General features: G+C 50.1%; 1 protein-coding gene across 1 annotated transcript; it reads left to right on the top strand.

Moving 5' to 3' along the window:
* The first annotated feature begins 34,377 nt into the window (after positions 1–34,377).
* On the top strand, positions 34,378–111,490 carry ICOS (inducible T cell costimulator). Its single transcript, XM_088454455.1, has 5 exons — positions 34,378–34,495; positions 35,867–36,214; positions 37,993–38,099; positions 48,536–48,665; positions 111,137–111,490. The coding sequence occupies exons 1-4, from the start codon at positions 34,477–34,479 to the stop codon at positions 48,632–48,634; spliced, it is 573 nt and encodes a 190-aa protein (XP_088310581.1). The 5' UTR covers positions 34,378–34,476; the 3' UTR covers positions 48,635–48,665; positions 111,137–111,490.
* The last annotated feature ends 22,658 nt before the right edge of the window (positions 111,491–134,148 follow it).

Below are 134,148 nucleotides of genomic sequence, written 5' to 3'. Positions count from 1 at the left end.
AGTCCATAGGGGCTGGCTGGACTGTGTTGTGCAGTCAGTTCTCCATAGGGGCTGTGTCCACTCCAAAGTCCTGTGCAGTGTCCCAGTCCTAAAGGAGTGCTGCAGTGTTGTCCAGGGGGTGCTCTGTCCATCAGGGGTGCTCCCCCCAAGTGCTAAAAAAATAATATATTTTCTGTGTTTGTGAATTGTGTGCGCAGTAGCCGCACGTGCATCAACAAAGTAGTGCCAAGCGTGCGCCTGTGTCATAAGTAAAGGGCCGGCTGGCTTGACCGTTAAGGGTGCTGTAACCCCCGAAAGTACACTCCAGTCCAAACCAAAAAAAAAATTATTTTCTGTGTTTGTGAATTGTGTGCGCAGTAGCCGCACGTGCATCAACAAAGTAGTGCCAAGCGTGCGCCTGTGTCATAAGTAAAGGGCCGGCTGGCTTGACCGTTAAGGGTGCTGTAACCCCCGAAAGTACACTCCAGTCCAAACCAAAAAAAAAATTATTTTCTGTGTTTGTGAATTGTGTGCGCAGTAGCCGCACGTGCATCAACAAAGTAGTGCCAAGCGTGCGCCTGTGTCATAAGTAAAGGGCCGGCTGGCTTGACCGTTAAGGGTGCTGTAACCCCCGAAAGTACACTCCAGTCCAAACCAAAAAAAATATTATTTTCTGTGTTTGTGAATTGTGTGCGCAGTAGCCGCACGTGCATCAACAAAGTAGTGCCAAGCGTGCGCCTGTGTCATAAGTAAAGGGCCGGCTGGCTTGACCGTTAAGGGTGCTGTAACCCCCGAAAGTACACTCCAGTCCAAACCAAAAAAAAAATTATTTTCTGTGTTTGTGAATTGTGTGCGCAGTAGCCGCACGTGCATCAACAAAGTAGTGCCAAGCGTGCGCCTGTGTCATAAGTAAAGGGCCGGCTGGCTTGACCGTTAAGGGTGCTGTAACCCCCGAAAGTACACTCCAGTCCAAACCAAAAAAAAAATTATTTTCTGTGTTTGTGAATTGTGTGCGCAGTAGCCGCACGTGCATCAACAAAGTAGTGCCAAGCGTGCGCCTGTGTCATAAGTAAAGGGCCGGCTGGCTTGACCGTTAAGGGTGCTGTAACCCCCGAAAGTACACTCCAGTCCAAACCAAAAAAAAAATTATTTTCTGTGTTTGTGAATTGTGTGCGCAGTAGCCGCACGTGCATCAACAAAGTAGTGCCAAGCGTGCGCCTGTGTCATAAGTAAAGGGCCGGCTGGCTTGACCGTTAAGGGTGCTGTAACCCCCGAAAGTACACTCCAGTCCAAACCAAAAAAAAAATTATTTTCTGTGTTTGTGAATTGTGTGCGCAGTAGCCGCACGTGCATCAACAAAGTAGTGCCAAGCGTGCGCCTGTGTCATAAGTAAAGGGCCGGCTGGCTTGACCGTTAAGGGTGCTGTAACCCCCGAAAGTACACTCCAGTCCAAACCAAAAAAAAAATTATTTTCTGTGTTTGTGAATTGTGTGCGCAGTAGCCGCACGTGCATCAACAAAGTAGTGCCAAGCGTGCGCCTGTGTCATAAGTAAAGGGCCGGCTGGCTTGACCGTTAAGGGTGCTGTAACCCCCGAAAGTACACTCCAGTCCAAACCAAAAAAAAAATTATTTTCTGTGTTTGTGAATTGTGTGCGCAGTAGCCGCACGTGCATCAACAAAGTAGTGCCAAGCGTGCGCCTGTGTCATAAGTAAAGGGCCGGCTGGCTTGACCGTTAAGGGTGCTGTAACCCCCGAAAGTACACTCCAGTCCAAACCAAAAAAAAAATTATTTTCTGTGTTTGTGAATTGTGTGCGCAGTAGCCGCACGTGCATCAACAAAGTAGTGCCAAGCGTGCGCCTGTGTCATAAGTAAAGGGCCGGCTGGCTTGACCGTTAAGGGTGCTGTAACCCCCGAAAGTACACTCCAGTCCAAACCAAAAAAAAAATTATTTTCTGTGTTTGTGAATTGTGTGCGCAGTAGCCGCACGTGCATCAACAAAGTAGTGCCAAGCGTGCGCCTGTGTCATAAGTAAAGGGCCGGCTGGCTTGACCGTTAAAGGGTGCTGTAACCCCCAAAGTACACTCCAGTCCAAACCAAAAACAAAATTATTTTCTGTGTTTGTGAATTGTGTGCGCAGTAGCCGCACGTGCATCAACAAAGTAGTGCCAAGCGTGCGCCTGTGTCATAAGTAAAGGGCCGGCTGGCTTGACCGTTAAAGGGTGCTGTAACCCCCGAAAGTACACTCCAGTCCAAACCAAAAACAAATTATTTTCTGTGTTTGTGAATTGTGTGCGCAGTAGCCGCACGTGCATCAACAAAGTAGTGCCAAGCGTGCGCCTGTGTCATAAGTAAAGGGCCGGCTGGCTTGACCGTTAAAGGGTGATGTAACCCCCAAAGTACACTCCAGTCCAAACCAAAAAAAAAATTATTTTCTGTGTTTGTGAATTGTGTGCGCAGTAGCCGCACGTGCATCAACAAAGTAGTGCCAAGCGTGCGCCTGTGTCATAAGTAAAGGGCCGGCTGGCTTGACCGTTAAGGGTGCTGTAACCCCCGAAAGTACACTCCAGTCCAAACCAAAAAAAAAATTATTTTCTGTGTTTGTGAATTGTGTGCGCAGTAGCCGCACGTGCATCAACAAAGTAGTGCCAAGAGTGCGCCTGTGTCATAAGTAAAGGGCCGGCTGGCTTGACCGTTAAAGGGTGCTGTAACCCCCAAAGTACACTCCAGTCCAAACCAAAAAAAAAATTATTTTCTGGGTTTAGCCGCACGTATATATCAAATCGATATAACATAAATGGAGGACCAAACTTTCTCCGATAAAAATAAAATAGAGAAAGATCAAGAACCACTTCCTCCTAGTGCTGAAGCTGCTGCCACTAGTCATGACATAGACGATAACATGCCATCAACGTCGTCTGCCAAGGCCGATGCCCAATGTCATAGTAGAGGGCACATACAATCCCAAATGGCAAAGTTCAGGAAAATGACCTTGAAAAAGACATTTAAATCAGCTGAAGAGAAACGTAAACTTGCCAATATGCCATTTACGACACGGAGTGGCAAGGAACGGCTAAGGTCGATCCCTAGTATGTTCATGACTAGTGGTTCAGCTTCACATGACGATGGAAGCCCTCCTCCCACTAAAAAAATCAAAAGAGTTAAGCTGGCAAAAGCACAGCGAAGAACTGTGCTTTCTAAGAAGATATCACAAATCCCCAAGGAGAGTCCAAGTGTGGTGGTGGTTGCGATGCCTGACCTTCCCAGCACTGGACGGGAAGAGGTGGCTCTTTCCACCATTTGCACGCCCCCTGCAAGTGCTGAAAGGAGCACCCACAGTCCACTTGCTGATATGCAAATTGAAGATGTCACTGTTGAAGTACAACAGGATGAGGATACTGGTGTAGCTGGCGCTGAGGAGGAAGTTGGCGAGGAGGATTCTGATGGTGATGTGGTTTGTTTAAATCAGGCTCCGGGGGAGACAGTTGTTGTCCGTGGGATGAAAAAGCCCATCACGGTCATGCCTGGGCAGAAGACCAAACATTCCACCTCTTTGGTCTGGCAATATTTCTATCCAAATCCGGACAACAACTGTCTTGCCATATGTACCATATGTAAAGGTGAAATAAGTAGGGGTAGGGACGTCAACCACCTAGGAACATCCTCCCTTATACGGCACCTGCAGCGCGTTCATAAAAAGTTACTGTCAAGTTCAGAAACTTTGGCTAAGACCGTAAGCAGTCCAGGGACACCTAAATCCCGTTGTCCTGTTGTATCCAAGCGCCTGCAAACCACACCGTCAACTCCCTCCTCGTCAATTTCCTCCTTAGTCAGGATCGGAAGTAGTCCTGCAGGCCATGTCACTGGCATGACTGACTCTCCTATCCGGGATTCCTCTGGAGGATCCTGCATTGCTACGCCTACTGCTGCCGCTGCTGCTGTTGCTGCTGCTGGGAGTCGTTCATCATCCCAGAGAGGAAGTAGGAACACCACTACTTTTACTAAACAATTGACCCTCCAACAGTCCTTAGCGAGGAGGATGAAGTACGACAGCAGTCATCCTGAAGCAAAACGTATAACTGAGGCCTTGACTGCTATGTTGGTGTTAGACGTGCGTCCGGTATCCGCCATTAGTGCAGTGGGATTTAGACAATTGATGGAGGTAGTGTGTCCCCGGTTCCAAATCCCGTCTAGATTCCACTTCACTAGGCAGGCGATACCGAGACTGTACAGAAACGTCAGAAAAAGTGTCCTCAGTGTCCTGAAAAATGCCGTTGTACACAATGTCCACTTAACCACGGACATGTGGACAAGTGGAACAGGGCAGACTAAGGACTATATGACTGTGACAGCCCACTGGGTAGATGTATCACCTTACGCAGCAACAGCAGCAGCGTCACCAGTAGCAGCATCTCAGAAACGCCAGCTCGTTACAAGGCAGGCTACGCTGTGTATCACCGGTTTCAGTAAGAGGCACACCGCCGACAACCTCTTAGAGAAACTGAGGGAAATCATCGCCCAGTGGCTTACCCCACTTAGACTCTCCTGGGGATTTGTGATATCTGACAACGCCACCAATATTGTGCGGGCATTACATCTGGGCAAATTCCAGCACGTCCCATGTTTTGCTCACACAATAAACTTGGTGGTGCAGAATTTTCTGAAAAGCGACAGGGGCGTGCAGGAGACGCTTTGGGTGGCCCGAAAAATTTCTGGCCACTTTCGCCATTCAGCGACTGCGTGCCGAAGACTGGAGCGCCAGCAAACACTCTTGAACCTGCCCCGCCATCACCTGAAGCAAGAGGTTGTGACGCGGTGGAACTCAACCCTCTATATGCTTCAGAGGATGGAGGAGCAGCAAAAGGCCATACAAGCCTATACATCCACCTATGACATAGGCAAAGGAGGGGGTATGCACCTGACTCAAGCGCAGTGGAGAATGATTTCCGTGTTGTGCAAGGTTCTCCAGCCCTTCGAACTTGCCACACGTGAAGTCAGTTCAGACACAGCCAGCTTGAGTCAGGTCATTCCCCTCATCAGGCTTTTGCAGAAGCAGCTGGAGAAAGTGAAGGAGGAGCTAAGACGGAGCGATTCCGCTCGGCATGTGGGACTTGTGGATGAAGCCCTTCATTCGCTTTGCCAGGATTCCAGGGTGGTCAATCTGTTGAAATCAGACCACTACATTTTGGCCACCGTGCTTGATCCTAGGTTTAAAGCCTATGTGGTGTCTCTCTTTCCGGCCGACACAAGCCTGCAGAGGTGCAAAGACCTGCTGGTGAACACACTGTCAGCTGAAGCGGAACGTGACACGTCAACGGCTCCTTCTTCATTTTCTCCCGCAACTGGGGCTGCCAGGAAAAAACTTAGGTATCCTAAGCAACCCGCTGGCGGTGATGCAGGGCAGGCAGGACCAAGTTTGGACATCTGGTCCGGACTGAAGGACCTGGCAACAATTTCTGACATGTCTACTGTCACTGCATATGATACTGTCACCATTGACAGAATGGTGGAGGATTACATCGGTGACAGCATCCAAGTAGGCATGTCAGACAGTCCATACCTGTACTGGCAGGAAAAAGAGGCAATTTGGAGGCCCCTGTACAAGCTGGCTCTATTTTACCTGAGTTGCCCCCCCTCCAGTGTGTACTCCGAAAGAGTGTTTAGTGCAGCCGGGAACCTTGTCAGCGAAAGGCGTAGGAGGTTGCTTCCACAGAATGTGGAGAAGATGATGTTCATCAAAATGAATTATCAGCTCTTCCAGGGAGACCAGCCTCCAGAAGGTACAGAGGGACCTGTGGTGGTGGATTCAAGTGGGGACGAGTTAATACTTTGTGAGGATGAGGATGTACACACTGAAGAGGGTGAGGAATCGGTGGATGAGGAGGATGAGGATGACATCTTGCCTCCGTAGAGCCAGTTTGTGCAGGGACACATTAATTGCCAGCTTGTTTTGTGGGGGCCCAAACGAACCAATCATTTCAGCCACAGTTGTGTGGCAGACCCTGGCGCTGAAATGATTGATTTGTTAAAGTGTGCATGTCCTGTTTATACAACATAAGGGTGGGTGGGAGGGCCCAAGGACAATTCCATCTTGCACTTCTTTTTTTTCTTTGCATTATGTACAGTTTGGGGCCTAGTTTTTCTAACTGCCATCCTGTCTGCCACTACAGTGTCACTCCTAGATGGGTCACGTGTTTGTGCCGCCCACTCGTGTCGCTTAGCATAGTCATCCAGCTACCTCGGTGCAACCTTTTGGACATGAAAACACTATTGTGAGGTGTGAGGTGTTCAGAATAGACTGGAAATGAGTGGAAATTAAGGTTATTGAGGTTAATAATAGCATAGGAGCAGAGAAACCAACAAATTCTGTGATTTTAGCTGTTTTTATGCTTTTTAAAAAAAAAATACAGATCCAAAACACAAAACCCAGAACCCAAAACACGGAAGGGTGGTTTTGGCAAAACCAATCCAGATCCAAAACACGAAGAAAGATCCAGATCCAAAACCAAAACACAAAACACGAAAAGTGGCCGGTGCACACCCCTAGTTTATATACCATGTACTTCTCTTGCATTGTCTTAAACTGTATGTCACTGTTTTCTTGTTCTGCTCAACTGTTTATGTACTATGTAAGGCGCTGCGGAACCCTTGTGGCGCCATATAAATAAAGGATAATAATAATAATAATGATGCTGATCTAAGAGTACAGGAGATTTCTATCTTCAACATGAAACAACGGCACCACCTTATGGCGACTGAGATACAGTACATATAACATGAGGATACACTGGATCTGTACTGTAATATAGAGAGTGTAGTAATTAGGGGTGTGCACCGGCCTCTTTCCGTGTTTTGTGTTTTGGTTTTGGATCTGGATCTTTCTTCGTGTTTTGGATCTGGATTGGTTTTGCCAAAACCACCCTTCCGTGTTTTGGATTCTGGGTTTTGTGTTTTGGATCTGTATTTTTTTGAAAAAAAGCATAAAAACAGCTAAAATCACAGAATTTGTAGGTTTTTCTGCTCCTATGCTATTATTAACCTCAATAACCTTAATTTCCACTCATTTCCAGTCTATTCTGAATACCTCACACCTCACAATAGTGTTTTTATGTCCAAAAGGTTGCACCGAGGTAGCTGGATGACTATGCTAAGCGACACGAGTGGGCGGCACAAACACGTGACCCATCTAGGCGTGAAACTGCAGTGGCAGACAGGATGGCAGTTTGAAAAACTAGGCCCCAAACTGTACATAATGCAAAGAAAAAAAAGAGGTGCAAGATGGAATTGTCCTTGGGCCCTCCCACCCACCCTTATGTTGTATAAACAGGACATGCACACTTTAACAAACCAATAATTTCAGCGCCAGGGTCTGCCACACAACTGTGGCTGAAATGATTGGTTCGTTTGGGCCCCCACAAAACAAGCTGGCAATTAATCTGTCCCTGCACAAACTGGCTCTACGGAGGCAAGATGTCATCCTCATTCTCCTCATCCACCGATTCCTCACCCTCTTCAGTGTGTACATCCTCATCCTCACAGAGTATTAATTCATCCCCGCTGGAACCACAGGTCCCTCTGTACGTTCTGGAGGCTGGTCTCCCTGGAAGAGTTGATAATTCATTTTATGAACATCATCTTCTCCACATTTTGTGGAAGCAACCTCCTACGCCTTTCGCTGACAAGGTTCCCAGCTGCACTAAACACTCTTTCGGAGTACACACTGGAGGGGGGGCAACTCAGGTAAAATAGAGCCAGTTTGTACAGGGACCTCCAAATTGCTTCTTTTTCCTGCCAGTACAGGTACGGACTGTCTGACATGCCTACTTGGATGCTGTCACCGATGTCGCTTGTCGCTGCTGCTTTGAGGATGCAAGTGCGGCTACAGCCCACACAATTCACAAAGACAGAAAAAAGAAGAAGAATATTTTTAGTGTTTGTGGAGCGCACTTTGATGGTTACACCACCCTTTAACAGACAGACGCACGCTTGTCGCTGCTGCTTTGGGGATGCAAGTGCGGCTACAGCCCACACAATTCACAAAGACAGAAAAAAGAAGAAGAATATTTTTATTGTTTGTGTAGCACACTTTGAGGGTGTCACCACCCTTTAACAAACAGACGCACGCTTGTCGCTGCTGCTTTGAAGATGCAAGTGCGGCTACATCGCACACAAGTCACAAACACATAAAAAAAATAGTTTTTTATTTTTTGGAGCACTTTGAGAGTTACACCACCCTTTAACAGACAGACACACGCTTGTCGCTGCTGCTTTGAGGATGCAAGTGCGGCTACAGCCCACACAATTCACAAAGACAGAAAAAAAAGAACAATATTTTTATTGTTTGTGTAGCACACTTTGAGGGTGTCACCACCCTTTAACAGACAGACGCACGCTTGTCGCTGCTGCTTTGAGGACAGTATCATATGCAGTGACAGTAGACTTGTCAGAAATTGTTGGCACGCCCTTCAGTCCGGACCAGATGTCCAAACCAGCCTTTGACTAATGACACAGGCGCACGCTTGGCGCTGCTACTATGTTGATGCACGTGCGGCTACATCGCACACAAGTCACAAACACATTAAAAAAATAGTTTTTTATTTTTTGGAGCACTTTGAGGGTTACACCACCCTTTAACAGACAGACGCACGCTTGTCGCTGCTGCTTTGAGGATGCAAGTGCGGCTACAGCCCACACAATTCACAAAGATAGAAAAAAGAAGAATATTTTTATTGTTTGTGTAGCACACTTTGAGTTTGTCACCACCCTTTAACAGACAGACGCACGCTTGTCGCTGCTGCATTGAGGACAGTATCATATGCAGTGACAGTAGACTTGTCTGAAATTGTTGGCACGTCCAGTCTGGACCAGGTGTCCAAACCAGCCCTTGACTTATGACACAGGCGCACGCTTGGCGCTTCTACTATGTTGATGCACGTGCAGCTACATCGCACACTAGTCACAAACACATTAAAAAAATAGTTTTTTATTTTTTGGAGCACTTTGAGGGTTACACCACCCTTTAACAGACAGACGCACGCTTGTCGCTGCTGCTTTGAGGATGCAAGTGCGGCTACAGCCCACACAATTCACAAAGACAGAAAAAAAAAAGAAGAATATTTTTATTGTTTGTGTAGCACACTTTGAGGGTGTCACCACCCTTTAACAGACAGACTCACGCTTGTCGCTGCTGCTTTAAGGATGCAAGTGCGGCTACAGCCCACACATTTCACAAAGACAGAAAATAAAGAACAATATTTTTATTGTTTGTGTAGCACACTTTGAGGGTGTCACCATCCTTTAACAGACAGATGCACGCTTGTCGCTGCTGCTTTAAGGATGCAGGTGCGGCTACAGCCCACACATTTCACAAAGACAGAAAAAAAAGAACAATATTTTTATTGTTTGAGCAGCACACTTTGAGGGTGTCACCAACCTTTAACAGACAGACGCACGCTTGTCGCTGCTGCTTTAAGGATGCAGGTGCGGCTACAGCCCACACATTTCACAAAGACAGAAAAAAAAGAACAATATTTTTATTGTTTGTGTAGCACACTTTGAGGGTGTCACCACCCTTTAACAGACAGACGCACGCTTGTCGCTGCTGCTTTGAGGATGCAGGTGGAATCTAGACGGGATTTGGAACCGGGGACACACTACCTCCATCAATTGTCTAAATCCCACTGCACTAATGGCGGATACCGGACGCACGTCTAACACCAACATAGCAGTCAAGGCCTCAGTTATACGTTTTGCTTCAGGATGACTGCTGTCGTACTTCATCCTCATCGCTAGGGACTGTTGGAGGGTAAATTGTTTAGTAAAAGTAGTGATGTTCCTATTTCCTCGCTGGGATGATGAACAACTCCCAGCAGCAGCAACAGCACTAGGAGGAAGTGGTTCTTGATCTTTCCCTATTTTATTTTTATCGGAGAATGTTTGGTCCTCCATTTATGTTATATTGATATATACGTGCGGCTAAAGTTCACACAAACACAGAAAATATTTTTTTATTTTTGCTGGAGAGTAGTGCACTTTGTGGGTTACACCATCCTTTAAGAAATGAGCCAGCCGGCTCTTTACTTATGGGACACAGGCGCACGCTTGGCGCTGCTCCTTTATTGATGCACGTGCAGTCACAGTGCACACAAGTCACAAACACAGAAAATATATATTTTTTTGGTTTGGAGTGTACTTTGGGGGTTACAGCACCCTTTAACGGTCAAGCCAGCCGGCCCTTTACTTATGACACAGGCGCACGCTTGGCACTACTTTGTTGATGTACGTGCGGCTTCTGCGCACACAATTCACAAACACAGAAAATATATATTTTTTGGTTTGGACTGGAGTGTACTTTGGGGGTTACAGCACCCTCTAACGGTCAAGCCAGCCGGCCCTTTACTTATGACACAGGAGCACGCTTGGCACTACTTTGTTGATGCACGTGCGGCTACTGCGCACACAATTCACAAACACTGAAAATATATATTTTTTTGGTTTGGACTGGAGTGTACTTTGGGGGTTACAGCACCCCCTAACGGTCAAGCCAGCCGGCCCTTTACTTATGACACAGGAGCACGCTTGGCACTACTTTGTTGATGCACGTGCGGCTACTGCGCACACAATTCACAAACACAGAAAATATATTTTTTTTTGGTTTGGACTGGAGTGTACTTTGGGGGTCACAGCACCCTTTAACGGTCAAGCTAGCTGGCCCTTTACTTATGACACAGGAGCACGTTTGGCACTACTTTGTTGATGCACGTGCGGCTACTGCGCACACAATTCACAAACACAGAAAATAATTTTTTTTTTGGTTTGGACTGGAGTGTACTTTGGGGGTTACAGCACCCTTTAACGGTCAAGCCAGCCGGCCCTTTACTTATGACACAGGCGCACGCTTGGCACTACTTTGTTGATGTACGTGCGGCTTCTGCGCACACAATTCACAAACACAGAAAATATATATTTTTTTGGTTTGGACTGGAGTGTACTTTGGGGGTTACAGCACCCTCTAATGGTCAAGCCAGCCGGCCCTTTACTTATGACACAGGCGCACGCTTGGCACTACTTTGTTGATGCACGTGCGGCTACTGCGCACACAATTCACAAACACTGAAAATATATATTTTTTTGGTTTGGACTGGAGTGTACTTTGGGGGTCACAGCACCCTTTAACGGTCAAGCCAGCCGGCCCTTTACTTATGACACAGGAGCACGTTTGGCACTACTTTGTTGATGCACGTGCGGCTACTGCGCACACAATTCACAAACACAGAAAATAATTTTTTTTTTGGTTTGGACTGGAGTGTACTTTGGGGGTTACAGCACCCTTTAACGGTCAAGCCAGCCAGCCCTTTACTTATGACACAGGCGCACGCTTGGCACTACTTTGTTGATGCACGTGCGGCTACTGCGCACACAATTCACAAACACAGAAAATATATTTTTTTTGGTTTGGACTGGAGTGTACTTTGGGGGTTACAGCACCCTTTAACGGTCAAGCCAGCCGGCCCTTTACTTATGACACAGGCGCACGCTTGGCACTACTTTGTTGATGCACGTGCGGCTACTGCGCACACAATTCACAAACACAGAAAATAATTTTTTTTTTGGTTTGGACTGGAGTGTACTTTCGGGGGTTACAGCACCCTTAATGGTCAAGCCAACCGGCCCTTTACTTATGACACAAGCGCACGCTTGGCACTACTTTGTTGATGCACGTGCGGCTACTGAGCACACAATTCACAAACACAGAAAATATATTTTTTTTGGTTTGGACTGGAGTGTACTTTGGGGGTTACAGCACCCTTTAACGGTCAAGCCAGCCGGCCCTTTACTTATGACACAGGCGCACGCTTGGCACTACTTTGTTGATGCACGTGCGGCTACTGCGCACACAATTCACAAACACAGAAAATAATTTTTTTTTTAGTTTGGACTGGAGTGTACTTTGGGGGTTACAGCACCCTTTAACGGTCAAGCCAGCCGGCCCTTTACTTAAGACACAGGCGCACGCTTGGCACTACTTTGTTGATGCACGTGCGGCTACTGCGCACACAATTCACAAACACAGAAAATATATTATTATTTTAGCACTTTGGGGGAGCACCCGTGATGGACAGAGCACCCCCTGGACAACACTACAGCACCCCTTTAGGACTGGGACACTGCACAGGACTTTGGAGTGGACACAGCCCCTATGGAGAACTGACTGCACAACACAGTCCAGGAAGCCCCTATGGACTTTTAAGTAGTGGACACAGCCCCTATTAATAACAGCAGCACAGCACAACACAACCAGCCCCTATGGACTTTGAAGTAGTGGACAACAGCAGCACAGCGCAGCACAGCGCAGCACAGCACACCACAACACTACTCTGCACTACTCTACACTACACTACACAGCCCAGCCAGAGCTAACTCCCACCCTCCCTCTTCACTGTCCACAGCCGAGTGAGAAAATGGCACCGACGCGGGTACCTTATATAGGATCCAAAACCCGCGAGACTCGGAAGGCGGGATGATGACGTTTTGCCTCGATTTCAGATCCGAGTCAGGCGGGAAAAGTCGAGCCTGACTCGGATCGGACTCGGATCGGGGGGGCTCGGAGGGGTTCGGATTTCAGAAATCCGAAACCGCTCACCCCTAGTAGTAAACTGAGGCAAGGTCAGGTAGTTCTCCGGAGACTGAGATAAAGTAGATATAACATGAGGATACACTGGATCTGTACTTTAATATAGAGAGTGTAGTAATCTGAGACAAGGACAGGTAGTTCTCCGGAGACTGAGATAAAGTACATATAACATGAGGATACACTGGATCTGTACTTTAATATAGAGAGTGTAGTAATCTGAGACAAGGACAGGCAGTTCTCCGGAGACTGAGACAAAGTACATATAACATGAGGATACACTGGATCTGTACTGTAATATAGAGAGTGTAGTAATCTGAGGCAAGGACAGGTAGTTCTCCGGAGACTGAGATAAATTACATATAACATGAGGATACACTGGATCTGTACTGTAATATAGAGAGTGTAGTAATCTGAGGCAAGGACAGGCAGTTCTCCGGAGACTGAGACAAAGTACATATAACATGAGGATACACTGGATCTGTACTGTAATATAGAGAGTGTAGTAATCTGAGGCAAGGACAGGCAGTTCACCGGAGACTGAGACAAAGTACATATAACATGAGGATACACTGGATCTGTACTGTAATATAGAGAGTGTAGTAATCTGAGACAAGGACAGGTAGTTCTCCGTAGACTGAGATAAAGTACATATAACGTCTCAGGTAGTTCTCCGGAGACTGAGACAAAGTACATAGAACATGAGGATACACTGGATCTGTACTGTAATATAGAGAGTGTAGTAATCTGAGGCAAGGACAGGTAGTTCTCCGGAGACTGAGATATAGTACATATAACATGAGGATACACTGGATCTGTACTGTAATATAGAGAGTGTAGTAATCTGAGGCAAGGACAGGTAGTTCTCCGGAGACTGAGACAAAGTACATTTAACATGAGGATACACTGGATCTGTACTGTAATATAGAGAGTGTAGTAATCTGAGACAAGGACAGGTAGTTCTCCGGAGACTGAGACAAAGTACATATAACATGAGGATACACTGGATCTGTACTGTAATATAGAGAGTGTAGTAATCTGAGGCAAGGACAGGCAGTTCTCCGGAGACTGAGACAAAGAACATATAACATGAGGATACGCTGGATCTGTACTGTAATATAGAGAGTGTAGTAATCTGAGGCAAGGACAGGTAGTTCTCCGGAGACTGAGACAAAGTACATATAACATGAGGATACACTGGATCTGTACTGTAATATAGAGAGTGTAGTAATCTGAGGCAAGGACAGGCAGTTCTCCGGAACCTGAGACAAAGTACATATAACATGAGGATACACTGGATCTGTACTGTAATATAGAGAGTGTAGTAATCTGAGGCAAGGACAGGTAGTTCTCCGGAGACTGAGATAAAGTACATATAACATGAGGATACACTGGATCTGTACTTTAATATAGAGAGTGTAGTAATCTGAGGCAAGGACAGGTAGTTCTCCGGAGACTGAGACAAAGTACATATAACATGAGGATACACTGGATCTGTACTGTAATATAGAGAGTGTAGTAATCTGAGGCAAGGACAGGTAGTTCTCCGGAGACTGAGACAAAGAACATATAACATGAGGATACGCTGGATCTGTACTGTAATATAGAGAGTGTAGTAATCTGAGGCAAGGACAGGTAGTTCTCCGGAGACTGAGACAAAGTACATATAACATGAGGATACACTGGATCTGTACTGTAATATAGAGAGTGTAGTAATCTGAGGCAAGGACAGGCAGTTCTCCGGAACCTGAGACAAAGTACATATAACATGAGGATACACTGGATCTGTACTGTAATATAGAGAGTGTAGTAATCTGAGACAAGGACAGGTAGTTCTCCGGAGACTAAGATAAAGTACATATAACATGAGGATACACTGGATCTGTACTGTAATATAGAGAGTGTAGTAATCTGAGACAAGGACAGGTAGTTCTCCGGAGACTGAGATAAAGTACATATAACATGAGGATACACTGGATCTGTACTGTAATATAGAGAGTGTAGTAATCTGAGGCAAGGACAGGCAGTTCTCCGGAGACTGAGACAAAGTACATATAACATGAGGATACACTGGATCTGTACTGTAATATAGAGAGTGTAGTAATCTGAGGCAAGGACAGGTAGTTCTCCGGAGACTGAGATAAATTACATATAACATGAGGATACACTGGATCTGTACTGTAATATAGAGAGTGTAGTAATCTGAGGCAAGGACAGGCAGTTCTCCGGAGACTGAGACAAAGTACATATAACATGAGGATACACTGGATCTGTACTGTAATATAGAGAGTGTAGTAATCTGAGGCAAGGACAGGCAGTTCACCGGAGACTGAGACAAAGTACATATAACATGAGGATACACTGGATCTGTACTGTAATATAGAGAGTGTAGTAATCTGAGACAAGGACAGGTAGTTCTCCGTAGACTGAGATAAAGTACATATAACGTCTCAGGTAGTTCTCCGGAGACTGAGACAAAGTACATAGAACATGAGGATACACTGGATCTGTACTGTAATATAGAGAGTGTAGTAATCTGAGGCAAGGACAGGTAGTTCTCCGGAGACTGAGATATAGTACATATAACATGAGGATACACTGGATCTGTACTGTAATATAGAGAGTGTAGTAATCTGAGGCAAGGACAGGTAGTTCTCCGGAGACTGAGACAAAGTACATTTAACATGAGGATACACTGGATCTGTACTGTAATATAGAGAGTGTAGTAATCTGAGACAAGGACAGGTAGTTCTCCGGAGACTGAGACAAAGTACATATAACATGAGGATACACTGGATCTGTACTGTAATATAGAGAGTGTAGTAATCTGAGGCAAGGACAGGCAGTTCTCCGGAACCTGAGACAAAGTACATATAACATGAGGATACACTGGATCTGTACTGTAATATAGAGAGTGTAGTAATCTGAGGCAAGGACAGGTAGTTCTCCGGACACTGAGACAAAGTACATATAACATGAGGATACACTGGATCTGTACTGTAATATAGAGAGTGTAATAATCTGAGGCAAGGACAAGTAGTTCTCCGGAGACTGAGATAAAGTACATATAACATGAGGATACGCTGGATCTGTACTGTAATATAGAGTGTAGTAATCTGAAGCAAGGACAGGTAGTTCTCCGGAGACTGAGACAAAGTACATATAACATGAGGATACACTGGATCTGTACTGTAATATAGAGAGTGTAGTAATCTGAGGCAAGGACAGGTAGTTCTCCGGAGACTGAGAAAAAGTACATATAACATGAGGATACACTGGATCTGTACTGTAATATAGAGAGTGTAGTAATCTGAGGCAAGGACAGGTAGTTCTCCGGAGACTGAGATAAAGTACATATAACATGAGGATACGCTGGATCTGTACTGTAATATAGAGTGTAGTAATCTGAAGCAAGGACAGGTAGTTCTCCGGAGACTGAGACAAAGTACATATAACATGAGGATACACTGGATCTGTACTGTAATATAGAGAGTGTAGTAATCTGAGGCAAGGACAGGTAGTTCTCCGGAGACTGAGACAAAGTACATATAACATGAGGATACACTGGATCTGTACTGTAATATAGAGAGTGTAGTAATCTGAGGCAAGGACAGGTAGTTCTCCGGAGACTGAGATATAGTACATATAACATGAGGATACACTGGATCTGTACTGTAATATAGAGAGTGTAGTAATCTGAGGCAAGGACAGGTAGTTCTCCGGAGACTGAGACAAAGTACATAGAACATGAGGATACACTGGATCTGTACTGTAATATAGAGAGTGTAGTAATCTGAGGCAAGGACAGGTAGATCTCTGGAGACTGAGACAAAGTACATATAACATGAGGATACACTGGATCTGTACTGTAATATAGAGAGTGTAGTAATCTGAGACAAGGACAGGTAGTTCTCCGGAGACTGAGACATAGTACATATAACATGAGGATACACTGGATCTGTACTGTAATATAGAGAGTGTAGTAATCTGAGGCAAGGACAGGTAGTTCTCCGGATACAGAGACAAAGTACATATAACATGAGGATACGCTGGATCTGTACTGTAATATAGAGAGTGTAGTAATCTGAGACAAGGACAGGTAGTTCTCCGGAGACTGAGACATTGTACATATAACATGAGGATACACTGGATCTGTACTGTAATATAGAGAGTGTAGTAATCTGAGGCAAGGACAGGTAGTTCTCCGGAGACTGAGACAAAGTACATAGAACATGAGGATACACTGGGTCTGTACTGTAATATAGAGAGTGTAGTAATCTGAGGCAAGGACAGGTAGTTCTCCGGAGACTGAGACATTGTACATATAACATGAGGATACACTGGATCTGTACTGTAATATAGAGAGTGTAGTAATCTGAGGCAAGGACAGGTAGTTCTCCGGAGACTGAGACAAAGTACATATAACATGAGGATACACTGGATCTGTACTGTAATATAGAGAGTGTAGTAATCTGAGACAAGGACAGGTAGTTCTCCGGAGACTGAGACAAAGTACATATAACATGAGGATACACTGGATCTGTACTGTAATATAGAGAGTGTAGTAATCTGAGGCAAGGACAGGTAGTTCTCCGGAGACTGAGATAAAGTACATATAACATGAGGATACACTGGATCTGTACTGTAATATAGAGAGTGTAGTAATCTGAGGCAAGGACAGGTAGTTCTCCGGAGACTGAGATAAAGTACATAGAACATGAGGATACACTGGATCTGTACTGTAATATAGAGAGTGTAGTAATCTGAGGCAAGGACAGGTAGTTCTCCGGAGACTGAGACAAAGTACATAGAACATGAGGATACACTGGATCTGTACTGTAATATAGAGAGTGTAGTAATCTGAGGCAAGGACAGGTAGTTCTCCGGAGACTGAGATATAGTACATATAACATGAGGATACACTGGATCTGTACTGTAATATAGAGAGTGTAGTAATCTGAGGCAAGGACAGGTAGTTCTCCGGAGACTGAGATAAAGTACATATAACATGAGGATACGCTGGATCTGTACTGTAATATAGAGAGTGTAGTAATCTGAGGCAAGGACAGGTAGTTCTCCGGAGACTGAGATAAAGTACATATAACATGAGGATACACTGGGTCTGTACTGTAATATAGAGAGTGTAGTAATCTGAGGCAAGGACAGGTAGTTCTCCGTAGACAGATCTCTTTTCCCTGTTAGATGATTTTATTGCAAACTATAATTTTCAGTAATATGATATAAGAGTACATAGAGTAGGTCCAAGCTTGCCAGTTATGAGCATTTTGCTGGTTATCAGAGCCTAAAGATTAATTTAGTCATTTGTTGATAAATGATTTAGTGATCAGTGGCATTATCCCGAGCGGGGCCTGGGGGTATAGAGCAGGGGTAACAACTGCACTCTCAGCTGAGGAAATATTGAAAACATTACCTATCTGAGAGGGGCACCAGTCAGTGCAGAGTACTCGGGACTGAGAATGAAGTAGCTGAGGAGGGGCAGGTGGATATAAGGTGGGTGGGTGAACCATGGCTGCCCACCACCCAGATGGTGCACATTGCTCACCTCTCCTTATAGGCCCTTGCAGCTTATTGCCGTGATGTACCATATGGCGGTCATTACAATGCTGTGATGTACTGTATGGCGGTCACTGCGATGCTGTGTGTACTGTATGGGGTCACTGTGATGCTGTGTGTACTGTATGGTGGACACTGTGATGCTGTGTGTACTGTATGGGATCACTGTGATGCTGTGTGTACTGTATGGCGGTCACTGCGATGCTGTGTGTACTGTATGGGGTCACTGTGATGCTGTGTGTACTGTATGACGGTCACTGTGATGCTGTGTGTACTGTATGACGGTCACTGTGATGCTGTGTGTACTGTATGGGGTCACTGTGATGCTGTGTGTATTGTATGGGGTCACTGTGATGCTGTGTGTACTGTATGATGGTCACTGTGATGCTGTGTGTACTATATGGTGGTCACTGCGATGCTGTGTGTACTGTATGGGGTCACTGTGATGCTGTGTGTACTGTATGGGGACACTGTGATGCTGTGTGTACTGTATGGTGGACACTGTGATGCTGTGTGTACTGTATGGGGTCACTGTGATGCTGTGTGTACTGTATGACGGTCACTGTGATGCTGTGTGTACTGTATGGGGTCACTGTGATGCTGTGTGTATTGTATGGGGTCACTGTGATGCTGTGTGTACTGTATGATGGTCACTGTGATGCTGTGTGTACTATATGGCGGTCACTGCGATGCTGTGTGTACTGTATGGGGTCACTGTGATGCTGTGTGTACTGTATGGGGTCACTGTGATGCTGTGTGTACTGTATGGTGGACACTGTGATGCTGTGTGTACTGTATGGGGTCACTGTGATGCTGTGTGTACTGTATGGCGGTCACTGCGATGCTGTGTGTACTGTATGACGGTCACTGTGATGCTGTGTGTACTGTATGATGGTCACTGTGATGCTGTGTGTACTATATGGCGGTCACTGCGATGCTGTGTGTACTGTATGGGGTCACTGTGATGCTGTGTGTACTGTATGATGGTCACTGGGATGCTGTGTGTACTGTATGGCGGTCACTGCGATGCTGTGTGTACTGTATGGGGTCACTGTGATGCTGTGTGTACTGTATGATGGTCACTGTCATGCTGTGTGTACTGTATGGGGTCACTGTGATGCTGTGTGTACTGTATGGGGTCACTGTGATGCTGTGTGTACTGTATGATGGTCACTGTCATGCTGTGTGTACTGTATGGGGTCACTGTGATGCTGTGTGTACTATATGGCGGTCATTACAATGTTGTGTGTACTGTATGGGGTCACTGTGATGCTGTGTGTACTGTATGGGGTCACTGCGATGCTGTGTGTACTGTATGATGGTCACTGTCATGCTGTGCGTACTGTATGGGGTCACTGTCATGCTGTGTGTACTGTATGGGGTCACTGTGATGCTGTGTGTACTGTATGGGGTCACTGCGATGCTGTGTGTACTGTGTGATGGTCACTGTCATGCTGTGTGTACTGTATGGCGGTCACTGCGATGCTGTGTGTACTGTATGATGGTCACTGTGATGCTGTGTGTACTATATGGCGGTCATTACAATGCTGTGATGTACTGTATGGCGGTCACTGCAATGCTGTGTGTACTGTATGGGGTCACTGTAATGCTGTGTGTACTGTATGATGGTCACTGTGATGCTGTGTGTACTGTATGGGGTCACTGTGATGCTGTGTGTACTGTATGGCGGTCACTGTGATGCTGTGTGTACTGTATGGGTCACTGCGAAGCTGTGGGTGCTGTATGGCGGACACTGTGATGCTGTGTGTACTGTATGGTGGACACTGTGATGCTGTGTGTACTGTATGGCGGACACTGCAATGCTGTGGGTACTGTATGGAGGACACTGCAATGCTGTGGGTACTGTATGGAAGACACTGTGATGCTGTGATGTACTTTATGGTGGTCACTGCATCACTATGATGCTGTGATGTACTGTATGGCGGTCCCTGCAATGCTGTGTGTACTGTATGACGGTCACTGCAATGCTGTTTATTCTGTATGGTGGTCACTGCAATGCTGTGTGTACTGTATGGTGGTCACTGCGATGCTGTGTGTACTGTATGAAGGTCACTGTGATGCTGTGTGTACTGTATGGCGGTCACTGGGATGCTGTGATGTACTGTATGGCGGTCACTGTGATGCTGTGTGTACTGTATGGCGGTCACTGCTATGCTGTGTATACTGTATGGTGGTCACTGCGATACTGTGTGTACTGTACAGCGGTCACTGGGATGCTGTGTGTACTGTATGGTGGTCACTGCAATGCTGTGTGTACTGTATGGCGGTCACTGCTATGCTGTGTATACTGTATGGTGGTCACTGCGATGCTGTGTGTACTGTACGGCGGTCACTGTGATGCTGTGTGTTCTGCATGGCAATCACTGAGTTCTGGCTGGGCTGCTTTATACCATTTCTGTAGTGTGTGTGGGGGGGTATTAATGTAATGTCAGGGGTAATGTATTATTTATGTAATTTGTATTGCGTTTGACCTTTGCGCTTTGAAACCCCTGGGGAGCCTATTTTTCTAGCTTCGCTTCCCATAATGTCAAACGCTGGCTGCGTCACTGATGGTGTATGTGGTGTGAGATAGATGTTGGTCCACTCAAAGTGTAACTTAACCAGGGATGGTTTATTATCCAACCGTGTGCAGGGTAACAACAGGGCTGGACAGTAACAGGAGGCACAGACGTGTCCTCCTACACTGTGACTCACGGTATAACAAATAGCCCCTCTATGAGCCAGGTGCCTCTGCCGCAGCGACCATCTTTTCATTCATAAAGTGCGTCTTATTTGCAGGAGACAGAACAACTAGAAGTGACAAAACTACAATGTTAGTGTACACTGACCGCTGGGGTGTGCGCATTTGTACATGTAGTATGAATACGCGGAAAATGGGTTTTTCCTCTCCCCAAGTTCTGTTCTGCTTCACCTGCCTCTTTGTACGTGTGTTTTACCAAAGTCCTAGCCCAGGATATCTGGTACACTTGGAGACGGCGCTAAGCTTTCCTACGCCCAGGCTGCGCTCCGTCCCTTGCTGCTCTGCCACGCCTCTTCCATCCCCCTGAGCATTTACCCAATCATGCCAGCGGGAGGCTGGAGGACGGGATTTTCTGCCGGCCGTGCAATGGTGAGTTCAGATAGGTCTGCGCTTCGGGGGATGGCCTGCTAGCCCGTGCCTAGAACTTCCGCTGCATCTGCAATGCGACAAATGTGATACTCCTAGAATGGGGCATCACTGCATTGGGTACATGGCAGATTATATTAAACTGTTTATTTGAGGGAGCAGGCGAGCCGCAGTCCAGGCTAAGCCCTCTCTCCCCCACTATAGTGCAGCTGTGAGGGAGCCTCGCACCAGAGCCTGAGAATAGGAGACATCCGGGAACTTAGCCTGGATGGGAAAACAAAGGAGCCCACTCTAATCATTGGGGAGTTACCTCCTGACTCTGAGATAGGAGCAGAAGAACCGCTGTGGAGAAGACATTTGAGGTGGCGACTGGGTGTGAGAGGGATCCGCACTGAAAGAGATCCGCCGGCGGTGATCGAGGAATGAACTGATTATCTGATATTGGCGGCGGCGCTGCTCAGGTTTCCCGAGGGCCCATTGCCTGACAGCTAGGGGTGGCCATTGACCATCAATACTTATCAAACATCTGTGGATTACTACCAATGGTCGATGGTTTTGCTGATGGCAGAGATTCAATGGTTATCTGCCATGGATGTTTTTTTTCCTTTTTTTGGCATGGAGCTAAGGGCCTGATTCAGGTTGGTTTGCAAAGCTGCGTTCACACACACCCCACTCGCTGCAACAATATGCTAATTAAATCAATCGCACGGCAACCGCAGCTCTATACCAAGACGCCCATCACTGTATAAAGCCTGCCCACTTCCCATGACATGCATCCGCAAGTCAGCAAAAACATCCTTGTGATCCCACCTGAATCAGGCCCTTAGTCCCACCCCCAGTGCCCACTACGCCCCGCCTCCTATGTTGATTGGCCTGTGGCCCTTCATGCCCCCCAGCAGTGGTGGCCATTGATGGTTTACCATACATAATTTAGTGCCTCGATGGTAATCACTGATGGCACCATCAATGGTAACTATCGATGGACAGCCCACCGATGGCCATCCCTGCTTACAGCCTCTATCATTAACCTGAAGAGCTGGTCCCTCAGTGAAGTGAGGCTCCACCAGCTACAGACATCTGAAGGTGGCCCCAAGGGAGCGTCTGTGGAGTGGAGCCACAGATACTGAGCGGCAGTTGAGACTGACTGTAAGGAGTCTGCTCCTTGGTGACAGTAATGGTGGACACTGAATAGCAGGCTGAGCTCCGTGTGTGTGTGACAGGAGTCCGGCTGAGGTGCAGTAATACCTGCATGTGAAAACTGCCGCTGCGGTGTCCAAACCATCCGGCCCCGGGCCAGCCTAACCCCCCCCCCTCTCCCCCACTATCCCAGGAAGGCTGTAGTGAAGTATAAGAGCTAGCTGTCCTTCCTGTCTGAGGTAACAGTCTGTTCCATCGGTCAGAATCCCGACGCCGCCATCCTGACAGGGTTAGCATACTGACGCCTGTCAGTTGGTATCCTAACCCTCCCCCTCTCCCTACTCCTAACCCTCCCCGATGCCTAAACCTAACTCCCCCTCCCCACACCCTGACCCACCCCCCCTTAGTGCCTAACCCTAAATGCCACAGCGCACCTTCCTGCCCAGCTATATGATATTTTAAAAAGATCTTTTGCACTTTATATGTTGGTGTGCTGGCCTATATCTAACTCCTGTATGGTTAAGTGTAAAAAAATAAAAATACAAAAAATAAAATATATATATAGTAGAATGTTGTTGGGCACTCAGGAAACCTGAAGATCTGGTGCTGGAGTGCCCTCCTTAGCAGTAAATGGTCATCCAAGTGTAATGTCGAAGCAAGAACGAGGCGGCACTCCACGGTCTATTCAAAAAGTATTATATTGTGCACATCAAAAGGTGCAAATTGTGAGCCAACATTTCAAGACCACTGGGGTCTTTTCATCAGGGTGCACCCTAGTCATATCTCTCTCTCTCTCTCTATATATATATATATTATACGGTGGTAAATCGTATGTATTATATATATATATATATATATATAGATATACATATACATACACCAGCTCTGTACAAACAAGCAGCGGCACTCGGTGTTGTTTCAATATAAAGAAATATGGTCAATGGCTTCTAAATCTATCCGTGGAGGGGACAGAGCAGGCGAGCTTCTTCAAGTGGAAGCAAGACGGATTTCATGTTAGACACCGTTAGCCCTAACGGACTTAATGAAAAAATGCCATAAACATATTTCAGTGAGCTAGGACTTCCATATCCATATATTTTATATTTTATACCTATATTGGTGAGCAGCGACAGATTAGACCCATGCCGGCATGTGACATAGACCTTAATTCCATTACGATATTGTGCCTTTCTGGTTATGGTTAATATCTAGGGTGACTACTAATTTGTTTTACTTGTGGATAGTTCATGATCTTTTTAAGAGGATCTTATGGCAGTATATTGTAGGATGATTAAGAGATTGTATTACTTACTGAGTTATGTCTAGTGCTATTAGTCCTGATGATTGTTCCCATACCGATGGTGTTATTTGTGATATACAATATTTACGGATGTTCTCTATATATGTATATACTGTATATTCTGGTTCTTTTTCTGACTTGGGGGATTGCAGCTCTTTCTAACACAGTGACTTCTTTTTTCTAATTCTTGGTGCTTTGTTTTTAGCTGATCTTGCTTTCATGGAGATGCGCTGACAGTGGTTACCCTAGCAACGTGACACTCCCAGCTCAGTGACATCATCCAGGTGAGATACGCTGGACAAGCCAGCGCGTCCACCCGTTTCTCTCTCTCTGCACGCACGGCGGGCGTCTACATCTATATTAAGGTAAGTTTATTTTATGTATTTTGATTCTTATCTCTTCACCTTGATAAAGGGGCGTCTGTGCCCTGAAACGTGCGATATCATGTTGATGTAATTAATACACATTATTTTACATTGAAACAACACCGAGTGCAGCTGCACTGGTTCACATTTCTTCCAGAAGGCACCGGTGGATATTGCTTGGATCGTGGGAGTGCCAGACTGCAGGTTATATATATATATATATATATATATATATATATATATTAAAAGGGCCCTTATATAAAGGCTGCATCTAAATAAACAGATTTCTCCATAGAGAATTCCGAAGGGGGGGGGCAGGGTATTTAAGGGGATGCAACTCAAAAGCTGTTGGAGGTACAGAGTTAAAATTTGGTAGAGGTGGGTAGAACTGTCGCATGGTGCTGCATGCTAAATTTCAGGGCATAAACATAAACAATTAGGATTTGGGAGTGATCTAAAGCTCCAACTGTCACATTTTTTCTGACATTCTAAATTAGGAACCCTTTTCTGCTGTAGTCAATGGGGATTTTTGGGAAGGCATAAATCAGGGTAGGGGTGGAATTAGCTGCAGCGGGAGCCGGCGGAACAAGATGAGGCCTTTGGGCCATGCGCGGCCTTGAGGGCTGGTAAACCTTGGCAAGCTGTTTCCCTAGAGAGGATTTCAAGTTCTATACCCCAGGAGGGAGATTTAAGTTTTATTTTTCAAGGGGAAATTCCTTGTTCCATACCCCAAGGCAAAGATTCAAGTTTCATGCTCCAGAAGGGAATGTCCATTTCAAGTCTCATACCTCAAGAAGGGGTTTCTAGTCTCGTATCCCAGGAAGGGGTTTCAAGTTTCACACCCCTGGAAGGGGTTTCAAGTGTCTCACCCCAGGAGGGATCTTCTAGTGTCATACCCCAGCAGGGGCTTTCAAGTCTCATACCCCAGGAGGGGTTCTCAAGTTTCTCACCCCAGGAGGGGGTTTCAAGTTTTGTACCCCAAGAGGGAGTTTCAAGGTTCACACCCCATGAGGGGCTCTTGAGTTCTTCACCCCAGGAGGGGGTCTCAAGTGTTTAGCCCCAAGTGGGGGTTTCATATTCTGTACCCCAAGAGGGAGTTTCAAGTTTCACATCCCAAGGGGGGTCTCTATTTCAATGTTTTATGCCCCAGGAGGGGGCCTTCATTTCAAGTTTCATGCCCCAGGAGCGGGCCTGCATTTCAAGTTTCATGCCCCAGAAGGGGGTCTTAATTTTGAGTTTCACACCCCAAGAGGGGGTTTCCATTTCAAGTTTCATTTTCCAGGAGGGGTGTTAAAGTGCATTCCCCAGGAGGGGATTTCAATTGTCATGCCCCAGGAAGAAGTTCCAAGTGTTATTCTTCAGGAGAAGTCTTCAAATGACATTCCTCAAAAGGGAATTTCAAGTCTCACGCCCAAGGTGGGGCTTTTGATCTCTGTACCCCAGGAGGGGTTTCCAAGTATTTTACCCCAGGAGGGGTTATGCCCCAGGTGGAGCTTTTGTGTGTCATACCCCAGGAAGGGAACTCATGTCTTTCACTCCAACAGGAGGTTTCCAGTGTCATGTCGCAGAAGAAAATTCATGTTCTTCCTCAGATCTTTTTCCTGAAGACAAAACTAGTTCTACAGCTAAAGCTTTCGACGCCAAGCAAATTCCCTGAGGTGCAGATAAATGCTTGGAAGGTCTAACATTCATTTTTACAGGAGTTTTGGAGTCCATAACAAAAAACTAAGCAAAGACATTAATAGAAGGCTATGGAGGCAAAGACTTTGAGAATATTAGCAGTAAAATCAATTATCTCATCATGGACCGTGATGGTAGAGAGTCCAAACGAAAGAAAGCAAAGGGCTTAGGGACTAAAATTATAGAAGATGGCTTGTTTGAATTAAGTCATCTTTAGAGCATTTCATCTCAGTGGACAACAAATTATCTAATACTAATTCTATCTTGTCACTGGGTTCTACCCATTCTAGTGCTCTTCAAGGTTAATTTTCTCTAGTTCCAACTTTTCATGATGTCTACGGTCCCAATTCTGCCTCGCTTAGATGTTCTGGGGCTTATTCAACTAATACCAACACCAATTCTCCTGAATCTCATTCTGGATCTTCTGCTGATTTGAGTGAGGAGCTTCAATCAAGTTTAGTTGAGTCACCCAATCTTTGGTCTAAGGAATGTGTAAGTGGTTTTGTCTCTAAAGAGAATTCTGTAACTCAGGACACGTCTGATGAATTGGTGCCTTTAGTCTTCAATGGAGAAGTGCCCCAATACACCGCATTATGACACACTAATGAGAACCAATCTGTCTGTATCACTTCCACCAACCTTTTCAGGTTTCTCATCATGAACTTCAGAGGAGAGCTTTGGAGTGGGCTAACCCACTTATTGAGTCCAAGGATCCAGTCCTACAAGATGGGATGGCATTCAGTACAGCTCTGATTAAAGAATTGCTTATTTGGGTCCGTCTTTAGTTACCTTTTCTGACTAAAGTTCTAGTTTGACTTCACTACCTTAGACATCAATTCCAAAAGATGCAAAAACGGCAACACGCGATGTCAGAACAAGCGAAAAGTGGTATCAGAATCGGGGAAATCAGCCTGAACCCCCCAAAAAGATGCAGAAACATTGGGGATCAATATAGTAGTGCCCGATTAGCCCTAATAAAACTGTTTGGGGTACTTAAGTTCGCACAATTGCCTGTAATTAGCGTCTTTTCACAAGTGGTGAAGAACGGCATAAAGCAGTATTTTTTTAAAGAAAATAAGTAATCCTGGCAAATTTGGGGTACATGGAAATGGGTGCTAGCATATTGTAATGCCTCTAAAGTGTAGTTTTAATAAATGCGAATTTCCACCCGCCTAAAAGCACCTGCAATCCCAAAAATACTTGACCCCTTCTTAGAGCACCCCCAGAACCTTATTTCGTTAGTTTGCAACTTGTCCCCCCACTTTATGCTTTTTCGACCCAAAATTCATTTTTTGGGTTGTTCCTCTTTTTTTGGGAGTGGTTTCCCCAACTTTGCACCCCTAAATAAAAAATGTGTACTTTTTTTCTCCTGCTATTCAAGGGCGAATCTTTTTCGCCTATTAGATTGCATTGAGTTTCCGCATATGCGAAAAGTGGATGGAATTGAATACTGAGATAAATTGCCGACTGGCGAAATCGGCAATACTTTTTCGCGGATCTCGACTTTTCGCTTCTAATTGAATAAAGCCCCAAGTCTGACATTTTTTTTTTTCTGGTGTCTCAAAGTGTCGAGTTCTTGAAGCTTTGCTGAAGTTTGATAAATTTACAAGTCCCTCATACCAAGTCTTATATTTTTCCTGGAATCTTTTGCTTCAAGTTTTTCTAGTTTTTCTGGTGTCTCAAGTTTTGAGTTTTTTTAAGTCTTTCAGTGCACTTCTTGGTGTCCGGAGTCCACCCTGAAAGGGGCGGTACTGTCAGGATGCGGCCTGGGATCGGCCTCTACTCACCTCCGAGCCGGCGTTCTTGGGCTTAGGTGTTCAGTCACTGGGAGTGGAGGTGATTGGTGTCTGAGTATTCTCCCCGAAGTCTACTAGGGCTGCTGTGCGTGCAACCTGGTTTCCGGGGTGCTGGGCTTGGGCGCAACCATGTTGGTCCATATCACCTGACTAGTACCAGGGGTATTTAAGTCTGACTCCAGGAACAGGAAACTGCTGTTCAACTTTGCTGTCCCAGTGATTGTTTGGCTCTCCAGTGTTTCCACGTTATATCCCCAGTGTGTTGTTTCAGCCCTCACGCTGACCTCTCCAGTGTTACTTGTATTAGCTCCCATGCTAATTCTCAGCGTGTTACTTCTGCTTTCTCACAGAACTACAGTGTCTCATGTAACAGTTCCTGTGTTTTCTATTAGTGTGGGGCTCAGCTCCCAATCTGACTGTGTTACAAGTGCCAGGCTTCAAGCTAATTACTAATTCAGCTGTCAACCTGCATTCCTGTGATTACTTCTCCTACATTTCTTAGAGCATCTCCTGTGTTCAAGTATTCAGTTCAACTCCTGTGTACAAGTATTACAGTGTCATTCCTTAGTTTCCTTGTCTCTCCCAGGTATCTAGCCAGGGGGCCACGAGCAGCTCACTCAGTGTGGCAAAACCCACATCCCAATTGGAGGGGGTCACTGATGAAGACCACTGAGTGGGTTTGACCTTTATTAAGGGAACTAGGACTGTCACTTTCCTAGCCATCCGAACCCCCCGGCGCACCATCCTCCACAGAGGACCTCTTGCATCAGATCATGACAGCAGGGGGCAGAGGCTTATATACATAATTCTGGTGGTTACTGGCAGACCTTGGATTATAGTATCTGTGGCCCATCACTGCTCTAAGACCTAAATTAATGGATAAATATTTTATCCATATCCTTGGGAAACCTAGTTGAATACATTTCAGGGTAATTTTTTGGGATTCCCTTTGTCCTCAAATCTGTTTTATTTATTTAAATAATTGTTATATGAGACCTCAAAAATATTGTAGTACAGGTTGAGTATCCCATATCCAAATATTCCGAAATACGGAATATTCCAAATTACAGAATAATTTTGGCATGACTGAGATAACAAAACCTTTGATTTTTGATGGTTCAATGTACACAAACTTTGTCTAAGGCACAAATTATAAAAAATATGGTATAAAATTACCTTCAGGCTGTGTGTATAGGGTGTAAATGAAACATAAATTTATTTCATGTATATACACAAACTTTGCTTGAGCCACAAAATTATTGAAAATATTTTATAAAATGAGCTGCAGGTTATGTGTATAAGGTGTATATAACAAATAAATGCATTATGTGTGTATATTGGGGTCCCATTCCCAAGATATTTCATTATGATATGCAATTATTCCAAAATACGGATTATTCCGTTATCCAAAATACCACTGGTCCCAAGCATTTTGGATATCGGAGACTCAACCTGTACTATAATATTATTTTTTATATATTGTCCTTAAGCTTTAAATGCCATATGGTTTGTACGATCACAGTTGTAGTATACTTCTGATTATTCCCGTATTCGGGATAATATACATAATATACAAAAAAACTAAAAAATTTATAAAAATTAGATGGAGACAAAAACTTTTCTATTTACAAGTGATTTAAAATCAGAGGAGTGCGCCTCCTCTCACTCCCATATTATAGTATCAACTGAGCTTCTCTGGTTGTTCTTATTGTAAAATTGTAGCTAGTCATACCATACTGTCGTCGATGGTGGAATCTTTGTGTTTAATATATATATATATATATATAAATATATATATATATATATATATGGTTCCTCATAGCTAGAACAAAAAAGAGCATTTGTCTATCTACCTTAATTGTGTATTTTAGTGGTCTGTACTGGGACCATGAGAGATGGCAGCAATGGGAGTGTAGGGGCGGGTTAAGGGCAGCAGTTCATATTGAATGCATCATTTTATTTTATATTATGACTTTCAAAACATTTAAGATTTCTCTTAACTGCGCTGATTTATAAAATATGTGGAAACTGTGTGATGGCAGAAATGTTATTTATCACCTCTGTCTCATCACACACAAAACCACACTATGGTATGGAGACAAATAGACTCGCTAAACTCTTCCGTTAAAAACATGTCCCACACAGATGAAGCCACTTCCCTTATTTCAGTGCAACGAAAATCAGTGACTGCTGCTGTTATCAGAGGTAGCGATCCAAGACCCCTCAGTAGCACCAGAAAATTCTCTGCAGTAATGAGTCTATGCCTTGCCGGTTTCCTCCTGATGCTTTCTGTGCCGATTGCTGGTGAGTTATTATATTTTCCTATAATTTTATGTTTTATTGTGAATTTGCGTTTGAAACTACAAATAACGTAAAACTAATATATAAACCAAAAATATAAAATAAATGCTGAGGAAGGTAAAGTTACAATTATCATACTACAGGGTATTATTATTTTAACCAGTCATATATGTATGAATTTCCATTTTGGTATTGGCGTATTCTCTCTGTCATTTTGTGTCCAATGCTGCATTGAACATTGCTATGTATAGGAGAACGGTGGAACTTCACCAGATGTTCTACAAATAAAAAGTTTTCATTGGCCATTTTACTAGGACACCATAATGCCCATGACCATGTATGGCCTGATTCATAGCCTCAGGTGGCCAATATTCACAGAGTTCTCCTTTAATTCTTTTACTTCTACTCATGCGCAAAAATCCCCAATAACTCTGGTACATGTGTTACACAGAGTGTATGCAGGGCCATATTAACCCACGGCCGGTCCCCCGGGCTTTCAGGTATTTCTGGGCCCCCTCTGGCACTTCAGTCTTTCACCCCATTACAGGTGACAGCCTGACCCTGGTACGATAGGTAATAGACCACAGTAAATAGTCCTATATATATTCCGAGGGTCTCCTGAAGAATTCTATTCACAATTTTTTTTATATTTTTATTGCGGAGTAGAACTTCTCAGGAAAGCACATTGTGGGTACAATTGTTCAATACTGTAATATTTTGAAGTGAATACAATTTTTATTATTTATAAAAAAAAAAACACTATAATTTATGGCTAATTATTTTAATATAAGACACGATTTATTTTACTGCAATTAATTAATGAATCAATCAGTTAATAATCTTATTAATAGGGGTTATATAAGAGAATCAATTAATTGTAATTTATATGGGGGTGTTAATACGAAAAAATATAAGAAAAGAAAATAGGAGGTGAAAGAAATTTCTTATATATTTGTTCTATTAGGACAAGTGGAAGTTCTACATCAATTATACAAAATTAAATTTATAAATGAATATTGAACTGCGAGACTTAATATTGTTCTTGTGCTTCTATTGAATAAAACAAATGATCAAAGAGAAAATTTTACAAAATACACTGAAAGGACATTTACTGGTTATTATGCATTGATAAAGTGATAGTGCAGTCACACACTGGGAATGGGATGTGTAAGATGACCCTGGCTGGGGAGGGGGGTCTCTATCCCATACAGTGTGCACACCATACGTCTCCATCACCCTGAAGGTGGTCGTCAGGGTTTTGGATTGTGTGTGAGGGGTGGTGTCTTACACTAATCACTGACCAGTGGGCTGCAGCCTCCATCATGAATGTTTTGTTTTTTTTTGGTACATGCAAGAAGTTTTTTTTAGTTTGTTACATGCAAGAAGAGTTTTTTTTTGGTACATGTAAGAAGGGTTTTTAAAAATAAAGTTCAATTACATTTCATTTTATCCAACATGTTAGCAATTATAATTTGATACACAAAAAGCTCAAATAAATTAGATGCAGGGCCGCAACTAGGGGGGGCTGGAGGTGCATGTGCACCGTGTGTGCCGCTGCACTCGGCGCCAGTGTCCTCCAGCCGGGTGCCACAGGGAGACTCTAAGGCGGGCGCCTGGCTCCTTCTCTGCAGCGCAGTGCTAGCCGGAGGCTGGAGTTCTCTCCGGCTCTCCCCACAAGCACTATGGGAGAGACGTCGTGACATCTCTGCCATAGCTCCGAGGAGCAGCCGGGCGGACCCAATGGCGGCGGTCACAGGAGCGGGGTTTAAGGTAACTATTTCTTTGTCTTTTTGTGTGTGTAAGTGGCACTACAGGGGCATTACCAGGGGCACTACAGGGGCATTACCAGGGGGACTACAGGGGCATTACTAGGGGGACTACAGGGGCATTAACAGGAGGACTACAGGGGCATTACCAGGAGGACTACAGAAGCATTACCTGGGAGCACTACAGGGGCATTATCAGGGGGCACTACGGGGGCATTACCAGGGGGCACTACAGGGACATTAACAGGGGCACTACAGAGGCATTATTAGGGGGCTCTACATGGGCATTATCAGGGGGCACTACAGGGGCATTACCAGGGGTCTCTACAGGGCATTACCAGGGGGCACTACAGGGGAATTACCAGGGGGCTCTACTGAGGCATTAGCAGGTGGCTGTACTTGGGCACTATAGGGGCATTACTAAATGGGCACTACAGGGTCATAACTAGGGGTATTACTACATGGGCACTACTGGGGCATTACCAGGAGGCTCTACAGGGTCATTACTAGGGGACACTACAGGGGCATTATTAAATGGGCACTACAGGGTCATTACTAGGGGTATTACTACATGGGCACTACAGGGGCATTACTAGAGGGCATTACTATATGGGGACTACAGAGGCATTACCATATGCGCACTACAGGGGAATTACTATGGGAATGATTATTCCCGTATTCGGGATACTATACATAATATACAAAAAAACTAAAAAATTAATAAAAATTGGATGGAAACAAAAACGTATCTATTTGCTAGTGATTTAAAATCAGAAGAGTGCGCCTCCTCTCACTCCCATATTATAGTATCAACTGAGCTTCTCTGGTTGTTCTCATTGTAAAACTGTAGCTGGTCAGACCATACTGCTGGCGATGGTGGAATCTTTGTGTTAAAAAAAAATATATATATATATATATGGTTCCTCATAACTAGAACAAGAAAGAGCATTTGTCTGTCTACCTTACTTACTATATACATTACTATATGGCCACTAGTACAAGGGCATTACCTCAGCGGGCATTACTATAGGTGCACTGCTGAAGGGGCATTGCTATGGGGGCACCGCTGTGAGGGAATTACCAGGGGGAGGGGGGCGCCAAATTACTGTCTTCACCCGGGTGACAAAAACACTAGTTTCTGCCCTGTTATATGTACAGATGTTTGTGATATAAAGTCTGTGGATTACTAGAAATATCACCTAAAATAAACACAATTATTCAACAGTCAATACATAAGATTTATTCTGAGACATCTCTTAAATTACATATCGTCCATAGGTGTCAGTTCACTGACTGTAAACAAGTCCAATCTCAGTAATGAACTCCAAGGGCGAGATGTAATAGGGTGTGAGTATAGAGCTATACCCCACATTTTCAGAACTCACCCTACGTAATAGGGCGTGAGAACATGCAAACTCACATCTTCTCACACCCCCGCTACTCACAATGGCAAAACACGCATCCAGATGTTTTGCCATTGTGAGCATGGCACTCGGGCAATGTAACAGAGTGTCAGTGTTTCCCTTGCACGCTATTACTGTGTGAAATCTCATAAAAAAGACCTGCTTCAGTATAGCGAGTCTAGCCTGAGCATGTCCTAGATACACAGAAAGAGGCACAGATCTGTGAGATCCATGAGATCTGTGAGATCCATGAGATCTGTGAGATCCGTGCATCTTCCTGTGTGTAAAAGAAAAAGTAAACAGTAACAATAAAAATATTTTTTTTTAAATGTCGTGCGAACCCCCCCTACAAGCATAGCCAGCCTGTCCTGGTTCTTAAAATACAGGGTAAAAAATGCATAGGGGTCCCCTATATTTTAAGAACCAGCACAGGGCTCAGCTGAGCCTGTCCTGGTTGTAGAAATACAGGTGACAAAATGAGTAGGGGTCCCCTGTATTTTCCATAATCAGCACTGGACTCTTTCTATCATAGGTGTAATGCCACAGCCAGGGGAACCCTTTCACTGGGTCCCCCAGCCAAATAATTACACCTGACCACTAGTCAGCACAGGCTGGGGATGCCTGGGGAGGTGGGGATCTCCCAATAAATGGAACCCCCTCTCCAGGGCACCCCAGGCCTGGGCCAGGTTGATTGTGTAAATTTGTGGTGTAAAAAATAGATTAACTAATATTGTCTCTTGCTGGAGAGCTACAGGTCCCAGCAAGCCTCTCCCACATGCTGGTAATTGGAGAACCACAAGTATCAACATGCCAGGTATAAAAGGCTTGCTAGTACCTGTGGTTCACCTGCAAAAGAAATATTAAAATAAAGACAAGACACAAACACAGTAACAGTAAAGTTTTATTAAAACATAAATTACATGCACACTCACATTCACACTCACATTAACACTCACACACGCTCACCTAGAATCCCTGCAACCAATCACGTTTCCTTGTCCAGTAGAGTCCCCGATCACTTGTAAAAAAAAAATCAATACTCACATATTCCTAGCGTAGATTACGTCCTCTTCTCCATGTAGGGATCCACAGGGTAAAAAACAAAAAAGATGAATACCCAAATCCAGCACGGACAGGAGGAAGGGGATGTATTTACACATACCCTTCCTCTGCATGAAAGACCGGGACCCGCGTGACTCCTGTCATTGCAGGAGCCACCAGCCAATCAGCGGGCGCCTCCATAGGGATGTGTGTAAACAGATCCCCTTCTTCCTGTCCGTGCTGGATTCGAGTATTCACTTTTTAACCCTGTGGATGCCTACATGGACCGAAGAGGATGTGATCTACTCTAGGAGTAGGAGAGTATGGAATTTTGTTTTTTACAGGTGCCGTGGATTTCTACTGTAGAAGTGGACGTGAATGACTACAGGGATTCTAGGTGAGTAGGCGTGAATGTGAGTGTGAATGTGAGTGTGAGTATGCATGTATGCTTTAATAAAACTTTACAGTCACGGTGTGTTTGTCTTGTCTTTATTTTAATATTTCTTTTGAAAGTGAACTACAGGTACCAGTCCGTAATGCCCGTCATGCTGGTACTTGTGGTTCCCCAAGTACTAGCATGCGGGGGAGGCTTGCTGGGATCTGTAGTTATCCAGCCAAAAACAATATTAGTTAATCTATTTTTTACACCACACATTTACACAATCAATCTGGCACCCACCGGCTAGGGGTGCCAGGGAATTCCCCGGGCTATCAGCCCAGGCCTGGGGTGCCCTGGAGAGGGGATTCCATTTATTGGGGGGGTCCCCACCTCCCCAGGGATCCCTAGCCTGGGCTGACTAGTGGTCAGGTGTAATGCTCTGGCCGGGGGACCCAGTGACAGGGTTGTGGCATTACACCTCTGGTAGAAAAAGTCTAGTGCTGGTTAGGGAAAATACAGGGGACCCCTACTCATTGTGCCCCCTGTATTTCCACAACCAGGACAGGCTCATCTGAACCCTGTGCTGGTTCTTAAAATACAGGGGACCACTACGCTTTTTTCCTGTATTTTAAGAACCAGGGCAGGCTCTACAGAGCCCAGTGCTGGTTCTTAAAGTTCAGGGGACCCCTACGCATTTTTCCCAAGTATTTTAAGAACCAGGACAGGTTGTACAGAGTCCTGAGCTGGTTATGCTTGTAGGGTTGGGAAGCATGTCATTTTTGTTTGACTTTTTAAAAAAAAAACACAGAAGCCTTCACAGATCTTACTGATCTGTGAAGGCTTCTGTATAACTCGGACCTTTTAATGCTAGTCTCATTAAAAAGTCAGAGTTTTCATAGGAGAAAACTCACCCAGATTCACATAATGCAATAGCCTTGAACTCAAGTTCACAGGCTATTACATTTGGTGAGTATTTAGACAAACTCAGACCTTTAAATCTGCAAGAAGGTCCGAGTTTGTCTCACACAAAAAACTCACACCCTATTACATCTCACCCCAAATATTCAGTATACAGTATGACCATTATTCCTCAGATGAAGTGACTAGACACCATAGGGCCCTTCTGCTTCACGGGAGGTTTGTGTCCTCCCTGAGCTCACCTTAGGACACCTGCATTACGGTTTGACAGGTGTACCACCCCAGTCAAATTCCCCACCTGCCACAGTATGTTTCCTGCGTCCAAGGTTTTATGTAGTTCTGTAGCCAAGAACAAAATGACTGATGTTTAGTTTTAAAAATGTTTGCACTGACATACATGATTACATACATGACGCACGGTTTGTATGTGCTGGAAGGTGTTAGATTGTAATGTTGTCTCTTTCCTTACAGCACAAACCCCTGAGACCAGCAGTCAGAATGTTGTGATTGCCTCTCGTGATGGCGAGGTGGGCATCTGCAGACACGCACCCCCCAAAAATTCCAGGTTTAACCTAACTCTAGAGAAAGGCGCAGCCGGTGATGTGGTGTGTTTGGTGTACACGTCGGGTTCAGAAACCAAATTCTACAACTGGGAAGACAAAGCCCAATGTCGCTTCGATGAATTCAATGGCAGCTTTTCCATGACGCTCACCCAGCTGGACACCAGGCACACTGACAGCTACACGTGTCACATCCAAACTTTTTATCCACCTCCTTTCAGCAAATCTATTGTGAATAAGGCCTATGTGTATGTGCACGGTAAGATATCATTCTCAATCACGCTGGCTATAGTCTATCTAGAAGAACATACAACGCTGTCATTTAGTACTAGCAGCTCTTTAGGAGTTATGGGTTACTTCAGTTTCCCTGCATAAGTGTTATGTGCCTCTCCCCAAGCCTCTGTACCAATAACCGGGGCACCCAGGGAGTGGCTAGGAAACCCCGGAGGAACGCAAAATATCAACCCTAAGAAAAAGGGCCTGATTCAGAGAAAGCCGCGGTGTCAATGCCGCACACAGTAGACTGATGTTGTATAGGAGATATACGCTGCAGTCTCTCCTTGTTACATTCAGGGGAACGTTAATATTTTCGGCCACAACAAAAATGGGTGTTTTCAGGCCTGAGATGTGCGCTAACGCTGCCGCCATTACTGCGTGTGTGTACACAAGGCCTGATTCAGAGATGTGCGCTAACACTGCCGCCATTGCTGCATGTGTGTACACAGGGCCTGATTCAGGGATGTGCGCTAATGCTGCCGCCATTGCTGCGTGTGTGTACACAGGGCCTGATTCAGAGATGTGCGCTATCACTGCCGCCATTGCTGTGTGTGTGTACACAGGGCCTGATTCAGAGATGTGCGCTCACGCTACCGCCATTGCTGTGTGTGTACACAGGGCCAGATTCAGAGATGTGCGCTAACGCTGCCGCCGCTGCTGTGTGCGTGTGTGCGCGCGTGTGTGGGCGTGTGCGTGCCTGTGTGTACACAGTTGCTACAATGTTGCAGATGCCAGGAGATGTACTATTGAGTCGTCTACCGGCAGCTTTGCAAATCCAAGCATCTGCGTACAAAGATGCAGCATCGATCTCAGATCATTGGATTATCACACTCCTGAAAAAAATATTTTTTCTGTGTTTGTGAATTGTGTGCGCAGTAGCCGCACGTGCATCAACAAAGTAGTGCCAAGCGTGCGCCTGTGTCATAAGTAAAGGGCCGGCTGGCTTGACCGTTAAAGGGTGCTGTAACCCCCAAAGTACACTCCAGTCCAAACCAAAAAAAAATGTATTTTCTGTGTTTGTGAATTGTGCGCGCAGTAGCCGCACGTGCATCAACAAAGTAGTGCCAAGCGTGTGCCTGTGTCATAAGTAAAGGGCCGGCTGGCTTGACCGTTAAGGGTGCTGTAACCCCCGAAAGTACACTCCAGTCCAAACCAAAAAAAAAATTATTTTCTGTGTTTGTGAATTGTGTGCGCAGTAGCCGCACGTGCATCAACAAAGTAGTGCCAAGCGTGCGCCTGTGTCATAAGTAAAGGGCCGGCTGGCTTGACCATTAAAGGGTGCTGTAACCCCCAAATTACACTCCAGTCCAAACCAAATAAAATTTTTTTTTCTGTGTTTGTGAATTGTGTGCGCTTTCCTGACGCATGCGCAATTTGCCGAAAATCGCTCAACTGCGCAAACATCTCATCGTGTACAGCCATGAACCAGGCTCTGTGATCACTAATCTCTTAGCTACTATTATAAGATCTCTGATAATCAATATTTACAGATTAATGTGCAAAAGTGAAAGTACAGTCAGAAACATTCAACATATTTATTATTTCCCTGTAAATTATTGCCCCTTTATAACATCGGGGGCGGTGTCACCGGGAACTCACCGATGCCTGCGAGTCGCCGGCTATTACATTTACACCTCTGGATTGGCTGCTATGGGCAATATCTCCACTTCTAAAATCCTGCACTTTAGTAAATATTCCCCTTTGTGTCAATTTCCTTGAGATTTCAAGTTTCTTATCCTATTTACTAATATTTTCTTTTAGATTTTAAGCCTCCGACGTGTGATGTGGTGAAATGGATTGTGATTGGAGTCCCTGTCTTCCTGTCCGTGTGCTTCATTGTAATATTATATTGGTGCATCCGCAGGAAGGTGAGTGCTCGGCCCAAGGCAAATCTGCTGACTTATTCTATGGCGCATACATTAGCCAGGAAAGTAAATAATCACAGCATTTATTACCGGACATTTACAGCAGGATCATTTCTTTCATGGTGAATACAGAAAACAGGGTCTCGTATAGTTTCAGAAATCCCTTCATTACATATTCATGATGGGATTACCTGACATGATGGACACCTGACAAAGAGGGAGATGTACTAAGCTTTGGAGAGAGATAAAGTGGACGGAGATAAAGTACCAACCAATCAGCTCCTAACTGTCACTTTTCAAACACAGCCTGTAACATAGAAAAAAAGGGATTTGCCCTCCAGCTCACTGCAGCAAAATCAACAAAAAATACTTAAATCCTACATGATAATAGAGATCCAGAGGTATTAGTTACATACATTTGCAAATATATGAATAAGCGCCAGGCCATCGTCAAGACTACTCTATACTGGCGTCCCTAACATTAAGGGGTTCACGTCCGAGGCACAAGGTACCCCAAAAAATTCCAGCCAAGGACCATCCCCAGGGCATCACACGAAAGGGGAAAAAAGGTGACAGTGAAGTGTAAAGAATAGATGTGTAAAGATTAATCAATAAGTGTTAATGAAATGAGAAATAATTAAATAATAAACAAACAATTAGAAAAGTGATAAAAAATATCTTTGTGAATTAAGTGATGATGCCCTGAAAAAGGTCCAGCCAGGACAACTTCTGGGGCCCCACACACAAACGCTCACCCCAAAATAATTATTGCTACATAATAGTAGCACCCACTCTGGGTCATATAATTACAAATTGGTGTACTGCATGATAACAGCACATGTATAAGCTGCGAGCTAACTCACCTTGGAGGTACCCCAGAAACCTCCACATGGCACTATAAGGACCAGCACCTCCTCCTAATGCTGGCTCCCTTCATGCCTCTCAAGATATGGTTGCTCATATCAGCTTAATGACATAGCACAGGTGCTTGTAAAGGGCGGGGTTTACACTGAGCACAGAAAAAAGGGATTTGCCCTCCATCACACTGCAGCAAAATCAACAAAAAATACTAAAATCCTACATGATAATAGAGATTCAGAAGTATTAGTTACATACATTTGCAAATATATGAATAAGCGCCAGGCCATCGTCAAGGCTCCTTGGCGATGGCTTGGCGCTTATGCATATATTAACATGTAGGATTTAAGTATTTTTTGTTGATTTTGCTGCAGTGTGCTGGAGGGCAAATCCCTTTTTTTCTGTGTTCAGTGTAAACCCCGTCCTTTACAAGCACCTGTGTAATGTCATTAAGCTGATATGAGTGACCACTACACTTTTTGTTTACAGCCTGTAACATGTTCAGAATGATTTCTCAGTATCAATAATGTAGACAAGAATAATGTAGGCTCCAATATGTCGACAGGTATTCAACAATGTAAATGGCTGTAATGTTGACATATGTAGTGCCGACTTGGAACATGTTGACTTTATCATAAGGTCGACATGTTGAAATGTCGAAACTCACCTTAACCTTAATGCTGACCCTAATCCTAAAATGAATGCCAATGCCCACCCTAATTCTTACCCTAGTTCTAACCCTACCACTAATCATAGCCCTAATGCCAACACTAACCCTGGCCCTAAATCTAACACTGCCCTAATGCTAATAATCATCCTAACACTAACCCTAACCATAACCCTAATGCTAATAATCATCCTAACCCTAACCCTAACACTAACCATAACCCTAATGCTAATAATCATCCTAACACTAACCCTAACACTAACACTATCCATAACCCTAATGCTAATAATCATCCTAACACTAACCCTAACACTATCCATAACCCTAATGCTAATAATCATCCTAACACTAACCCTAACCCTATCCGTAATGCTAATAATCATCCTAACACTAACCCTAACACTAACCCTAACACTGCCCTAACACTAATCCTAACCCTAATGCAAATAATCATCCTAACACTAACCATAACCCTAAGCAAAACACCAACACTAACCCTATCCATAATAATCATCCTAACCCTAACCCTAACACTGCCCTAACACTAACCCTATCCGTAATGCTAATAATCATCCTAACACTAACCCTAACACTAACCCTAACACTAAGCAAAACACCAACACTAACCCTAACACTAACCATAACACTAACCCTAACACTGCCCTAACACTAATCCTAACCCTAATGCAAATAATCATCCTAACACTGCCCTAACCCTAAGCAAAACACCAACACTAACCCTATCCATAATAATCATCCTAACCCTAACACTGCCCTAACACTAACCCTATCCATAATGCTAATAATCATCCTAAACCTAACCCTAACACTGCCCTAACCCTAAGCAAAACACCAACACTAACCCTATCCATAATGCTAATAATCATCCTAACACTAAACCTAACACTGCCCTAACCCTAAGCAAAGCACCAACACTAACCCTATCCATAATGCTAATAATCATCCTAACACTAACCCTAACACTGCCCTAACACTAAGCAAAACACCAACACTAACCCTATCCATAATGCTAATAATCATCCTAACACTAACCCTATCCGTAATGCTAATAATCATCCTAACACTAACCCTAACACTAACCCTAACCCTAACACTAACCCTAACACTAAGCAAAACACCAACACTAACCCTATCCATAATAATCATCCTAACACTAACCCTAACACTAACCCTAACACTGCCCTAACCCTAAGCAAAACACCAACACTAACCCTATCCCTTATGCTAATAATCATCCTAACCCTAATACTGCCCTAACGCTAACAATAATGCCAACACTAACCCTAATAATCATCCTAACACTAATCCTAGCCTTAATCTTAATCCTAATGCTAACCCTAGTGCTAATGCTAACCATACCCCTAAACTGAACCCCAACCCTAACCCTAATAATAACCCTAACCGTAATGATAACCCTAATTCTAATCTAATGCTACTTAACGATAATCATAGCACTAACGCTAACCCTAAAGCTAACCCTTATCCAACGCTAAACCTAATGCTACTTAACACTAACACTAGGCCTAACCCTAACCCTAATCCAATGCTAATCCTAATGTCAACCCTAACTCCAACATTAACCCTAATGCTACTTAACATTAACTCTAATCCTAACGCTAACCCTAAAGCTAACCCTTATCCAACGCTTAACCTAATGCTACTTAACACTAACCCTAATGCAATTTAACACTAACCCTAGTCCTAATGCTAACCTTAATGCTTACCCTATTCAAACACTGACTCTAATGCTACTTAACGCTAACACTAGAACTAACGCTAACCCTAATGCTAACCCTAATCCAACCCTAATGCTACGTAACGCTAACCCTAGTCCTAACGCTAACCCTAATCCAATAAACCATAATGATACTGTACTTAACACTAACCATAGTCCTAATGCTAACCCTAATTCTAGTGCTAATCCAATGATAACCCTAATGCTACTTAACACTTACCCTAGGCCTAACGCTAACCCTAATTCTATACTAACCCTAAGGCTACTTAACACTAACCCTAGTCCTAATGCTAACCCTAATGCTACTCCTAAAGCTAACCATATTCCAACGCTAACTCTAATGCTACTGTACTTAACGCTAACCCTAATCCAATGCTAACCCTAATGCTACTTAACGCTAACCCTAGTCCTAATACTAACCCTAATACTAACCCTAATCCAACACTAACCCTAATGCTAACCCTAATCCAACACTAACCCTAATGGTACTTAACGCTTACCCTAATCCAATGCTAACCATAATGCTACTCTACTTAACACTAACCCTAGTCCTAATGCTAACCCTAATTCTAGCCCTAATCCAATGATAGCCCTAATGCTACTTAACACTTACCCTAGGCCTAACGCTAACCCTAATTCTAACCCTAATCCTATACTAGCACTAATGCTACTTAACACTAACCCCTAATCCTAGTCCTAATACTAACCCTAATGCTACTTAAAGCTAACCATATTCCAACGCTAACTCTAATGCTACTGTACTTAAAGCTAACCCTAGTCCTAACGCTAACCCTAATGCTAACCCTAATCCAACACTAACTCTAATGCTACTGTACTTAACACTAACCCTAGTCCTAATACTAAACCTAATGCTATTTAAAGCTAACCCTAGTCCTAATGCTAACCCTAATGCTAACCCTATACCAATGCTAACTCTAATGCTACTGTACTTAACACTAACCCTAGTCCTAATACTAACCCTAATGCTATTTAAAGCTAACCCTAGTCCTAATGCTAACCCTAATGCTAACCCTATACCAATGCTAACTCTAATGCTACTGTACTTAACACTAAAACTAGTCCTAACGCTAACCCTAATCCAATGCTAACCCTATACCAATGCTAACTCTAATGCTACTGTACTTAACACTAACCCTAGTCCTAACGCTAACCCTAATCCAATGCTAACCCTATACCAATGCTAACTCTAATGCTACTGTACTTAACACTAACCCTAGTCCTAACCTTAATCCAATGCTAACCCTAATGCTAACCCTAATGCTTCTTAACGCTAGCCCTAGTCCTAATGCTAACCCTAATCCAACACTAACCCTAATGCTAACCCTAATCCAACACTAACCCTAATGGTACTTAACACTTACCCTAGGCCTAACGCTAACCCTAATTCTAACCCTAATCCTATACTAGCACTAATGCTACTTAACACTAACCCCTAATCCTAGTCCTAATACTAACCCTAATGCTACTTAAAGCTAACCATATTCCAACGCTAACTCTAATGCTACTGTACTTAAAGCTAACCCTAGTCCTAACGCTAACCCTAATGCTAACCCTAATCCAACACTAACTCTAATGCTACTGTACTTAAAACTAACCCTAGTCCTAATACTAACCCTAATGCTATTTAAAGCTAACCCTAGTCCTAATGCTAACCCTAATGCTAACCCTATACCAATGCTAACTCTAATGCTACTGTACTTAACACTAAAACTAGTCCTAACGCTAACCCTAATCCAATGCTAACCCTATACCAATGCTAACTCTAATGCTACTGTACTTAACACTAACCCTAGTCCTAACGCTAACCCTAATCCAATGCTAACCCTATACCAATGCTAACTCTAATGCTACTGTACTTAACACTAACCCTAGTCCTAACCTTAATCCAATGCTAACCCTAATGCTAACCCTAATGCTTCTTAACGCTAGCCCTAGTCCTAATGCTAACCCTAATCCAACACTAACCCTAATGCTAACCCTAATCCAACACTAACCCTAATGGTACTTAACACTTACCCTAGGCCTAACGCTAACCCTAATTCTAACCCTAATCCTATACTAGCACTAATGCTACTTAACACTAACCCCTAATCCTAGTCCTAATACTAACCCTAATGCTACTTAAAGCTAACCATATTCCAACGCTAACTCTAATGCTACTGTACTTAAAGCTAACCCTAGTCCTAACGCTAACCCTAATGCTAACCCTAATCCAACACTAACTCTAATGCTACTGTACTTAACACTAACCCTAGTCCTAATACTAACCCTAATGCTATTTAAAGCTAACCCTAGTCCTAATGCTAACCCTAATGCTAACCCTATACCAATGCTAACTCTAATGCTACTGTACTTAACACTAACCCTAGTCCTAATACTAACCCTAATGCTATTTAAAGCTAACCCTAGTCCTAATGCTAACCCTAATGCTAACCCTATACCAATGCTAACTCTAATGCTACTGTACTTAACACTAACCCTAGTCCTAACGCTAACCCTAATCCAATGCTAACCCTATACCAATGCTAACTCTAATGCTACTGTACTTAACACTAACCCTAGTCCTAACGCTAACCCTAATCCAATGCTAACCCTATACCAATGCTAACTTCAATGCTACTGTACTTAACACTAACCCTAGACCTAACCTTAATCCAATGCTAACCCTAATGCTAACCCTAATGCTTCTTAACGCTAGCCCTAGTCCTAATGCTAACCCTAATCCAACACTAACCCTAATGCTAACCCTAATCCAACACTAACCCTAATGGTACTTAATGCTAACCCTAGATCTAACGCTAACCCTAATGCTACTTAAAGCTAACCATATTCCAATGCTAACTCTAATGCTAACCCTATACCAACGCTAACTCTAATGCTACTGTACTTAAAGCTAACCCTAGTCCTAACACTAACCCTAATGCTAACCCTATACCAACACTAACTCTAATGCTACTGTACTTAACACTAACCCTAGTCCTAACGCTAACCCTAATCCAATGCTAACCCTAATGCTTCTTAACGCTAACCCTAGTCCTAATACTAACCCTAATACTAACCCTAATCCAACACTAACCCTAATCCAACACTAACCCTAATGGTACTTAATGCTAACCCTAGATCTAACGCTAACCCTAATGCTACTTAAAGCTCACCATATTCCAATGCTAACTCTAATGCTAACCCTATACCAACGCTAACTCTAATGCTACTGTACTTAAAGCTAACCCTAGTCCTAACACTAACCCTAATGCTAACCCCAGGGGCGTAACTAGAACTTTTTGGGCCCCATAGTAACATTTTTAAGGGCCCCCCCTAACTTAGGTCTTACACAATAACCACAGTAGTTCCCCTAAAACATTAAATGCCCACTGTAATGGTGCCCCTTATGCAATGCCCACTGTAATGGTGCCCCTTACGCAGTGCCCCCAGTAGTGAGCCCCCTGTAGTTGCCCCCAGTAATGAGCCCCCTGTAATGCCCCCAGTAGTGAGCCCCCTGTAATGCCCCCAGTAGAGAGCCCCTTGTAATTGCCCCCAGTAGTGAGCCCCCTGTAATGCCCCCAATAGTGAGCCCTGTGTAGCTGCCCCCAGTAGTGAGCCCCCTGTAGCTGCCCCCAGTAGTGACCTCCTGTAGCTGCCCCCAGTAGTGACCCCCTGTAGCTGCCCCCAGTAGTGAGACCCCAGTAACTGCCCCAGTAGTGAGCCCCTGTAGTGACCCCAGTAATGAGCCCCCAGTAGTGACCCCCTGTAGCTTCCCCCAGTAGTGAGCCCCTGTAGCTGCCCCCAGTAGCGACCCCCTGTAGCTGCCCCCAGTAGTGAGACCCCAGTAGCTGCCCCAGTAGTGAGCCCCCTGTAGCTGCCCCCAGTAGTGACCCCCTGTAGCTTCCCCCAATAGTGAGCCCCCTGTAATGCCCCCAGTAGCTGCCCCCTGTAGTGAGCCCTCTGTAATGCCCCCAGTAGTGAGATCCCAGTAACTTCCCCCCACGCGCGCGGGCGCGTGCGCACACACAAAACAAACAAAAAAAAACTTACCTTATCCCCGCTCCTGTGAAGCCGCCGACGGCCCCGTCGCCCGCTCCTCGGCACTATGAGAGTGACGTCATGACGTCACTCCCATAGTGCACTGCGGGACCCGGAAGACGGAGCTCATTCCTGAGCTCCGTCCCCGGCGTCCGCTCCTCGGCACTATGGGAGTGACATCATGACGTCACTCCCATAGTGCATTGCGGGACCCGGAATACGGAGTGAGCTCCGTCCTCCGGCTTCTGCCGGGGGTTTGAGTAGGAGTCGGGCGTCCGCTGGTAACACAATCTCAGCGGGCGCCCGGCATATGGAAAGTGCAGGGGGTGCGATCGCTGGGCCGGCGGGCCCCTTAAGCCGCCGGGCCCCATAGCAACCGCACCCCCTGCACCCTCCATAGTTACGCCACTGGCTAACCCTATACCAACACTAACTCTAATGCTACTGTACTTAACACTAATCCTAGTCCTAACGCTAACCCTAATCCAATGCTAACCCTAATGCTTCTTAACGCTAACCCTAGTCCTAATACTAACCCTAATACTAACCCTAATCCAACACTAACCCTAATGCTAACCCTAATCCAACACTAACCCTAATGGTACTTAATGCTAACCCTAGTTCACTTCTAACGCTAACCCTAATGCTACTTAAAGCTAATTATATTCCAACTCTAACTCTAATGCTACTTAACGCTAACCCTAACCCTAATCCAATTCTAATCCTAATGCTATTTAACATTAACTCTAACCCTAATTCAACTAACCCTAATGCTAATTAACGCTAAATCTAGTCCTAACGCTAACCCTAACTCTAATCCAATGCTAATCCTAATGCCAACCTAATCAAACGCTAATCCTAATGCTACTTAATGTTAACCCTAGTCCTAACGCTAACTGTAACGCTAACCCAAATCCAACGATAACCCTAATGCTACTTGACGCTAACCCTAGGCCTAACGCAAACCCTAATGCTACTTAACGCATTAACCCTAATGCTATTTAACACTAACACTAGGCCTAACGCTAACCTTAATTCTAACCCTAATCCAGCATTTACCCTATTGCTACTTAACACTGTCTAGTCCGAACACTAACCGTAATGCTAACCCTAATCCAACACTTACCCTAATGCTAATTAACGTTAACTCTAGTCCTAACGCTAACCCTAACTCTAATCCAATGCTAATCCTAAAGCCAACTCTAATCCAACGCTAATCCTAATGCTACTTAACTCTAACCCTAGTCCTAACGCTAACCCTAATCCAACGCTAACCCTAATGCTACTTAACTCTAACCCTAGTCCTAATGCTAACCCTAATCCAATGCTAACTCTAATGCTATTTAACACTAACCCTAGGCCTAAGGCTAACCCTAATTCAAACCCTGATCCAATGCTAACCCTAAATCTACTTTACGCTAACCCTTTTCCTAACGCTAACTCTAAAGCTACTTAACGCTAACCCTAATCCAATGCTAATCCTAATGCTATTTAACACTAACCCTAGGCCTAACGCTAACCCTAACCCTAATCCAATGCTAATCCTAATGCTACTTAGCACTAACCCTAACACTAACCCTAATTCTTTACCCTAATCCAGTGGTTCTCAAACTCGCTGACACATTTTAAGATATCCACAGGTGCACCGACTATCTCACTTGTAATTCTGTGAGGAGACCTGGAAAACATGCACTGTTTGGGGTCCAGAGGACCGAGTTTGAGAACCTGTGCCTTAATCCAATGCTAACCCGAATGCTACTTAATGCTAACCCTAGTCCTAACACTAATCCTGATGCTAACCCTAATCCAACACTAACCCTAAAGCTACTTAACGCGAATATAGTGTAAATAAATATATATATTAGGGATGTGCAGGCTCGGATGGGCTCGAATTTTCCCGCCAAATTCGAATTTTTCCCACCAAAAATCGGATCTCAGAAAGAGGCAAAACGTCTTTCATGGACAAATATCATCATTCCTGGACAAAAGTCCATGGTAGATTCTGTTTGTCCATGAAAGATGACGCTTTGCTACTCTGCACTTACCTATCAGCATAATGGCAGAATACCGACATGCGTACTAACATCACTATGTAAATCTAAGCCGTCTCATGTGACCTCAGGTGATCGCCGTCTCATGTGACCTCAGGTGATCGCCGTCTCATGTGACCTCAGGTGATCGTCGTCTCATGTGACCTCAGGTGATCGCCGTCTCATGTGACCTCAGTGGTCGCCGTCTCATGTGACCTCAGATGATCACTGTCTCATGTGACCTCAGGTGATCGCCGTCTCATGTGACCTCAGGTGATCGCCGTCTCATGTGACCTAAGGTGATCGCCGTCTCATGTGACCTAAGGTGATCGCCGTCTCATGTGACCTAAGGTGATCGCCGTCTCATGTGACCTCAGGTGATTGCCGTCTCATGTGACCTCAGGTGATCGCCGTCTCATGTGACCTCAGGTGATCGCCGTCTCATGTGACCTCAGGTGATTGCCGTCTCATGTGACCTCAGGTGATCGCTGTCTCATGTGACCTCAGGTGATCGCTGTCTCATGTGACCTCAGGTGATCGGCGTCTCATGTGACATCAGGTGATCACCATCTCATGTGACCTCAGGTGATCACCATCTCATGTGACCTCAGGTGATCGCTGTCTCATGTGACCTCAGGTGATCGCTGTCTCATATGACCTCAGGTGATCGCCGTCTCATGTGACCTCAGGTGATCGCCGTCTCATGTGACCTCAGGTGATCGCCGTCTCATGTGACCTCAGGTGATCGCCATCTCATGTGACCTCAGGTGATCGCCATCTCATGTGACCTCAGGTGATCGCCGTCTCATGTGACCTCAGGTGATCGCCGTCTCATGTGACCTCAGGTGATCGCCTTCTCATGTGACCTCAGGTGATCGTCGTCTCATGTGACCTCTGGTGATCGCCGTCTCATGTGACCTCAGGTGATCGCCGTCTCATGTGACCTCAGGTGATCGCCATCTCATGTGACCTCAGGTGATCGCCATCTCATGTGACCTCAGGTGATCGCCGTCTCATGTGACCTCAGATGATAGCCGCTTCACTGAAAATTAAAGTCTTTTAAATTCTTGTTGCCTTTTTATAACAGCGCTGCAGAGAATGTGATGCCCGAAAGCTGGAAATGGAGCACAACGGTGAATATATGCATATGGCGGCCGTCCCCCCAGCCAGAGGACCAGTTCGGTGACGCAAGCTGAGGACATATACTTGTTTTGGGGGTATGTACATGTCACTTAGTGAGATATAACAATCTCATATGACAAATGCACATCTGCTTATAGTGTTACTAACTACTGTTAGAGAGTGCGGCAGAATTCTGCATCGCTGGGCGGCGGAGCAATATTTGGGGATTTGTCTGTAACACAGGTAATGAACCTCCGACCTGACCATGCCGATCACCTTATCTATTAAATATCACGGTGAGCCCCATAAGATTCTATGTTACCATATGCAGCAAGGTCTGGGGAAGCCTAACCTTCCGGAGCGTGTGCCGAATAGGCAAAGTCATCAATAGCTGGTGTTATCTATAGAAGTCTATGGGCAAAAAATCCCCGGAGATGGATAATAAGGATCCCGATCCATTCCCGCGGCTTGCGCATGAGCAGGCCGATGGCCGCGCAATGCACATTTGGACATTCTGTGTTATAAACTGGAAGTCTTGTCAGCACTGGGACATGTATTTCTCTAGAGAGCTACTCCGGCAAGTAGGCGATCCTGTATACTGACGCTATAAAATGGCGGTAGGCAGCACGCAGATAGGGGTGGATGTATTGCAATCTATTTCCCGCTCTAAAGGAGATAAATGTTTATATGAAGTCAGAATGGATGGAGAGGGTCAAGTGGAAAGGTTGTACTAGGTGCGGCCAAGCATTGGGGGGGGGGGGGAGTTGTTGGGACAGTTTGAGAGGGAAGAAGAAGACACGAGAGTAAAGGACTAGTCATTAATGGGAGAGAAGAAACGGAGGTCGGCTCGGGGAGTGGGAGGCCGGCCGGGTCCTGGCTCCTGCACAAAAGATCTGACAGGCGCATGGACTGGTGCATGAGCAAAACACCGGCTTCTAGGGACTACATTGGCTGCAGCCTCCAGGAGCCGCGTAGGGCTGCCCGAAAGACAGAGGAGTGGCTTTCTACTGGGGCAGCCTGTCCTGTGTGGGATTGGCAAGTAGCGCTACCAATGGGAAGCCTCTGCCAGTCACAGTGTAGACAGTGCCGTCATGGACTGCAACTGGCTCACTGAGGTGGCAGATTTTACTGGGGGGCTGAAGCCCTGAAGCCCCTAGGTAAATCCACCACTGCGTGAGTGTAAATTGTGTCTTTAAAGAATGTGAGAAAGTTGGGAGGAAGCGATAGAAAGGTGATTGGTCGACGTGGTGGAAATTAAATAATGTAGAGTTTTGTTTTTAGATAGAAATCAGTTCAGTGTAATGGGATGACGAGATGATGTCATAGCGGCAGAAGTGCGCACTGGAGCGAGATATTGGCAGCCAGGATAGGGCAGAAATAGCAGAGGTAAGTAGTAATGTGAGGACAAGGAGATGACTGGGTGAGGGGCATTTAGGTGTCACTGTGCAGATTTGGGGGAAGAGAGCACAGATGACGAAGTGATGGAGACTGGTCAGATTAGTCAGGTGCACAGAGGAGCGCGTTGTACGGAAAGGTTGTATGTCACAGTCAGCAGTGGCTCCTGCCCTCTTACCTGAGGGGGCTGTCGCTGCTGCTGGCTTGGGTCCCGGTGCCTGCTCAATGAATCCGCCAGGAGTCGGGACTGGTGCATGTGCATAAGCGGTGGTGGCGCTGCGCATGTGCACGCTTAACCCTGGCGTCTGGGGACTGCATTGTTTGTAGCCCTGAGAAGCACTGTAGGGCTGCCCGAAAGGCAGAGCAGCCGCTTCCACTGGTAGCTGCTTTCTGCTGACCACAGCCCAGATTGGCACCTCTCCATCGGGCTGCCTGTCTTCAGCGTGACTGGCAGGTGGCGCCTCCAATGGGAAGCCACCTCCAGTCACAGTGTAGCCAGTGCAGTGACAGTCAGGCAGCCAATGGGAAGCCACCTCCAGTCACAGTGGAGCCAGTGCAGTGACAGTCTCGCAGCCAATGAGAAGCCACCTCCAGTCACAGTGCAGCCAGTGCAGTCACAGTCTCGCAGCCAATGGGAAGCCACCTCCAGTCACAGTGTAGCCAGTGCAGTGACAGCCTTGCAGCCAATGGGAAGCCACCTCCAGTCACAGTGTAGCCAGTGCAGTGATAGTCAGGCAGCCAATGGGAAGCCACCTCCAGTAACAGTGGAGCCAGTGCAGTCACAGTCTCACAGCCAATGGGAAGCCACCTCCAGTCACAGTGGAGCCAGTGCAGCTTAGCCTCGCAGCCAAAGGGAAGCCATCTCCAGTCACAGTGTAGCCAGTGCAGTGACAGTGAGGCAGCCAAAGGGAAGCCACCTCCAGTCACAGCGTAGCCAGTGCAGTGACAGCCTCACAGCCAATGGGAAGCCACCTCCAGTCACAGTGTAGCCAGTGCAGTTACAGTCACGCAGCCAATGGGATGCCACCTCCAGTCACAGTGTAGCCAGTGTAGTGACAGTCACGCAGCCAATGCGAAGCCACTTTCAGTCACAGTGGAGCCAGTGCAGTCACAGTCAGGCAGTCAATGGGAAGACACCTCCAGTCGCAGTGGAGCCAGTGCAGTCACAGCCTTGCAGCCAATGGGAAGCCACCTCCAGTCACAGTGTAGCCAGTGCAGTCACAGCCTCGCAGCCAATGGGAAGCAACTTCCAGTCACAGTGTGGCCAGTTCAGTGACAGTCAGGCAGCCAATTGGAAGCCATCTCCAGTCACAGTGTAGCCAGTGCAGTCACAGCCTCGCAGCCAATGGGAAGCCACCTCCAGTCACAGTGTAGCCAGTGCAGTGACAGTCACGCAGCCAATGGGAAGCCACCTCCAGTCACAGTGTAGCCAGTGCAGTCACAGCCTCGCAGCCAATGTGAAGCCACCTCCAGTCACAGCGTAGCCAGTGCAGTCACAGCCTCGCAGCCAATGGGAAGCCACCTCCAGTCACAGTGGAGCCAGTGCAGTGACAGTCAGACAGCCAATGGGAAGCCACTTCCAGTCACAGTGTAGCCAGTGCAGTCACAGCCTCGCAGCCAATGGGAAGCCACCTCCAGTCACAGTGGAGCCAGTGCAGTCACAGTCTCGCAGCCAATGGGAAGCCACCTCCAGTCACAATGTAGCCAGTGCAGTGACACTCAGGCAGCGAATGTGAAGCCACCTCCAGTCACAGCGTAGCCAGTGCAGTCACAGCTTCGCAGCCAATGGGAAGCCACCTCCAGTCAGAGTGTAGCCAGTGCAGTGACAGTCAGGCAGCCAATGGGAAGCCACTTCCAGTCACAGTGTAGCCAGTGCAGTCACAGCATCGCAGCCAATGGGAAGCCACCTCCAGTCACAGTGGAGCCAGTGCAGTCACAGTCTCGCAGCCAATGGGAAGCCAACTCCAGTCACAGTGGAGCCAGTGCAGTCACAGCATCGCAGCCAATGGGAAGCCACCTCCAGTCACAGTGAAGCCAGTGCAGTCACAGTCTCGCAGCCAATGGGAAGCCACCTCCAGTCACAGTGGAGCCAGTGCAGTCACAGTCAGGCAGCCAATGGGAAGACACCTCCAGTCGCAGTGGAGCCAGTGTACAATCAGCCTTGCAGCCAATGGGAAGCCACTTCCAGTCACAGTGTAGCCAGTGCAGTGACAGTCTCGCAGCCAATAAGAAGCCACATCCAGTCACAGTGTAGCCAGTGCAGTCACAGTCTCGCAGTCAATGGGAAGCCACCTCCGGTCACAGTGTAGCCAGTGCAGTCACAGTCTCACAGCCAATGGGAAGGCACCTCCAGTCACAGTGTAGCCAGTGCAGTGACAGTCTCGCAGCCAATGGGAAGCCACCTCCAGTCACAGTGTAGCCAGTGCAGTCACAGTCTCGTAGCCAATGGGAAGCGACCTCCAGTCACAATGTAGCCAGTGCAGTGACAGCCTCGCAGGCAATGGGAAGCCACCTCCAGTCACAGTGTTGCCAGTGCAGTGACAGTCAGGCAGCCAATGGGAAGCCACCTCCAGTCACAGTGGAGCCAGTGCAGTCACAGTCTCCCAGCCAATGGGAAGCCACCTCCAGTCACAGTGTAGCCAGTGCAGCTTAGCCTCGCAGCCAATGGGAAGCCATCTCCAGTCACAGTGTAGCCAGTGCAGTGACAGCCTCGCAGCCAATGGGAAGCCACCTCCAGTCACAGTGTAGCCAGTGCAGTAACAGTCATGCAGCCAATGGGAAGCCACCTCCAGTCACAATGTAGCCAGTTCAGTGACAGTCACGCAGCCAATGGGAAGCCACTTCCAGTCACAGTGGAGCCAGTGCAGTCACAGTCAGGCAGTCAATGGGAAGACACCTCCAGTCGCAGTGGAGCCAGTGCAGTCACAGCCTTGCAGCCAATGGGAAGCCACCTCCAGTCACAGTGTAGCCAGTGCAGTCACAGCCTCGCAGCCAATGGGAAGCCACTTCCAGTCAGAGTAAAGCCAGTGCAGTGACAGTCAGGTAGCCAATTGGAAGCCATCTCCAGTCACAGTGTAGCCAGTGCAGTCACAGCCTCGCAGCCAATGGGAAGCCACCTCCAGTCACAGTGTTGACCAGTGCAGTCACAGCCTCGCAGCCAATGGGAAGCCACCTCCAGTCACAGTGTAGCCAGTGCAGTGACAGTCAGGCAGCCAATTGGAAGCCATCTCCAGTCACAGTGTAGCCAGTGCAGTCACAGCCTCGCAGCCAATGGGAAGCAACTTCCAGTCACAGTGTGGCCAGTTCAGTGACAGTCAGGCAGCCAATTGGAAGCCATCTCCAGTCACAGTGTAGCCAGTGCAGTCACAGCCTCGCAGCCAATGGGAAGCCACCTCCAGTCACAGTGTAGCCAGTGCAGTGACAGTCACGCAGCCAATGGGAAGCCACCTCCAGTCACAGTGTAGCCAGTGCAGTCACAGCCTCGCAGCCAATGTGAAGCCACCTCCAGTCACAGCGTAGCCAGTGCAGTCACAGCCTCGCAGCCAATGGGAAGCCACCTCCAGTCACAGTGGAGCCAGTGCAGTGACAGTCAGACAGCCAATGGGAAGCCACTTCCAGTCACAGTGTAGCCAGTGCAGTCACAGCCTCGCAGCCAATGGGAAGCCACCTCCAGTCACAGTGGAGCCAGTGCAGTCACAGTCTCGCAGCCAATGGGAAGCCACCTCCAGTCACAATGTAGCCAGTGCAGTGACACTCAGGCAGCGAATGTGAAGCCACCTCCAGTCACAGCGTAGCCAGTGCAGTCACAGCTTCGCAGCCAATGGGAAGCCACCTCCAGTCAGAGTGTAGCCAGTGCAGTGACAGTCAGGCAGCCAATGGGAAGCCACTTCCAGTCACAGTGTAGCCAGTGCAGTCACAGCATCGCAGCCAATGGGAAGCCACCTCCAGTCACAGTGGAGCCAGTGCAGTCACAGTCTCGCAGCCAATGGGAAGCCAACTCCAGTCACAGTGGAGCCAGTGCAGTCACAGCATCGCAGCCAATGGGAAGCCACCTCCAGTCACAGTGAAGCCAGTGCAGTCACAGTCTCGCAGCCAATGGGAAGCCACCTCCAGTCACAGTGGAGCCAGTGCAGTCACAGTCAGGCAGCCAATGGGAAGACACCTCCAGTCGCAGTGGAGCCAGTGTACAATCAGCCTTGCAGCCAATGGGAAGCCACTTCCAGTCACAGTGTAGCCAGTGCAGTGACAGTCTCGCAGCCAATAAGAAGCCACATCCAGTCACAGTGTAGCCAGTGCAGTCACAGTCTCGCAGTCAATGGGAAGCCACCTCCGGTCACAGTGTAGCCAGTGCAGTCACAGTCTCACAGCCAATGGGAAGGCACCTCCAGTCACAGTGTAGCCAGTGCAGTGACAGTCTCGCAGCCAATGGGAAGCCACCTCCAGTCACAGTGTAGCCAGTGCAGTCACAGTCTCGTAGCCAATGGGAAGCGACCTCCAGTCACAATGTAGCCAGTGCAGTGACAGCCTCGCAGGCAATGGGAAGCCACCTCCAGTCACAGTGTTGCCAGTGCAGTGACAGTCAGGCAGCCAATGGGAAGCCACCTCCAGTCACAGTGGAGCCAGTGCAGTCACAGTCTCCCAGCCAATGGGAAGCCACCTCCAGTCACAGTGTAGCCAGTGCAGCTTAGCCTCGCAGCCAATGGGAAGCCATCTCCTGTCACAGTGTAGCCAGTGCAGTGACAGCCTCGCAGCCAATGGGAAGCCACCTCCAGTCACAGTGTAGCCAGTGCAGTAACAGTCATGCAGCCAATGGGAAGCCACCTCCAGTCACAATGTAGCCAGTTCAGTGACAGTCACGCAGCCAATGGGAAGCCACTTCCAGTCACAGTGGAGCCAGTGCAGTCACAGTCAGGCAGTCAATGGGAAGACACCTCCAGTCGCAGTGGAGCCAGTGCAGTCACAGCCTTGCAGCCAATGGGAAGCCACCTCCAGTCACAGTGTAGCCAGTGCAGTCACAGCCTCGCAGCCAATGGGAAGCCACTTCCAGTCAGAGTAAAGCCAGTGCAGTGACAGTCAGGTAGCCAATTGGAAGCCATCTCCAGTCACAGTGTAGCCAGTGCAGTCACAGCCTCGCAGCCAATGGGAAGCCACCTCCAGTCACAGTGTTGACCAGTGCAGTCACAGCCTCGCAGCCAATGGGAAGCCACCTCCAGTCACAGTGTAGCCAGTGCAGTGACAGTCAGGCAGCCAATTGGAAGCCATCTCCAGTCACAGTGTAGCCAGTGCAGTCACAGCCTCGCAGCCAATGGGAAGCCACCTCCAGTCACAGTGGAGCCAGTGCAGTCACAGTCTCGCAGCCAATGGGAAGCCACCTCCAGTCACAGTGTAGCCAGTGCAGTGACAGTCAGGCAGCGAATGTGAAGCCACCTCCAGTCACAGCGTAGCCAGTGCAGTCACAGCTTCACAGCCAATGGGAAGCCACCACCAGTCAGAGTGTAGCCAGTGCTGTGACAGTCAGGCAGCCAATGGGAAGCCACTTCCAGTCACAGTGTAGCCAGTGCAGTCACAGCCTCGCAGCCAATGGGAAGCCACCTCCAGTCACAGTGGAGCCAGTGCAGTCACAGTCTCGCAGCCAATGGGAAGCCACCTCCAGTCACAGTGTAGCCAGTGCAGTCACAGCCTCGCAGCCAATGGGAAGCCACCTCCAGTCACAGTGAAGCCAGTGCAGTCACAGTCTCGCAGCCAATGGGAAGCCACCTCCAGTCACAGTGGAGCCAGTGCAGTCACAGTCAGGCAGCCAATGGGAAGACACCTCCTGTCGCAGTGGTGCCAGTGTACTCTCAGCCTTGCAGCCAATGGGAAGCCACTTCCAGTCACAGTGTAGCCAGTGCAGTGACAGTCTCGCATTCAATGGGAAGCTACCTCCAGTCACAGTGTAGCCAGTGCAGTCACAGTCTCAAAGCCAATGGGAAGGCACCTCCAGTCACAGTGTAGCCAGTGCAGTGACAGTCTCGCAGCCAATGGGAAGCCACCTCCAGTCACAGTGGAGCCAGTGCAGTCACAGTCTCACAGCCAATGGGAAGCCACCTCCAGTCACAGTGGAGCCAGTGCAGCTTAGCCTCGCAGCCAAAGGGAAGCCATCTCCAGTCACAGTGTAGCCAGTGCAGTGACAGTCAGGCAGCCAAAGGGAAGCCACCTTCAGTCACAGCGTAGCCAGTGCAGTAACAGCCTCACAGCCAATGGGAAGCCACCTCCAGTCACAGTGTAGCCAGTGCAGTTACAGTCACGCAGCCAATGGGATGCCACCTCCAGTCACAGTGTAGCCAGTGTAGTGACAGTCACGCAGCCAATGCGAAGCCACTTTCAGTCACAGTGGAGCCAGAGCAGTCACAGTCAGGCAGTCAATGGGAAGACACCTCCAGTCGCAGTGGAGCCAGTGCAGTCACAGCCTTGCAGCCAATGGGAAGCCACCTCCAGTCACAGTGTAGCCAGTGCAGTCACAGCCTCGCAGCCAATGGGAAGCAACTTCCAGTCACAGTGTGGCCAGTTCAGTGACAGTCAGGCAGCCAATTGGAAGCCATCTCCAGTCACAGTGTAGCCAGTGCAGTCACAGCCTCGCAGCCAATGGGAAGCCACCTCCAGTCACAGTGTAGCCAGTGCAGTGACAGTCACGCAGCCAATGGGAAGCCACCTCCAGTCACAGTGTAGCCAGTGCAGTCACAGCCTCGCAGCCAATGTGAAGCCACCTCCAGTCACAGCGTAGCCAGTGCAGTCACAGCCTCGCAGCCAATGGGAAGCCACCTCCAGTCACAGTGGAGCCAGTGCAGTGACAGTCAGACAGCCAATGGGAAGCCACTTCCAGTCACAGTGTAGCCAGTGCAGTCACAGCCTCGCAGCCAATGGGAAGCCACCTCCAGTCACAGTGGAGCCAGTGCAGTCACAGTCTCGCAGCCAATGGGAAGCCACCTCCAGTCACAATGTAGCCAGTGCAGTGACACTCAGGCAGCGAATGTGAAGCCACCTCCAGTCACAGCGTAGCCAGTGCAGTCACAGCTTTGCAGCCAATGGGAAGCCACCTCCAGTCAGAGTGTAGCCAGTGCAGTGACAGTCAGGCAGCCAATGGGAAGCCACTTCCAGTCACAGTGTAGCCAGTGCAGTCACAGCCTCGCAGCCAATGGGAAGCCACCTCCAGTCACAGTGGAGCCAGTGCAGTCACAGTCTCGCAGCCAATGGGAAGCCAACTCCAGTCACAGTGGAGCCAGTGCAGTCACAGCATCGCAGCCAATGGGAAGCCACCTCCAGTCACAGTGAAGCCAGTGCAGTCACAGTCTCGCAGCCAATGGGAAGCCACCTCCAGTCACAGTGGAGCCAGTGCAGTCACAGTCAGGCAGCCAATGGGAAGACACCTCCAGTCGCAGTGGAGCCAGTGTACAATCAGCCATGCAGCCAATGGGAAGCCACTTCCAGTCACAGTGGAGCCAGTGCAGTGACAGTCTCGCAGCCAATGAGAAGCCACATCCAGTCACAGTGTAGCCAGTGCAGTCACAGTCTCGCAGTCAATGGGAAGCCACCTCCGGTCACAGTGTAGCCAGTGCAGTCACAGTCTCACAGCCAATGGGAAGGCACCGCCAGTCACAGTGTAGTCAGTGCAGTGACAGTCTCGCAGCCAATGGGAAGCCACCTCCAGTCACAGTGTAGCCAGTGCAGTCACAGTCTCGTAGCCAATGGGAAGCGACCTCCAGTCACAATGTAGCCAGTGCAGTGACAGCCTCGCAGGCAATGGGAAGCCACCTCCAGTCACAGTGTTGCCAGTGCAGTGACAGTCAGGCAGCCAATGGGAAGCCACCTCCAGTCACAGTGGAGCCAGTGCAGTCACAGTCTCCCAGCCAATGGGAAGCCACCTCCAGTCACAGTGTAGCCAGTGCAGCTTAGCCTCGCAGCCAATGGGAAGCCATCTCCAGTCACAGTGTAGCCAGTGCAGTGACAGCCTCGCAGCCAATGGGAAGCCACCTCCAGTCACAGTGTAGCCAGTGCAGTAACAGTCATGCAGCCAATGGGAAGCCACCTCCAGTCACAATGTAGCCAGTTCAGTGACAGTCACGCAGCCAATGGGAAGCCACTTCCAGTCACAGTGGAGCCAGTGCAGTCACAGTCAGGCAGTCAATGGGAAGACACCTCCAGTCGCAGTGGAGCCAGTGCAGTCACAGCCTTGCAGCCAATGGGAAGCCACCTCCAGTCACAGTGTAGCCAGTGCAGTCACAGCCTCGCAGCCAATAGGAAGCCACTTCCAGTCAGAGTAAAGCCAGTGCAGTGACAGTCAGGTAGCCAATTGGAAGCCATCTCCAGTCACAGTGTAGCCAGTGCAGTCACAGCCTCGCAGCCAATGGGAAGCCACCTCCAGTCACAGTGTTGACCAGTGCAGTCACAGCCTCGCAGCCAATGGGAAGCCACCTCCAGTCACAGTGTAGCCAGTGCAGTGACAGTCAGGCAGCCAATTGGAAGCCATCTCCAGTCACAGTGTAGCCAGTGCAGTCACAGCCTCGCAGCCAATGGGAAGCCACCTCCAGTCACAGTGGAGCCAGTGCAGTCACAGTCTCGCAGCCAATGGGAAGCCACCTCCAGTCACAGTGTAGCCAGTGCAGTGACAGTCAGGCAGCGAATGTGAAGCCACCTCCAGTCACAGCGTAGCCAGTGCAGTCACAGCTTCACAGCCAATGGGAAGCCACCACCAGTCAGAGTGTAGCCAGTGCTGTGACAGTCAGGCAGCCAATGGGAAGCCACTTCCAGTCACAGTGTAGCCAGTGCAGTCACAGCCTCGCAGCCAATGGGAAGCCACCTCCAGTCACAGTGGAGCCAGTGCAGTCACAGTCTCGCAGCCAATGGGAAGCCACCTCCAGTCACAGTGTAGCCAGTGCAGTCACAGCCTCGCAGCCAATGGGAAGCCACCTCCAGTCACAGTGAAGCCAGTGCAGTCACAGTCTCGCAGCCAATGGGAAGCCACCTCCAGTCACAGTGGAGCCAGTGCAGTCACAGTCAGGCAGCCAATGGGAAGACACCTCCTGTCGCAGTGGTGCCAGTGTACTCTCAGCCTTGCAGCCAATGGGAAGCCACTTCCAGTCACAGTGTAGCCAGTGCAGTGACAGTCTCGCATTCAATGGGAAGCTACCTCCATTCACAGTGTAGCCAGTGCAGTCACGGTCTCAAAGCCAATGGGAAGGCACCTCCAGTCATAGTGTAGCCAGTGCAGTGACAGTCTCGCAGCCAATGGGAAGCCACCTCCAGTCACAGTGGAGCCAGTGCAGTCACAGTCAGGCAGCCAATGGGAAGACACCTCCAGTCGCAGTGGAGCCAGTGTACTCTCAGCCTTGCAGCCAATGGGAAGCCACTTCCAGTCACAGTGTAGCCAGTGCAGTGACAGTCTCACAGCCAATGAGAAGCCACATCCAGTCACAGTGTAGCCAGTGCAGTCACAGTCTCGCAGTCAATGGGAAGCTACCTCCAGTCACAGTGTAGCCAGTGCAGTCACAGCCTCACAGCCAATGGGAAGCCACCTCCAGTCACAGTGTAGCCAGTGCAGTGACAGTCTCACAGCCAATGGGAAGCCACCTCCAGTCACAGTGTAGCCAGTGCAATCACAGTCTCATAGCCAATGGGAAGCCACCTCCAGTCACAATGTAGCCAGTGCAGTGACAGCCTCGCAGCCAAAGGGAATCCACCTCCAGTCACAGTGTAGCCAGTGCAGTGACAGTCAGGCAGCCAATGGGAAGCCACCTCCAGTCACAGAGGAGCCAGTGCAGTCACAGTCTCACAGCCAATGGGAAGCCACCTCCAGTCACAGTGGAGCCAGTGCAGCTTAGCCTCGCAGTCAATGGGAAGCCATCTCCAGTCACAGTGTAGCCAGTGCAGTGACAGCCTCGCAGCCAATGGGAAGCCACCTCCAGTCACAGTGTAGCCAGTGCAGTTACAGTCACGCAGCCAATGGGAAGCCACCTCCAGTCACAGTGTAGCCAGTTCAGTGACAGTCACGCAGCCAATGGGAAGCCACTTCCAGTCACAGTGGAGCCAGTGCAGTCACAGTCAGGCAGTCAATGGGAAGACACCTCCAGTCGCAGTGGAGCCAGTGCAGTCACAGCCTTGCAGCCAATGGGAAGCAACCTCCAGTCACAGTGGAGCCAGTGCAGTGACAGTCAGGCAGCCATTGGGAAGCCACTTCCAGTCACAGTGTAGCCAGTGCAGTCACAGCCTCGCAGCCAATGGGAAGCCACCTCCAGTCACAGTGGAGCCAGTGCAGTCACAGTCTCGCAGCCAATGGGAAGCCACCTCCAGTCACAATGTAGCCAGTGCAGTGACACTCAGGCAGCGAATGTGAAGCTCTAGTCACAGCGTAGCCAGTGCAGTCACAGCCTCGCAGCCAATGGGAAGCCACCTCCAGTCAGAGTGTAGCCAGTGCAGTGACAGTCAGGCAGCCAATTGGAAGCCACTTCCAGTCACAGTGTAGCCAGTGCTGTCACAGCCTCGCAGCCAATGGGAAGCCACCTCCAGTCACAGTGGAGCCAGTGCAGTCACAGTCTCACAGCCAATGGGAAGCCACCTCCAGTCACAGTGGAGCCAGTGCAGTCACAGCCTCGCAGCCAATGGGAAGCCACCTCCAGTCACAGTGAAGCCAGTGCAGTCACAGTCTCGCAGCCAATGGGAAGCCACCTCCAGTCACAGTAGAGCCAGTGCAGACACAGTCAGGCAGCCAATGGGAAGTCACCTCCAGTCGCAGTGGAGCCAGTGTACTCTCAGCCTTGCAGCCAATGGGAAGCCACTTCCAGTCACAGTGTAGCCAGTGCAGTGACAGTCTCGCAGCCAATGAGAAGCCACATCCAGTCACAGTGTAGCCAGTGCAGTCACAGTCTCGCAGTCAATGGGAAGCTACCTCCAGTCACAGTGTAGCCAGTGCAGTCACAGTCTCACAGCCAATGGGAAGGCACCTCCAGTCACAGTGTAGCCAGTGCAGTGACAGTCTCGCAGCCAATGGGAAGCCACCTCCAGTCACAGTGTAGCCAGTGCAGTCACAGTCTCGTAGCCAATGGGAAGCGACCTCCAGTGACAATGTAGCCAGTGCAGTGACAGCCTCGCAGCCAATGGGAAGCCTCCTCCAGTCACAGTGTAGCCAGTGCAGTGACAGTCAGGCAGCCAATGGGAAGCCACCTCCAGTCACAGTGGAGCCAGTGCAGTCACAGTCTCACAGCCAATGGGAAGCCACCTCCAGTCACAGTGTAGCCAGTGCAGTTACAGTCACGCAGCCAATGGGAAGCCACCTCCAGTCACAGTGTAGCCAGTTCATTGACAGTCACGCAGCCAATGGGAAGCCACTTCCAGTCACAGTGGTGCCAGTGCAGTCACAGTCAGGCAGTCAATAGGAAGACACCTCCAGTCGCAGTGGAGCCAGTGCAGTCACAGCCTTGCAGCCAATGGGAAGCCACCTCCAGTCACAGTGTAGCCAGTGCAGTTACAGCCTCGCAGCCAATGGGAAGCCACTTCCAGTCAGAGTAAAGCCAGTGCAGTGACAGTCAGGTAGCCAATTGGAAGCCATCTCCAGTCACAGTGTAGCCAGTGCAGTCACAGCCTCGCAGCCAATGGGAAGCCACCTCCAGTCACAGTGTTGACCAGTGCAGTCACAGCCTCGCAGCCAATGGGAAGCCACCTCCAGTCACAGTGTAGCCAGTGCAGTGACAGTCAGGCAGCCAATTGGAAGCCATCTCCAGTCACAGTGTAGCCAGTGCAGTCACAGCCTCGCAGCCAATGGGAAGCCACCTCCAGTCACAGTGGAGCCAGTGCAGTCACAGTCTCGCAGCCAATGGGAAGCCACCTCCAGTCACAGTGTAGCCAGTGCAGTGACAGTCAGGCAGCGAATGTGAAGCCATCTCCAGTCACAGCGTAGCCAGTGCAGTCACAGCCTCGCAGCCAATAGGAAGCCACCACCAGTCAGAGTGTAGCCAGTGCAGTGACAGTCAGGCAGCCAATGGGAAGCCACTTCCAGTCACAGTGTAGCCAGTGCAGTCACAGCCTCGCAGCCAATGGGAAGCAACCTCCAGTCACAGTGGAGCCAGTGCAGTCACAGTCTCGCAGCCAATGGGAAGCCACCTCCAGTCACAGTGTAGCCAGTGCAGTCACAGCCTCGCTGCCAATGGGAAGCCACCTTCAGTCACAGTGAACCCAGTGCAGTCACAGTCTCGCAGCCAATGGGAAGCCACCTCCAGTCACAGTGGAGCCAGTGCAGTCACAGTCAGGCAGCCAATGGGAAGACACCTCCAGTCGCAGTGGAGCCAGTGTACTCTCAGCCTTGCAGCCAATGGGAAGCCACTTCCAGTCACAGTGTAGCCAGTGCAGTGACAGTCTCGCAGCCAATGAGAAGCCACATCCAGTCACAGTGTAGCCAGTGCAGTCACAGTCTCGCATTCAATGGGAAGCTATCTCCAGTCACAGTGTAGCCAGTGCAGTCACAGTCTCACAGCCAATGGGAAGGCACCTCCAGTCACAGTGTAGCCAGTGCAGTGACAGTCTCGCAGCCAATGGGAAGCCACCTCCAGTCACAGTGTAGCCAGTGCAGTCACAGTCTCATAGCCAATGGGAAGCCACCTCCAGTCACAATGTAGCCAGTGCAGTGACAGCCTCGCAGCCAATGGGAAGCCACCTCCAGTCACAGTGTAGCCAGTGCAGTGACAGTCAGGCAGCCAATGGGAAGCCACCTCCAGTCACAGTGGAGCCAGTGCAGTCACAGTCTCACAGCCAATGGGAAGCCACCTCCAGTCACAGTGGAGCCAGTGCAGCTTAGCCTCGCAGTCAATGGGAAGCCATCTCCAGTCACAGTGTAGCCAGTGCAGTGACAGCCTCGCAGCCAATGGGAAGCCACCTCCAGTCACAGTGTAGCCAGTGCAGTTACAGTCACGCAGCCAATGGGAAGCCACCTCCTGTCACAGTGTAGCCAGTTCAGTGACAGTCACGCAGCCAATGGGAAGCCACTTCCAGTCACAGTGGAGCCAGTGCAGTCACAGTCAGGCAGTCAATGGGAAGACACCTCCAGTCGCAGTGGAGCCAGTGCAGTCACAGCCTTGCAGCCAATGGGAAGCCACCTCCAGTCACAGTGTAGCCAGTGCAGTCACAGCCTCGCAGCCAATGGCAAGCCACTTCCAGTCAGAGTAAAGCCTGTGCAGTGACAGTCAGGTAGCCAATTGGAAGCCATCTCCAGTCACAGTGTAGCCAGTGCAGTCACAGCCTCGCAGCCAATGGGAAGCCACCTCCAGTCACAGTGTAGCCAGTGCAGTGACACTCAGGCAGCGAATGTGAAGCCACCTCCAGTCACAGCGTAGCCAGTGCAGTCACAGCCTCGCAGCCAATGGGAAGCCACCTCCAGTCAGAGTGTAGCAAGTGCAGTGACAGTCAGGCAGCCAATTGGAAGCCACTTCCAGTCACAGTGTAGCCAGTGCAGTCACAGCCTTGCAGCCAATGGGAAGCCACCTCCAGTCACAGTGTAGCCAGTGCAGTCACAGCCTCGCAGCCAATGGGAAGCCACTTCCAGTCAGAGTAAAGCCTGTGCAGTGACAGTCAGGTAGCCAATTGGAAGCCATCTCCAGTCACAGTGTAGCCAGTGCAGTCACAGCCTCGCAGCCAATGGGAAGCCACCTCCAGTCACAGTGTAGCCAGTGCAGTGACACTCAGGCAGCGAATGTGAAGCCACCTCCAGTCACAGCGTAGCCAGTGCAGTCACAGCCTCGCAGCCAATGGGAAGCCACCTCCAGTCAGAGTGTAGCCAGTGCAGTGACAGTCAGGCAGCCAATTGGAAGCCACTTCCAGTCACAGTGTAGCCAGTGCAGTCACAGCCTCGCAGCCAATGGGAAGCCACCTCCAGTCACAGTGGAGCCAGTGCAGTCACAGTCTCGCAGCCAATGGGAAGCCACCTCCAGTCACAGGGTAGCCAGTTCAGTGACAGTCACGCAGCCAATGGGAAGCCACTTCCAGTCACAGTGGAGCCAGTGCAGTCACAGTCAGGCAGTCAATGGGAAGACACCTCCAGTCGCAGTGGAGCCAGTGCAGTCACAGCCTTGCAGCCAATGGGAAGCAACCTCCAGTCACAGCCTCGCAGCCAATGTGAAGCCACCTCCAGTCACAGCATAGCCAGTGCAGTCACAGCCTCGCAGCCAATGGGAAGCCACCTCCAGTCACAGTGGAGCCAGTGCAGTGACAGTCATGCAGCCATTGGGAAGCCACTTCCAGTCACAGTGTAGCCAGTGCAGTCACAGCCTCGCAGCCAATGGGAAGCCACCTCCAGTCACAATGTAGCCAGTGCAGTGACACTCAGGCAGCGAATGTGAAGCCACCTCCAGTCACAGCATAGCCAGTGCAGTCACAGCCTCGCAGCCAATGGGAAGCCACCTCCAGTCAGAGTGTAGCCAATGCAGTGACAGTCAGGCAGCCAATTGGAAGCCACTTCCAGTCACAGTGTAGCCAGTGCAGTCACAGCCTCGCAGCCAATGGGAAGCCACCTCCAGTCACAGTGGAGCCAGTGCAGTCACAGTCTCGCAGCCAATGGGAAGCCACCTCCAGTCACAGTGGAGCCAGTGCAGTCACAGCCTCGCAGCCAATGGGAAGCCACCTCCAGTCACAGTGAAGCCAGTGCAGTCACAGTCTCGCAGCCAATGGGAAGCCACCTCCAGTCACAGTAGAGCCAGTGCAGTCACAGTCAGGCAGCCAATGGGAAGTCACCTCCAGTCGCAGTGGAGCCAGTGTACTCCCAGCCTTGCAGCCAATGGGAAGCCACTTCCAGTCACAGTGTAGCCAGTGCAGTGACAGTCTCGCAGCCAATGAGAAGCCACATCCAGTCACAGTGTAGCCAGTGCAGTCACAGTCTCGCAGTCAATGGGAAGCTACCTCCAGTCACAGTGTAGCCAGTGCAGTCACAGTCTCACAGCCAATGGGAAGGCACCTCCAGTCACAGTGTAGCCAGTGCAGTGACAGTCTCGCAGCCAGTGGGAAGCCACCTCCAGTCACAGTGTAGCCAGTGCAGTCACAGCCTCGTAGCCAATGGGAAGCGACCTCCAGTGACAATGTAGCCAGTGCAGTGACAGCCTCGCAGCCAATGGGAAGCCTCCTCCAGTCACAGTGTAGCCAGTTCAGTGACAGTCACGCAGCCAATGGGAAGCCACTTCCAGTCACAGTGGAGCCAGTGCAGTCACAGTCAGGCAGTCAATGGGAAGACACCTCCAGTCGCAGTGGAGCTAGTGCAGTCACAGCCTTGCAGCCAATTGGAAGCAACCTCCAGTCACAGCCTCGCAGCCAATGTGAAGCCACCTCCAGTCACAGCATAGCCAGTGCAGTCACAGCCTCGCAGCCAATGGGAAGCCACCTCCAGTCACAGTGGAGCCAGTGCAGTGACAGTCAGGCAGCCATTGGGAAGCCACTTCCAGTCACAGTGTAGCCAGTGCAGTCACAGCCTCGCATCCAATGGGAAGCCACCTCCAGTCACAGTGGAGCCAGTGCAGTCACAGTCTCGCAGCCAATGGGAAGCCACCTCCAGTCACAATGTAGCCAGTGCAGTGACACTCAGGCAGCGAATGTGAAGCCACCTCCAGTCACAGCGTAGCCAGTGCAGTCACAGCCTCGCAGCCAATGGGAAGCCACCTCCAGTCAGAGTGTAGCCAGTGCAGTGACAGTCAGGCAGCCAATTGGAAGCCACTTCCAGTCACAGTGTAGCCAGTGCAGTCACAGCCTCGCAGCCAATGGGAAGCCACCTCCAGTCACAGTGGAGCCAGTGCAGTCACAGTCTCGCAGCCAATGGGAAGCCACCTCCAGTCACAGTGGAGCCAGTGCAGTCACAGCCTCGCAGCCAATGGGAAGGCACCTCCAGTCACAGTGAAGCCAGTGCAGTCACAGTCTCGCAGCCAATGGGAAGCCACCTCCAGTCACAGTAGAGCCAGTGCAGTCACAGTCAGGCAGCCAATGGGAAGTCACCTCCAGTCGCAGTGGAGCCAGTGTACTCCCAGCCTTGCAGCCAATGGGAAGCCACTTCCAGTCACAGTGTAGCCAGTGCAGTGACAGTCTCGCAGCCAATGAGAAGCCACATCCAGTCACAGTGTAGCCAGTGCAGTCACAGTCTCACAGTCAATGGGAAGCTACCTCCAGTCACAGTGTAGCCAGTGCAGTCACAGTCTCACAGCCAATGGGAAGGCACCTCCAGTCACAGTGTAGCCAGTGCAGTGACAGTCTCGCAGCCAATGGGAAGCCACCTGCAGTCACAGTGTAGCCAGTGCAGTCACAGTCTCGTAGCCAATGGGAAGCGACCTCCAGTGACAATGTAGCCAGTGCAGTGACAGCCTCGCAGCCAATGGGAAGCCTCCTCCAGTCACAGTGTAGCCAGTGCAGTGACAGTCAGGCAGCCAATGGGAAGCCACCTCCAGTCACAGTGGAGCCAGTGCAGTCACAGTCTCACAGCCAATGGGAAGCCACCTCCAGTCACAGTGTAGCCAGTGCAGCTTAGCCTCGCAGCCAATGGGAAGCCATCTCCAGTCACAGTGTAGCCAGTGCAGTGACAGCCTCGCAGCAAATGGGAAGCCACCTCCAGTCACAGTGTAGCCAGTGCAGTTACAGTCACGCAGCCAATGGGAAGCCACCTCCAGTCACAGTGTAGCCAGTTCATTGACAGTCACGCAGCCAATGGGAAGCCACTTCCAGTCACAGTGGAGCCAGTGCAGTCACAGTCAGGCAGTCAAAGGGAAGACACCTCCAGTCGCAGTGGAGCCAGTGCAGTCACAGCCTTGATGCCAATGGGAAGCCATCTCCAGTCACAGTGTAGCCAGTGCAGTCACAGCCTCGCAGCCAATGGGAAGCCACCTCCAGTCACAGTGTTGACCAGTGCAGTCACAGCCTCGCAGCCAATGGGAAGCCACCTCCAGTCACAGTGTAGCCAGTGCAGTGACAGTCAGGCAGCCAATTGGAAGCCATCTCCAGTCACAGTGGAGCCAGTGCAGTCACAGCCTCGCAGCCAATGGGAAGCCACCTCCAGTCACAGTGAAGCCAGTGCAGTCACAGTCTCGCAGCCAATGGGAAGCCACCTCCAGTCACAGTAGAGCCAGTGCAGTCACAGTCAGGCAGCCAATGGGAAGTCACCTCCAGTCGCAGTGGAGCCAGTGTACTCCCAGCCTTGCAGCCAATGGGAAGCCACTTCCAGTCACAGTGTAGCCAGTGCAGTGACAGTCTCGCAGCCAATGAGAAGCCACATCCAGTCACAGTGTAGCCAGTGCAGTCACAGTCTCGCAGTCAATGGGAAGCTACCTCCAGTCACAGTGTAGCCAGTGCAGTCACAGTCTCACAGCCAATGGGAAGGCACCTCCAGTCACAGTGTAGCCAGTGCAGTGACAGTCTCGCAGCCAGTGGGAAGCCACCTCCAGTCACAGTGTAGCCAGTGCAGTCACAGTCTCGCAGCCAATGGGAAGCGACCTCCAGTGACAATGTAGCCAGTGCAGTGACAGCCTCGCAGCCAATGGGAAGCCTCCTCCAGTCACAGTGTAGCCAGTTCAGTGACAGTCACGCAGCCAATGGGAAGCCACTTCCAGTCACAGTGGAGCCAGTGCAGTCACAGTCAGGCAGTCAATGGGAAGACACCTCCAGTCGCAGTGGAGCTAGTGCAGTCACAGCCTTGCAGCCAATTGGAAGCAACCTCCAGTCACAGCCTCGCAGCCAATGTGAAGCCACCTCCAGTCACAGCATAGCCAGTGCAGTCACAGCCTCGCAGCCAATGGGAAGCCACCTCCAGTCACAGTGGAGCCAGTGCAGTGACAGTCAGGCAGCCATTGGGAAGCCACTTCCAGTCACAGTGTAGCCAGTGCAGTCACAGCCTCGCATCCAATGGGAAGCCACCTCCAGTCACAGTGGAGCCAGTGCAGTCACAGTCTCGCAGCCAATGGGAAGCCACCTCCAGTCACAATGTAGCCAGTGCAGTGACACTCAGGCAGCGAATGTGAAGCCACCTCCAGTCACAGCGTAGCCAGTGCAGTCACAGCCTCGCAGCCAATGGGAAGCCACCTCCAGTCAGAGTGTAGCCAGTGCAGTGACAGTCAGGCAGCCAATTGGAAGCCACTTCCAGTCACAGTGTAGCCAGTGCAGTCACAGCCTCGCAGCCAATGGGAAGCCACCTCCAGTCACAGTGGAGCCAGTGCAGTCACAGTCTCGCAGCCAATGGGAAGCCACCTCCAGTCACAGTGGAGCCAGTGCAGTCACAGCCTCGCAGCCAATGGGAAGCCACCTCCAGTCACAGTGAAGCCAGTGCAGTCACAGTCTCGCAGCCAATGGGAAGCCACCTCCAGTCACAGTAGAGCCAGTGCAGTCACAGTCAGGCAGCCAATGGGAAGTCACCTCCAGTCGCAGTGGAGCCAGTGTACTCCCAGCCTTGCAGCCAATGGGAAGCCACTTCCAGTCACAGTGTAGCCAGTGCAGTGACAGTCTCGCAGCCAATGAGAAGCCACATCCAGTCACAGTGTAGCCAGTGCAGTCACAGTCTCACAGTCAATGGGAAGCTACCTCCAGTCACAGTGTAGCCAGTGCAGTCACAGTCTCACAGCCAATGGGAAGGCACCTCCAGTCACAGTGTAGCCAGTGCAGTGACAGTCTCGCAGCCAATGGGAAGCCACCTGCAGTCACAGTGTAGCCAGTGCAGTCACAGTCTCGTAGCCAATGGGAAGCGACCTCCAGTGACAATGTAGCCAGTGCAGTGACAGCCTCGCAGCCAATGGGAAGCCTCCTCCAGTCACAGTGTAGCCAGTGCAGTGACAGTCAGGCAGCCAATGGGAAGCCACCTCCAGTCACAGTGGAGCCAGTGCAGTCACAGTCTCACAGCCAATGGGAAGCCACCTCCAGTCACAGTGTAGCCAGTGCAGCTTAGCCTCGCAGCCAATGGGAAGCCATCTCCAGTCACAGTGTAGCCAGTGCAGTGACAGCCTCGCAGCAAATGGGAAGCCACCTCCAGTCACAGTGTAGCCAGTGCAGTTACAGTCACGCAGCCAATGGGAAGCCACCTCCAGTCACAGTGTAGCCAGTTCATTGACAGTCACGCAGCCAATGGGAAGCCACTTCCAGTCACAGTGGAGCCAGTGCAGTCACAGTCAGGCAGTCAAAGGGAAGACACCTCCAGTCGCAGTGGAGCCAGTGCAGTCACAGCCTTGATGCCAATGGGAAGCCATCTCCAGTCACAGTGTAGCCAGTGCAGTCACAGCCTCGCAGCCAATGGGAAGCCACCTCCAGTCACAGTGTTGACCAGTGCAGTCACAGCCTCGCAGCCAATGGGAAGCCACCTCCAGTCACAGTGTAGCCAGTGCAGTGACAGTCAGGCAGCCAATTGGAAGCCATCTCCAGTCACAGTGGAGCCAGTGCAGTCACAGCCTCGCAGCCAATGGGAAGCCACCTCCAGTCACAGTGAAGCCAGTGCAGTCACAGTCTCGCAGCCAATGGGAAGCCACCTCCAGTCACAGTAGAGCCAGTGCAGTCACAGTCAGGCAGCCAATGGGAAGTCACCTCCAGTCGCAGTGGAGCCAGTGTACTCCCAGCCTTGCAGCCAATGGGAAGCCACTTCCAGTCACAGTGTAGCCAGTGCAGTGACAGTCTCGCAGCCAATGAGAAGCCACATCCAGTCACAGTGTAGCCAGTGCAGTCACAGTCTCGCAGTCAATGGGAAGCTACCTCCAGTCACAGTGTAGCCAGTGCAGTCACAGTCTCACAGCCAATGGGAAGGCACCTCCAGTCACAGTGTAGCCAGTGCAGTGACAGTCTCGCAGCCAATGGGAAGCCACCTGCAGTCACAGTGTAGACAGTGCAGTCACAGTCTCGTAGCCAATGGGAAGTGACCTCCAGTGACAATGTAGCCAGTGCAGTGACAGCCTCGCAGCCAATGGGAAGCCTCCTCCAGTCACAGTGTAGCCAGTGCAGTGACAGTCAGGCAGCCAATGGGAAGCCACCTCCAGTCACAGTGGAGCCAGTGCAGTCACAGTCTCACAGCCAATGGGAAGCCACCTCCAGTCACAGTGTAGCCAGTGCAGCTTAGCCTCGCAGCCAATGGGAAGCCATCTCCAGTCACAGTGTAGCCAGTGCAGTGACAGCCTCGCAGCAAATGGGAAGCCACCTCCAGTCACAGTGTAGCCAGTGCAGTTACAGTCACGCAGCCAATGGGAAGCCACCTCCAGTCACAGTGTAGCCAGTTCATTGACAGTCACGCAGCCAATGGGAAGCCACTTCCAGTCACAGTGGAGCCAGTGCAGTCACAGTCAGGCAGTCAAAGGGAAGACACCTCCAGTCGCAGTGGAGCCAGTGCAGTCACAGCCTTGATGCCAATGGGAAGCCATCTCCAGTCACAGTGTAGCCAGTGCAGTCACAGCCTCGCAGCCAATGGGAAGCCACCTCCAGTCACAGTGTTGAGCAGTGCAGTCACAGCCTCGCAGCCAATGGGAAGCCACCACCAGTCACAGTGTAGCCAGTGCAGTGACAGTCAGGCAGCCAATTGGAAGCCATCTCCAGTCACAGTGTAGCCAGTGCAGTCACAGCCTCGCAGCCAATGGGAAGCCACCTCCAGTCACAGTGGAGCCAGTGCAGTCACAGTCTCGCAGCCAATGGGAAGCCACCTCCAGTCACAGTGTTGCCAGTGCAGTGACAGTCAGGCAGCGAATGTGAAGCCACCTCCAGTCACAGCGTAGCCAGTGCAGTCACAGCCTCGCAGCCAATGGGAAGCCACCCCCAGTCAGAGTGTAGCCAGTGCAGTGACAGTCAGGCAGCCAATGGGAAGCCACTTCCAGTCACAGTGTAGCCAGTGCAGTCACAGCCTCGCAGCCAATGGGAAGCAACCTCCAGTCACAGTGGAGCCAGTGCAGTCACAGTCTCGCAGCCAATGGGAAGCCACCTCCAGTCACAGTGTAGCCAGTGCAGTCACAGCCTCGCTGCCAATGGGAAGCCACCTCCAGTCACAGTGAAGCCAGTGCAGTCACAGTCTCGCAGCCAATGGGAAGCCACCTCCAGTCACAGTGGAGCCAGTGCAGTCACAGTCAGGCAGCCAATGGGAAGACACCTCCAGTCGCAGTGGAGCCAGTGTACTCTCAGCCTTGCAGCCAATGGGAAGCCACTTCCAGTAACAGTGTAGCCAGTGCAGTGACAGTCTCGCAGCCAATGAGAAGCCACATCCAGTCACAGTGTAGCCAGTGCAGTCACAGTCTCGCATTCAATGGGAAGCTACCTCCAGTCACAGTGTAGCCAGAGCAGTCACAGTCTCACAGCCAATGGGAAGGCACCTCCAGTCACAGTGTAGCCAGTGCAGTGACAGTCTCGCAGCCAATGGGAAGCCACCTCCAGTCACAGTGTAGCCAGTGCAGTCACAGTCTCATAGCCAATGGGAAGCCACCTCCAGTCACAATGTAGCCAGTGCAGTGACAGCCTCGCAGCCAATGGGAAGACACCTCCAGTCACAGTGGAGCCAGTGCAGTGACAGTCAGGCAGCCAATGGGAAGCCACCTCCAGTCACAGTGGAGCCAGTGCAGTCACAGTCTCACAGCCAATGGGAAGCCACCTCCAGTCACAGTGGAGCCAGTGCAGCTTAGCCTCGCAGTCAATGGGAAGCCATCTCCAGTCACAGTGTAGCCAGTGCAGTGACAGCCTCTCAGCCAATGGGAAGCCACCTCCAGTCACAGTGTAGCCAGTGCAGTTACAGTCACGCAGCCAATGGGAAGCCACCTCCAGTCACAGTGTAGCCAGTTCAGTCACAGTCACGCAGCCAATGGGAAGCCACTTCCAGTCACAGTGGAGCCAGTGCAGTCACAGTCAGGCAGTCAATGGGAAGACACCTCCAGTCGCAGTGGAGCCAGTGCAGTCACAGCCTTGCAGCCAATGGGAAGCCACCTCCAGTCACAGTGTAGCCAGTGCAGTCACAGCCTCGCAGCCAATGGGAAGCCACTTCCAGTCAGAGTAAAGCCTGTGCAGTGACAGTCAGGTAGCCAATTGGAAGCCATCTCCAGTCACAGTGTAGCCAGTGCAGTCACAGCCTCACAGCCAATGGGAAGCCACCTCCAGTCACAGTGTAGCCAGTGCAGTGACACTCAGGCAGCGAATGTGAAGCCACCTCCAGTCACAGCGTAGCCAGTGCAGTCACAGCCTCGCAGCCAATGGGAAGCCACCTCCAGTCAGAGTGTAGCCAGTGCAGTGACAGTCAGGCAGCCAATTGGAAGCCACTTCCAGTCACAGTGTAGCCAGTGCAGTCACTGCCTCGCAGCCAATGGGAAGCCACCTCCAGTCACAGTGGAGCCAGTGCAGTCACAGTCTCGCAGCCAATGGGAAGCCACCTCCAGTCACAGTGGAGCCAGTGCAGTCACAGCCTCGCAGCCAATGGGAAGCCACCTCCAGTCACAGTGAAGCCAGTGCAGTCACAGTCTCGCAGCCAATGGGAAGCCACCTCCAGTCACAATGGAGCCAGTGCAGTCACAGTCAGGCAGCCAATGGGAAGACACCTCCAGTCGCAGTGGAGCCAGTGTACTCTCAGCCTTGCAGCCAATGGGAAGCCACTTCCAGTCACAGTGTAGCCAGTGCAGTGACAGTCTTGCAGCCAATGAGAAGCCACATCCAGTCACAGTGTAGCCAGTGCAGTCACAGTCTCGCAGTCAATGGGAAGCTACCTCCAGTCACAGTGTAGCCAGTGCAGTGACAGCCTCGCAGCCAATGGGAAGCCTCCTCCAGTCACAGTGTAGCCAGTGCAGTGACAGTCAGGCAGCCAATGGGAAGCCACCTCCAGTTACAGTGGAGCCAGTGCAGTCACAGTCTCACAGCCAATTGGAAGCCACCTCCAGTCACAGTGTAGCCAGTGCAGCTTAGCCTCGCAGCCAATGGGAAGCCATCTCCAGTCACAGTGTAGCCAGTGCAGTGACAGCCTCGCAGCCAATGGGAAGCCACCTCCAGTCACAGTGTAGCCAGTGCAGTTACAGTCACGCAGCCAATGGGAAGCCACCTCCAGTCACAGTGTAGCCAGTTCATTGACAGTCACGCAGCCAATGGGAAGCCACTTCCAGTCACAGTGGAGCCAGTGCAGTCACAGTCAGGCAGTCAATGGGAAGACACCTCCAGTCGCAGTGGAGCCAGTGCAGTCACAGCCTTGCAGCCAATGGGAAGCCACCTCCGGTCACAGTGTAGCCAGTGCAGTCACAGCCTCGCAGCCAATGGGAAGCCACTTCCAGTCAGAGTAAAGCCAGTGCAGTGACAGTCAGGTAGCCAATTGGAAGCCATCTCCAGTCACAGTGTAGCCAGTGCAGTCACAGCCTCGCAGCCAATGGGAAGCCACCTCCAGTCACAGTGTTGACCAGTGCAGTCACAGCCTCGCAGCCAATGGGAAGCCACCTCCAGTCACAGTGTAGCCAGTGCAGTGACAGTCAGGCAGCCAATTGGAAGACATCTCCAGTCACAGTGTAGCCAGTGCAGTCACAGCCTCGCAGCCAATGGGAAGCCACCTCCAGTCACAGTGGAGCCAGTGCAGTCACAGTCTCGCAGCCAATGGGAAGCCACCTCCAGTCACAGTGTAGCCAGTGCAGTGACAGTCAGGCAGCGAATGTGAAGCCACCTCCAGTCACAGTGTAGCCAGTGCAGTGACAGTCTCGCAGCCAATGGGAAGCCACCTCCAGTCACAGTGTAGCCAGTGCAGTCACAGTCTCATAGCCAATGGGAAGCCACCTCCAGTCACAATGTAGCCAGTGCAGTGACAGCCTCGCAGCCAATGGGAAGACACCTCCAGTCACAGTGGAGCCAGTGCAGTGACAGTCAGGCAGCCAATGGGAAGCCACCTCCAGTCACAGTGGAGCCAGTGCAGTCACAGTCTCACAGCCAATGGGAAGCCACCTCCAGTCACAGTGGAGCCAGTGCAGCTTAGCCTTGCAGTCAATGGGAAGCCATCTCCAGTCACAGTGTAGCCAGTGCAGTGACAGCCTCGCAGCCAATGGGAAGCCACCTCCAGTCACAGTGTAGCCAGTGCAGTTACAGTCACGCAGCCAATGGGAAGCCACCTCCAGTCACAGTGTAGCCAGTTCAGTGACAGTCACGCAGCCAATGGGAAGCCACTTCCAGTCACAGTGGAGCCAGTGCAGTCACAGTCAGGCAGTCAATGGGAAGACACCTCCAGTCGCAGTGGAGCCAGTGCAGTCACAGCCTTGCAGCCAATGGGAAGCCACCTCCAGTCACAGTGTAGCCAGTGCAGTCACAGCCTCGCAGCCAATGGGAAGCCTCTTCCAGTCAGAGTAAAGCCTGTGCAGTGACAGTCAGGTAGCCAATTGGAAGCCATCTCCAGTCACAGTGTAGCCAGTGCAGTCACAGCCTCACAGCCAATGGGAAGCCACCTCCAGTCACAGTGTAGCCAGTGCAGTGACACTCAGGCAGCGAATGTGAAGCCACCTCCAGTCACAGCGTAGCCAGTGCAGTCACAGCCTCGCAGCCAATGGGAAGCCACCTCCAGTCAGAGTGTAGCCAGTGCAGTGACAGTCAGGCAGCCAATTGGAAGCCACTTCCAGTCACAGTGTAGCCAGTGCAGTCACTGCCTCGCAGCCAATGGGAAGCCACCTCCAGTCACAGTGGAGCCAGTGCAGTCACAGTCTCGCAGCCAATGGGAAGCCACCTCCAGTCACAGTGGAGCCAGTGCAGTCACAGTCTCGCAGCCAATGGGAAGCCACCTCCAGTCACAGTGAAGCCAGTGCAGTCACAGTCTCACAGCCAATGGGAAGCCACCTCCAGTCACAATGGAGCCAGTGCAGTCATAGTCAGGCAGCCAATGGGAAGACACCTCCAGTCGCAGTGGAGCCAGTGTACTCTCAGCCTTGCAGCCAATGGGAAGCCACTTCCAGTCACAGTGTAGCCAGTGCAGTGACAGTCTTGCAGCCAATGAGAAGCCACATCCAGTCACAGTGTAGCCAGTGCAGTCACAGTCTCGCAGTCAATGGGAAGCTACCTCCAGTCACAGTGTAGCCAGTGCAGTCACAGTCTCACAGCCAATGGGAAGGCACCTCCAGTCACAGTGTAGCCAGTGCAGTGACAGTCTCGCAGCCAATGGGAAGCCACCTCCAGTCACAGTGTAGCCAGTGCAGTCACAGTCTCGTAGCCAATGGGAAGCGACCTCCAGTGACAATATAGCCAGTGCAGTGACAGCCTCGCAGCCAATGGGAAGCCTCCTCCAGTCACAGTGTAGCCAGTGCAGTGACAGTCAGGCAGCCAATGGGAAGCCACCTCCAGTTACAGTGGAGCCAGTGCAGTCACAGTCTCACAGCCAATTGGAAGCCACCTCCAGTCACAGTGTAGCCAGTGCAGCTTAGCCTCGCAGCCAATGGGAAGCCATCTCCAGTCACAGTGTAGCCAGTGCAGTGACAGCCTCGCAGCCAATGGGAAGCCACCTCCAGTCACAGTGTAGCCAGTGCAGTTACAGTCACGCAGCCAATGGGAAGCCACCTCCAGTCACAGTGTAGCCAGTTCATTGACAGTCACGCAGCCAATGGGAAGTCACTTCCAGTCACAGTGGAGCCAGTGCAGTCACAGTCAGGCAGTCAATGGGAAGACACCTCCAGTCGCAGTGGAGCCAGTGCAGTCACAGCCTTGCAGCCAATGGGAAGCCACCTCCGGTCACAGTGTAGCCAGTGCAGTCACAGCCTCGCAGCCAATGGGAAGCCACTTCCAGTCAGAGTAAAGCCAGTGCAGTGACAGTCAGGTAGCCAATTGGAAGCCATCTCCAGTCACAGTGTAGCCAGTGCAGTCACAGCCTCGCAGCCAATGGGAAGCCACCTCCAGTCACAGTGTTGACCAGTGCAGTCACAGCCTCGCAGCCAATGGGAAGCCACCTCCAGTCACAGTGTAGACAGTGCAGTGACAGTCAGGCAGCCAATTGGAAGACATCTCCAGTCACAGTGTAGCCAGTGCAGTCACAGCCTTGCAGCCAATGGGAAGCCACCTCCAGTCACAGTGGAGCCAGTGCAGTCACAGTCTCGCAGCCAATGGGAAGCCACCTCCAGTCACAGTGTAGCCAGTGCAGTGACAGTCAGGCAGCGAATGTGAAGCCACCTCCAGTCACAGCGTAGCCAGTGCAGTCACAGCCTCGCAGCCAATGGGAAGCCACCACCAGTCAGAGTGTAGCCAGTGCAGTGACAGTCAGGCAGCCAATGGGAAGCCACTTCCAGTCACAGTGTAGCCAGTGCAGTCACAGCCTCGCAGCCAATGGGAAGCCACCTCCAGTCACAGTGGAGCCAGTGCAGTCACAGTCTCGCAGCCAATGGGAAGCCACCTCCAGTCACAGTGTAGCCAGTGCAGTCACAGCCTCGCTGCCAATGGGAAGCCACCTCCAGTCACTGTGAAGCCAGTGCAGTCACAGTCTCGCAGCCAATGGGAAGCCACCTCCAGTCACAGTGGAGCCAGTGCAGACATAGTCAGGCAGCCAATGGGAAGACACCTCCAGTCGCAGTGGAGCCAGTGTACTCTCAGCCTTGCCGCCAATGGGAAGCCACTTCCAGTCACAGTGTAGCCAGTGAAGTGACAGTCTCGCAGCCAATGAGAAGCCACATCCAGTCACAGTGTAGCCAGTGCAGTCACAGTCTCGCATTCAATGGGAAGCTACCTCCAGTCACAGTGTAGCCAGTGCACTCACAGTCTCACAGCCAATGGGAAGCCACCTCCAGTCACAGTGTAGCCAGTGCAGTGACAGTCAGGCAGCCAATGGGAAGCCACCTCCAGTCACAGTGGAGCCAGTGCAGTCACAGTCTCACAGCCAATGGGAAGCCACCTCCAGTCACAGTGGAGCCAGTGCAGCTTAGCCTCGCAGTCAATGTGAAGCCATCTCCAGTCACAGTGTAGCCAGTGCAGTGACAGCCTCGCAGCCAATGGGAAGCCACCTCCAGTCACAGTGTAGCCAGTGCAGTTACAGTCACGCAGCCAATGGGAAGCCACCTCCAGTCACAGGGTAGCCAGTTCAGTGACAGTCACGCAGCCAATGGGAAGCCACTTCCAGTCACAGTGGAGCCAGTGCAGTCACAGTCAGGCAGTCAATGGGAAGACACCTCCAGTCGCAGTGGAGCCAGTGCAGTCACAGCCTTGCAGCCAATGGGAAGCCACCTCCAGTCACAGTGTAGCCAGTGCAGTCACAGCCTCGCAGCCAATGGGAAGCCACTTCCAGTCAGAGTAAAGCCTGTGCAGTGACAGTCAGGTAGCCAATTGGAAGCCATCTCCAGTCACAGTGTAGCCAGTGCAGTCACAGTCTCGCAGCCAATGGGAAGCCACCTCCAGTCACAGTGTAGCCAGTGCCGTGACAGTCATGCAGCCAATGGGAAGCCACCTCCAGTCACAGTGTAGCCAGTGCAGTGACAGCCTCGCAGCCAATGGGAAGCAACCTCCAGTCACAGTATAGCCAGTGCAGTCACAGTCACGCAGCCAATGGGAAGCCACCTCCAGTCACAGTGTAGCCAGTGCAGTCACAGCCTCGCAGCCAATGGGAAGCCACCTCCAGTCACAGTGTAGCCAGTGCAGTGATAGTCAGGCAGCCAATGGGAAGCCACCTCCAGTCACAGTGTAGCCAGTGCAGTCACAGCCTCGTTGCCAATGTGAAGCCACCTCCAGTCACAGCATAGCCAGTGCAGACACAGCCTCGCAGCCAATGGGAAGCCACTTCCAGTCACAGTGTAGCCAGTGCAGTGACAGTCACACAGCCAATGGGAAGCCACCTTAAGTCACAGTGTAGCCAGTGCAGTCACAGCCTCGTTGCCAATGTGAAGCCACCTCCAGTGACAGCGTAGCCAGTGCAGTCACAGCCTCGCATCCAATGGGAAGCCACCTCCAGTCACAGTGGAGCGAGTGCAGTCACAGTCTCGCAGCCAATGGGAAGCCACCTCCAGTCACAGTGTAGCCAGTGCAGTGACAGCCTCGCAGCCAATGGGAAGCCACCTCCAGTCACAGTGTAGCCAGTGCAGTGATAGTCAGGCAGCCAATGGGAAGCCACCTCCAGTAACAGTGGAGCCAGTGCAGTCACAGTCTCACAGCCAATGGGAAGCCACCTCCAGTCACAGTGGAGCCATTGCAGCTTAGCCTCGCAGCCAAAGGGAAGCCGTCTCCAGTCACAGTGTAGCCAGTGCAGTGACAGTCAGGCAGCCAAAGGGAAGCCACCTCCAGTCACAGCGTAGCCAGTGCAGTGACAGCCTCACAGCCAATGGGAAGCCACCTCCAGTCAAAGAGTAGCCAGTGCAGTTACAGTCACGCAGCCAATGGGATGCCACCTCCAGTCACAGTGTAGCCAGTGCAGTGACAGTCACGCAGCCAATGCGAATCCACTTCCAGTCACAGTGGAGCCAGTGCAGTCACAGTCAGGCAGTCAATGGGAAGACACCTCCAGTCGCAGTGGAGCCAGTGCAGTCACAGCCTTGCAGCCAATGGGAAGCCACCTCCAGTCACAGTGTAGCCAGTGCAGTCACAGCCTCGCAGCCAATGGGAAGCCACTTCCAGTCACAATGTAGCCAGTGCAGTGACACTCAGGAAGCGAATGTGAAGCCACCTCCAGTCACAGCGTAGCCAGTGCAGTCACAGCCTCGCAGCCAATGGGAAGCCACCTCCAGTCACAGTGGAGCCAGTGCAGTCACAGTCAGGCAGCCAATGGGAAGACACCTCCAGTCGCAGTGGAGCCAGTGTACTCTCAGCCTTGCAGCCAATGGGAAGCCACTTCCAGTCACAGTGTAGCCAGTGCAGTGACAGTCTCGCAGCCAATGGGAAGCCACCTCCAGTCACAGTGGAGCCAGTGCAGTCACAGTCTCGCAGCCAATGGGAAGCCACCTCCAGTCACAGTGAAGCCAGTGCAGTCACAGTCTCACAGCCAATGGGAAGCCACCTCCAGTCACAATGGAGCCAGTGCAGTCATAGTCAGGCAGCCAATGGGAAGACACCTCCAGTCGCAGTGGAGCCAGTGTACTCTCAGCCTTGCAGCCAATGGGAAGCCACTTCCAGTCACAGTGTAGCCAGTGCAGTGACAGTCTTGCAGCCAATGAGAAGCCACATCCAGTCACAGTGTAGCCAGTGCAGTCACAGTCTCGCAGTCAATGGGAAGCTACCTCCAGTCACAGTGTAGCCAGTGCAGTCACAGTCTCACAGCCAATGGCAAGGCACCTCCAGTCACAGTGTAGCCAGTGCAGTGACAGTCTCGCAGCCAATGGGAAGCCACCTCCAGTCACAGTGTAGCCAGTGCAGTCACAGTCTCGTAGCCAATGGGAAGCGACCTCCAGTGACAATGTAGCCAGTGCAGTGACAGCCTCGCAGCCAATGGGAAGCCTCCTCCAGTCACAGTGTAGCCAGTGCAGTGACAGTCAGGCAGCCAATGGGAAGCCACCTCCAGTTACAGTGGAGCCAGTGCAGTCACAGTCTCACAGCCAATTGGAAGCCACCTCCAGTCACAGTGTAGCCAGTGCAGCTTAGCCACGCAGCCAATGGGAAGCCATCTCCAGTCACAGTGTAGCCAGTGCAGTGACAGCCTCGCAGCCAATGGGAAGCCACCTCCAGTCACAGTGTAGCCAGTGCAGTTACAGTCACGCAGCAAATGGGAAGCCACCTCCAGTCACAGTGTAGCCAGTTCATTGACAGTCACGCAGCCAATGGGAAGTCACTTCCAGTCACAGTGGAGCCAGTGCAGTCACAGTCAGGCAGTCAATGGGAAGACACCTCCAGTTGCAGTGGAGCCAGTGCAGTCACAGCCTTGCAGCCAATGGGAAGCCACCTCCGGTCACAGTGTAGCCAGTGCAGTCACAGCCTCGCAGCCAATGGGAAGCCACTTCCAGTCAGAGTAAAGCCAGTGCAGTGACAGTCAGGTAGCCAATTGGAAGCCATCTCCAGTCAAAGTGTAGCCAGTGCAGTCACAGCCTCGCAGCCAATGGGAAGCCACCTCCAGTCACAGTGTTGACCAGTGCAGTCACAGCCTCGCAGCCAATGGGAAGCCACCTCCAGTCACAGTGTAGACAGTGCAGTGACAGTCAGGCAGCCAATTGGAAGACATCTCCAGTCACAGTGTAGCCAGTGCAGTCACAGCCTTGCAGCCAATGGGAAGCCACCTCCAGTCACAGTGGAGCCAGTGCAGTCACAGTCTCGCAGCCAATGGGAAGCCACCTCCAGTCACAGTGTAGCCAGTGCAGTGACAGTCAGGCAGCGAATGTGAAGCCACCTCCAGTCACAGCGTAGCCAGTGCAGTCACAGCCTCGCAGCCAATGGGAAGCCACCACCAGTCAGAGTGTAGCCAGTGCAGTGACAGTCAGGCAGCCAATGGGAAGCCACTTCCAGTCACAGTGTAGCCAGTGCAGTCACAGCCTCACAGCCAATGGGAAGCCACCTCCAGTCACAGTGGAGCCAGTGCAGTCACAGTCTCGCAGCCAATGGGAAGCCACCTCCAGTCACAGTGTAGCCAGTGCAGTCACAGCCTCGCTGCCAATGGGAAGCCACCTCCAGTCACTGTGAAGCCAGTGCAGTCACAGTCTCGCAGCCAATGGGAAGCCACCTCCAGTCACAGTGGAGCCAGTGCAGACATAGTCAGGCAGCCAATGGGAAGACACCTCCAGTCGCAGTGGAGCCAGTGTACTCTCAGCCTTGCCGCCAATGGGAAGCCACTTCCAGTCACAGTGTAGCCAGTGAAGTGACAGTCTCGCAGCCAATGAGAAGCCACATCCAGTCACAGTGTAGCCAGTGCAGTCACAGTCTCGCATTCAATGGGAAGCTACCTCCAGTCACAGTGTAGCCAGTGCACTCACAGTCTCACAGCCAATGGGAAGCCACCTCCAGTCACAGTGTAGCCAGTGCAGTGACAGTCAGGCAGCCAATGGGAAGCCACCTCCAGTCACAGTGGAGCCAGTGCAGTCACAGTCTCACAGCCAATGGGAAGCCACCTCCAGTCACAGTGGAGCCAGTGCAGCTTAGCCTCGCAGTCAATGTGAAGCCATCTCCAGTCACAGTGTAGCCAGTGCAGTGACAGCCTCGCAGCCAATGGGAAGCCACCTCCAGTCACAGTGTAGCCAGTGCAGTTACAGTCACGCAGCCAATGGGAAGCCACCTCCAGTCACAGGGTAGCCAGTTCAGTGACAGTCACGCAGCCAATGGGAAGCCACTTCCAGTCACAGTGGAGCCAGTGCAGTCACAGTCAGGCAGTCAATGGGAAGACACCTCCAGTCGCAGTGGAGCCAGTGCAGTCACAGCCTTGCAGCCAATGGGAAGCCACCTCCAGTCACAGTGTAGCCAGTGCAGTCACAGCCTCGCAGCCAATGGGAAGCCACTTCCAGTCAGAGTAAAGCCTGTGCAGTGACAGTCAGGTAGCCAATTGGAAGCCATCTCCAGTCACAGTGTAGCCAGTGCAGTCACAGTCTCGCAGCCAATGGGAAGCCACCTCCAGTCACAGTGTAGCCAGTGCAGTGACAGTCATGCAGCCAATGGGAAGCCACCTCCAGTCACAGTGTAGCCAGTGCAGTGACAGCCTCGCAGCCAATGGGAAGCAACCTCCAGTCACAGTATAGCCAGTGCAGTCACAGTCACGCAGCCAATGGGAAGCCACCTCCAGTCACAGTGTAGCCAGTGCAGTCACAGCCTCGCAGCCAATGGGAAGCCACCTCCAGTCACAGTGTAGCCAGTGCAGTGATAGTCAGGCAGCCAATGGGAAGCCACCTCCAGTCACAGTGTAGCCAGTGCAGTCACAGCCTCGTTGCCAATGTGAAGCCACCTCCAGTCACAGCATAGCCAGTGCAGACACAGCCTCGCAGCCAATGGGAAGCCACTTCCAGTCACAGTGTAGCCAGTGCAGTGACAGTCACACAGCCAATGTGAAGCCACCTCCAGTGACAGCGTAGCCAGTGCAGTCACAGCCTCGCATCCAATGGGAAGCCACCTCCAGTCACAGTGGAGCGAGTGCAGTCACAGTCTCGCAGCCAATGGGAAGCCACCTCCAGTCACAGTGTAGCCAGTGCAGTGACAGCCTCGCAGCCAATGGGAAGCCACCTCCAGTCACAGTGTAGCCAGTGCAGTGATAGTCAGGCAGCCAATGGGAAGCCACCTCCAGTAACAGTGGAGCCAGTGCAGTCACAGTCTCACAGCCAATGGGAAGCCACCTCCAGTCACAGTGGAGCCATTGCAGCTTAGCCTCGCAGCCAAAGGGAAGCCGTCTCCAGTCACAGTGTAGCCAGTGCAGTGACAGTCAGGCAGCCAAAGGGAAGCCACCTCCAGTCACAGCGTAGCCAGTGCAGTGACAGCCTCACAGCCAATGGGAAGCCACCTCCAGTCAAAGAGTAGCCAGTGCAGTTACAGTCACGCAGCCAATGGGATGCCACCTCCAGTCACAGTGTAGCCAGTGCAGTGACAGTCACGCAGCCAATGCGAATCCACTTCCAGTCACAGTGGAGCCAGTGCAGTCACAGTCAGGCAGTCAATGGGAAGACACCTCCAGTCGCAGTGGAGCCAGTGCAGTCACAGCCTTGCAGCCAATGGGAAGCCACCTCCAGTCACAGTGTAGCCAGTGCAGTCACAGCCTCGCAGCCAATGGGAAGCCACTTCCAGTCACAATGTAGCCAGTGCAGTGACACTCAGGAAGCGAATGTGAAGCCACCTCCAGTCACAGCGTAGCCAGTGCAGTCACAGCCTCGCAGCCAATGGGAAGCCACCTCCAGTCACAGTGGAGCCAGTGCAGTCACAGTCAGGCAGCCAATGGGAAGACACCTCCAGTCGCAGTGGAGCCAGTGTACTCTCAGCCTTGCAGCCAATGGGAAGCCACTTCCAGTCACAGTGTAGCCAGTGCAGTGACAGTCTCGCAGCCAATGAGAAGCCACATCCAGTCACAGTGTAGCCAGTGCAGTCACAGTCTCGCAGTCAATGGGAAGCTACCTCCAGTCACAGTGTAGCCAGTGCAGTCACAGTCTCGTAGCCAATGGGAAGCGACCTCCAGTCACAGTGTAGCCAGTGCAGTGACAGCCTCGCAGCCAATGGGAAGCCACCTCCAGTCACAGTGTAGCCAGTGCAGTGACAGTCAGGCAGCCAATGGGAAGCCACCTCCAGTCACAGTTGAGCCAGTGCAGTCACAGTCTCACAGCCAATGGGAAGCCACCTCCAGTCACAGTGTAGCCAGTGCAGCTTAGCCTCGCAGCCAATGGGAAGCCACTTCCAGTCACAGTGTAGCCAGTGCAGTTACAGTCACGCAGCCAATGGGAAGCCACCTCCAGTCACAGTGTAGCCAGTGCAGTGACAGCCTAGCAGCCAATGGGAAGCCACCTCCAGTCACAGTGTAGGCAGTGCAGTGACAGTCTCGCAGCCAATGGGAAGCCACTTCCAGTCATAGTGTAGCCAGTGCAGTGACAGTCAGGCAACCAATGGGAAGCCATCTCCAGTCACAGTGTAGCCAGTGCAGTCACAGCCTCGCAGCCAATGGGAAGCCACCTCCAGTCACAGTGTAGCCAGTGCAGTGACAGTCACGCAGCGAATTGGAAGCCACCTCCAGTCACAGTGTAGCCAGTGCAGTCACAGCCTCGCAGACCATGGGAAGCCACCTCCAGTCACAGTGTAGCCAGTGCAGTCACAGCCTTGCAGCCAATGGGAAGCCACCTCCAGTCACAGTGGAGCCAGTGCAGTCACAGTCTCGCAGCCAATGGGAAGCCACCTCCAGTCACAGTGTAGCCAGTGCAGTGACAGTCATGCAGTCAATGGGAAGCCACCTCCAGTCACAGTGTAGCCAGTGCAGTCACAGCCTCACAGCCAATGGGAAGCCACCTCCAGTCACAGTGTAGCCAGTGCAGTCACAGCCTTGCAGCCAATGGAAAGCCACCTCCAGTCACAGTGGAGCCAGTGCAGTCACAGTCTTGCAGCCAATGGGAAGCCACCTCCAATCACAGTGTAGCCAGTGCAGTGACAGCCTCGCAGCCAATGGGAAGCCATCTCCAGTCACTGTGGAGCTAGTGCAGTCACAGTCTCGCAGCCAATGGGAAGCCACCTCCAGTCACAGTGGAGCCAGTGCAGTGACAGCCTCGCAGCCAATGGGAAGCCACTTCCAGTCACAGTGTAGCCAGTGCAGTGACAGCCTCGCAGCCAATGGGAAGCCACTTCCAGTCACAGTGGAGCCAGTGCAGTCACAGTCAGGCAGCCAATGGGAAGACACCTCCAGTCGCAGTGGAGCCAGTGCAGTGACACTCAGGCAGCGAATGTGAAGCCACCTCCAGTCACAGCGTAGCCAGTGCAGTCACAGCCTCGCAGCCAATGGGAAGCCACCTCCAGTCAGAGTGTAGCCAGTGCAGTGACAGTCAGGCAGCCAATTGGAAGCCACTTCCAGTCACAGTGTAGCCAGTGCAGTCACAGCCTCGCAGCCAATGGGAAGCCACCTCCAGTCACAGTGGAGCCAGTGCAGTCACAGTCTCGCAGCCAATGGGAAGCCACCTCCAGTCACAGTGGAGCCAGTGCAGTCACAGCCTCGCAGCCAACGGGAAGCCACCTCCAGTCACAGTGAAGCCAGTGCAGTCACAGTCTCGCAGCCAATGGGAAGCCACCTCCAGTCACAGTAGAGCCAGTGCAGTCACAGTCAGGCAGTCAATGGGAAGACACCTCCAGTCGCAGTGGAGCCAGTGCAGTCACAGCCTTGCAGCCAATTGGAAGCAACCTCCAGTCACAGCCTCGCAGCCAATGTGAAGCCACCTCCAGTCACAGCATAGCCAGTGCAGTCACAGCCTCGCAGCCAATGGGAAGCCACCTCCAGTCACAGTGGAGCCAGTGCAGTGACAGTCAGGCAGCCATTGGGAAGCCACTTCCAGTCACAGTGTAGCCAGTGCAGTCACAGCCTCGCATCCAATGGGAAGCCACCTCCAGTCACAGTGGAGCCAGTGCAGTCACAGTCACGCAGCCAATGGGAAGCCACTTCCAGTCACAGTGGAGCCAGTGCAGTCACAGTCAGGCAGTCAATAGGAAGACACCTCCAGTCGCAGTGGAGCCAGTGCAGTCACAGCCTTGCAGCCAATGGGAAGCCACCTCCAGTCACAGTGTAGCCAGTGCAGTTACAGCCTCGCAGCCAATGGGAAGCCACTTCCAGTCAGAGTAAAGCCAGTGCAGTGACAGTCAGGTAGCCAATTGGAAGCCATCTCCAGTCACAGTGTAGCCAGTGCAGTCACAGCCTCGCAGCCAATGGGAAGCCACCTCCAGTCACAGTGTTGACCAGTGCAGTCACAGCCTCGCAGCCAATGGGAAGCCACCTCCAGTCACAGTGTAGCCAGTGCAGTGACAGTCAGGCAGCCAATTGGAAGCCATCTCCAGTCACAGTGTAGCCAGTGCAGTCACAGCCTCGCAGCCAATGGGAAGCCACCTCCAGTCACAGTGGAGCCAGTGCAGTCACAGTCTCGCAGCCAATGGGAAGCCACCTCCAGTCACAGTGTAGCCAGTGCAGTGACAGTCAGGCAGCGAATGTGAAGCCATCTCCAGTCACAGCGTAGCCAGTGCAGTCACAGCCTCGCAGCCAATAGGAAGCCACCACCAGTCAGAGTGTAGCCAGTGCAGTGACAGTCAGGCAGCCAATGGGAAGCCACTTCCAGTCACAGTGTAGCCAGTGCAGTCACAGCCTCGCAGCCAATGGGAAGCAACCTCCAGTCACAGTGGAGCCAGTGCAGTCACAGTCTCGCAGCCAATGGGAAGCCACCTCCAGTCACAGTGTAGCCAGTGCAGTCACAGCCTCGCTGCCAATGGGAAGCCACCTTCAGTCACAGTGAACCCAGTGCAGTCACAGTCTCGCAGCCAATGGGAAGCCACCTCCAGTCACAGTGGAGCCAGTGCAGTCACAGTCAGGCAGCCAATGGGAAGACACCTCCAGTCGCAGTGGAGCCAGTGTACTCTCAGCCTTGCAGCCAATGGGAAGCCACTTCCAGTCACAGTGTAGCCAGTGCAGTGACAGTCTCGCAGCCAATGAGAAGCCACATCCAGTCACAGTGTAGCCAGTGCAGTCACAGTCTCGCATTCAATGGGAAGCTACCTCCAGTCACAGTGTAGCCAGTGCAGTCACAGTCTCACAGCCAATGGGAAGGCACCTCCAGTCACAGTGTAGCCAGTGCAGTGACAGTCTCGCAGCCAATGGGAAGCCACCTCCAGTCACAGTGTAGCCAGTGCAGTCACAGTCTCATAGCCAATGGGAAGCCACCTCCAGTCACAATGTAGCCAGTGCAGTGACAGCCTCGCAGCCAATGTGAAGCCACCTCCAGTCACAGTGTAGCCAGTGCAGTGACAGTCAGGCAGCCAATGGGAAGCCACCTCCAGTCACAGTGGAGCCAGTGCAGTCACAGTCTCACAGCCAATGGGAAGCCACCTCCAGTCACAGTGGAGCCAGTGCAGCTTAGCCTCGCAGTCAATGGGAAGCCATCTCCAGTCACAGTGTAGCCAGTGCAGTGACAGCCTCGCAGCCAATGGGAAGCCACCTCCAGTCACAGTGTAGCCAGTGCAGTTACAGTCACGCAGCCAATGGGAAGCCACCTCCTGTCACAGTGTAGCCAGTTCAGTGACAGTCACGCAGCCAATGGGAAGCCACTTCCAGTCACAGTGGAGCCAGTGCAGTCACAGTCAGGCAGTCAATGGGAAGACACCTCCAGTCGCAGTGGAGCCAGTGCAGTCACAGCCTTGCAGCCAATGGGAAGCCACCTCCAGTCACAGTGTAGCCAGTGCAGTCACAGCCTCGCAGCCAATGGCAAGCCACTTCCAGTCAGAGTAAAGCCTGTGCAGTTACAGTCAGGTAGCCAATTGGAAGCCATCTCCAGTCACAGTGTAGCCAGTGCAGTCACAGCCTCGCAGCCAATGGGAAGCCACCTCCAGTCACAGTGTAGCCAGTGCAGTGACACTCAGGCAGCGAATGTGAAGCCACCTCCAGTCACAGCGTAGCCAGTGCAGTCACAGCCTCGCAGCCAATGGGAAGCCACCTCCAGTCAGAGTGTAGCCAGTGCAGTGACAGTCAGGCAGCCAATTGGAAGCCACTTCCAGTCACAGTGTAGCCAGTGCAGTCACAGCCTTGCAGCCAATGGGAAGCCACCTCCAGTCACAGTGTAGCCAGTGCAGTCACAGCCTCGCAGCCAATGGGAAGCCACTTCCAGTCAGAGTAAAGCCTGTGCAGTGACAGTCAGGTAGCCAATTGGAAGCCATCTCCAGTCACAGTGTAGCCAGTGCAGTCACAGCCTCACAGCCAATGGGAAGCCACCTCCAGTCACAGTGTAGCCAGTGCAGTGACACTCAGGCAGCGAATGTGAAGCCACCTCCAGTCACAGCGTAGCCAGAGCAGTCACAGCCTCGCAGCCAATGGGAAGCCACCTCCAGTCAGAGTGTAGCCAGTGCAGTGACAGTCAGGCAGCCAATTGGAAGCCACTTCCAGTCACAGTGTAGCCAGTGCAGTCACAGCCTCGCAGCCAATGGGAAGCCACCTCCAGTCACAGTGGAGCCAGTGCAGTCACAGTCTCGCAGCCAATGGGAAGCCACCTCCAGTCACAGGGTAGCCAGTTCAGTGACAGTCACGCAGCCAATGGGAAGCCACTTCCAGTCACAGTGGAGCCAGTGCAGTCACAGTCAGGCAGTCAATGGGAAGACACCTCCAGTCGCAGTGGAGCCAGTGCAGTCACAGCCTTGCAGCCAATGGGAAGCAACCTCCAGTCACAGCCTCGCAGCCAATGTGAAGCCACCTCCAGTCACAGCATAGCCAGTGCAGTCACAGCCTCGCAGCCAATGGGAAGCCACCTCCAGTCACAGTGGAGCCAGTGCAGTGACAGTCATGCAGCCATTGGGAAGCCACTTCCAGTCACAGTGTAGCCAGTGCAGTCACAGCCTCGCAGCCAATGGGAAGCCACCTCCAGTCACAGTGGAGACAGTGCAGTCACAGTCTCGCAGCCAATGGGAAGCCACCTCCAGTCACAATGTAGCCAGTGCAGTGACACTCAGGCAGCGAATGTGAAGCCACCTCCAGTCACAGCATAGCCAGTGCAGTCACAGCCTCGCAGCCAATGGGAAGCCACCTCCAGTCAGAGTGTAGCCAATGCAGTGACAGTCAGGCAGCCAATTGGAAGCCACTTCCAGTCACAGTGTAGCCAGTGCAGTCACAGCCTCGCAGCCAATGGGAAGCCACCTCCAGTCACAGTGGAGCCAGTGCAGTCACAGTCTCGCAGCCAATGGGAAGCCACCTCCAGTCACAGTGGAGCCAGTGCAGTCACAGCCTCGCAGCCAATGGGAAGCCACGTCCAGTCACAGTGAAGCCAGTGCAGTCACAGTCTCGCAGCCAATGGGAAGCCACCTCCAGTCACAGTAGAGCCAGTGCAGTCACAGTCAGGCAGCCAATGGGAAGTCACCTCCAGTCGCAGTGGAGCCAGTGTACTCCCAGCCTTGCAGCAAATGGGAAGCCACTTCCAGTCACAGTGTAGCCAGTGCAGTGACAGTCTCGCAGCCAATGAGAAGCCACATCCAGTCACAGTGTAGCCAGTGCAGTCACAGTCTCGCAGTCAATGGGAAGCTACCTCCAGTCACAGTGTAGCCAGTGCAGTCACAGTCTCACAGCCAATGGGAAGGCACCTCCAGTCACAGTGTAGCCAGTGCAGTGACAGTCTCGCAGCCAGTGGGAAGCCACCTCCAGTCACAGTGTAGCCAGTGCAGTCACAGCCTCGTAGCCAATGGGAAGCGACCTCCAGTGACAATGTAGCCAGTGCAGTGACAGCCTCGCAGCCAATGGGAAGCCTCCTCCAGTCACAGTGTAGCCAGTTCAGTGACAGTCACGCAGCCAATGGGAAGCCACTTCCAGTCACAGTGGAGCCAGTGCAGTCACAGTCAGGCAGTCAATGGGAAGACACCTCCAGTCGCAGTGGAGCCAGTGCAGTCACAGCCTTGCAGCCAATTGGAAGCAACCTCCAGTCACAGCCTCGCAGCCAATGTGAAGCCACCTCCAGTCACAGCATAGCCAGTGCAGTCACAGCCTCGCAGCCAATGGGAAGCCACCTCCAGTCACAGTGGAGCCAGTGCAGTGACAGTCAGGCAGCCATTGGGAAGCCACTTCCAGTCACAGTGTAGCCAGTGCAGTCACAGCCTCGCATCCAATGGGAAGCCACCTCCAGTCACAGTGGAGCCAGTGCAGTCACAGTCTCGCAGCCAATGGGAAGCCACCTCCAGTCACAATGTAGCCAGTGCAGTGACACTCAGGCAGCGAATGTGAAGCCACCTCCAGTCACAGCGTAGCCAGTGCAGTCACAGCCTCGCAGCCAATGGGAAGCCACCTCCAGTCAGAGTGTAGCCAGTGCAGTGACAGTCAGGCAGCCAATTGGAAGCCACTTCCAGTCACAGTGTAGCCAGTGCAGTCACAGCCTCGCAGCCAATGGGAAGCCACCTCCAGTCACAGTGGAGCCAGTGCAGTCACAGTCTCGCAGCCAATGGGAAGCCACCTCCAGTCACAGTGGAGCCAGTGCAGTCACAGCCTCGCAGCCAATGGGAAGCCACCTCCAGTCACAGTGAAGCCAGTGCAGTCACAGTCTCGCAGCCAATGGGAAGCCACCTCCAGTCACAGTAGAGCCAGTGCAGTCACAGTCAGGCAGCCAATGGGAAGTCACCTCCAGTCGCAGTGGAGCCAGTGTACTCCCAGCCTTGCAGCCAATGGGAAGCCACTTCCAGTCACAGTGTAGCCAGTGCAGTGACAGTCTCGCAGCCAATGAGAAGCCACATCCAGTCACAGTGTAGCCAGTGCAGTCACAGTCTCACAGTCAATGGGAAGCTACCTCCAGTCACAGTGTAGCCAGTGCAGTCACAGTCTCACAGCCAATGGGAAGGCACCTCCAGTCACAGTGTAGCCAGTGCAGTGACAGTCTCGCAGCCAATGGGAAGCCACCTGCAGTCACAGTGTAGCCAGTGCAGTCACAGTCTCGTAGCCAATGGGAAGCGACCTCCAGTGACAATGTAGCCAGTGCAGTGACAGCCTCGCAGCCAATGGGAAGCCTCCTCCAGTCACAGTGTAGCCAGTGCAGTGACAGTCAGGCAGCCAATGGGAAGCCACCTCCAGTCACAGTGGAGCCAGTGCAGTCACAGTCTCACAGCCAATGGGAAGCCACCTCCAGTCACAGTGTAGCCAGTGCAGCTTAGCCTCGCAGCCAATGGGAAGCCATCTCCAGTCACAATGTAGCCAGTGCAGTGACAGCCTCGCAGCAAATGGGAAGCCACCTCCAGTCACAGTGTAGCCAGTGCAGTTACAGTCACGCAGCCAATGGGAAGCCACCTCCAGTCACAGTGTAGCCAGTTCATTGACAGTCACGCAGCCAATGGGAAGCCACTTCCAGTCACAGTGGAGCCAGTGCAGTCACAGTCAGGCAGTCAAAGGGAAGACACCTCCAGTCGCAGTGGAGCCAGTGCAGTCACAGCCTTGATGCCATTGGGAAGCCATCTCCAGTCACAGTGTAGCCAGTGCAGTCACAGCCTCGCAGCCAATGGGAAGCCACCTCCAATCACAGTGTTGACCAGTGCAGTCACAGCCTCGCAGCCAATGGGAAGCCACCTCCAGTCACAGTGTAGCCAGTGCAGTGACAGTCAGGCAGCCAATTGGAAGCCATCTCCAGTCACAGTGGAGCCAGTGCAGTCACAGCCTCGCAGCCAATGGGAAGCCACCTCCAGTCACAGTGAAGCCAGTGCAGTCACAGTCTCGCAGCCAATGGGAAGCCACCTCCAGTCACAGTAGAGCCAGTGCTGTCACAGTCAGGCAGCCAATGGGAAGTCACCTCCAGTCGCAGTGGAGCCAGTGTACTCCCAGCCTTGCAGCCAATGGGAAGCCACTTCCAGTCACAGTGTAGCCAGTGCAGTGACAGTCTCGCAGCCAATGAGAAGCCACATCCAGTCACAGTGTAGCCAGTGCAGTCACAGTCTCGCAGTCAATGGGAAGCTACCTCCAGTCACAGTGTAGCCAGTGCAGTCACAGTCTCACAGCCAATGGGAAGGCACCTCCAGTCACAGTGTAGCCAGTGCAGTGACAGTCTCGCAGCCAATGGGAAGCCACCTGCAGTCACAGTGTAGACAGTGCAGTCACAGTCTCGTAGCCAATGGGAAGCGACCTCCAGTGACAATGTAGCCAGTGCAGTGACAGCCTCGCAGACAATGGGAAGCCTCCTCCAGTCACAGTGTAGCCAGTGCAGTGACAGTCAGGCAGCCAATGGGAAGCCACCTCCAGTCACAGTGGAGCCAGTGCAGTCACAGTCTCACAGCCAATGGGAAGCCACCTCCAGTCACAGTGTAGCCAGTGCAGCTTAGCCTCGCAGCCAATGGGAAGCCATCTCCAGTCACAGTGTAGCCAGTGCAGTGACAGCCTCGCAGCAAATGGGAAGCCACCTCCAGTCACAGTGTAGCCAGTGCAGTTACAGTCACGCAGCCAATGGGAAGCCACCTCCAGTCACAGTGTAGCCAGTTCATTGACAGTCACGCAGCCAATGGGAAGCCACTTCCAGTCACAGTGGAGCCAGTGCAGTCACAGTCAGGCAGTCAAAGGGAAGACACCTCCAGTCGCAGTGGAGCCAGTGCAGTCACAGCCTTGATGCCAATGGGAAGCCATCTCCAGGCACAGTGTAGCCAGTGCAGTCACAGCCTCGCAGCCAATGGGAAGCCACCTCCAGTCACAGTGTTGACCAGTGCAGTCACAGCCTCGCAGCCAATGGGAAGCCACCTCCAGTCACAGTGTAGCCAGTGCAGTGACAGTCAGGCAGCCAATTGGAAGCCATCTCCAGTCACAGTGTAGCCAGTGCAGTCACAGCCTCGCAGCCAATGGGAAGCCACCTCCAGTCACAGTGGAGCCAGTGCAGTCACAGTCTCGCAGCCAATGGGAAGCCACCTCCAGTCACAGTGTAGCCAGTGCAGTGACAGTCAGGCAGCGAATGTGAAGCCACCTCCAGTCACAGCGTAGCCAGTGCAGTCACAGCCTCGCAGCCAATGGGAAGCCACCACCAGTCAGAGTGTAGCCAGTGCAGTGACAGTCAGGCAGCCAATGGGAAGCCACTTCCAGTCACAGTGTAGCCAGTGCAGTCACAGCCTCGCAGCCAATGGGAAGCAACCTCCAGTCACAGTGGAGCCAGTGCAGTCACAGTCTCGCAGCCAATGGGAAGCCACCTCCAGTCACAGTGTAGCCAGTGCAGTCACAGCCTCGCTGCCAATGGGAAGCCACCTCCAGTCACAGTGAAGCCAGTGCAGTCACAGTCTCGCAGCCAATGGGAAGCCACCTCCAGTCACAGTGGAGCCAGTGCAGTCACAGTCAGGCAGCCAATGGGAAGACACCTCCAGTCGCAGTGGAGCCAGTGTACTCTCAGCCTTGCAGCCAATGGGAAGCCACTTCCAGTAACAGTGTAGCCAGTGCAGTGACAGTCTCGCAGCCAATGAGAAGCCACATCCAGTCACAGTGTAGCCAGTGCAGTCACAGTCTCGCATTCAATGGGAAGCTACCTCCAGTCACAGTGTAGCCAGAGCAGTCACAGTCTCACAGCCAATGGGAAGGCACCTCCAGTCACAGTGTAGCCAGTGCAGTGACAGTCTCGCAGCCAATGGGAAGCCACCTCCAGTCACAGTGTAGCCAGTGCAGTCACAGTCTCATAGCCAATGGGAAGCCACCTCCAGTCACAATGTAGCCAGTGCAGTGACAGCCTCGCAGCCAATGGGAAGACACCTCCAGTCACAGTGGAGCCAGTGCAGTGACAGTCAGGCAGCCAATGGGAAGCCACCTCCAGTCACAGTGGAGCCAGTGCAGTCACAGTCTCACAGCCAATGGGAAGCCACCTCCAGTCACAGTGGAGCCAGTGCAGCTTAGCCTCGCAGTCAATGGGAAGCCATCTCCAGTCACAGTGTAGCCAGTGCAGTGACAGCCTCTCAGCCAATGGGAAGCCACCTCCAGTCACAGTGTAGCCAGTGCAGTTACAGTCACGCAGCCAATGGGAAGCCACCTCCAGTCACAGTGTAGCCAGTTCAGTCACAGTCACGCAGCCAATGGGAAGCCACTTCCAGTCACAGTGGAGCCAGTGCAGTCACAGTCAGGCAGTCAATGGGAAGACACCTCCAGTCGCAGTGGAGCCAGTGCAGTCACAGCCTTGCAGCCAATGGGAAGCCACCTCCAGTCACAGTGTAGCCAGTGCAGTCACAGCCTCGCAGCCAATGGGAAGCCACTTCCAGTCAGAGTAAAGCCTGTGCAGTGACAGTCAGGTAGCCAATTGGAAGCCATCTCCAGTCACAGTGTAGCCAGTGCAGTCACAGCCTCGCAGCCAATGGGAAGCCACCTCCAGTCACAGTGTAGCCAGTGCAGTGACACTCAGGCAGCGAATGTGAAGCCACCTCCAGTCACAGCGTAGCCAGTGCAGTCACAGCCTCGCAGCCAATGGGAAGCCACCTCCAGTCACAGTGGAGCCAGTGCAGTCACAGTCTCGCAGCCAATGGGAAGCCACCTCCAGTCACAGTGGAGCCAGTGCAGTCACAGCCTCGCAGCCAATGGGAAGCCACCTCCAGTCACAGTGAAGCCAGTGCAGTCACAGTCTCGCAGCCAATGGGAAGCCACCTCCAGTCACAGTAGAGCCAGTGCAGTCACAGTCAGGCAGCCAATGGGAAGTCACCTCCAGTCGCAGTGGAGCCAGTGTACTCCCAGCCTTGCAGCAAATGGGAAGCCACTTCCAGTCACAGTGTAGCCAGTGCAGTGACAGTCTCGCAGCCAATGAGAAGCCACATCCAGTCACAGTGTAGCCAGTGCAGTCACAGTCTCGCAGTCAATGGGAAGCTACCTCCAGTCACAGTGTAGCCAGTGCAGTCACAGTCTCACAGCCAATGGGAAGGCACCTCCAGTCACAGTGTAGCCAGTGCAGTGACAGTCTCGCAGCCAGTGGGAAGCCACCTCCAGTCACAGTGTAGCCAGTGCAGTCACAGCCTCGTAGCCAATGGGAAGCGACCTCCAGTGACAATGTAGCCAGTGCAGTGACAGCCTCGCAGCCAATGGGAAGCCTCCTCCAGTCACAGTGTAGCCAGTTCAGTGACAGTCACGCAGCCAATGGGAAGCCACTTCCAGTCACAGTGGAGCCAGTGCAGTCACAGTCAGGCAGTCAATGGGAAGACACCTCCAGTCGCAGTGGAGCCAGTGCAGTCACAGCCTTGCAGCCAATTGGAAGCAACCTCCAGTCACAGCCTCGCAGCCAATGTGAAGCCACCTCCAGTCACAGCATAGCCAGTGCAGTCACAGCCTCGCAGCCAATGGGAAGCCACCTCCAGTCACAGTGGAGCCAGTGCAGTGACAGTCAGGCAGCCATTGGGAAGCCACTTCCAGTCACAGTGTAGCCAGTGCAGTCACAGCCTCGCATCCAATGGGAAGCCACCTCCAGTCACAGTGGAGCCAGTGCAGTCACAGTCTCGCAGCCAATGGGAAGCCACCTCCAGTCACAATGTAGCCAGTGCAGTGACACTCAGGCAGCGAATGTGAAGCCACCTCCAGTCACAGCGTAGCCAGTGCAGTCACAGCCTCGCAGCCAATGGGAAGCCACCTCCAGTCAGAGTGTAGCCAGTGCAGTGACAGTCAGGCAGCCAATTGGAAGCCACTTCCAGTCACAGTGTAGCCAGTGCAGTCACAGCCTCACAGCCAATGGGAAGCCACCTCCAGTCACAGTGGAGCCAGTGCAGTCACAGTCTCGCAGCCAATGGGAAGCCACCTCCAGTCACAGTGGAGCCAGTGCAGTCACAGCCTCGCAGCCAATGGGAAGCCACCTCCAGTCACAGTGAAGCCAGTGCAGTCACAGTCTCGCAGCCAATGGGAAGCCACCTCCAGTCACAGTAGAGCCAGTGCAGTCACAGTCAGGCAGCCAATGGGAAGTCACCTCCAGTCGCAGTGGAGCCAGTGTACTCCCAGCCTTGCAGCCAATGGGAAGCCACTTCCAGTCACAGTGTAGCCAGTGCAGTGACAGTCTCGCAGCCAATGAGAAGCCACATCCAGTCACAGTGTAGCCAGTGCAGTCACAGTCTCACAGTCAATGGGAAGCTACCTCCAGTCACAGTGTAGCCAGTGCAGTCACAGTCTCACAGCCAATGGGAAGGCACCTCCAGTCACAGTGTAGCCAGTGCAGTGACAGTCTCGCAGCCAATGGGAAGCCACCTGCAGTCACAGTGTAGCCAGTGCAGTCACAGTCTCGTAGCCAATGGGAAGCGACCTCCAGTGACAATGTAGCCAGTGCAGTGACAGCCTCGCAGCCAATGGGAAGCCTCCTCCAGTCACAGTGTAGCCAGTGCAGTGACAGTCAGGCAGCCAATGGGAAGCCACCTCCAGTCACAGTGGAGCCAGTGCAGTCACAGTCTCACAGCCAATGGGAAGCCACCTCCAGTCACAGTGTAGCCAGTGCAGCTTAGCCTCGCAGCCAATGGGAAGCCATCTCCAGTCACAATGTAGCCAGTGCAGTGACAGCCTCGCAGCAAATGGGAAGCCACCTCCAGTCACAGTGTAGCCAGTGCAGTTACAGTCACGCAGCCAATGGGAAGCCACCTCCAGTCACAGTGTAGCCAGTTCATTGACAGTCACGCAGCCAATGGGAAGCCACTTCCAGTCACAGTGGAGCCAGTGCAGTCACAGTCAGGCAGTCAAAGGGAAGACACCTCCAGTCGCAGTGGAGCCAGTGCAGTCACAGCCTTGATGCCAATGGGAAGCCATCTCCAGTCACAGTGTAGCCAGTGCAGTCACAGCCTCGCAGCCAATGGGAAGCCACCTCCAATCACAGTGTTGACCAGTGCAGTCACAGCCTCGCAGCCAATGGGAAGCCACCTCCAGTCACAGTGTAGCCAGTGCAGTGACAGTCAGGCAGCCAATTGGAAGCCATCTCCAGTCACAGTGGAGCCAGTGCAGTCACAGCCTCGCAGCCAATGGGAAGCCACCTCCAGTCACAGTGAAGCCAGTGCAGTCACAGTCTCGCAGCCAATGGGAAGCCACCTCCAGTCACAGTAGAGCCAGTGCTGTCACAGTCAGGCAGCCAATGGGAAGTCACCTCCAGTCGCAGTGGAGCCAGTGTACTCCCAGCCTTGCAGCCAATGGGAAGCCACTTCCAGTCACAGTGTAGCCAGTGCAGTGACAGTCTCGCAGCCAATGAGAAGCCACATCCAGTCACAGTGTAGCCAGTGCAGTCACAGTCTCGCAGTCAATGGGAAGCTACCTCCAGTCACAGTGTAGCCAGTGCAGTCACAGTCTCACAGCCAATGGGAAGGCACCTCCAGTCACAGTGTAGCCAGTGCAGTGACAGTCTCGCAGCCAATGGGAAGCCACCTGCAGTCACAGTGTAGACAGTGCAGTCACAGTCTCGTAGCCAATGGGAAGCGACCTCCAGTGACAATGTAGCCAGTGCAGTGACAGCCTCGCAGACAATGGGAAGCCTCCTCCAGTCACAGTGTAGCCAGTGCAGTGACAGTCAGGCAGCCAATGGGAAGCCACCTCCAGTCACAGTGGAGCCAGTGCAGTCACAGTCTCACAGCCAATGGGAAGCCACCTCCAGTCACAGTGTAGCCAGTGCAGCTTAGCCTCGCAGCCAATGGGAAGCCATCTCCAGTCACAGTGTAGCCAGTGCAGTGACAGCCTCGCAGCAAATGGGAAGCCACCTCCAGTCACAGTGTAGCCAGTGCAGTTACAGTCACGCAGCCAATGGGAAGCCACCTCCAGTCACAGTGTAGCCAGTTCATTGACAGTCACGCAGCCAATGGGAAGCCACTTCCAGTCACAGTGGAGCCAGTGCAGTCACAGTCAGGCAGTCAAAGGGAAGACACCTCCAGTCGCAGTGGAGCCAGTGCAGTCACAGCCTTGATGCCAATGGGAAGCCATCTCCAGGCACAGTGTAGCCAGTGCAGTCACAGCCTCGCAGCCAATGGGAAGCCACCTCCAGTCACAGTGTTGACCAGTGCAGTCACAGCCTCGCAGCCAATGGGAAGCCACCTCCAGTCACAGTGTAGCCAGTGCAGTGACAGTCAGGCAGCCAATTGGAAGCCATCTCCAGTCACAGTGTAGCCAGTGCAGTCACAGCCTCGCAGCCAATGGGAAGCCACCTCCAGTCACAGTGGAGCCAGTGCAGTCACAGTCTCGCAGCCAATGGGAAGCCACCTCCAGTCACAGTGTAGCCAGTGCAGTGACAGTCAGGCAGCGAATGTGAAGCCACCTCCAGTCACAGCGTAGCCAGTGCAGTCACAGCCTCGCAGCCAATGGGAAGCCACCACCAGTCAGAGTGTAGCCAGTGCAGTGACAGTCAGGCAGCCAATGGGAAGCCACTTCCAGTCACAGTGTAGCCAGTGCTGTCACAGCCTCGCAGCCAATGGGAAGCAACCTCCAGTCACAGTGGAGCCAGTGCAGTCACAGTCTCGCAGCCAATGGGAAGCCACCTCCAGTCACAGTGTAGCCAGTGCAGTCACAGCCTCGCTGCCAATGGGAAGCCACCTCCAGTCACAGTGAAGCCAGTGCAGTCACAGTCTCGCAGCCAATGGGAAGCCACCTCCAGTCACAGTGGAGCCAGTGCAGTCACAGTCAGGCAGCCAATGGGAAGACACCTCCAGTCGCAGTGGAGCCAGTGTACTCTCAGCCTTGCAGCCAATGGGAAGCCACTTCCAGTAACAGTGTAGCCAGTGCAGTGACAGTCTCGCAGCCAATGAGAAGCCACATCCAGTCACAGTGTAGCCAGTGCAGTCACAGTCTCGCATTCAATGGGAAGCTACCTCCAGTCACAGTGTAGCCAGAGCAGTCACAGTCTCACAGCCAATGGGAAGGCACCTCCAGTCACAGTGTAGCCAGTGCAGTGACAGTCTCGCAGCCAATGGGAAGCCACCTCCAGTCACAGTGTAGCCAGTGCAGTCACAGTCTCATAGCCAATGGGAAGCCACCTCCAGTCACAATGTAGCCAGTGCAGTGACAGCCTCGCAGCCAATGGGAAGACACCTCCAGTCACAGTGGAGCCAGTGCAGTGACAGTCAGGCAGCCAATGGGAAGCCACCTCCAGTCACAGTGGAGCCAGTGCAGTCACAGTCTCACAGCCAATGGGAAGCCACCTCCAGTCACAGTGGAGCCAGTGCAGCTTAGCCTCGCAGTCAATGGGAAGCCATCTCCAGTCACAGTGTAGCCAGTGCAGTGACAGCCTCTCAGCCAATGGGAAGCCACCTCCAGTCACAGTGTAGCCAGTGCAGTTACAGTCACGCAGCCAATGGGAAGCCACCTCCAGTCACAGTGTAGCCAGTTCAGTCACAGTCACGCAGCCAATGGGAAGCCACTTCCAGTCACAGTGGAGCCAGTGCAGTCACAGTCAGGCAGTCAATGGGAAGACACCTCCAGTCGCAGTGGAGCCAGTGCAGTCACAGCCTTGCAGCCAATGGGAAGCCACCTCCAGTCACAGTGTAGCCAGTGCAGTCACAGCCTCGCAGCCAATGGGAAGCCACTTCCAGTCAGAGTAAAGCCTGTGCAGTGACAGTCAGGTAGCCAATTGGAAGCCATCTCCAGTCACAGTGTAGCCAGTGCAGTCACAGCCTCGCAGCCAATGGGAAGCCACCTCCAGTCACAGTGTAGCCAGTGCAGTGACACTCAGGCAGCGAATGTGAAGCCACCTCCAGTCACAGCGTAGCCAGTGCAGTCACAGCCTCGCAGCCAATGGGAAGCCACCTCCAGTCAGAGTGTAGCCAGTGCAGTGACAGTCAGGCAGCCAAATGGAAGCCACTTCCAGTCACAGTGTAGCCAGTGCAGTCACTGCCTCGCAGCCAATGGGAAGCCACCTCCAGTCACAGTGGAGCCAGTGCAGTCACAGTCTCGCAGCCAATGGGAAGCCACCTCCAGTCACAGTGGAGCCAGTGCAGTCACAGCCTCGCAGCCAATGGGAAGCCACCTCCAGTCACAGTGAAGCCAGTGCAGTCACAGTCTCGCAGCCAATGGGAAGCCACCTCCAGTCACAATGGAGCCAGTGCAGTCACAGTCAGGCAGCCAATGGGAAGACACCTCCAGTCGCAGTGGAGCCAGTGTACTCTCAGCCTTGCAGCCAATGGGAAGCCACTTCCAGTCACAGTGTAGCCAGTGCAGTGACAGTCTTGCAGCCAATGAGAAGCCACATCCAGTCACAGTGTAGCCAGTGCAGTCACAGTCTCGCAGTCAATGGGAAGCTACCTCCAGTCACAGTGTAGCCAGTGCAGTGACAGCCTCGCAGCCAATGGGAAGCCTCCTCCAGTCACAGTGTAGCCAGTGCAGTGACAGTCAGGCAGCCAATGGGAAGCCACCTCCAGTTACAGTGGAGCCAGTGCAGTCACAGTCTCACAGCCAATTGGAAGCCACCTCCAGTCACAGTGTAGCCAGTGCAGCTTAGCCTCGCAGCCAATGGGAAGCCATCTCCAGTCACAGTGTAGCCAGTGCAGTGACAGCCTCGCAGCCAATGGGAAGCCACCTCCAGTCACAGTGTAGCCAGTTCATTGACAGTCACGCAGCCAATGGGAAGCCACTTCCAGTCACAGTGGAGCCAGTGCAGTCACAGTCAGGCAGTCAATGGGAAGACACCTCCAGTCGCAGTGGAGCCAGTGCAGTCACAGCCTTGCAGCCAATGGGAAGCCACCTCCGGTCACAGTGTAGCCAGTGCAGTCACAGCCTCGCAGCCAATGGGAAGCCACTTCCAGTCAGAGTAAAGCCAGTGCAGTGACAGTCAGGTAGCCAATTGGAAGCCATCTCCAGTCACAGTGTAGCCAGTGCAGTCACAGCCTCGCAGCCAATGGGAAGCCACCTCCAGTCACAGTGTTGACCAGTGCAGTCACAGCCTCGCAGCCAATGGGAAGCCACCTCCAGTCACAGTGTAGCCAGTGCAGTGACAGTCAGGCAGCCAATTGGAAGACATCTCCAGTCACAGTGTAGCCAGTGCAGTCACAGCCTCGCAGCCAATGGGAAGCCACCTCCAGTCACAGTGGAGCCAGTGCAGTCACAGTCTCGCAGCCAATGGGAAGCCACCTCCAGTCACAGTGTAGCCAGTGCAGTGACAGTCAGGCAGCGAATGTGAAGCCACCTCCAGTCACAGTGTAGCCAGTGCAGTGACAGTCTCGCAGCCAATGGGAAGCCACCTCCAGTCACAGTGTAGCCAGTGCAGTCACAGTCTCATAGCCAATGGGAAGCCACCTCCAGTCACAATGTAGCCAGTGCAGTGACAGCCTCGCAGCCAATGGGAAGACACCTCCAGTCACAGTGGAGCCAGTGCAGTGACAGTCAGGCAGCCAATGGGAAGCCACCTCCAGTCACAGTGGAGCCAGTGCAGTCACAGTCTCACAGCCAATGGGAAGCCACCTCCAGTCACAGTGGAGCCAGTGCAGCTTAGCCTCGCAGTCAATGGGAAGCCATCTCCAGTCACAGTGTAGCCAGTGCAGTGACAGCCTCGCAGCCAATGGGAAGCCACCTCCAGTCACAGTGTAGCCAGTGCAGTTACAGTCACGCAGCCAATGGGAAGCCACCTCCAGTCACAGTGTAGCCAGTTCAGTGACAGTCACGCAGCCAATGGGAAGCCACTTCCAGTCACAGTCAGGCAGTCAATGGGAAGACACCTCCAGTCGCAGTGGAGCCAGTGCAGTCACAGCCTTGCAGCCAATGGGAAGCCACCTCCAGTCACAGTGTAGCCAGTGCAGTCACAGCCTCGCAGCCAATGGGAAGCCTCTTCCAGTCAGAGTAAAGCCTGTGCAGTGACAGTCAGGTAGCCAATTGGAAGCCATCTCCAGTCACAGTGTAGCCAGTGCAGTCACAGCCTCGCAGCCAATGGGAAGCCACCTCCAGTCACAGTGTAGCCAGTGCAGTGACACTCAGGCAGCGAATGTGAAGCCACCTCCAGTCACAGCGTAGCCAGTGCAGTCACAGCCTCGCAGCCAATGGGAAGCCACCTCCAGTCAGAGTGTAGCCAGTGCAGTGACAGTCAGGCAGCCAATTGGAAGCCACTTCCAGTCACAGTGTAGCCAGTGCAGTCACTGCCTCGCAGCCAATGGGAAGCCACCTCCAGTCACAGTGGAGCCAGTGCAGTCACAGTCTCGCAGCCAATGGGAAGCCACCTCCAGTCACAGTGGAGCCAGTGCAGTCACAGTCTTGCAGCCAATGGGAAGCCACCTCCAGTCACAGTGAAGCCAGTGCAGTCACAGTCTCGCAGCCAATGGGAAGCCACCTCCAGTCACAATGGAGCCAGTGCAGTCACAGTCAGGCAGCCAATGGGAAGACACCTCCAGTCGCAGTGGAGCCAGTGTACTCTCAGCCTTGCAGCCAATGGGAAGCCACTTCCAGTCACAGTGTAGCCAGTGCAGTGACAGTCTTGCAGCCAATGAGAAGCCACATCCAGTCACAGTGTAGCCAGTGCAGTCACAGTCTCGCAGTCAATGGGAAGCTACCTCCAGTCACAGTGTAGCCAGTGCAGTCACAGTCTCACAGCCAATGGGAAGGCACCTCCAGTCACAGTGTAGCCAGTGCAGTGACAGTCTCGCAGCCAATGGGAAGCCACCTCCAGTCACAGTGTAGCCAGTGCAGTCACAGTCTCGAAGCCAATGGGAAGCGACCTCCAGTGACAATGTAGCCAGTGCAGTGACAGCCTCGCAGCCAATGGGAAGCCTCCTCCAGTCACAGTGTAGCCAGTGCAGTGACAGTCAGGCAGCCAATGGGAAGCCACCTCCAGTTACAGTGGAGCCAGTGCAGTCACAGTCTCACAGCCAATTGGAAGCCACCTCCAGTCACAGTGTAGCCAGTGCAGCTTAGCCTCGCAGCCAATGGGAAGCCATCTCCAGTCACAGTGTAGCCAGTGCAGTGACAGCCTCGCAGCCAATGGGAAGCCACCTCCAGTCACAGTGTAGCCAGTGCAGTTACAGTCACGCAGCCAATGGGAAGCCACCTCCAGTCACAGTGTAGCCAGTTCATTGACAGTCACGCAGCCAATGGGAAGTCACTTCCAGTCACAGTGGAGCCAGTGCAGTCACAGTCAGGCAGTCAATGGGAAGACACCTCCAGTCGCAGTGGAGCCAGTGCAGTCACAGCCTTGCAGCCAATGGGAAGCCACCTCCGGTCACAGTGTAGCCAGTGCAGTCACAGCCTCGCAGCCAATGGGAAGCCACTTCCAGTCAGAGTAAAGCCAGTGCAGTGACAGTCAGGTAGCCAATTGGAAGCCATCTCCAGTCACAGTGTAGCCAGTGCAGTCACAGCCTCGCAGCCAATGGGAAGCCACCTCCAGTCACAGTGTTGACCAGTGCAGTCACAGCCTCGCAGCCAATGGGAAGCCACCTCCAGTCACAGTGTAGACAGTGCAGAGACAGTCAGGCAGCCAATTGGAAGACATCTCCAATCACAGTGTAGCCAGTGCAGTCACAGCCTTGCAGCCAATGGGAAGCCACCTCCAGTCACAGTGGAGCCAGTGCAGTCACAGTCTCGCAGCCAATGGGAAGCCACCTCCAGTCACAGTGTAGCCAGTGCAGTGACAGTCAGTCAGCGAATGTGAAGCCACCTCCAGTCACAGCGTAGCCAGTGCAGTCACAGCCTCGCAGCCAATGGGAAGCCACCACCAGTCAGAGTGTAGCCAGTGCAGTGACAGTCAGGCAGCCAATGGGAAGCCACTTCCAGTCACAGTGTAGCCAGTGCAGTCACAGCCTCGCAGCCAATGGGAAGCCACCTCCAGTCACAGTGGAGCCAGTGCAGTCACAGTCTCGCAGCCAATGGGAAGCCACCTCCAGTCACAGTGTAGCCAGTGCAGTCACAGCCTCGCTGCCAATGGGAAGCCACCTCCAGTCACTATGAAGCCAGTGCAGTCACAGTCTCGCAGCCAATGGGAAGCCACCTCCAGTCACAGTGGAGCCAGTGCAGACATAGTCAGGCAGCCAATGGGAAGACACCTCCAGTCGCAGTGGAGCCAGTGTACTCTCAGCCTTGCAGCCAATGGGAAGCCACTTCCAGTCACAGTGTAGCCAGTGAAGTGACAGTCTCGCAGCCAATGAGAAGCCACATCCAGTCACAGTGTAGCCAGTGCAGTCACAGTCTCGCATTCAATGGGAAGCTACCTCCAGTCACAGTGTAGCCAGTGCACTCACAGTCTCACAGCCAATGGGAAGCCACCTCCAGTCACAGTGTAGCCAGTGCAGTGACAGTCAGGCAGCCAATGGGAAGCCACCTCCAGTCACAGTGGAGCCAGTGCAGTCACAGTCTCACAGCCAATGGGAAGCCACCTCCAGTCACAGTGGAGCCAGTGCAGCTTAGCCTCGCAGTCAATGTGAAGCCATCTCCAGTCACAGTGTAGCCAGTGCAGTGACAGCCTCGCAGCCAATGGGAAGCCATCTCCAGTCACTGTGGAGCTAGTGCAGTCACAGTCTCGCAGCCAATGGGAAGCCACCTCCAGTCACAGTGGAGCCAGTGCAGTGACAGCCTCGCAGCCAATGAGAAGCCACTTCCAGTCACAGTGTAGCCAGTGCAGTGACAGCCTCGCAGCCAATGGTAAGCCACTTCCAGTCACAGTGGAGCCAGTGCAGTCACAGTCAGGCAGCCAATGGGAAGACACCTCCAGTCGCAGTGGAGCCAGTGTACTCTCAGCCTTGCAGCCAATGGGAAGCCACTTCCAGTCACAGTGTAGCCAGTGCAGTGACAGTCTCGCAGCCAATGAGAAGCCACATCCAGTCACAGTGTAGCCAGTGCTGTCACAGTCTCGCAGTCAATGGGAAGCTACCTCCAGTGACAGTGTAGCCAGTGCAGTCACAGCCTCGAAGCCAATGGGAAGCCACCTCCAGTCACAGTGTAGCCAGTGCAGTGACAGTCACACAGCCAATGGGAAGCCACCTCCAGTCACAGTGTAGCCAGTGCATTCACAGCCTCGTTGCCAATGTGATGCCTCCTCCAGTCACAGCGTAGCCAGTGCAGTCACAGCCTCGCAGCCAATGGGAAGCCACCTCCAGTCACAGTGGAGCCAGTGCAGTCACAGTCTCGCAGCCAATGGGAAGCCACCTCCAGTCACAGTGTAGCCAGTGCAGTGACAGTCAGGCCGCCAAATGGAAGCCACTTCCAGTCACAGTGTAGCCAGTGCAGTCACCGCCTCGCAGCAAATGGGAATCCACCTCCAGTCACAGTGGAGCCAGTGCAGTCACAGTCTCGCTGCCAATGGGAAGCCACCTCCAGTCACAGTGTAGCCAGTGCAGTCACAGCCTCGCAGACCATGGGAAGCCACCTCCAGTCACAGTGTAGCCAGTGCAGTCACAGCCTTGCAGCCAATGGGAAGCCACCTCCAGTCACAGTGGATCCAGTGCAGTCACAGTCTCACAGCCAATGGGAAGCCACCTCCAGTCACAGTGTAGCCAGTGCAGTGACAGTCATGCAGTCAATGGGAAGCCACCTCCAGTCACAGTGTAGCCAGTGCAGTCACAGCCTCACAGCCAATGGGAAGCCACCTCCAGTCACAGTGTAGCCAGTGCAGTCACAGCCTTGCAGCCAATGGAAAGCCACCTCCAGTCACAGTGGAGCCAGTGCAGTCACAGTCTTGCAGCCAATGGGAAGCCACCTCCAATCACAGTGTAGCCAGTGCAGTGACAGCCTCGCAGCCAATGGGAAGCCATCTCCAGTCACTGTGGAGCTAGTGCAGTCACAGTGACTGGAGGTGGCTTCCCATTGGCTGCAAGGCTGTGACTGCACTGGCTCCACTGCGACTGGAGGTGGCTTCCCATTGGCTGTGAGACTGTGACTGCACTGGATCCACACTCCAGTCACAGTGTAGCCAGTGCAGTTACAGTCACGCAGCCAATGGGAAGCCACCGCCATTCACAGGGTAGCCAGTTCAGTGACAGTCACGCAGCCAATGGGAAGCCACTTCCAGTCACAGTGGAGCCAGTGCAGTCACAGTCAGGCAGTCAATGGGAAGACACCTCCAGTCGCAGTGGAGCCAGTGCAGTCACAGCCTTGCAGCCAATGGGAAGCCACCTCCAGTCACAGTGTAGCCAGTGCAGTCACAGCCTCGCAGCCAATGGGAAGCCACTTCCAGTCAGAGTAAAGCCTGTGCAGTGACAGTCAGGTAGCCAATTGGAAGCCATCTCCAGTCACAGTGTAGCCAGTGCAGTCACAGCCTCGCAGCCAATGGGAAGCCACCTCCAGTCACAGTGTAGCCAGTGCAGTGACAGTCATGCAGCCAATGGGAAGCCACCTCCAGTCACAGTGTAGCCAGTGCAGTGACAGCCTCGCAGCCAATGGGAAGCAACCTCCAGTCACAGTATAGCCAGTGCAGTCACAGTCACGCAGCCAATGGGAAGCCACCTCCAGTCACAGTGTAGCCAGTGCAGTCACAGCCTCGCAGCCAATGGGAAGCCACCTCCAGTCACAGTGTAGCCAGTGCAGTGATAGTCAGGCAGCCAATGGGAAGCCACCTCCAGTCACAGTGTAGCCAGTGCAGTCACAGCCTCGTTGCCAATGTGAAGCCACCTCCAGTCACAGCATAGCCAGTGCAGACACAGCCTCGCAGCCAATGGGAAGCCACTTCCAGTCACAGTGTAGCCAGTGCAGTGACAGTCACACAGCCAATGGGAAGCCACCTTAAGTCACAGTGTAGCCAGTGCAGTCACAGCCTCGTTGCCAATGTGAAGCCACCTCCAGTGACAGCGTAGCCAGTGCAGTCACAGCCTCGCATCCAATGGGAAGCCACCTCCAGTCACAGTGGAGCGAGTGCAGTCACAGTCTCGCAGCCAATGGGAAGCCACCTCCAGTCACAGTGTAGCCAGTGCAGTGACAGCCTCGCAGCCAATGGGAAGCCACCTCCAGTCACAGTGTAGCCAGTGCAGTGATAGTCAGGCAGCCAATGGGAAGCCACCTCCAGTAACAGTGGAGCCAGTGCAGTCACAGTCTCACAGCCAATGGGAAGCCACCTCCAGTCACAGTGGAGCCATTGCAGCTTAGCCTCGCAGCCAAAGGGAAGCCGTCTCCAGTCACAGTGTAGCCAGTGCAGTGACAGTCAGGCAGCCAAAGGGAAGCCACCTCCAGTCACAGCGTAGCCAGTGCAGTGACAGCCTCACAGCCAATGGGAAGCCACCTCCAGTCAAAGAGTAGCCAGTGCAGTTACAGTCACGCAGCCAATGGGATGCCACCTCCAGTCACAGTGTAGCCAGTGCAGTGACAGTCACGCAGCCAATGCGAATCCACTTCCAGTCACAGTGGAGCCAGTGCAGTCACAGTCAGGCAGTCAATGGGAAGACACCTCCAGTCGCAGTGGAGCCAGTGCAGTCACAGCCTTGCAGCCAATGGGAAGCCACCTCCAGTCACAGTGTAGCCAGTGCAGTCACAGCCTCGCAGCCAATGGGAAGCCACTTCCAGTCACAGTGTAGCCAGTTCAGTGACAGTCAGGCAGCCAATTGGAAGCCATCTCCAGTCACAGTGTAGCCAGTGCAGTCACAGCCTCGCAGCCAATGGGAAGCCACCTCCAGTCACAGTGTAGCCAGTGCAGTGACAGTCACGCAGCCAATGGGAAGCCACCTCCAGTCACAGTGTAGCCAGTGCAGTCACAGCCTCGCAGCCAATATGAAGCCACATCCAGTCACAGCGTAGCCAGTGCAGTCACAGCCTCGCAGCCAATGGGAAGCCACCTCCATTCACAGTGGAGCCAGTGCTGTGACAGTCACGCAGCGAATTGGAAGCCACCTCCTGTCACAGTGTAGCCAGTGCAGTCACAGCCTCGCAGCCAATGGGAAGCCACCTCCAGTCACAGTGTAGCCAGTGCTGTCACAGCCTTGCAGCCAATGGGAAGCCACCTCCAGTCACAGTGGAGCCAGTGCAGTCACAGTCTCGCAGCCAATGGGAAGCCACCTCCAGTCACAGTGTAGCCAGTGCAGTGACAGTCACGCAGCCAATGGGAAGCCACCTCCAGTCACAGTGTAGCCAGTGCAGTCACAGCCTCACAGCCAATGGGAAGCCACCTCCAGTCACAGTGTAGCCAGTGCAGTCACAGCCTCGCAGCCAATGGGAAGCCACCTCCAGTCACAGTGGAGCCAGTGCAGTCACAGTCTTGCAGCCAATGGGAAGCCACCTCCAGTCACAGTGTAGCCAGTGCAGTGACAGCCTCGCAGCCAATGGGAAGCCACCTCCAGTCACTGTGGAGCTAGTGCAGTCACAGTCTCGCAGCCAATGGGAAGCCACCTCCAGTCACATTGGAGCCAGTGCAGTGACAGCCTCGCAGCCAATGGGAAGCCACCTCCAGTCACAGTGTAGCCAGTGCAGTGACAGCCTCGCAGCCAATGGGAAGCCACTTCCAGTCACAGTGGAGCCAGTGCAGTGACAGTCACGGACTGCACTGGCTCACTGAAGTGTTGGATGTTACTGGGGGGGCTGCAGCCTCGCATCTCCTAGATAAGATCCTCCACTGGTCACAGCATTTATTCATCTCCAGAATTATTTTCAGCTGACTCAATTTAAAGCATCACAATCAAAAGTATCATTGAATCATCTGGGTGCTAAATATAGTAAGTAATGTACTGACTGGTGCTAACTAGCTGGGTACACACTAAACGATGTGTGTACGAAGCAATGCAACATGCGACCAGGCTGCCCAACATATTGGGCAGACCATACACACTGGGCAACTTGGTACCCGCCCGCCCGCCCGATATGCTGCCCCCCCGCATAGTGCTGCATGGAATCGTCAGCTGCATCGCCTGATCTTACAGTACATCCAGCACATAAGATCAGGCGATGAGGCCGTCGACCCCACGGGAGTGCGCACTACACGATGTACGGCATAGACACTGCACAATGTTAACGATTGGTATAATGTCCAGCTCAGAATCTGGCACCTTGTGTTAGTAATGTATGTACTGTAACTCTATGACTCTATGTCAGTCAGTAAATTTACTCTGGGACTCAGTATTATAATAAAATACAGAAATATAATCTATTGGTGCATATACAGTAAGTGATATTACCAGAAAACAGATTTCAAAATTGATAAGCAATATAAGGGGTAAATTTACTAAGATCCGTGTTGGTTCGAGTTTGCTAACTCAGGTGAATATATCACTTTTTTGCTTTTTGGGAATGTACTATTATTAAACTTGGGTGATTTTTTCATCTTTTGGGGCTGTAATCGGGTGAGGTAATGACGCAAATTCTGCCATTTTTTATCACTAGAAATTAATACATCATCAGCTCAAATCGAAAGTACTTTTCATTCACTTCAGCCTAAGTCGGGAATTTACCATTATTCATTTTGTTCTATTTCACGTTTTTGCAGCCAAATCGGGGACTAAATAGTAGTTTCAAATGCACCATCTCCTGATCTGCGAGATTGCGTCAAACATACAGAAAACGGTGTTTTATGGGTTATTAACATAAAAACACTTACGTGGGCCCCCCCCCACAAAAGACATAACCAGCCCCGGACTGGGTAGCCAGTCCTGGTTCTTAAATTATGAGGAACAAAACAAGTAGGGTTCCCTCATAATTTAGGAACCAGCACCTGGCTGCAAGGCCAGTCCTGGTTTTAAATATAGGGGTTAAAAATTGAGGTAAATTAACTGCGCTTAGGTGAATAATCTTAAAAATCTGCTCAGTTATAGTGATCGAGTATAAAAGGGAAGAACGAGCGCTATTATTTGTGTCTAAAGAAAGAGGGAGAAGAAGAGGAAAGAGACAAGAAACAAACAAGAAACAAACAGACATAAACAACACTGAAACCGTATGCAAATGTTAAAGCTCTTTTGAGAGACATCTGAGGCAGGTAGCAGCGAGCGTGCAGTGGTGTAGTAAGTCCAGTGCAGTCTAACTGTCCCTACCTGTGTCTTCAGCTTCCAATGCCAGCAGCGTGTGCATAGGAAGCCGCACGATGTGTTGGTGGGGTAGCGGTGGGTGTGCGCGGCGGCACGGGATGATGTCAGCGGGTCAGAGATGATAAAACTTAGTCCGCTGGTCCTGCGCTTTACTTTCCTCTACTCTGTCTTTGGGTCCACCACGTTTTGTACCTGCCTAGGTACTTTTTCAAGGATGGTTTCCTGCTCATAGAATCTTTCCTTATATAAGGAAAACTTGAACAATAGTAAAAAAAACGGAAGTGGTCATAAATAAAATGGCCGAAAAGAGCAGTAAGCTCATGGGCCAAAAATAAACAATACAGTGTGGTTTCATTATAAAAAAATAAAAATAAAAGAAAAATACATAAAAAAATAAAAAGATATAAAAAAGGAAAGAAACATTAAACATTCAAAGATAAGAGAAAAAGAGAGATATAAAAAGCTACTAAAATGTTTTTTTATAAAAATACATTGTGTTCTATATCTACATTCAGTCCTAAAGGTTGCAAAGTTTTTAGGGAGTAAATCCATCTGGTTTCGTTCCTTTTAATGTATCAACTATATTTCCTCCTCTCCAATGAGGCGTGATTTTTTTATATACCAACAAAATTAAGGGCTGACGGATCTTTATTGTGATTTTCTAGAAAATGTTGAGACACGCTATGTGTTTTTAATCCTTTCTTTATATTATATATATGCTCCGCGACTCAAATTTTTCTTTTTCTTTTGGTCTGTCCTACATATTGGTACCCACATGGGCATTCTAGATGGTAAATCATACCTTCAGTATCACATGTTAACTGTTCTCTGATCTGATATTCTTTTTTATCTTGCTTTGAGGTGAATTTAGTGATAGGTTTTGTATCTGATTTCTGATTTTTGCACCCCTTACATTGTAGACAAAAATGAAAAGCTGGTATTTTATTAAATCTTTGTTCCTGTTTTTCCACCGTAATGTAGCTATTTGTTAGTTCCTGTTTGAGATTTTTTGCTTGTCTATATATTATTTTTGGTTTTGATGGAATTTTTTTTTTCAGATCGTTATCTAAAAGTAAGATGTGCCAGTGTTTCTCTAAAATTTGTTCAATTTTCTTGTGGTCTGTATTGAATTGTGTAATGAAACTGGTTGTATAATTATTTGTCGTTTTGTCATTTAGTTTTATTTTATATTGGATCAGCTCTTTTCAATTTAGTTTGGACACTGTCATTATCTCTTCTTATAGAAAGGCTTCCTTATATCTCTTATGTATGAATTTTTCTTTCAATGTCTTACTTTGTTCTAGAAAATTCCATCAAAACCAAAAATAATATATAGACAAGAGTCGCGGAGCATATATATATATATATATATTATATAAAGAAAAGGATTAAAAACACATAGCGTGTCTCAACATTTTCTAGAAAATCACAATAAATATCCGTCAGGCCTTAAATTTGTTGGCATACAAAAAATCACGCCTCATTGTTTCTTTCCTTTTGTATATATTTTTATTTTTTTATGTATTTTTCTATTATTTTTTATATTTTTATAATGAAACCATATTGTTTGTTTTTGGCCCATGAGCTTACCGCTCTTTTCGGCCATTTTATTTATGACCACTTCCGTTTTTTTTACTATTGTTCAATAAAGTTTTCCTTATATAAGGAAGGTTTCTATGAGCAGGAAACCATCCTTGAAAAAGTACCTAGGCAGGTATGAAACGCATTGGACCCAAAGACAGAGTGGAGGAAAGTAAAGCGCAGGATCAGCGGACTAAGTTTTGATTATCATCTCTGACCCGCTGACGTCATCCTGTGCCGCTGCGCACACCCACCGCTACCTCACCAACACATCATGCGGCCTCCTATGCACACGCTGCTGGCATTGGAAGCTGAAGACACAGGTAGGGACAGTTAGACTGCACTGGACGTACTACACCACTGCACGCTCGCTGCTACCTGCCTCAGATGTCTCTCAAAAGAGCTTAAACATTTACATATGGTTTCAGAGTTGTTTATGTCTGTTTGTTTCTTGTTTGTTTCTTGTCTCTTTCCTCTTCTTCTCCCTCTTTCTTTATACACAATTAATAGCGCTTGTTCTTCCCTTTTATTTTTTAAATATAGGGGGTAAAAAAAATGCGTGGTCAAACCTCAGCGGACAGCATGGGATATGACCCTGCATGGTAAGTGATTAAATGTTTGTCTACAGTGATTGCCTGTTATTGTTTAATATTTATTAAGCTGCTTCACTGCACTTTTATATCATACTGAGCAAATAATGCCAATCATATCTTATTAAAGTATATCTAAGTAATTCAGTATATTGGTCAATTCAACTTCAGCAAAGTCATTATCTTATTTTACTTCTGCTTGTGACGGGGTATTTTCCTTAATCTTTCAGGTGTGAAGGAAATGAAAGATGCAAATTCATCCAACGTGACCGCACAGGAGCGCTGCGCTCTTCATAATACTCTGGTATCTAGCGGACTCATTCCTTCGCATCCAGGAAAACCGCATCTCGCTAAGAAATGTCTCCTCTCGCCGCGTCCATTCCAGCAAGATGTGACCTACATGAGCAGAGGAACATACAGTAATGGAAGTGTCGGGTTTTGTCACCCTCTAAGAAAACAGAAATACTGACTGATTAATAGGTTATGCTTCATACAGGGTTCAGCAAATACCCCTAAATACATTATGATATGAACAGAGTGTATCTACAGGCGGAGCACGATGGCGGTGACGCAGCAGGTTACTCTTTGGCAATATATGCTCAGCTGTTCCTACAGAACTTTTGGAAAATAAAATAATAACCGACTGACCAGAGGACCAGTTATTATCACCGTTCTCAACTTTCTGGCTCTGCAATACTTTCAGGAGATGAGGGCAGATGAATTATTACTGTTATTATTTACTAATATGGCACCGCAAAGCACCCGTAGTGCCGTACAGGGGTATTACAAAAACACAGTACATGGGGGAAAGTCACACGGTAACAGAAAATACCAATAGCAGCCAGTGAGTCAGTGCCCAGGGCAGGACGGGAGCTGAGTGGGTGCACAATGGAGACAAGGGGAGATACAACATCTCATTTTATTATATTGTATGTTCTAGCAAACATTACTCATTGCTTCAAGTGCCAGGAAAAAGGCTCCACGAGTGGCCAATTAGTCATATAATCACTCATAAGTGTTCAAACGCCAGTGAGGGCCGGAAGCAAATTTACCCCAAATCTATAGCTACACTACATGGCAGACAAGGAAGGAAGTAATAAATACATAAACATTCTGTGACCGTTCCGATGGAGAAACCACACGTACTAAAGCAGAGCATGTGCCAAGGGCTGAGCTGAGCATTCTCTCACCGCAGTCAGTGCTTATGCTGAATCTAGGGCAGATCCTGCCGTGTAAGCACATGCCAGTAAGCCAGGATGTGCCTGTAGATGCTGATCCTATCTGCACAGGATAGGTGTGATACTCTGCTCACCATATGGCAGGAGAGTTACAACATTTGCAGTTTTACCAAGCCCCCCACCCTGCACTTATTATAGATACACCACTACCCCAACAGGTCATGTTTTCTGGATTTCTTTAATCATGCACAGGTGAGTTACTCTGTGGTGCTGGGTCTGTAATTATATCACCTATTTCCACGGACAGAAATCTGCAGAACATGGCCTGTTGGGAAAACTGGAGGGCTGAGCGTGAGAACCTCTGTACTAAAGGTCATGGTTTGAGTCCATATGGGTTTCAAATGAAAATATACAACCTGTGCAATTAATGAATGTGAAATTTACAAAATCACATGTAAGAGCCCCAGAAAACAAGCATCTTTGTTAGACATTGCATTGGAACATTGTATACTTGGAGGTATTGCAGAATTTGAAAAAAAAGCTAAAACAAAAACCACTCCCTTCCATTTAAAAACTGATCAGACTCCCATGCCTAGAAATGCTGGTCCGAACTATATTGTACACTGTTGTGGCACTGCCAGTATGCAGTATGTTACTAGTGTATACTTGCACTTGTAGTGCTGCAACATTGTAAACTACAAGTGTACAGTTCGTAGCCATGAAATAAAGATTAACGCCCCTATCGAGCCCTAATTCATAGTAGCGCCCCAGATAGAGATAAAAATATTTTGTGTTCCCCCTACACGAAATCAGTTAGTTATTTGTGCCCCTTTTTATGAAAATTCCTAGATGTTATTGATACTTCAGTGACAAAATATTACATTTTACCCCCTTTAATAAATGAATAAAATAAAGTTGTCCCCTTTATTAAACTATCTAAATAATATTCCCACATGACCACTAAAATCAACGACCATCATTATTTTAGCAAGAATGTGTCCATATTAATTACTTGCTTAACGTCAAATGAGTTCATCTCCAATGAGCCCGCCTACTTAGTAGTAGCCAGACAGCCAATAAAGAGCGGTCTCTTATACTCCTCAGCCAATCACAGATAAGAAACCACACATGATTGGCAATTTGGTAAAACCATTCCATGTTACTACGCGGCTTAGCCGAATCTGCCGGCAATTTAGGTGTTTTCAAAACAACCAGCAGTATTAGTAATAGAACATCCTGCAGTCTGGAGCTAACAAATGAAATATAGGGCCTGATTCAGAGCCGCTCGTAAGCGGCCGCTCGTTCGCTCCGAGCGATGTTTGCCCAACTGCGCATGCGTACGGATCGTAATACGCATGCGCGAACCAGTCAGTGCGGTCGAAATTCATGTGCTCGCAAAATAGCGAATGCCTGCTATTTTGAGTGACAGGAGGAGGCGTATGTGGGTGGTAACAGGGGAAGGTGCTTGAAAACGGGGAGTGGAGATCAGAACGCAGGCGTGCTTAAAGGTCAAAACGGGCGTTTTATGGGTGTGCATAATTAATACAGCAGCGTCATTGACCACGTCACTGGGTTATTTTATAGCCAGAACTGCTCGCAAAATTGTGGTAGCAAAAAGCAACCACAAGAATAGCGAGCAGTTCATACGCTGGTCGATGTACTCGATTAATCTAATAAATAGCGGATATGACATAGGATGCGAGCGGCCAGGGGGCGTAGTTTCCCAAAAAATGACCGCAAGTTTTGTTCGCTCGTTCAGGCCTAGAGGCGTGAACAGACCGCAAAGAGCGAACGGTTCATTTGAATAGCCACCCCTTTTTTTTGAATGAACGACCGCAAATAGCGACCGGCTCTGAATCAGGCCCATAATGCGCAACAATTTGAAAAATCACCCCCAAAATTGCCCTTAATACGTTAGTGTGGAATTTCTTCATTCATTTATCGATGGGGGACTTCTGATGGCAAAGTCACATTGCGTTTCAGTACTGTGCATTCAGGGGCACATTTACCATTTGTTTGTGAATGCACAGGCCTAACCTTATGGGGAAAGATCTCAAGGGGTATATTTACTAAAGAGATTTACTAAAGGGGTATATTTACTAAAGAGATTTACTAAAGGGGTATATTTACTAAAGAGATTTACTAAAGGGGTATATTTACTAAAGAGATTTACTAAAGAGATTTACTAAAGGGGTATATTTACTAAAGAAATTTACTAAAGGGGTATATTTACTAAAGAGATTTACTAAAGAGATTTACTAAAGGGGTAAATTTACTAAAGAGATTTACTAAAGTGATTTACTAAAGGGGTAGATTTACTAACGAGATTTGCTAAAGGGGGTATATTTACTAAAGAGATTTACTAAAGGGGTAGATTTACTAAAGAGATTTGCTAAAGGGGGTATATTTACTAAAGAGATTTACTAAAGGGGTAGATTTACTAAAGAGATTTACTAAAGGGGGTATATTTACTAAAGAGATTTGCTAAAGGGGGTATATTTACTAAAGAGATTTACTAAAGGGGTAGATTTACTAAAGAGATTTGCTAAAGGGGGTATATTTACTAAAGAGATTTACTAAAGGGGTACATTTACTAAAGAGATTTGCTAAAGGGGGTATATTTACTAAAGAGATTACTAAAGGGGTAGATTTACTAAAGAGATTTACTAAAGGGGTACATTTACTAAAGAGATTTACTAAAGGGGTAAATTTACTAAAGAGATTTACTAAAGGGGTACATTTACTAAACAGATTTACTAAAGGGGTATATTTACTAAAGAGATTTACTAAAGGGGTACATTTACTAAAGAGATTTACTAAAGGGGTACATTTACTAAAGAGATTTGCTAAAGGGGGTATATTTACTAAAGAGATTTACTAAAGGGGTAGATTTACTAAAGAGATTTACTAAAGGGGTACATTTACTAAAGAGATTTACTAAAGGGGTAAATTTACTAAAGAGATTTACTAAAGGGGTACATTTACTAAAGAGATTTACTAAAGGGGTACATTTACTAAAGAGATTTACTAAAGGGGTATATTTACTAAAGAGATTTACTAAAGGGGTATATTTACTAAAGAGATTTACTAAAGGGGTACATTTACTAAAGAGATTTACTAAAGGGGTATATTTACTAAAGAGATTTACTAAAGGGGTATATTTACTAAAGAGATTTACTAAAGGGGTAGATTTACTAAAGAGATTTGCTAAAGGGGGTATATTTACTAAAGAGATTTACTAAAGGGGTACATTTACTAAAGAGATTTGCTAAAGGGGGTATATTTACTAAAGAGATTACTAAAGGGGTAGATTTACTAAAGAGATTTACTAAAGGGGTACATTTACTAAAGAGATTTACTAAAGGGGTAAATTTACTAAAGAGATTTACTAAAGGGGTACATTTACTAAACAGATTTACTAAAGGGGTATATTTACTAAAGAGATTTACTAAAGGGGTACATTTACTAAAGAGATTTACTAAAGGGGTACATTTACTAAAGAGATTTGCTAAAGGGGGTATATTTACTAAAGAGATTTACTAAAGGGGTAGATTTACTAAAGAGATTTACTAAAGGGGTACATTTACTAAAGAGATTTACTAAAGGGGTAAATTTACTAAAGAGATTTACTAAAGGGGTACATTTACTAAAGAGATTTACTAAAGGGGTACATTTACTAAAGAGATTTACTAAAGGGGTATATTTACTAAAGAGATTTACTAAAGGGGTATATTTACTAAAGAGATTTACTAAAGGGGTACATTTACTAAAGAGATTTACTAAAGGGGTATATTTACTAAAGAGATTTACTAAAGGGGTAAATTTACTAAAGAGATTTACTAAAGGGGTACATTTACTAAAGAGATTTACTAAAGGGGTATATTTACTAAAGAGATTTACTAAAGGGGTATATTTACTAAAGAGATTTACTAAAGGGGTACATTTACTAAAGAGATTTACTAAAGGGGTATATTTACTAAAGAGATTTACTAAAGGGGTATATTTACTAAAGAGATTTACTAAAGGGGTACATTTACTAAAGAGATTTACTAAAGGGGTATATTTACTAAAGAGATTTACTAAAGGGGTACATTTACTAAAGAGATTTACTAAAGGGGTATATTTTCTAAAGAGATTTACTAAAGGGGTATATTTACTTTTTAGAAGTGGAGATGTTGCCCATAGCAACCAACCAGATTCTACTAGTACCTTCTAGAAAATCATATCTAGAATATAATTGGTCGCTATGGGCAACATCTCCACTTCTAAAAACCTGCACTTTAGTAAATATACCCCATAGAGTTCATATAAGAAGCTGGGAAACTGTGCTAATGTTCTCCCCCATCTAATATATATTTATTTTGGAAAATCTCACACCCTAGTGGCACACAGGAGGACTCTCATACTGGCTTAGCCTGTCCAGCACACTGACCCAGTCTTCCAAGAAGGGAAACTTCTATTCCCAACTCATCCAGCCTGTCCCCATTCCCGTCACAGTGCTCTCCCCCAGACAAGAAGACAAGTGCTGGATCTAGGAGTCGCTACAGACTGTATCTGCTGAGAGTAACAGAATGCAGTAGGGGTCAGTCACCACCATTTCAGAGTAGGATAAATAGACGTCCTGTACACTCCTCTCACAAATGACTACATGACACAGCAAGCCACGAACATGACAGCTACTGTAATTGTAATGAATGCCCTTGACAATAAGGGCTGCTGAGACAATACTGTAGGTGGACTCGCACAAGACGTCCCTACACAGACTTGAATGATAATTAGCAAAAAGTTTGATCACAAACCACATGGATACCTGATAAGTCGTCTTTTATTTGTTTTACCAAACCATCAACTTAGAATGAGGAATGAGTGATAATATTTTGAAAACAATTCCAAACAAAATGTTACAAAACATATCACCAGTAAAAGAACATATACGCATACTGTATGTAAAAAAAATTACAGTAGTACTAACAATATTGTTAATTACAATAAACTGCATATATAAAACATTGCACGTTGAAGAAATATTTTCTGCAGAATATGATAGTTTTAATACATGGCCTATATTCCACAGACTTCCTCAATTATTGTTATTTGCTACTTTGTAAATGTATCCTGATAGGATGTATCATTAAATTTGGTACTGTAGCCTTCAAATGAACGTCCCCTGATAGTGTGATGTGCCCGTAATACTGTCCCAACCACTCACCGAACCCTGATCAGGAAGAGGAGGCTGTCAGACATGATAGGCAAATGGTAACAGCGCTGCTGGCTATAAGCGGGGGTAATTGACGGGAAGATGCTGTCTAGATATAGCAGGAATTACAGATGTGTCCTCGCTCATCTTACGTCTATACACATGTACTGCGAAAAACTAGTCGCATTACATATGCCCGCGGCTGGTCGCAGTATAACGTATTGAGTCGCAGCTTGGCGACGCCGGCGAGTGCAATACTACTATTCGTCCAACAGGTGCGGCTTTTGAAAAACACCACTGTCCATGCTCAAAGTCTCCAATGTATTCCCATGATGCTCGCTGTGCAAGAACTACTTTTTGTGGATGTTTTTTTTTTATTCCCGTCTCCAATGTACAGTACAATAATGTATACTGTACAGATCTCTGGAGAGATTTTTGGTTGGTTTGGGTCCAGTGCAAGTCTCAGCACAATAACACATCATGTTATTACACCCATGTCCGTGTGACAGTGATCTGCGGGTGGCACTCACACAGTGCTGACATTCCTTACAAATGATCGCTGACATTAGTGGGGTTGAGGGGCACTCTATGAACTACAAGTCTCAGCACAGAAAAACGTCTGTTTAGATTAAACACTGCTTGTATGACTTTTGCATAATTGCAGTTATCCAATTACTGAAAGTCGCACACACACAGAGTCATTGATTCAGAAACATAAATACAAGGTTCAGAAACACACTAAAGTAAATATTCACTACAATCAGTGACATCACTATCACAGACTGTAGGCCTGCTTCAGAGATGGACGCAGCTGCGATTTCATACGCAACGCAGCAGCAAAAATATGCTAATGTTAGCAAGGCTCACCTGAGCATAAAGACATCCACTGCTGCCTTCTTGCCTGCGTAAGACGACGCATACCTAGGCAAGTATCGGTAACACCGACGGACATCGGCAGCCATCTTACCCTTGTGACAGGTCTGACCTGCAGCAAGAAACAAAACACTATCAGTTACATAACTGAATAAGGTCCTGACTGCTGCAGTGTGCTGTGTGCAGTGTGCAGTGTGCAGTGTGCTGTGTGCAGTGTGCAGTGTGCTGTGTGCAGTGTGCAGTGTGCAGTGTGCAGTGTGCTGTGTGCAGTGTGCTGAGTGCTGGGATAGGGAAGAAGCTTCTGCACCAGCAGCAGTCAGTTCAATCTCTCCCTGCAGAAACCCAGGGCTGGCTCATCCTCGGGAGCTGGAGCCTATTTTATTTTTGGAGTTCCAAGTGTCTGAGGATTTCCAGCCCTGGGCTGACCAGTTTGGGGCTGGTTTTACATTATGGCAGGGTGACCCCACGCTGTGTCTCCCTGTTACAGTGTAAGCCCCCCAGCTGTTTCAGCCCACTGCTAGTTACTGGAAAAAACGGGGGGACCCCACGCTGGTTATTCCCCCCTATTCTCCAGTACCAGGCCAGGCTGAGAGGTCTGGAGCTAGTTATGTTTTTTTGGGTTTTTAAGCATATATTAACCCTTTACTTACACCAAAGCCTGCAGAGATCATACTGATCTGTGCAGTGCTTTGAATCTGCTGTCGACTTTCAACATCTATTTGGCTGCGAAGTCTATCGTGAAGGGGGCAATCTGCCTGAAATCGCACATGAAACCGATGAGTGTCACCATCAGATCTAATAGACAGTCAAATATGTTGCTTAGTAAATTTGTGATTATGGGCCATATTCAATTTGAGGTGAAAAGTCTGAGGTCATACTTTTCGCCATCATCGCCATTTTTACCTGGGATAAAGTATTGGGCGCGTGCCCAGTTATCTCCGTATTCAATTAGGAATCAGCGAAAACGGGATCCGTCGGAAAGGTAAATATCTAAAAGTCCTGTCACTCTTGGGGAAATCAGCCTGTCACCCTCTAGAATATGGTCTGTCATGGGGGATTACTATGGGTACCCCTGATTTGGCTTGCTGAAGGTAGTTCGGGTTCTTAAATAGCCGCAGCAGGTGCATAAATGCGTCTTGGAAGAAGTGGTGAAGAATAGTACTTAGGTTTTTTGGGGGGGGGGGGGTAACTAGTCCCATCAAATTTGGGGTACATGAAAATGGGTGCAAGCATATTTTTAAGTCCCTGAAGTGATTTTTAAAAATTCTTCAAAAATGCACTTGCCGCAATCACCCGCATTCTAGAAAACACCTGCCGCATACTTGGGATCCACCCGGAATCGATTTCACAGGTTTAGATGTTTGTCACCCAATATTTTTTTTTTTTGCCCCCAAAATGAAAGTACCTTTTTTAGGGGTGTCCAGAGGAACTTTTTTTAATTTTTTTTTAACACAGTTCACTTTAAGGGGACATTACAAAGGCTGCAGGCTATTTTTTTTTAATCTGCACCCCTAAACCCCAATTCTGCACTTTTTTTCGCCACCTAAACAGTGGTGATAACTTTGTAATTGAATATGAAGATAAGTGAAACAGGCGAAAATTATGTCATTGCGATAACTGACTTTTCGCCTCTAATTGAATATGGCCCTATTGTCTAAAATGTTCCAGGATTGTGCAGCGATTTGCTTTAGAAGTCAAACACGATTCCAAGTAAATTTACCCCTCTCTGTCTTACTTTGTGGAGTAAATTTACTAAGAAACGTGTTTGGGCGAGATTGCATTCTCATGCGAGTTTTACCTGTTTTCCCGACTCGCAAACTTACTAATGGCAGCGAACTTCCCAGAAACTACCATTAAAACTCGCACGAACCCCTAAAATTTGACATAATTCACCATCGATCAAACTCACAAGTACTTGCCATAGGAAACAACGAGACTCGCAAGTTTACCAAGAATCTTGTTATAAAATTCGCAAGTTAAATGACCAAACTTGCACCAAAATACGCCTTTCAAATAGACGATCTCCTGAGGTGAGTGTTTGCCTGTATTTGCATGTGTTCATAGGTGTTTTGAGTTGCAATTATTGGGTACACAATGATGATGCCTATAAAAGGGACTAAGGCCCTCATTCAGAGCCATACGCTCTGAGCAGAGCGCACGCTCTGAATGAGGGCCGCCCTCCATAAAAATGGAGCGTCCTCCTGGATGCTCATATAGCTGTGGGTCACCACCCACAGCCTATACGAGCGTGCAGTTTGATGGCCGCGATGGTCGTGACCATCGAAACTGCGGCCGGAGCCTGCGGTTGAGGTTTTCAACCGCAAGCCCTGGAGTGATTTTGGCTCTATCAGAGCCAAAATCACTCCCACTGACATCACTAGTGATGTCAGTGGGCCGGCTTCTGACGGGAGGCGTTCCCGTGGGAACGCCCCCGTCAGGGAGGCACGCCCCCGGCACGCCCATCAAAGGGGGTGTGCTGTCAATCAACATCGACAGCACGCCCCCTTTGATCAGACACAACGAGCGAAGGACTTTCCTTCGCTCATCGCGTCTGGCGCATGCGCACGACGGAGCTCCCTCCGTCGTGCGCATGCTCAGTGCAGACCATCGACCCACTTGCGAGCGGACAGCCGCTTGCGAGTGGGTCTGAATCAGGGCCTAAATCTGCTGCATTGATTTGTGTGAAGCCAAAGTGGCAGAATATAGCAGCAGTGCTATTCAGTGCATGTGGCTGAGATTTCAGAGGCTCTACCACCAGGCTGGAAGCACCCAGGAGCAAGAAACTGAGCAGGCCCAGTAGGTAATGTAGGTACCACAAAGGCTGTGCAGGCCATGGTTTTTGGGAGGCGTTTGAACTTGAATGGATTGGCCGATGGCGAGATCATACAGATGTTCTGGCTGAACAACATATTCCATCTGTATGACCAAGTCAAACAGGACATAGGGGGTAATTCAGAGTAGGTCGCAAGCTCTGAGCGCTCACAACCGACCCGATGTTGCCCCATTGGGCATCCACACGACGGAGCCGGCTCCATCGTGTGCATGCGCGAGACCCGGCTAGCGACGGATGCTCCGTCGCTAGGGGTCTCGCAGCAGACGGGGCGAGCTGTCGATGGGGAGTGACAACTCGCCCCATTTGGGAGGCGGGCAGGGGTCGTGCCTGCCCAAATGGAGGCGTTCCCGCCAGAACGCTTGCCGTTTGGTGGCGGCCCCACTGACATCATTGCTGATGTCAGTGGGGAGATGCCTGCTCGATCAGAGCAGGAAGCTCCCTGGGGCTTACGAGTGCCCAGACCCAACCTTAGGGTCTGGTCGTAAGCCCCGATGGTCGCGATGGTCTTGACCATAGCAAACCATCACCCATGTCAGTCGCTAGAGCTGTGGGTGTTAACCCACAGCTTAGCGATCGACAAGGAGGCGGTCGTTCAGGATGCAAGCGGCCGCCCTGATTCAGTGCGACCACTTGCAACTAACGACCGCCTCTGAATGAGGCCCATAGATCCTGACATATCATATTTCCACTCTGTCTCAGGCCTGTATAAGCTTCTGGCTGTGCTGCACTACAGGGAATTTTCATTCTGTCACTGGTAGAGTTCTCTGAATATCCCAGTCCACATTCTCCCGCTAGAGTAGGTCGCAAGCTCTGAGCGCTCACAACCGACTTGATGTTGCCCCATTGGGCATGCACACGATGGAGTCGGCTCCATCGTGTGCATGCGCGAGACCCGGCTAGCGACGGATGCTCCGTCGCTAGGGGTCTCGCAGCAGACGGGGTGAGCTGTCGATGGTGAGTGATAACTCGCCCCATTTGGGAGGCGGGCAGGGGTCGTGCCTGCCCAAACGGAGGCGTTCCCACCAGAACGCTTGCCGTTTGGTGGCGGCCCCACTGACATCATTGCTGATGTCAGTGGGGAGCTTCCTGCTCGATCAGAGCAGGAAGCTCCCTGGGGCTTACGAGTGCCCAGAACCAAACTTAGGGTCTGGTCGTAAGCCCCGATGGTCGCGTTGGTCTTGACCATAGCAAACCATCACCCATGTCAGTCGCTAGAGCTGTGGGTGTTAACCCACAGCTTAGCAATCGACAAGGAGGCGGTCGTTCAGGATGCAAGCGGCCGCCCTGATTCAGTGCGACCACTTGCAACTAACGACCGCCTCTGAATGAGGCCCATAGATCCTGACATATCACATTTCCACTCTGTCTCAGGCCTGCATAAGCTTCAGGCTGTGATGCACTACTGGGAATTTTCATTCTGTCACTGGTAGAGTTCTCTGAATATCCCAGTCCACATTCTCCCGCTACCTTGCCCAGGTACTGGCGGCATCATGCCCATTCCACAAATGTGCAGGTGGTTTGTGATGCAAAAATGAAAATCATGAGTGTTGTAGACGGCTATCATGGTTCATGTCATGATGCCTTCATCCACAGCCAATCATCCCTCCATGATTGTTTTATAGCTGGAAAAATGCCTGAGGGATGGTTGCTGGGTAAGTACCTTTTTTAGTGACACTTTACTGTGTACCTACATGCTTATATGTTTTAAAATGTATTTTCTGTGTTTTACTTACAGGTGATACAGGATATGGGTGTCTATCTTGGCTTCTGACTCTGTTATCACTTCCTGACTCTCCTGCTGAGCATAATTATAATCACGCACATAAGTCCACTCGATCTGTGCATACAATTGGCCTGCCTCAAGCTCGTTTCCAATGTCTTGATAAATCGGGTGGCCTTATGTTGTATTTTTGTTTAAAAGTGTCTGACATTGTGCTCAGCTACTGTCTTTCGGATAAGTTGTGTTTGCAGCAGCCAATCCTGACCGATTATACATTAGACAGTGAGCAGACAAGGGACTCTGGGCCTGATTCAGACCCGCTCGCGAGCACTGAGCGCTCGCAAGCGGGTCGATGTTGGCCCAGTGCGCATGCGCGAGACCCGGATAGCAACGGGCAAGCCGTCGCTCCGGGTCTCCTACCAAAGGGGGCGTGCTGTCGATGGTGAGAGACAGCACGCCCCTTTTGGTGGGTGTGCCGGGGGCGTGGCTGCCCAGACGGAGGCGTTCCCATGGGAATGCCTACCGTCTGGGGCCGGTCCCACTGACATCACAAGTGTGAGCAGTATAAGTAGTGTGAGCAGTGTAAGTAGTGTGAGCAGTATAAGTAGTGTGAGCAGTGTAAGCAGTATAAGTAGTGTGAGCAGTGTAAGTAGTGTGAGCAGTATAAGTAGTGTAAGTAGTGTGAGCAGTGTAAGCAGTATAAGTAGTGTGAGCAGTGTAAGTAGTGTGAGCAGTATAAGTAGTGTGAGCAGTGTAAGTAGTGTGAGCAGTATAAGTAGTGTGAGCAGTTTAAGTAGTGTGAGCAGTGTAAGTAGTGTGAGCAGTGTAAGTAGTGTGAGCAGTATAAGTAGTGTGAGCAGTGTAAGTAGTGTGAGCAGTGTAAGTAGTGTGAGCAGTGTAAGTAGTGTGAGCAGTATAAGTAGTGTGAGCAGTGTAAGTAGTGTGAGCAGTATAAGTAGTGTGAGCAGTGTAAGTAGTGTGAGCAGTATAAGTAGTGTGAGCAGTGTAAGTAGTGTGAGCAGTGTAAGTAGTGTGAGCAGTATAAGTAGTGTGAGCAGTGTAAGTAGTGTGAGCAGTATAAGTAGTGTGAGTAGTGTAAGTAGGGTGAGCAGTTTAAGAAGTGTGAGCAGTATAAGTAGTGTGAGCAGTATAAGTAGTGTAAGTAGTGTGAGCAGTGTAAGTAGTGTGAGCAGTATAAGTAGTGTGAGCAGTTTAATTAGTGTGAGCAGTGTAAGTAGTGTGAGCAGTGTAAGTAGTGTGAGCAGTTTAAGAAGTGTGAGCAGTATAAGTAGTGTGAGCAGTGTAAGTAGTGTGAGCAGTATAAGTAGTGTGAGCAGTTTAAGTAGTGTGAGCAGTGTAAGTAGTGTGAGCAGTATAAGTAGTGTGAGTAGTGTAAGTAGTGTGAGCAGTTTAAGAAGTGTGAGCAGTATAAGTAGTGTGAGCAGTATAAGTAGTGTGAGCAGTATAAGTAGTGTGAGTAGTGTAAGTAGTGTGAGCAGTGTAAGCAGTATAAGTAGTGTGAGCAGTGTGAGCAGTGTAAGTAGTGTGAGCAGTATAAGTAGTGTGATCAGTGTATGTAGTGTGAGCAGTATAAGTAGTGTGAGTAGTGTAAGTAGTGTGAGTAGTGTAAGTAGTGTGAGCAGTATAAGTAGTGTGAGCAGTATAAGTAGTGTGAGCAGTATAAGTAGTGTGAGTAGTGTAAGTAGTGTGAGCAGTATAAGTAGTGTGAGTAGTGTAAGTAGTGTAAGTAGTGTGAGCAGTGTGAGCAGTATAAGTAGTGTGAGCAGTATAAGTAGTGTGAGTAGTGTAAGTAGTGTGAGTAGTATAAGTAGTGTGAGTAGTGTAAGTAGTGTGAGCAGTGTGAGCAGTATAAGTAGTGTGAGCAGTATAAGTAGTGTGAGCAGTATAAGTAGTGTGAGTAGTGTAAGTAGTGTAAGTAGTGTGAGCAGTGTGAGCAGTATAAGTAGTGTGAGCAGTATAAGTAGTGTGAGCAGTATAAGTAGTGTGAGTAGTGTGAGCAGTATAAGTAGTGTGAGTAGTGTAAGTAGTGTGAGCAGTGTAAGAAGTGTGAGCAGTATAAGTAGTGTAAGTAGTGTAAACTACATTTTTACTATTGCAGGAGATGAATCTACTAATTTTACGTTTTGATTTGTTAGAGCTGGATACATAATCAGTAATTTTTGTGTGTTTCATTTTACAGTGCTTACACCAGGTCCGTAGCTAGGGTAGTGCGGCCGGTGCCATTGCACAGGGCACCACAGGTCAGGGGGCGCTGCTTGGGCCTGTCAAATTTCTGTTTATAATTATTCTCACTTTTAACTTCCTCTTATTTCATCCCCAGCATCTCCTGGCCTCTTCCATCTCTTCCCTGGCCCTTCTCCATGAGGCAATTCCCCTTTTTTGGGTGTATCATGTCCCTTTGAAAAATGAGGGGGGCGCCAATGCTCTTTCTGGCACAGGACACCAAAAAGTCTTGTTACGGCTCTGGCTTACACATAGAACATTCTCCACATCTATAGAAACCTTTTGAGGTCACCAGACTTCTCGTCAATCTAGGTTGAGTTATTAAGGCGATTTTAATTATTTTCTGTTTGATATTGTCTGCTCTCCGATAAACAAACTTTGGTCTTTCTGTAATAAATTTGCTGATCTCCTTATCTCTTCTCAAAATATTCCAATATTTATTAATTATCTTTTCTAAACCTTAAAAGATGATGAATAAAGATACTTCTATGGGAAAGAACATCTGGAATTTCACGTGAGTATGGTACGCTCACCAACACTAAATTGCTAATGTTACAAGTATGGTCAGACGGTGGTTGAAGTTGGAAGATAAAAGATACCCTGTATACGTCTAACCTCTAACTTAGTGGGCCAAATGTAATAGGGTGAGAGTTTAGAAAATGTGAGAGTTTAGCAGTAAACTCTCACATTGGTTGAGTTTTATCTTCAAAATGGGAAAACATCTGAATGAGATTTTAAATCGTGAGAGTTTTTTAAGTCTAAAAAAACATGCAAGCTCGCTCTGTTACTTTGTTTTTGGACTCTATTACATTGGCAAAGTTTAAAAAGTGTCAGAAACTCTCACTTTTCTAAACTCTCACCCTATTACATTTGGCCCAATGTGTTTGACTAAGAAATTTTAAGACATCTAAAAACTGGGAAAAAAACAAAACAATGATCTTATATATAAATTTCATTGGTCTGTTTGTTTGTTTGTTGGTTTATTTATCTGTCTTACTGGATAGGCATTCGGACACCCCTGCACCGATTGGTATGAAACCAACGGAAGGTGGTCCAGTTAGATCCTGGCCAGGTTATAGGGGGGCTAGAGTCCCGGTTGACCCTCCTGTTGGTGTACGCTGGGCACAACTTTGACCCAGGGAGTCTGGTCTGAGCCTTCCACTAGATGGATTTGGACGAAAACATCACAGAGTGGTCACATTGGATCCCAGAAATCATACTAGGGTATTGAGGCCCCGGTTGGACCTCCCATCAGGGGCACAAAGAGGGGGGGGGTACAGATTACCTGGGCCCAGGCTTCCCTCGCTCACAACAGCCCCGCACCCAACATGTGCTGAGCTGCAGTTGGAGACTGCTCGTGGCAGCTGAGCCACAGTAGTCTCCTATGCCTGTGCGGGGGAGCGATCACACTGATTGTGCCCCCCCGGCTTTGCGCCGGGCTGAGGGGGCTCAGAGCGCCCCCCTCCCCGGCGCGCAGCTCCGCTTGACGGCAAATCTTTTTTATTTTATTTTTTTTGGCAAGGGGGTGTGGCCACGCCTCCCGAGATTATGCCATGCCCCCTATTACCGGGGCCCGCCTTGGCTCTTGGCGGCCCTGCCTCCCATTCATGTACGCTGGGTAGAACTTTGACCCAGGGATGCTGGGCAGAAGGATATGGATGAAAATTTCACTGAGGGGTGGTAATTGGTCTGGGATGACTAATGGAGTGGTTGGGGTCCCAGTCGGACATCATGGCAGAGCATGCCATGCAGAACTGTGACCCAGGGAGCCTCTTCTGGGCATTCCAGTGGGTGGGTTTGGATGACATCACATAATTTGGATGTAAACTTCACAGAGTGCTAAAATTGGATCCCAGAAGATACACTAGAGGGGTTGAGGTCCCGGTCGGAGTTCCCGTTTGTACACTGGGCAGAACTTTGATCCAGAGCCTGTTCTGAGCCTTACACTGGATACATTTGGACAAAAACTTCACAGAGTGGTAGCATTGGATCCCAGTAGACATACTAGGGGGATTGAGGTCCCGGTCAGACCTCCCGTTGGTGTACGCTGGGCAGAACTTTGACCCTGGGAGCCTATTCTGGGCCTTTCACTGGATGGATTTTGATGAAAACTTCACAGAGGGGTGGCAATTGGTCTGGGATGCCTAATGGAGTAGTTGTGGTTTCAGTCGGACCTCACGATGGAGTGCGCTGGGCAACTCTTTGACCCAGGGAGCCTGTTCCGGGCCTTCCACTGGATGGATTTAGACAACATTTCATAATAAAACTTAATAACTTGAAGAGTTAAACTCGGGCAACACCGGGTGCTTCAGTTAGTAGGTGATAAACATGTTATACTAAATGTTTACCACGCACAACAATGACAACAATGGGAAAATGTTCAAAGTAACCTGTACCTAGATATTACAATGAAACAAGCAACAAGATTATCATCAAACTCTGATTCAGACCGGGACGCTATTTGCGGATGCTCGTTCTTAAAAAGAGGCCGGATATTTAAATTGAGCGCTCGCTCTTTGCGGTGTGTTGACGCCTCTATGTCTGAGCGAACGTCCGAAAAATGCGCTCGCTATTTTGTAAAGACGCCCCTTTGCCGTTCGCATCACACGTCATCTCCGTTATTTATTAGATTAATCGGGGACATCGAAAGGCATCTGAACTGCTCGCAGTGCTTGTGGTAGGTTTTTCTTATCGCTATCACTGCGAGCAGTTCAGGCTAAGAGACAACCAAGTGACGTGGTCGATGACGCTGCTTTACTAATCATGCACACCCATTAAACGCCATTTTGACCGTTAGGCACGCCTGCGTTCAGATCTCCACTCCCCCGTTTTGAAGCACCTTCCCCTGTTACCACCCACAAACGGTACATTCTGTCAATCAAATAAGCAGCACCTCGTTGATTTACGAGCGCACGATTTCCGACCGCAATGACTGGTTTGCGCATGCGCATTGCGAACCATGCGCATGCGCAGTTGCGCGAACATCGCTCAGAGCGAACGAGCGGCCGCTTACGAGCGGCTCTGAATCAGCCCCTCTGTTCAACGACAAAAAAACAAACTACAGTCTGCACTATGATATGACACCTTTAAAAGCCATTTTAAAATCCAAGCTACTACAACATACATCTTACATCTTTATAAGGGCTATATAAAAAAACATTTGCTCCCAATCTGGAAAGCACAATATTGTCAGAGCCAATCACCCTACTAAAGCAAAGACTGAGACGTAAATAAACAACATTAAAACATATATTACATTACAATGATAATGGTGCAAAGAGAAATACAAGTGTGCATTGAAACATCCTAAACACAGCAAGTAAACACTTTACAGAACTTTCACATAACAGTGTAAACATAAATACAAATTGCCCCCCCACCCCGATTTTAAATAAGACACATGACCACTTACCAGGGCACCTGGGGGCATCAGTATCCCTGACATTGAGACGGCTGACAACCTCAGGTGGGATCATGGGCTTGACCGATTCCTCATAATCCAGTTAGTCAGTCTGGTACGGTGACCCTCCGCCAGTTTTTCTAGCCGCCTTTGCCTGCAACGCCATCTTGATTTTCACCGAACGTTTCATGTTGTAGAACCTCATTTTGCAGTTCCCCAAAGTCCGGCAAATGTTCTCCTCTGCGTTGACTGCACTCACAACCGCCGCTGAGATAGCATTCTTGCGTCAGGTCTATGTGCTGGCAGCCTTACGTCCAAACAGCCGGTGGTGGGATTTCATGACCTCCTACACAAGGGCCATGTTTTCCTCCACAGGGAAGTTCACATTGCGCCCCGTCTTGGTCCTGTCTGGCGCCTCATCACTGCTGCCTGTACTGCACAATAGGGCTCCTAGGCAGCACTCTCTCCCTGCCTCTCCCTGCCTCTCCTCTGTCTCTCCTCTGCCTCTCCCTGCCTCTCCTCTGCCTCTCCTCTGCCTCTCCCTGCCTCTCCCTGCCTCTCCCTGCCTCTCCTCTGCCTCTCCTCTGCCTCTCCCTCCCTCTCCTCTGCCTCTCCTCTGCCCTGGGCATATTCCTGTCCCCTTCCCAACACAAAACACACAAAACACTAAAGGGATCTGTCCATTAGGCGACCTGAAAAACTAAACTTCGACGGGTGCGGTGCCCGCTCACTGAACGTCATTCAGTGCAGGAGACTGACCTCCTATCTGTGAACATGTGAACCTGATACATCGTCATGTTCTACAGATAGTCGGGGTCGGCAGGGACCCCAGCTTGCACACGCATCGCTGGTCCTTGCCGGGCTATCTATTAGACGACTTTCTGAATGTTCCGACCAAAACCTCCTGGTTTTCGTCAGATCATTCAAAAAGTTGTCTAATGGATAGGCCCCTTAACACAAACCTCCTCTCCTACTATACACACACACGCACACACACACGCACACATACAGTACACACAAACATGTAAACACACACACATGCTTGCAACACACACACATACAAACAAGTAAGCACAAAACAACTTCCACACACCGAGCAACAAATGATTCAAGAAATAGACCTACACCACTAATCACGCTCACACACAAAGTCACACACAAAGGAAATCACCGATGTGTCAGAATGAAGTTTCACTTACTGTACAAGCCTGTGCCCCAGTTTCCATAACAGTTTCTCAGAAAACAGTAAAAGTGCCCACACACTTGGCGATGTGCTCACGATCCGACATTATGGGCCTGATTCAGAGGCGCATGCTATTTGCGTGTGATCGCTCTGAATCAGGGCATCCCTTTCTTTTTAATTCCGGCCTCCAGATCGCACGCACAGCTGTGGGTGACCACCCACAGCTTATACGAGCGGCCTGGCGATGGTCGCGATTATCGGTAGGGTCTCAGCACTCGCAATGCCAAGCGGACTTCCAGCTCTCTTAGAGCCGGAAGTCCACTACTGACATCATGAGTGATGTCAGTAGGGCCGCCCACAAATGGCAGGCGTTTCTTCGGGAACGCCTCCGATTGTTCAGCCACCCCCCCCCCTACCTGCCTACAAAACGGGACGAGCTGTCGATCAACATCCACAGCCACCCCGTCTTGTAGTGAGCCCCGGAGCAAGTGAAGGTCTCACTACGGGGCTCATGCTCGCACGTTGCGCATGCCGCGCGTGCTTACTGGGCCACCATCGTCCCGCTTGCGAGCGCTATGTCCGATTTCCCCCTGAACTCTCCCCGGCAGTCGTGGACATGATTTGGTGTTAAAAACTGTCCAATGTGAGAAACGATGTATCGTGCCTCCTAATTATTCCAGTGCATCATGACTGACATTGGCAAATCTGCCCTACAGTACGGCAGATCTGATGATGTGATGTACAACCTGCGGGGACGCGCATCGGCATCGCGATCGTGATTTGGGCATATTTTACACTATTTGTCATCACTATTTGCATCGGAATCGGGCAAATCAAATCATGTAAAATCGTGTAAATTATCGGTAATGCTGGCCATACACGCTACAATTATCGGGACGATACGCCCGATATTGGCGGATCGCGGCAATAATTGTAGCGTGGGGGGGCCACCGAAGGTTAAATATTGCTCGGTCGGGCATGCTGGATTGTCCAGCATGCCCGTCCGATGCGATATAACCCGGTAAACTGTCGGCCGCATCGGGCAGTGTATGCCCAGCGCAGCCGACAGATAGACATTTCCTGTGTTCCTTCCTATGGAAGGAACAGAGAAATGTCTCCTCCCCCGGGGGCGGAGCGCAGATGTCGGGCTATACACTGTGAGATTTCTCTCACAGTGTATGCCGGCGACATCTGCGGCTGGCAGGCAGCCAGAAAAAATGTCTGTCGGTCTGACAGACATTTTATCTGGCAGTGTATGCCCAGCATAAGTGTGTAGGCACCTTAACACACATAACTTGGTAACAATGGGTTACATGGAATATTACACCCTAACACTGGAATCTAAACTTGCAGGAGGAATGACTGGTTAGTTTAGCAGAACTTTTACGCTAAGCTAACACAGTAACACTTTATGGTAATTACCTAGTATAAACATAACAGTAACATTTGCTGCAATATCTAATACTCGCACTGGTTACAGTGTTTATTACACTAATAGTAAACACCCAGTTGTTGTAATCTCCTTTCTATAATGAATCACAAATGTACAAGTGTAATACCCCGACAATGATAGAATAAAAATGTTACGGTGCGGGAGAAAGCTGGTTACCTCAGTGGTGGATCAGTCTTCTTAGTTATTCCTTTGGTGCAACTCTCAACTGATATCACAGACACAAACAGAATTGCAGCAAAAATGTATTCTAATAATTCTTGCATTTATTAATAATGACACCAAACGGTGACTTGAATGCGTCAGTTTGACTTAAATTAATCATTGAAGTTTGTTCACACATAACGTTCAATACAAGTATCAATATACACAACCTCACTTTAGTAATTAATTATCTGATTCTGCACAATTACTCTAAAATAACAATATTACTACAGACTTGACGAACACTGACTATATATAATACCTGCAGTTCTAGGTCACATTTGAGTTCCTGTGTGTACACGTTGGGGCCCGTAATTGCATGCATGCACAAAATTAGTTTTTACTTAAACAGTATTGTTGCAGCGCTGGTGATGAGATAATAGCGGTTATATCCATGCCACATAGCGCCTGCTTGTGTGTGTAATAAATGTCTTTCTGTCACAAAATCTGTGGCAGGATCTTAGGATGCAGCTTCCCCTCCGGAAGGTAGGCACAGCTTACTGGAACACATTTGCTTTGTGTTAATAACATGGAAAAAGACTGTGGCACTACAAGTCCCAGCCACTCTTTTGCTGTAGCTTGTTTCCTCTGCTTCTGTGCAGGAGCCACCATCTCAGCACACGCCCCCTCATGTGTAATGGCCCCGCCTCTCCCAGCACACGCCCCCTCATGTGTAATGGCCGCCTCTCCCAGCACACGCCCCCTCATGTGTAATGGCCGCCTCTCCCAGCACACGCCCCCTCATGTGTAATGGCCCCGCCTCTCCCAGCACACGCCCCCTCATGTGTAATGGCCCCGCCTCTCCCAGCACACGCCCCCTCATGTGTAATGGCCCCACCTCTCCCAGCACACGCCCCCTCATGTGTAATGGCCGCCTCTCCCAGCACACGCCCCCTCATGTGTAATGGCCCCGCCTCTCCCAGCACACGCCCCCTCATGTGTAATGGCCGCCTCTTCCAGCACACGCCCCCTCATGTGTAATGGCCGCCTCTCCCAGCACACGCCCCCTCATGTGTAATGGCCCCACCTCTCCCAGCACACGCCCCCTCATGTGTAATGGCCCCGCCTCTCCCAGCACACGCCCCCTCATGTGTAATGGCCCCGCCTCTCCCAGCACACGCCCCCTCATGTGTAATGGCCGCCTCTCCCAGCACACGCCCCCTCATGTGTAATGGCCCCGCCTCTCCAAGCACACGCCCACTCATGTGTAATGGCCGCCTCTCCCAGCACACGCCCCCTCATGTGTAATGGCCCCGCCTCTCCCAGCACACGCCCCCTCATGTGTAATGGCCGCCTCTCCCAGCTCCTCCTCTAACTACCATTTCAGCCTGCTGCCCATCACTCTGCTCTCTCCAACTGTTGTTTTTCTTTTTAAATCAAATTTATTACAAATGTCACTGACTTTCACTCCCTTTTCCAAAATGGCCAATTAAATATCATCTCTTATGAGATGGCCGTTGTCAGAAACACCTGTAAAATAATAGTCTACAATGGCTGGGTATTATCTGTGGCTGGGACAGGTCTTTAAGTGATACCACACACCTGCAGGATATCACACAAGTATCTATTTATAGTCCAGATGTACAGTTCTAGTCCGTTGGGTGGTGACAGGTGACCTGACAAATACGTTATGTGTGATATTTAACCTTAAGGAACTCTAGGAACAGTATTATAGATCCAATGTTATATATATATATATATATATATATATATATATACTTCTTGTCACGACCCTGTCTAGTTGTCACCTTTTGCCTTGAGACTTACCCCTGTCAGCTGCCCCATGGATCTGTGTGTGTAGTTCTCCTGGGGGATCTGCTCTGACTTCTCTATGCATTCCTGTCACAGTGATTATTGCACCAGGTCTCTCCTGTCTGTGAGCACTGCTAGCCCTGATTGGAGTCGCAGGTGTGGTTCTGATTCTCAGAGCTGCAGAGATGATTACTCCCTCTGTATGTTGTACCTTCCACCACTCAGAATGCTACTACCAGACCACCTGTCCATATCCACCAATTGCAGCCAGACCCAGGGTATATATATCCTCTCCTGATAGCATTCTGGGCCTGAACATCTCGTCTTCCCGTGGTGTATGGTTCATGCTGTTTCTGCATTCAAGTGTATCCCTGAAACCTGCTACAGCAACCCCTGGTGCTATCCAGAAAACCTGTTACAGCTATACCTGGCAATTCAGTAAACCTGCTGGCAGCAACCCCCGGTGCATCCAGAAAACCTGCTACAGCTAAACCTGGCAATCCAGTAAACCTGCTGACAGCAACCCCTGGTGCATCCCGAAAACCTGTTACAGTAATACCTGGCATCCAGACGTCCTGTTACAGCAATACCTGGCCTGTGCTCTGCTGCTAGTCCTACTCCTGGTTGGTCCCTGGCACTCTGTAAACCTGCATCGTGTTACCCTGTCTTGCTTCCTGCTGTGGATCAACTCCTGCCCCTGTTACCTACCTACTCCCTCCCTGAACCTAAAATTCCCAAACCTACCCATTCCTTCCTGAAACCTGTTATTCCCAATTATCCAATCCAGCCTGCACCTGAGTTCCAGCCTTTGTCACAGAAATTCCAATTACCCTGTTTAGCCCTCGTCTCAGCATTACCTGACTTCCCTTCAGCCATTGTCACATTATTCCAGTCCAGAGTCAAGTTCCTGTCATATAAGTTCTGTCCACGTTGTTCCAGACCAGAGTGAAGTTCCAAGCTCATCAGTTCAATTCAACAAGTCTTCCTGCCGGTCCCAGTCCGGTTCCTCCAGTTCCTGTCATTTATCATCAAAGGCAGTTTTCACAGCTACACAAGTCTTGTAAATAGAGCTATCTACATCACCCATGGTTCCGGTCCAACCGGCCTCCAGAGAATCCAGTTCATCACCTGAGACAGGTAACTCACTAGCACCAATCATGACACTTCTAAGCAAAGACGGGCCCCTTTATTTAAGCTGCTAAGTGGGG

Source organism: Taudactylus pleione, unplaced genomic scaffold (genome assembly GCF_031769625.1).
Source record: "Taudactylus pleione unplaced genomic scaffold, aTauple2 ptg000617l, whole genome shotgun sequence".
Classification (NCBI taxonomy): Eukaryota; Metazoa; Chordata; class Amphibia; order Anura; family Myobatrachidae; genus Taudactylus; species Taudactylus pleione.
This window is presented reverse-complemented; position numbering and strand designations above follow the sequence as displayed.

Coding starts and splice junctions, on each gene's coding strand:
- ICOS (XM_088454455.1), top strand. Junction 36,215..37,992: donor GGCCTATGTGTATGTGCACG/GTAAGATATCAT, acceptor ATTTTCTTTTAG/ATTTTAAGCCTCCGACGTGT. Junction 38,100..48,535: donor ATTGGTGCATCCGCAGGAAG/GTGAGTGCTCGG, acceptor TTTTTATAACAG/CGCTGCAGAGAATGTGATGC.